The sequence below is a fragment of the Trichosurus vulpecula genome, chromosome 6 (assembly GCF_011100635.1).
Source record: "Trichosurus vulpecula isolate mTriVul1 chromosome 6, mTriVul1.pri, whole genome shotgun sequence".
NCBI classification, from domain to species: Eukaryota; Metazoa; Chordata; class Mammalia; order Diprotodontia; family Phalangeridae; genus Trichosurus; species Trichosurus vulpecula.
This window is the reverse complement of record NC_050578.1, coordinates 131,593,305-131,737,483: the sequence shown is the minus strand read 5'-3', so window position 1 is coordinate 131,737,483 and position 144,179 is coordinate 131,593,305. Positions and strand designations below refer to the sequence as shown.

The window sequence follows — 144,179 nt, the reverse complement described above, 5'->3', positions numbered from 1 at the left end:
GCAATTATGATTTCTTATCAATCAGCTGACACTTCTCTTAACAAGGAGATAGCAAGAGGAAGCATAGAAGGGAAATGGATGAGCGCTCAAAGAGAATTCAAAAGACCTGAGTTCTAGCCCTGTTTCTGACACTTAGAAGCTCTGGGATTTGACCAAATTACTTCCCCAGCTTAGGCCTTAGTTTTCTCATCTGTAAAATGGTTGGAATGTATGATCTCTAGTAAAATGGGCTAGAGAAGGAAATGGCAAACCACTCCAGTATCTTTGCCAAGAAAATGTCAAATGGGGTCACCAAGAGTCAGACACAGTAGAAGAACAACTGAACACAACAGAGATAACAACAAACTCCCTACTCCTACTAAAGTTCTGGGACTCCGTGGTCATCTTCCACATTGTTTTCCCAATAGAAAATGTCTTATTCTGTTCCTATACTTGTGATTATTTCATTGAACTTTGGCTATTAAAATAAGTACTTTGTTGTGGAGTTTTTCAGGTGTGTCCAATTCTTCATGATCCCAATGGGAGCTTTCTTGGCAAAGTTAACTGGAGTGGTTCACCATTTCCACCTCAGCTCATTTGACAGATGAGGAAACCAAGGCAAATAGGGTTCAGTGACTTACCCAGGCTCACACAGCTAGTAAGTGTGTGAGGTCAGATTTGAAATCAAGAAGTTAAGTCTTTCTGATTCCAGGCCCAGCACTTTATGCACTGCACCACCTAGCTGCCTTTAAACTCTTTGTGACCTCATTTGGGCTTTTCTTGGTAAAGATACTAGAGTGGTTTGCCATTTCCTTCTCTAGTTCATTTGACAGAGGAGGAAACCGAGGCACCCAGGGTTCAGTGACTTGTTCAGGGTCACACAGCTAGTAAGTATCTGAGGCCAGAATCGAACTCAGGTCTTCCTGACCCCAGATCCAATGCTCTATCCACTGTGCCACTTAACTGTCCAATAATGACTTAATAATCATTGTTTAAGGGAGAAACAGCATGACCTGGTAAGCCACCCCTAAGAGTCAGAAAGACTCAGATTCAAGTCTTGCCTCTGACACATACTGCTATTTGATGCTGGAAAAGTCACCTAACCTCTAGAGTGCCCCGGAAAACTCAGATATTTTAAACTAATAATCATTTACTGAAATACATTTGGAGAGGGAATTTCCTTATTGGCAATTCCCTATGCTAAAGAATCACCCATCTGGTCCTCCACACTCTTCCCCCTCCCCCCTCCCACAAAAAATTGGCAGGATAAACATCTATTTGAACTGTGCTCAAAGTACATTCATAGAAGTTGCAAGCACTTTTAACATTGTGGTGTCTTCCAAGTTTCTGCCGTCTAAGAAATCACAGGCATTGAGCATAGTAGTCAGTGTGATGCAGTGGACAGAGCACTGGATTTGGATCACAGGGCCTGGGTTTGAAATCCAGTTCTGCCACTAATGACCTACATGACTTTGGAAAAGTCTAAAAACAGGATGTGGTAAATCATGTGATTCGGAGAAGGGCCCCGATGCTGGGTGGGTCATTGATTTTTACCCTTAGGTGACCAGAGGCCACTAGGAAGCTATGTCCAGGGAGGCATAGCTTGAGTTGTTATTCTGTCCCCAGTCAATTCAAGCCCCTGTTTTGTCACCCTACAGAGATAGATAGGTAGACAGACAGACAGACAGATAGATAGATAGACAGACAGATAGTGGTAGGGAGGGGAGGGGAGGGGAAGGAAGGGGAGGGAAAAGACAGGTAGGTAGATAGATAGATAGATAGATAGAGGGAGGGATGGATGGATGGGTGTGTGGATAGAAAGAAAGAAAGAAAGAAAGAAAGAAAGAAAGAAAGAAAGAAAGAAAGAAAGAAAGATAGATAGATAGGAAGCTGAGTGGCTCAGTGGATAGAGGACTGGACCTGGAATCATAAAGACCTGAATTCGAATGCAGCCTCCTAAACTTACTAGCCATGTAATCCTGGACAAGTCACTTAGCCTCTGTCTGCCCTAATGCTCACCTCTGTAAAAGGGGATAATATTAGCACCTACCTTCTAGAGCTGTAGGATAAAATGAGATCACATTTGTAAAAGCTTTGCAAGCCTTAAAGCACTATATAAGTATTATCGTTTGTGATCTCTGTGGTCCTTAGTGTCCTCATCTGTAAGACAAAGAGGCTGTACTACATAACTTCTAAAGTCCCTTCTAGTTAGGATTCTAGAATCTATACAATCTAGAATCATAGAATCTATGATTCTATGACCCAACCAAATCTGTAGGTCTTTACGGTTCTGCTTAGCCTTCAGATCCATCATTTGTTTAAGGAAAGCACAGCTGCATTCTCTGCAAAAGCATTCTCAGGGTCAATCTGTGCCATGCTGTTGTATCCTGGATCTAATAAAACCCAACGGGAAACTGACAAGAGCCAATGAATGCCCAGCTACAATAAAAGAATAAACAGAAGCTTATAGATTTGTGAGCCCATGAACATCTGCTAGCTAAAGGAAGCCAGGCCCTCAGAGTATGCCCATGAATGTTAAAAGGGCAATGTTTACAAGGGTCTAAAATGGCTGGTCCTTTTTAGCCAATTAACAGCAAATAGCCTTTACAGAGAGATATTTGCTTTCAAGATATAGCAAGAGCAAAAATAAAATGGCTGCCATTGGTGAGTAGCTCCAAATGTTCTCTAAACCAAAAGAGAAAAAGATTCATCGAAATAATGAATTTGAAAAGTCTAAGGCATTTTAAAGCTAAAAATAGTAATAACTGGAATTAATAATAATAGTAATAACTGGAATAACTTTCTGACATTCTCAAACTGCTTTACATATGGTATCTCACAAGTGTGTGCTCCAGACTCGTGGAAGAGGAAGGAGTGATGTTCATTCTGGAAGAACATAGGGACAAGTATATTCAGTTGTCAGGTCCAATTTGGACAAGACATACACATACCCCCAGTGTGTGTAAGTTGGTCAACATGAAACAATTTAATGAGGATTGCATACTCTGTCTCCAAATATTTTCTTAGCTTTGTAAAAAAAAGTTATTATTAGAATAAAAGCTAAATATAGCCCCCAAGAATGCTATGTTGTGGATTTTTGCATTGGGTTTGTCTTTTTCCCTCAGTTTGCATACTTTATTCTTGGTAAATTTTCCAATTTCTAATTTCAGAATCAAACCCAAAATAGGATAATAAAAGCCTTGACACCAAATAGACATTAAGTGCTCCCAAGGCTGCTGCCTGGCATTTATTTAAAGGGTCAGAAGCCTCCCTAGAAGCATTCAAAATGCTTGCTTCTTTGCCTCAATTCACTGGGCCACCATTCAGAGAGTCATCCTATATGCTAAACCACTTTGTAAAATGTTCCTTTTGCAAAGAAAATGCCACTTTATCGCAAACATGCTATTCATTACTGCAACTAACAGTGGGAAATCATGTTGTTTGTGAAAGAGAAGGCCAACAAGCTAAAGGATGAAAACATTGTACCTGACCTTGGGCCTCCTGGCTCTCATTTCTTACTTCCTGGTAGACAACTCTTACACAATTACTCTGCTGTTGTGTCTTACTCAGATTCACAAAGAATTATTTCAGATCTTTAAAAAAAGTTTTTGTTTCTGTGGAGCTGTTTTTCTTGAGATCAGAACAGGCTGACTGTTTTACATTCTGGCCAACCTCTTCCTTTTCTCTGCCCTTCCTCATTTAACCAAGGGCAGCCAGCCTTCATATCTGGGGTGGGAATTTTCTTCACATTTGGTATTTGAGATACCCCCGAAATATATTAAGACACGACGTTTCAATCCTACTGCTTTCAAAAGCAATAATATGGGCTCCTCTGTTGGACCGAATAATCCTTAGAGAAGGCCTTAGTAGTTACAGGCACTTTCCCAGGCATATTCACTCACTCCACCCCCTTCAAGGGATGTACATTGGGACTTGGGTACAAAGGATCAAACAGCACATAGGAAAAGGGATCTTTTCTTCAGCCTGAGTTTGGGAAGGATCTCTGATAGGTTGGGGGAGGGGGTCCAGAAAATCTTCAATGAAGGGCCAGAGTTATGTGAATTTAGGCTCTCAAACCCAGCTCTCACAGTAGCTCAGGCAAATGTCAAATGACATTAATCATCAGAAATAAAAAAGTAGTGACTGCCATCTTGATTTTGCTTGTCTCACTCTGTTTCCAAAAGATCATAAGATTTTGACTTGGGGCATCATCTCCTTTGCCCTCTTCCTTTTTAGGAAAATGAGCCCATTAGAGGAGGAATGTAACTTCCACAAGGTCACACAGGTAGAAGATAGCAAAGCTGGGCTCTGTAACGGAAGATTCAATTATGTTCCCATTTCACCACATTGCCTACCCCAGCCACAGATAATGAAGCTGGTGGCTCTCTCTGAGGTCCACACACACCTGCCAATGGTCAACATTAAACAATACAGGGAACATAAGTAGTGAGAAAGGTTCTAGAGAAGGTTCTCTAGCAGAAATGGGGTTGTCAAAGAAGAGATCATTCCTGACACTTTTGACCCTCATACAACTATATTTCATGATGGCCACGCTCGATTACAATTTTGCCCATGATACCTGCACTGTAAGAGATCTCTTTCTCTACTGACACTTGACTTTTGTCTTGCCACTGAACTCTGATGACTCTGGAGGAGAGAGTGTGGTTGATGGCTTCACTCAGCTCTACCTCACTTAAGTCTCATTCAAGTGCAAATCAAGACATCATCCTTGGGATGTCATTGATCCTCTTTGGAAATGAAAGATGAACAACAAACAACAATCACACTTGAGACCCCCCCCCCCACTTCTATCCTAGAACCTACAATCTCTATACCTGTTACTTGCTTCCACGGCTACCACTGGCAGCACTTTTGTTGCTTCTAGCCCCTCCGCTCCCACTTCTACAACTTCTGCAACCTCTGTGCCACACCTGCTGCCCCGGCATCATATTTGCTGCCACTATTAAATTTATTTCCACCACCAATACTTTCCTCGTCACTGCATCTGGTGTCACCAAGACATCTTCTTCACCTATCGCACGTGTTGCTTCAACCACCGCATTTGCTGCCATATCTGCCCCAGTTGAATCTACTTCTGCTGCTACAAAACCTGCTGCTGCCACCACAACTGGTGCCACTAGCCCAGCTGCCTCCCCTATCACAACCTTTTAAGTAACCACCTCTACCCCTTCCATACCTACAGCCATTAATAAGTCTGTCTTCTCTACTACAGCACTTATTACCACTACATCTACCTCTCCTACAGCTGCTCCCATCCACCTCTGCTTCCTCGAACATACCAATGGCATACCCAATTTGCTACCATTAACACTGACTCTCACACAACAACCATCTGCTGCTCCCACATGTGGCCCTACCACACATGCCTTTACTACCACTTCTGTCACCTCAACCACCACAACTGTTTCCACTAACTACTCCTACTGGAGCCATCTCTGCTGGTTTAGCACTGCCACTTCTGCAACTAAGATGTCTTCTGCACCTACCATAGCTCCTTCTTCTATTACAGAACTTGGGACCATGTCTACAACTCAACCACATCTATGGCCACTACCACATCTGCTAGTGCATCTTCTGTCATTAGCACATCTGACCCTACCACACCGAGAGCCACTGATTCTCCATCCTCTCCAACAACTCCTTTTGCCCCTACATCTTCTGCTACTGTCACCCTTGATAACCCTCCTCCTGCTGAAATCTCACCCATCTCCCCTATATCTGACACTGCTATCACCCTTGTTGACACAACCACATCTGATGAAGTATCCACCGTGGATGCATTGACCACTCCTGATGAAATGTCCACTGATCTTGACACAAGCACCTGATGAAATGGCTATGTCTGAGAAAATGGTCAATCTGATGAAACCTCCATCTTTGGTGAAATAGCCACTATTAAGGAAACCATCACCATTGAGCAAATAGTCACATCAGATAAATCTACCTTCCCTGGGGACACAAGCACTGCTTAAACTGTCATCACAACCAATTTCACTACATATAATTCCAATTAAATTGAAGTTAATATATGTTGTTGAAGTTAATGCCGTGAATTGTGACTCAACCAAACCTGATACAATCAACTGCATCTTTGCCTCTATTGATAGACCTGATACTATGACATCATCCGTTACTATATCCTGAGAGGGACTTGGTTCTTTCTACCACTCCTGTGCCTGGCTCAATCACCACAATTACCATAGTCATACCTGACACAAGCTTCTTTCCACACTAGATTCAATCTGAGTTCTGGTCTCTATAGGACCAATATCTCACCCAACACTAGAATCTTCACAACTATCATTCTTTCTAAAAACATAAACTGACTTTCCCGATGACTAGAATAACTTTGATCTTGGTTAGGAGATAATCATAATAAACCCTACTGCAGTCAAAATTAATACAGAAAAATCAATGCAACTATAACTACTGACAACTATTTTAAAAATTAATGATGAATTAGCTAATAAATGTCTTTAACAATCGTTTCAGCTGTCTTACTGGTAAAGTTACATTCTTATACATTTACATAAAAATAAGAGAGAATTCTTTTTTGTTGCTGCTGGTTTTGTTGTTGAAAGAGACTCTACCTGAGGTCAGCGAGAATTTCATGTCATGAGATTAGATTGTTAAAAAAATTACTGTATCTGACATGGTAATGGTTAATCAAAGGAAGCCAACTGACATCTTCAAAGGGTTAACAATGTGAATGTTTTCTATTTAAGTACAGCATAAAATAAAAATAAAGGTAACTGCTGCAGCTTGCAGGAACCACATGGTCCTTATTAAGGCTATTTTTGTTTCTTTTAACTATCATTTGACTTTGAAATAATTAATCCTGGACTTTTAAAGCAGAGGCTAGTAAGCAACCTACTGCTAAATGCTTACATAATACTCTGAGGGATTATGTAAATTAAGTAAGCAATGCCCATTTACTGGATTTATTTCAAATGTGCAATATTGGCTTTAATTATAAATACGTTCCTTAAGTGTTACATATTAAATTGGCTTTTAAAAATAAAATCATAATTGTTATTTAATGAATCCTGTGGGAAGAACATCATTGTTTCCTATATTATCAGTTGGGTAAAGCTACCAAAACTACCAAAATGAATATACTCCAGCCACTGTTTGATAAAAATTCATATGCCACAGTAAGCTCTAAATGAATAGGTGACCTAAGGAAAAAAGGTCACATTATCATCAAAAAGAGAAATAAGGAAGAAACTACCTTTCACATATAAGGATGGAGAAGAGTTCATGACTACGCAAGAGATAGAGAAGATCATGGAAAATAAAGTGGAGAATTTTAACCCTACAAAATGTAAAATTGTAATAAAAATTAGAAAGCAAATAGATAACCAGGAAAAATCTTTGCCATAAATTTCTCTGATAAAAGTCTTATTTACAAGTTAAATAAGGAACCGGTTCAAATTTAAATAAGCCATTCCCCATTTGAAATATGGTCAAAGGCTATGAAGACATGGTACTCAAGAGAAGAAATCCAAACTATCTATATCCATATGAAAACTATTCCAAATCACTAATAAATAGACAAATAAAAACTAAGACAACTCTGAGGTTCCACCTCATCTCAGACAGAAGGGCAAAATAGAAAAAAAGAAAAGTAACAAATCATGGGAAGGCTAAGGGGAAACAGGCACATTGATGCACCACTGATAGTACTGTAAATTGGTCCAGCCATTCTGGGACAGCAATTTTGGATTATAACAAAATTTAATAAACTGTTCATGACCTATGAACCTGCAATACCATTCTTGGATATACAAAGAGAGATCAAAAAAGGAGAAAGATCTTTATGTACAAAAATATTTGTGACAGCTTTTTTTTTATATAGCAGCAAAGAAACGGGAACTAAAGGAGTGCCTGTCCATTTGGAAATGGCCAGGTTTGTATTTGAAGATAAGGGGATATTGTTGCCCAGTAAGAAATGTAGAGACAGTTTCAGGAGACCTGTGTGAACTAATAATGCAGGGTGAAGTGAACAGAAATAGGGGAAATATTTATACTGTATCATACTATAACAGCAAATTTATAAAAAGGAAAAATTCTGAAAGACTTAAGAACTCTGATCAATGCACCAATCCACTGATGGAGTCCATTACAGATCGATGTGATTTCAATTCCTCATTTCAGCAAGGCAATCTTTTTATTCAGACCTAATTGACTTTTATTCCTTTCCTTCCTTCTCTCTCCAACCTCCCACACCACCCTCTCAGCTGAGGACTTCAACTCATCCTGTACTGTGAACCTCAAGGTCATTCACTGCGAGCTCCCTCTTCTCCTCTTCTTTTCAACTCACACTCCTTTGGTAGCCTCCCCCATTGTCACATCTATACTGGGAAAATTGGAACACTAATGCACTGTTAGTGGAGCTGTGGACTGATCTAAATATTCTGGAGAGCAATTAGGAACTATACTCCAGTCTCTGAATAAAGTTACCTTTCGAAGCAGAATCCAGTGTCTCTGCTAAAGACCTTATTTTGAAAAAAAAAAATATATATATATGTACACACACACACACACACACACACACACATATATATATATATATATATATACATATATATATATGTACAATATGTAGAATTGAGTCAAATTTATAAGAATACAAGTCATTCCCCAAATGATAAATGGTCAAAAGATATGAACAGGCAGTTTTCAGATGAAATTAAAGCTATCTATAGTCATGTAAAAATGTTCCAATTTACTATTGATCAGAGAAATGCAAATTAAAACAACTCCAAGGTACCACATCACACCTGTCAGATTGGCTAACATGGCAAAACAGGAAAATGATAAATGTTAGAGAAGATGTGGGAAAACTGGAACACTAATGCACTGTTGGTGGAGCTGTGGACTGATCTAAATATTCTGGAGAGCAATTAGGAACTATGCCTAAAGGACTATAAAACTGTGCTTACCCTTTGATCCAGCAATACATCCCCCCTGCCCCAAGAGAAAAGGACCCACATATACAAAAATATTTATAGCATTTTTATTGTGGTGGCAAAGAATGTGAATTGAGAAGATGCCCAACAACTGGAAATGGCTGAACAAGTTGACGTATATGAATGTAATGGAATACTATTATTCCATAAGAAATAGTGAGCAGGAGGATTTCAGGAAAAACTGGAAAGACTTACATGAACTGATGCTAAGTGAAGTGAGCAGAACCAGGAGAACATTGTACACAGAAACAGCAATGTTGTGCAATGACCAACTTTAAGAGACTTAGCTCTTCTCAGCAATTCAATGATCTAGGACAATTCCAAAAGACGGAATGGAAAATGCTATTTACAACCAGAGAAAGAACTATGGAGTCTGAATGCAGATCAAAGCATCCTATTTTTTTCTTTTTTTCTTTCTCATGGTTTTTCTCTTTTGTTCTGATTCTTCTTTCACAATATGACTAATGTGGAAATATGTTTAATATGATTATATATGCATAACCTATATCAGATTGCATGCTGTCTTGGGGAGGGGGGAGGGAAAGGAGGGGCAAATTTAGAATTCAAAATTTTATACAAGTGAATGTTGAAAACTAAAAATAAATAAACTGGAAAAAATTTTAAAAAGAAAAAGTTACCCTTCTCTTTAAGGCTAATCCCTCATATGTACACCTGATTCATCCCTTCCCATCTTTATCTCTCCAGCAGATTGTGCCCACTATTATCCTTTCTATCTTTAGTCTTCAGTCTCTCCGTATCTGTAGATTAATTCCCTGCCACCCCATTCCCAATTTTCTCTCAATACTCGAAAAACACTCCCTTGATCCTAACATACCTATTAGCTAGTAACCCATACAACTGAGAAATTGAATCATAGTAGCAGTCAGCCTAAACACTCCATCAGTGTTCAAAATAAGCCTTTGGGGACCGTATTTTAGATAATATTCCAGTGGATCCTGAGTACCAGAGTGACTCTGAGGAGGCATTCTTGCCAAGGATTTAGGGAAGGCCTTCAGGATGGACTTCTAAAGACATGCCTATCCTGAACCAGCTTTTATACCAACATGCTATTGGTCACAAGGAGAGGTAGGAGAGAGAAAATGGGAATGGATTGGAATCAATGGGTCACTACTATTGAGAAAAGAAAGGAAGGAGAAGGGAATAAAAATTTTAAGTGCCTATTATATGCCAGATACTATACTAAGCATTTTAAAAATATTATTTCATTTGATAATAAAGTATAATAAATAAAAATAAATTTAAAAAAGAATGGGGAAAGACATTCATTAGCATCATCCAAAGCCTTCATTGAGGTACTAGAAGGCACCAGCAACTGGTAGGTGAGGATAATGACAACTGAATTCAGTGTACCAGTACCTCCAGTCCAAAAAGAATGTAAGGCCCTGAGCCCCAGATCGTCCTGCTTGTCACCATCTTTGACCCTTTCTACACCACTGAGCAGAGAGAGCAAGGCATCCATGAGGACTTGCCTCTGCCTCTGAAAGCTCAGGCAAATAGGGTTTCTGGGAGGAAGGTCAAAATGAGCTCCAACTCTATATTTGGCATAGGTTTCTCTGGCAATGACACAGAAAGTTTAGGCAAAAGAGTAGGAAAAATTTACATAAATAGTAGCTTTGTTTTTAACCTTGAAAATCAGTAGTTTTGGTTTTATTGGACCAGAATAAAGAATTAATGATAAACGCAATGGAAAAAAAATTAATTCCAAAGCACACAAAATTCCAAAACCCAAGTAATCTCTATCTAACTTTAACCTTAAAAGTTAAAGTTATAGTTCCTTTTGTGACATGTCTGTATCAACCAACTGTGAGGCAAGCTTCAATGAGAGAGACTGAAAATCCCAAATGAGCCATGTCCTTCCAGGTGCAAACTGTTTGTCTAACCTTCCTGTGATCCACAGGGTGACACATATTGAGATTTTTATGAATACTAACATTATATGTTATTAACAAAGAGGCAATTAAGGAGCAATATAGTGTTGTAGAGGCAAGAGTCCTGGCTGTGGAGTCTGGAGAACCCAAATTCAAGTCCTTCCCCTGACAATGAGTAGCTATGTGACATTCAGCAAGTCACTTAACCTCTCAGTGGCCCAGACAACTTTCTAAGACTATAGGTTGTTGATTAGGTACTTATCTGGATTAATAGAACTGGTATCTTTGCTGGAAGTTCCCAATGAAATCACAGGTCTTTTTTTTTCCCCCTCTCATCTCTTCCCTACTTTTTAAAAAAATGCACAATATGCATATATTTGAATGAGGTCAAATGCATAGTCACTTGCAGATTGTTACGTGTTGGCATACATTGGACTCTAAAAAGTAACTACTATCTCTATTATCACTACTTGTAAGTTGCTTCTATTGATGAAGTCATGATCATCGGGCACAGTGGAAAATGGGATGCAATGGAAGGAGTGCAAGGTCCAATCCTAGGTCTGCCTCTTATGACTTGGGTAACTTTGAGTAAGTCTAAAAGAGGGTCTCCGTGGTTCTCCATCTCCTTATCTATAAAATCAATCAACAAGTATTGATTAGGCAGGTACTGTGCCAGGCTCTGAGGTTACAAGTACAAGGTAGCTTTAATGAATCCTATTTATAATGAGCTTACATTCCAATGAAGGAGACAACAACTACGTCTAAAACTATATAGCATAAATCAAAAGTGAATAAATACATACAAAATAGTTTGAAAAATAAAATAAGGAGGTTGTACTATAGGATTTCTAAAGTCTCTTCTGACTTTAAGCCTATGATACTAAGACCAATGAAATCATTGGGTCTTGCTGCCTTCTCTGCTCCCACTAGAGACCCCATTTGTTTAGACAAAGCAAAGTCAGAATTTTTTGTGATCAGTCTCTGCCATGCTGTTCTGTATTGGGTCTAGCTCAACCCAATGGGGAACTGACAATAATAATAATTAATAACAATAATATTAATGACAATGGATGCCCAACTCAATCATGCAATTTGTTGTTCGGTCATTTCAGTCACGTCCTACTCTTCATGACCTCGTTAGGTGTTTTCTTGGCAAAGATACTGGAGTTGTTTGCCATTTCCTTCTCCAGTTCGTTTGACAGAAACTGAGGTAAACAGGTTTAAGTGACTTGCCCAGGGTCACACTGCCAGTAAGTATCTGAAGCCAGATTTGAACTCAGGAAGATGAATCTTCCTGACTCCAGGCCCTGCACTCTATCTCCTGTGCTACCTACCTGCCCTGGGAAACAACAGAACAAACTAAGGAAGCAACTGAAATGGTAGAGCCATGAATGCGTCTAAACAAACTTGAAAACAATTTAATTTTATGCAAGAGACCTCACTGAATTGTTCATACTTTTTGACCCAAAAAAGTATGTGATAGTTGGCATATACCCCAAGGAGATCAAAGCAAGGTACACACCAAAATATCAATAGCAACATTTTTGTGGCAAAAAGAAAATGCAAGGTTAAGTTAAACAAAGTGGGGAACAATCCATTGAGGAACGGCTGAACAAATTGCAGCCTATGGATTTAATATATATTATTATGAGGCACCAGAGAAGGATTTTATTAAGAAACATGCATGTCCTTGAACTGAGGCAAATGCAAAGAAATGTGCTTATTTTATGTGTTGGCTTACACTGAACCATAGTCAGTAAATACTTTGACAATTTCTGATAATATGCCCAAGATGTGAGAGGTCATGCAGCAAGTTAGTTGTAGAGTAAGACAAATCTCATAGTAACTCAGTCTGATTGTCTTTCCACACTTGAGAAGTATAGAAGTATAGGACATCTTTCCAATACTCAAAGATGTAGTGGAATACTATTGTGCCATTAAAAAGCGATGGTGAGGACTGCAGGGAAATATTTTAAGACTTTTGTTAGTTGATGTAGAGCGAATTAAACAGAAGCAGGAAAATATACACAATTATTACAATAATGCAAGTAAAAAGAATACTAAAATGAAGCCCAATGTTGTACAATTATAATCACCAATCTTGGACTCAGAGAAAAGATGAGGAGGTACCCCCTTCTTTTCCCTGGGGAAATAGATTACTAAGGGTGTAGAATATCGTATACAAGTTAGTCTTGATCTAGTCAGGTGGTTATGCTTAAACATTTTCCTTTGTAACAAATGAAGGCTCACCATATAGGTAAGGCTGGTATATTCCAAAACTACTGATATGATACTTTTATGAATTGTCTTTTCCCATTAGAATGTAAGCTCCATGAAGGCAATGACTGTCTTTATTTCTTCTTGTTTTTGTATTCCCAGCTGCTTGGATTTAACACAATAGTAAGAACTTAATAAATGTTTGTTTACTTGAATCAAAGTCAAGGACTTCAAATATATATATACATATATATATATATATATATACACACACATATATATACATACATATATGTGTATATATATATATGTGTATATGTATGTATATGTATATGTATATATATTTATGAAGCAATAGATTCTTGCAGATATTTTTATCCCATTAATATATACTAAGAGAAGCCAACTCAGTGAATGTCCATGAATTTTTAAAAGTCAATGTTTGAAGGAGTCAAAAATGGCAGAGAATTGGGAGGTAGCTTTAAGATTACTTCCATTGGTTAACAACCTCAAATTCCCTCCAAACCAAGAGACAAGACAATCATAGAACCATTGAACCATTGAATTTAAGAACTCTCAGGGACCTTGGAGACCACCTAGCCTAACTCACATGTTTTAAACATAAGAAAACTTAAGATGTTGGAGGTGAAGAGCTTTTTCAAGGTCATGTAAATGTAAAGTTTCAGGACTAAGATTTGAGTCTACTAACTGCCAATTCATAAGATTTGAAATAAGTAAAACACATAGCGTTATCTTCATTTTCTAAATTAGGTACCTATGTGAGAGAGACCCCATTAAGGAATGCTCATGTTCTTGAATTAAAGCAAATAGGAAGTGATTTGTTAACATTATATGCTGACATTAACTGGGCCACAGACAAGAGATAATTTTCATGTTTTATGTGCAAATTACCAAAATGTGGAAAGTAAGCTAGGTATCATTGTCACAGTGCATTGGTCTTTCCACATTTGGAAAGCATAGGGTCTCATCCCAACACTCAAAGACCTTGCTATCTAGTTAGAGAACCACAGAAAAACACACAAAGCAGCAAGGAATGTAGACCTGATATTGGTAAGAGCTAAAGTGTATGTTCCAGACCCATAGAAGAGATAGGACTTGAGCTCAGTCTAGAAGGATAAGGAAACAAAGACAGGAAGTTGTGGGGATCAAAGAGGAAAAGAGGTCCATGGACCATGTTAGTTAGTCAATATGAAATATGATTTGATGATGATTTCATATCCTATACAAGTATTTCCCTAAGTTTCTCAAAAATATTACTATTGGTATAAAGATTCAGTGCAATTCAAAAGTGGTACTACAGGTTTATTTTAGTTTTGTTTCCCCTCTGTTTGCTCATTGGGAAGATAGAATTACATGATTTCTAAAGTTCTTTCCAGATCTAATTCTGATTATCCCAAGTCCCAAAGGTTATCGTTTGAAAGCAAAGTAAGATTTATTTTAGCTAGTGCTACAAAGGATAGCAATATGAAAAAAGCATCATGATGAAACTTCAAAATGATTATATTGTTCTAGTAGAATTTTTAAAAAAAGGAGTAGGGTCAATTAGTCCTATAGAGAGAGGTGTTTTGCATATATGTCAGTGTGTAAAGATATATGCAATTGTTTATAATTTTTTAAAGACATGATAAATATGAAGTAAGATTTTCCCAATATGTAAGTGACATCCTGATACAATTTATTAATAAGACCACTGAGCTACTACAAAAATAAAGGTTATCTCAGTGATACTTAGTGATGTAGAAATCCCGAATAGTAAATACACCTACCAAAGTGCACGCTAGGGAATATATAATTGGAGATTCTTTCTCATCAAGTCAAGGTCTTCTTCAGGAAGAAATTGACATGTAAGGATCAGTGCCAACTTTAGCAAACTGCTACTACCATTCCTTTGTTTGAGGAAGAATCCAGAAGTGACAGTATCTTCCATCAAACTGTTTTCCTATTTCCAGAAGCAATCAAATAGGATATTATAAGAAGCATAACTTCTCAGGCAGGTCCTTCCCATCATTTTATGTCTTAGCTGTCACTTTCCATTCTCAGAATGTCAAGACACAGAAGCTAACTGGAATTATCCTGACCAACACTTGGCCGAGACTTGGGAAGAAGGTTCCCCTACCAGGGTAGGTACTTGGGAATTCTCATGTTAAAACGCCTAACTACTGACTTCTGCTCAGATCCTGGGGCTTCATGCTTTTGTGGACTTTTAATAGATATCTTTGTCCCAGCCTCACCTGGCTCAATGTGCTTTTTGGATAAAAAAGAGTGGAGAATGGTGGTGATTTGTAACAGAGTAAGAAATAAGGTATTCAGGGATTTTTAATGAACAAGCATTCTCTGTTCTAATGTATAACGTGGTGAGTTCTTTTCTGTGGGCATGTCTTAATGCCTTCTGAAGCTCTCTTGAGCAGAAAAGAGCATCACAGTCACCTGAAAGAATTTCTCAATTATCCTGAAGAATAGTTTTCTTTTCATTTCTGCCCATAATTCTGATTTCTGTGCACATGTTAGATATCACTGTAGAAACCCAAATGCAAACATGAAAAAGCAGCTATACTTGTCAGTCAGTCTGCAAAAACTTATTAACCACCTACTCTGTGCCAAGAAAGGTGCTAAGTGCTAAGGCTACAAAGAAAGACAAAAGATAGTCCCAGGCCTCAAGGAGCTCACATTCTAATGGGGAAGACAACATGGAAACAACTATGTTCAAACCAAATTTATGTAAATACACATATATACACATATATGTATATATACACATATATAGGCACACACAAGATAAATTGGACGTAATATCAGAGGGAAGGCACTATACTTAGGGATGACTGGGAAAGGATTCTTGTGGAAGGTGGAATTTTAGCTGGAACCTGAAGGAAGCCAAGGAAGTTAGGCAGCAAAGACAAGAAAGGAGAGAATTCCAGGCATGAGGAGAAAGCTAGTGAAAATGTATAGAGTTGGATGGTCTTGTGAAAGTGAGAGCAAGAAGGTCAGTGTCAAAGTGACTAATATGGAAATGTGTTTTACATGATGGCACATATATAACCTATATCAAATTGCTTACTGCCTTAGGGAGGAGGGAGGGGAGGGAGGTAGAAAGAAAATTCAGAACTCAAAATTTTATTTAAAAAAAATGAATGTTAAAAATTGTCTTTACATGTAAGTGGAAAAAAATACTATTTAAAATAAAAAAGGTCCGTGTTACTGGATCAATCATACAATATGTGTGGGTAATTAAGGGGCAAGAAAATTGGAGAGATAGGAGGGGGTGAATGACTTTGAACATTAAAAAAGTATTTTATATTGGATTCTAGAAGCCATCGAAGTTAACTGTATTAGGAGGCGATTTGGTAAAACCTGAATTTTAGGAAGATCAATTTGATGGCTGAGGGGAGGACTGGCTGAAACAGGAAGAGATTTGGGGCAGAAACGCTAACCAAAAGGCTATTGCAATAGTCCAGGAGTAAGGCGACAAAGGATGCAGTGTCAGAGGAGAGAAGCGGGTGTATGGAAAAGATACTGAAGAGAAAAACAACGGGACTCGGCAGCAACAGATTGCAATGAAAGATGAAGGAGAGGGAGGAGTCAAAGAGAACATCTGGGAAGATGGTAGCATCTTCAACAGTAATAAAAAAGTTAAGAACAAGGGAGGGTTTTGTGAGAGGCAAAAATATATTCACTTTTGAATATTTAATTGAAGTGTTCTATGGGACATCTGAAGATACTAGACTAGAGGTCAGAAGAGTAGTTAGGGCTAGGTAGGTAGATAGATTTGAGAATCATTTGAATAAAGATAATAATTGAATCTGGGGCAGCTAGGTGGCGCTGTGAATAAGGCCTGGAGTCAGGAAGACCTGAGTTCAAATCCAGCCTCAGACATTTACTGGTTGTGTCATCCTGAACAAGTCCCTTAGCCCTGCTTGTCTCAGTTTCCTCACCTGTGAAATGAGTTGGAGAAGGAAAAGGCAGACTGTTCTAGTATCTCTGCCAAGAAAACCCTAAATGGGGTCACAAAGACTGAAACAACTGAACAAAAGTAATTGAGTCCATGAAATCTAATGAGAAATAGCACAGATGAAGGAAAAAGGTCCAAGACTGAGCCTTGTGGGAAACCCATAGTTAGTATGACCTGGATGAAAGTCCAGCAAATACAACTGATGGGGAGGAGAACTAAGAAAGAATAATGTCATGGAAACGATTTGAGAAAAAGTACCAAGAAGACCCACAGGATTCAAGAGAAGAGACCAGTGTAGGGTTCAACTAATTCACCAAGGGGGTAAGATAAAGAAGTGAGGAAAGTGTAGCCAGTGCAGGGCTGATGGCCTGGGCCAGAACTGAAGGGTAAATAGATTGAATGTTGCAGTGAGGATGAAGAATAGAGTGTGGGGTTGAAAGGCAGAGGGAGAGGTGGAATGAGAACCAATTGAGATTAGATCAAGGGATTTCAGAGCTCATGAACATGGAAGTGGTGTATTTGTGAGTGATAAAAAGATCAAGAATCTATTTCTGTGTGTAGCTGAGGTGAGCTGGAGGAGGAGATTATAGAAAATGAGTAAATTGAGGGATTAGGAGATTAGTGTGTTTGAGGGCATATTAATATGTCTAGTAAAGTCCCCTAGTATGTGAGAAGTAGTTGGGGATGGAAGGCCCTAAATCAGGCAGTGGTAGTAGTAAAGAAAGAAGGCGAGTGTCTTTAATCTTCAGTCCAATCTCTCCCAGAAATGATCTGGTGCACAGATCCTCCTTCCAGAAGACAAAAAAAGTAGTTGGAAAAGATACCTTGAAATGAATATATCTCCTGTCAGTGACAAGGATTTTACTGCATGTGTTCCCGTATCTCCATTCTGGAAAGATGCACCCTGACTTAATGATTAATGGTTAATACTATGAATAAGGCGGTACTTCCATCATATTGGATTGTATGTTTCTGGGCCTGGGTTTTCATACATTGGAAGAACTGGTGTGAAAATCTCCTCCACTGATACATATCAGCAACTCAGGAACTTATAGACTTAAGGGGCTGTCTGGGCACTGAGAGGGCAAAAGATTTGCCCATGGCTATACAGCTAATAAGTGCCAGTGATAGGACTTGAGTACTGAGTCTGCCTGATGCTAAGGCCACCTCTTTCCCTGCTAAGCCATTATTTTCCAATTTTATTTTTGGTAAATTTTCAGAATTCTGATTTTTTTTAAATGGAACGGAAAAGGCCCTGCAACCAAATCTACATGAAGGAGTCCCAAGTGTGACATTTAATTAACATGCCTCCCTGACAGCATTCAAAGCTCTTGAATCTTCGTATCACTTTGCCATCATTCAAAGAATTATCCTTCATGACAAACACTTATGTCAATTGTTCCTTTTGCAAAGAAAATTCCACTTCATCCAAAAACATGCACTTTATTACTGGAACTAACCATAGGAAATCATGTTGCTTGTTACAGGGAAGGCCAAGAAGATAAAGGATGAAGCTGTCATACCTGACTTTGGGCCTCTTGGCTCTTGTCACTTGTTTCCCGGTAAGCCTCTTCAAACACAATTTCTCTGCTGTCATATCTTATTCAAATTCACAAAGAACAATTTGAGATCTGTTTTCAATCACTTTTAGTTTATGTAAAGTTGTCCTGCTTTAATTCAGAATGGTCTGACTGACTGCTTTATATTCTGGCTGATCTCTTCCTTTGCTCTGTTCTTCCTCACTTAATCAAGGGCAACTGGCCTTCATATTTGGGATTTGGATTTTCTTCATGTTTGATGTTTGGGGTAGTCCTAAGGGCCTTGGAATAGAGTGGAACAGGGCATTTGCATCATCAGGCTTGCAAGGATGTATATGGGTTCTTCTACAGGACTGAAGAGTCTTTAGATAAGGCTTATATAGATACGGTACACTTTCCTAGTTATATTTGCCTCATTCACCATTCAAGGGGAGTACACTGGTACTAGGTATGATGGATCACATTCAATACATATAGGGTACACTTTGAGAAAGGAATCTGCTCTTCATCTTGAGTCTCAGAGGATTCTGATAGGCTTGGTGAGTTCAGAAGATTTTCAATGAAGTACAAGAGGTGTATAAATTTAAACTCTCAATGAAGTTCTCATAGTGGCTCATGGAGACGTCACTGGACATAAATCCCCAGTAGTAAAAGAGCAATGACCTCTGCCATCTTTGTAGTTCTCACTCTATTGGCATAGAATCATAGAGCTTAGACCTTAGACATCAGTTCATCTACACTCTTCATTTTTATCCATGAAGAAACCGAGTCTGAGGTGACTTCCACAAGGACACAGATAGTAAGTAGCAGGACTAGGTTCTGCGATGACAGATTCAATTATATCTCCCATAGCCACTGGAAATGAAGAAGTTCCTGGTCCCTCTTGCATCCCAAAGTATACATACCCCGGGCAATGGGCCATCATAATACTTTAAAGGAAACATAAGGGGTGAGCTGGATTAAAGGACAAATAGGTGAACTGGGAAGAAGAACAGAAAGTCAACCAGAGACTATTGGATGAAACTATACCAAGGCAAAAGGGCAGGAAGAGCATGTTGCAGCTGTCTGTACAAAAACCTCTCTCTTGCTTTTATCTTTTTGCAAATCATTGAAACATCTTTATCAATTGGGACAAACCTGAAAGTCTTGGACATTATTTCTTTTTTTTTTTCTTTTCCTCGCATGTGGGCCTTGAAGGTAGGGTTGCAAGGCAATGATTTAGGAAAAGTTGATTGTACATTGATGTACAAGAGGCAGATATAAAATTATTCTTTCACAATAAAATAGTGAAATTGATGAGGTCAAGGTCGACTTTAGCTGACACTAGAATAAGTGAAATGCTTGATTTAAAGAAAGAGAAAGCTTCTGGGCTTACAGATGTTGCTTGACACCCAGTCCAATATTTCTGAAAATAGGCAGAAAAGTAATGAAACAAAAGGCATGAAACTATGTGGAATTAGAGGACACCTGATGTTCTCAGTCTAGAAATTTTGTTACTATGGAATTTATTAAGCAACAAAAATTTAAGTGGCAAGAATTGTTTTTAAGTAGCAATTCATGATAAAAAATATTGTTATTTTAAATTTTTTTTATTAAACATCCAAAAATTTAACTGGTCAGAATTATTTTAAAGTAGCAATTCATGATAGACACTGTTGTTACATTGGATTTTATTAAACATCTATAATTTAACTGGGGAGAATTGTTTTTAAATGGCAATTCAAGATGGAATTTGTTACATTAGTTGTTATTAAATTTCTATAATTAAACTGGGTAGAATTGTTTTTAAGGCGTAATTCATGATACAATTTGAAAAAAAACCATGGACTTGGTGCCAGGGGCATTAAATTCTAATCTGGATTCTACCACCAACTACCTCCACAACCCTGGAAAAATTCTCACCTTGAGTTTAAATTTCTTATTTGTATAAATGAGTTGGGGGAGGGGAGGAGATGAACAAGCATAAGGATTCTTGACCTCACATCCATAGTCTTGTTTTTTTAAAGGTTTGGTAAATGTGTTTCAGTACAATTGGTCTCTTTGTAAGCCTATGTATTTTTATTTCATGCATTTAAAAATAGAATTTTGAGAAGGATTCCATGAGCTTCATCATATTGCCAGAGAGTCCAAACCATAAAAAAACCACATGAAGAAACCCCAATTTCATTAGTCAATATGATATAAAAAATCTTAAACAAAATGCTAGCTAAAAAAAAAAAAAAGCTTACAGTAATATATTACAATAATAATATCTTTTCAGCTCAGTGGTGCATCTTTTTACTTATTCTTGCATAAACGTGAGCCTGAAATATATGTGTGTGTGTGTATATATATATATATATATATATATATATACATATATATATATATATATGTATGTATGGCTGAAATGATGCTTTTCTCAGATTAGTCTTATTCAAATATGTGACGGATTAAAGCAACTGCCAAGGAAGAAAACTAAGGTTTCCTTCTCATTCTCAGTTTATTTCAAATAAGCCCTTTAAATCATTTCCCTAACAGAACCCCAACCTTTTGATACAGATAAGAACTTATACTGCTAAGAATGGGATTGGGAACAGGGAAGAAGTGAGTTTGTTTGAATGTGCACTCAATGCAGCCTCTGAGGCTGAGATGTAACAGAGTATGGATTGATTCTCCACTGCTTGTGCTAATATGGGCCCGACAAATAACAGCAGAAAAACAGAAGTTCTCTATCAGCTAGCCCCACACCATCCACGCATGGAACCATCAATTAGAGCAAACAGAGAAAATTTTAATGCTATGGATAATTCACTTATCTTGGCAACATATTTTCTAAGAATGTACACATAGATGATGAGGTTGATGCACACATTGCCAGAGCTTGTTCAGTGTTTGGGAGGCTCCAAAGGAAAGTGTGGAAGAAAAGAGGTATTAGACTGCCTACTCAACTGAAGGTCTACAGAGCAACCATGATGAGCTCATCACTGTTTGCTTGTGAAACCTGGTCAGTATAACAGCACCATAGAAGGAAATCCAATTGCTTATATTTGAATTGTCTTAGGAAGATTCTGAAGATCATCTGGCAAGATAAAGCACCAGACGCTGAGGTCCTTTCTCGAGCTGAAATGCCAAGCATCCAATGGGCTGACCACATTGTTCAAATGCCAAATGTATATTTGCCTAAGAGATTACTTTATGGAGAATCTGCACGAAGCAAGTGCTCACATGGAGGTCAGAGGAAGTTATATAAGGACACTCTCAAGGTCTCACTGAAGAACTTTGGAATAGATTATGAGACATGGCAGCATGGCAGAAAGTACTGAGCTCTATGAGCAAAGCAGAATTGCTGTAGCTGAAAGGAAATGTGAGATGGACAAATTTAGACACAACTCCATTCCAAACATTCATATGGACTATTTGTGCTTGACCTGAGGTAGAGCCTTCTGAGTTTATATTGATCTTATCAGCCACAGTCAGACACACTATACATCAACCCTGACACGGTGGTGTCATTTTGGTCCTTTTTGGATACTAAAGACAAAAATCAACCAACCACCAACCATATCAAATTGCTTGCCTTCTCAAGAAGGGTGGTGAGAAGGGAGGGAGAGAATGTAGAACTTAATTTTTTTAAATGAGTGATAAAAATTCTTTTTACATGTAGTTGGAAATAAAAAATTTTCCCATGAAAAAGAAAGAAAAACTTAGCAAACATGATACATATTTTGAGAATCAACTCATCAGTGAGACATATCAGCAAACTGAAAACCAGGGGACTCCCTGACAGAAAATTAGAGAGTTATCATTATGCATATGAGCAATAATATACTTTACTTTGAAAGTCTCCAGAGGAGGCTCATTTTTCTTCCAATTCTATAGCTTTGACGCAAGTGATACAATAATAATTAAAATAACTAGCATTTGTATAGTGCTTTAAGGTTTGCAAAGCACTTTGCATGCTATCTCAACTGATCCTCACAACTTCTCTGTGAGGCAGATGTTATTATTATTATTTTCATTTTAGAGTAGAGGAAACTGAGGGAGACAGGTTAAGTGACTTGCCTGGGGTCAAGCATCTGGTGTTTGAAGCAGAATTTGAACTGAAGTCTACCACTTCATCCACTGCACTACCCAACTGCCTACAAGCATAATTTATCAAAGACAGCACAGTTCCACTGTCAAATAATAAATGTGAAGATGACTGATGTGATATAACAATCCGCAGCACAGTGACACTATGAGGTGGTTAAACTACTTGAGAAGGCTATCTACAATCAATGCCTCCCCTTCCTCTCCTCTCAATCTCTACTTAAATTTCAAGTCTGGCTTCTGATCTCATCAATCAACTGTCTCTAAAGTAATGGTCTCTTAATTGCCAAATCCAGTGAACTTTTCTCAATCCTCATTTTCCTTAATCTCTCTGCGGTCTTTGATATTGTCAATCAGCATCTTCATACTCTCTGCTCTGCAGGTTTTCATAATGCTGCTTTCCCCAGCTCTCATCCTACTTACCTGGCCACTGTTGGGCCTCCTTTGCTGCGGTCTTTATCCAGGACACACTCATGAACTGGTAGTGTCTCCCACGGAAGGCTCTAACTCTCTTCTCTTCTCCCTCTGTTCTAACTCTCTTGATAATCTCATCAGCCTGATGGATTCAAACACCATTCCTGTGGAGATAATTCTGAGATCTATTTATCCAACTCTAACCTTTCCCAGGCCTCCAGTCTTGCATCCAATTATCCGTTGGACAACTCAGACTTGATCTTCCCTTAAACATCTGAAAGATGTCCAAAATCAAATTCATTACATCCTCCAAAAAACAAACTCCTCCATCTTCTTAAATTCCTTATTGATGTCAATGGCACAGCTATCCTCCCAAGCACACAGACTCATAATCTCTGTGTAATACTTGGCTCCCTACTCTTTCACTCCCCCTTCCCTACATCTAATCTGTTGGCAAGTTCTGCTGACTCGACCCACATGACAACTCTTGTATATGCCCCCTTTTCTCCTCTGACTCCTTCCTCACTCCCTCACTTCCACCCCATATATGAAACTCTTGCTGAGTTTTGGTAATTATAATTTCATAAGACGAGCAACTAGGTGGTGAAATGGATAGAGTACTGGGACTGAAGTCAGGAAGTTCCTGAGTTCAAATCCAGCCTCAGACACTTACTAGCAGTGTGACCCTGGACAAGTCACTTAATCCTGTTTGCATCAGCTGCTCATCTGTAAAAATGAGCTAGAGAAGAAAATGGCAAACCATTGCAACATCTTTGCCCCAAATAGTCACAAAGAGTCAGATAGAACTGAAATGACTGAACAGTTTCATAACACCTCTTGCATATCCCACCTTCTCTCCTCTGAAACTGATGCCACCCTAGCACAGGCCCTCATCACTTCATGCCTGAACAATTGCAATAGCCTTTCAGTTGGCTTTCTTGTCTCAAGTCTCCACTCCTGTCTCAAGGCCATCCACCATTCAGCTGTCAAATTGATCTTCCCAAAGTACAGGTCTGAACATGCAGTTCCCCTATTCAATAGATTCCATTGACCCCCTACTGCCTCCAGGACTGAATATAAAATCTTCTGTTTGACTTTTAAAGCCCTTCATAACCTGACCCCTTCCTCATTTTCCAGTCTTCTTATATCTCACTCCATTCCCCATGACTAGACCCCTTGCTGTTCCTTGTCGAAGACACTCCATCTCACAACCTATTGTGTATTTTCCCTGACTGTCCCTCATGACCGAAATTTTCTCCCTCCTCACCTCCTCTTCCTGATTTCCCTGGCTTCCTTCATGTCTCAGCTAAAATCCCTATATCTAGGTCACGAATCCATTGTGACCTTATCTCGGTATATGGTGCAAGATACTGGTCTATGCCCAGTTTCTGCTATACTACTTTCCATTTTTCCCAACAAGTTTTACCAAGTAATGAATTATTATCCCCAAATCTTAAGCCTTTACACTTGTCAAATATAAGTTGATTTTGCTTATTTGCTGCTGTAAATTGTATGTCTACTCTTTTCCATTGATCTATTTAGCCAGTAGCAGATAGTTTTGACAATTACTGCCTTATGATATAGTTTAAGATCTGGTACTGCTAAACTTCCTTTCTTTACACTTTTTTCATTATTTCCTTTGATATTCTTTACTTTTTGTTTTTACAAATGAATTATGTTATTATTTTTTCTAATTCAGTTTAAAAAATCAGTAATTTAATTGGGATGGTATTGAATATATAGATTAGTTTGTGTAAAATTATCATTTTTATTACGTTGGCCTTGCCTACCTATGAACAATTAATATCTCTCCAATCATTTAAGTCTGATTTTATTTTTATAAAAATGTTTTATAATCTTGTTTATATAGTTCCTGGGTTTGTTTTAGCAGGTGTACACTCAGGTATTTTATATTGTCTAGAATTACTTTAAATGAGGGCTTTTTTTTACTCCTCTTCTTGAAGAGTTTTATTGGTGACATATAGGAATGCTGATGATTTATATGGATTTACTTTATATGCTGCTACTTTGCTAAAATTATTAATTGTTTCAACTAACTTTTTAGTTGAATCTTTAGGAGTTTCCATATACATACATACATATATATATACATATATATATATACATATATATACATATATATGTCATCATGTCATCTGCAAAAAGAGATAGTTTTATTACATCATTCCCTATTCTGATTCCTTCTATTTCTTTTTCTTCTCTTATTGCTATTGCTAGGATTTCCAATACAATACTGAATACTGGCGACAGTGGACATCCTTATTTCACACCTGATCGTACTGGAAATGCTTCTAATTTATCCTCATTACAAATGATGCTTGCTGAAGGCTTTAGATAAATATCTTTTGTCAATTTAAGGAAAAATCCATTTATACCAATGTTTCCAAGTGTTTTTAATAAAAATGAGTGAACTTTATCAAAAGCTTTTTCTGCATCTATTGATATAATTATAAGACTTTTTAAAACTTTTACTATTGATGTAATCAATTATGTTAATAGTTTTCCTTATGTTCAACCATCTCTACATTACTGGTGTAATCCCACTTGACCATAATGTAAAATCTTTGTAATATATTATTGTAATCTTTTAGCTAGTATTTTATTTAAGATTTTTACATCTATATTCATTAATGAAATTGGTCTATAATTTTCTTTTTCTGTTTTTACTCTTCCTGGTTTAGGTGTATCGGTATCATATTTGTTTCATAAAAGGAATTTGGTAGGATTCCTTCTTTCCTTATAATTCCATATAATTTATTTAAAATTGGAATTAGTTGATTTTTAAATGTTAATAGAATTCACTTGTCTCATACTGGTGCTTTTCTCTTAGGAAGCTTATTTATAGCCTGTTCAATTTCTTTTTCTAAAATAGGTCTATTTAGATATTCTATTTCCTCTTCTGCTAATATAGGCAATTTATATCTTTGTAAATATTCTTTCATTTCTCTTAAATTGTTAAATTTCTTAGAATATAATTAGGCAAAATAACTCCTTATAATTCCTTTAATTTCATCTTCATTAGTGATATATTCACTCTTTTTATTTTTGATGATAATGATTTGGTTTTTATCTCTCTTTTTAAAATCAAATTAACCAATTGTTTATCTATCTTATTTGCCTTTTCCATGAAATCAACTCCTAATTTTATTTATTAATTCAATGGTGTTTTTTTTAACTCTCAATTTTATTAATCTCACTTTTAATTTTTAGGATTTCTAATATAGTCTTTAACTGGGGATTTTTAATTTGTTCTTTTTCTAGCTTTTTTTAAATTGCATACCCAATTCATTAGTCTGTTCTTTCTTTATTTGATTGATGTAAGCATTTAGAGATATAAATTTTCCCCTAATCACTACTTTTGCTGTATCCCATAGGTTTTGTTTGATATGTTGTCTCATTATTGTCATTCTCTTGAATGAAATTATTGTTTCTATGATTTGTTCTTTAAACCACTTATTATTTAAGATTAGGTTGTTCAATCTCTGATTAGTTTTTAATCTATTTCCCTTGGTCTCTTATTAAATATGATTTTTGTTGCATTATGATCTGAAAAAGATACTTTCAATATTTCTGCTTTTCCACTTTAACTATAAAATTTCCATGTACTAACATATGGTCAATCTTTGTAAATGTACCATAAACCATTGAGAAAAAAAGGTGTATTCCTTCAATTATCTCCAGATATCTATCATATCTATTTTATCTAAAATTCTGTTTACTTCTTTAACTTTTTCTTATTTATTTTTTGGTTAGATTTATCTGCTTCTGAGAGGGGAAGATTAAAGTCTCATACTATTATAGGGCTACTATCTATTTCCACCTATAATTCGTTTAACATTTCTTTTAAAAACGTAAATGCTATAGCATTTGATGCATATAGGTTTGGTATTGATACTGCTTCACTGTCTATGGTACCTATTAGCAACATGTAGTTTCCTTCCTTATCTCTTTTAATTAGGTCTATTTTTGCTTTTACTTTGTGTAAGATCAGGATTGCTAACCCTGCTTTTTTTTTTTACTTTAGCCAAAGCATAACAGATTTTGCCCCAGACCCTTACCTTTACTCTTGTGTGTCTCTCTGCTACAAATATGTTTCTTGTAAGCAACATATTGTAAGATTCTGGGTTTTGATCCACTTTGCTATCTGCTTCCATTTTATGGGAGAGTTCATCCCTTTCACATTACATAGTTATGTGTATTTCCCTCCATCCTATTCTTCCTCCTGTTTGTCCTCTCTCCTTTCACCCTTTCCCACTTCACCAGTGTTTTGTTTCTGTCTACCACCTCCCCTGATCTGCCTTCCCTTCTGTCAGTCCCCATGCCATCCCCTTTACTTAATCTCTTCCCCTCCTACTTTCTTGTTGGGTAAAATAGATTTCTATATTCAACTAAGTGTATATATTATCCCCTCTTTGAGCCAATACTAATGAGAATAAGGTTCAAGCTATGCCCATAAAACACCCCCATCTTCTCCTCCAATGTAATAGGTCTTTCTTACCTCTTCATGTGAGATAATTTATTACATTCTACTTCTCCCTTCCTTCTGCTGGAGTACCCATTGTACTCCTTTTTCTCATCTCTTATTTTTTTATGTCATTCCCTCAAATTCACCTTATACCCATACTCTCTCTCTCTCTCTCTGTGTATATATATATGTATGTATGTATGTATGTATGTATACACATATATCTCCCTTCTATCTGTACTGTTAGTGATACAATTTTTAAGAGTTGCAAGTATCATCTTCCTGTGTAGGGATGTAAACAGTTTAGCCCTACTGAAATCCTTATGCTTTCCTTCCCTTTTTACCTATTTATGCTTCTCATGGATCTTGATATTGGAGGTCAAATTTTTGGTTCAATTCTGGTCTTCCCTTTATGAAGGTTTGAAATCATTCTATTTTGTTGAATGACTTTTTTCCCTTGATGTTATCATGCTTAATTTTGCCAGGGAAGTAGTAGGTTGTAGTCCTAGCTCCTTTACCCTCTGGAAAATCATGTTCCATGGCCTCCAATCCTTTATTGCTGCAGCTGTCAAGTCCTCTGTGATCCTGGACAGCATGTTTTAATAAATTATCAAGGAAAAGTGCCCTGATGTCCTGGAAGCAGGACATCAAAACAAAATGATTGTTTGATTGATTCATGATGTCTCATAGAGTCATTAGCTACCACTTGCCCAATTCTAACTTTTAAGGTGTAGTTTTCCTCAATTACCTTTTGTACTTTCTTTTCCATTTGATCAATTCTATTTTTTTAAGCAGTTTTCCAAGCTGTTGACTCTTTTTTATAATGTTCTTACATCACTCTCATTTCTTTTCCCAATTTTTCTTCACCTTCTCTTATATGATTTTTAAGCTCCTTTTTGAGTTCTTCCATGAGTTCTTTCTGGGCCTGAAACTACTTCCTGTTTTATTTTAGGGTTTTGCCCAGAGGTATTTTGATATTGTTGTCCTCTTCTGAGTTTGTGTCTTGGTCTTCCCTGTCACCATAATAACTTTCTATGGTCAGATTCTTTTTTGTTGTTGTCTTTTGCTTATCTTTGGTTGGGTCTTTTTATTTTCTTTTAAATTTGATCTCTCATCCTAGGGTTGAAGGGGTTCTGTCTCAGGCTTCTTGTGCCAGCGGCTGAAGGCCCTGGCTGTTTACCTGGCACTGCACTGATGTTGCCCTGAGGTGCAGGGGGAATCCTCATGTCTGGTACTGTGTGGAGGGGGTGAGGTGGGGCTGGTACTGCTTGAGACTGTAGGGGTCTAGCAGCTTATCTGAGGTTCTAGTGCTGGTGTCTGGTGCCAGATGGGGCTTTCTGCATTTCCCTGAGGTCACACTGAAGCATATGGATCTCTAGCCCCTGGAAGACACGTACCTGTCCAGGGCTGCGCTGAAGCACCTGGTGGTTCTCAGAGCTGGAGTCTGATGGTTCCCTTGACTATATATATATCTAAGGCACACAGGGTATCCTGGTGTTGACATTTGCCTGCTTCACCACACTGGGGCTCAGGATCTCCTGAAGGTTTGCTGAGGTGGGGCTTGCTGCTTGCTTGCTGGCTGGGATACTTCCTGTCCTGGGCTGTGCTCATCTTTTACCCAAGTGAGACAGACCTTCCTTGCAGATCCTCCAAGTCTCTGGGGCTAAAAGACCACTCTATCCCATTTTTCTGAGGGTTCTGCTGTTCCGAGATTTGTTCTGGGGCACCATTTTACAGTCATTTGGAGGTGAATATAGGAGAGCTATGGTGATTTACTGCTTACTCCATCATCTTGGTTTCCAGAAGTCAATCCCCTGGTTTAGTTATTAGGACCATACTTGTCGCATGGAAGGAATTTAGTAAAAATCCATCTTGCCATATTTTTATAATTTATATTAAATTGGAATTAATTGTTATTTGAATATTTGATAGAATTCACTTGTGAATAGATCTGGTTCTGGGATTTTTTTTTTCTTTGGGAGTGCCTTTAGGGATTGTTTTTTGTTCTGAGAATGGGTTACTTATACAGGGTATCCTAAAAGGTTTAGTGCATTTTTAAGCTTTAATAACTTCTTTTCTGTAACAAAATGTGCATACAAGAATGTATATAATGCATTTATATCCATATCCATGTATCTATAGGTGTGTTATAGATAGCTAATAGAGAGAGAGATATTGTCCTTGGACTAAATGAACATCAGTATTATTAGAGAAACTATTTATCCAAAGTATAAAAAAAGACATCAATGATTATTTAAAATGTCAATTATGAGAAAAATTACAGCCAAAATTACCTTTAACCATCACAACTGCTGATTTTTCCTCAAATCTGAAAACACATACCAATCAAATTCTCCCCTCAAGAATCCTTTCCAAGTCTGTGCCAATGTGCCAATATGCAATTCTTAAGTTCTCTTTTTCCTTTTCCCTTATCCTTTTATCAACCACTATAGTTAAAAGTGTCATGAGAATGACAGTGAAACTCTCAGTCTGTTCAAACTCCTCACAGAAAGATACTTAAACTGTCTTTGTCCAATATTTGATTCCCCTTATATCCTGCTTGATTCTGGCTCCTTTATCTGGGCCAGGCCTGTTGCATTTTCAACCTCTCAGGGTTCTCAGGTGACCTGAAGGAATTGGGGAATCTCTTATGTCTGCCATCAGCTAGAGTCTCCACCAGCTCTGCTCCCCACAGTTTAGGGGGTCCATGACCAGCAGCCCCATTCCATTTAACCACTTAACATCAGATTTGTTTTTATAAGGATATATTTATTTGAAAGACACAGCTAAAACAAAGCACAAATATTTCTCCCAACACTTCAGTGGCATAATACCTCTTAAACCACTTCTCTGGAAGTTAGGGGGAGAGGCAAAGGAAAGGAAGAAGAAATTAGGCTCAAAGCTTAGATCAATTCCTACTCTGCTGGAGTCTAACCAAATTCACATCCAAAACCAACATGGCTGTACACTTCTGCTGCACTGATTTCAATACCTAGCCTGAATTCCTAGAGTCCCAGGTCCCCATAGCTTTCTCTCTCAAGTCAGATCAAAGACTACACTCTTTGATCTTAGAACTGAAAAGAATAAATTAAAAGGCCAAACCAATTTCTTAGGACCACATAGCCTCAGTGGGGGAAGAAAGTGGCCCTTAGGCTCTATTCTTCCTCAGACATGAATCCAGCAAAAGTTGCAGCCACTGCTGTGCCACACTAACAGTTCCGACTACCCAGCCAATGGAAAAAGGCTGCTCCAAACAATTTAGTAAACCAACACAAAATGTTTATGATTTTGCCAGTCCTCCAGTCTCCTGAAATCAGTCCTCTATTGTCTTCCACAAGAGTGATGCTGTCTTAGGTGCTCTAGGTATGTGCCAAACCTCCATAAAGATACAGTAACAGTATCTACACTCTTTGTTAGAGAGACTGTTATTGTGTTGCATATTCATAAAAATAACAGTGACAATAACTAGCATTAATATCATGGTTTTTATCTTCACAACAACTCTAGGAGGTAGGTGTTATTATTAATTTCAATTTGCAGATGAGGAAACTGAGGCAAACAGGGTTAAGTAACTTTCCCAGGGTCACACAACTAGTAAGTATCTGAGTCACATTTGAACTCAGGAAGATGAGTCTTCCTGACTCCAGACCAGGAACTCTATCCACTGTGCCAGCTAGTTCCTCATCTAACTCAAAAATGTGATTTTATATATGTTTAACTCTGCGTGTTTTTTTTTTTTAATTTCTGCAGTTAAGTAGTTCACAGCAGAGACAGACTGGGTCACTTGATCAGAAAAGGACTGATCAGTCACGGCGTGTTCAAAAGCCGGGCCAAAGGCAATCACAGCAAAATTCACCACCTCAACAGAGAATAGCAGCGGCAAGGTCTTCAAGTACGAGCACTTCGAAAAGCAGACCTGCAAAGCAAAGCAAACGAGTTGCACGAAATCCTCAAACGAAAACAGATGTGAAGGAGCGATCTGCTCAACAGAGATCCCAAAGAAAAACAGCAGCACAAGGGAGAGCTCTTCAGCAAAATCAGCAGACCAAAGCGGCCCGAAGAAAGAAGGCTGTTTCTCAAAAGCCTCGACCCAAAGCAGCCCCCAGAAAGAAGCCCATTTCATCAAATCCTCGGACCACAACAGCCTCTGCGGGGAGGGCAGTTTCGAGAAACCCTCGGCGCAGAACGGTTACCAGAAAGAAGGCCGTTTCTCGAAAGCCTCAACACAAAACAGCTGCCATAAAGAAACCCGTTTCACCAAATCCTCAGACCACAACAGCCACCAAAAAGAAACCGGTTTCACGAAAGCCTCAGCGCAAAGTCATCACCAGAAAGAAGCTCGTTTCACGAAAGCCTCAGACCACAACAGCCTCCAGTAAGAAGCCCATTTCACGAAAGCCTCAGCGCAAAGTCATCACCAGAAAGAAGCTCGTTTCACGAAAGCCTCAGACCACAACAGCCTCCAGTAAGAAGCCCATTTCACGAAAGCCTCAGCGCAAAGTCATCACCAGAAAGAAGCTCGTTTCACGAAAGCCTCAGAGCCAAACAGTCACCAGAAAGAAGCCAGTTTCACCAAAGCCTCAGACCACAACAGCCTCAAGCAAAAAGCCCGTTTCACGAAAGCCTCAGCGCAAAGTCATCACCAGAAAGAAGCTCGTGTCTCGAAAGCCTCAGCCCACAACAGTCACCAGCAAGAAGCCCATTTCACGGAAGCCTGGGCGCAAAATCGTCACCAGAAGGCGGCGCGTTACACGGAAGCCTCAGCCCACAACAGCCACCAGCAAGAAGCCCATTTCACGGAAGCCTGGGCGCAAAATCGTCACCATAAGGCGGCGCGTTACACGGAAGCCTCAGCCCACAACAGCCACCAGCAAGAAGCCCATTTCACGGAAGCCTGGGCGCAAAATCGTCACCAGAAGGCGGCGCGTTACACGGAAGCCTCAGCCCACAACAGCCACCAGCAAGAAGCCCATTTCACGGAAGCCTGGGCGCAAAATCGTCACCATAAGGCGGCGCGTTACACGGAAGCCTCAGCCCACAACAGCCACCAGCAAGAAGCCCATTTCACGGAAGCCTGGGCGCAAAATCGTCACCAGAAGGCGGCGCGTTACACGGAAGCCTCAGCCCACAACAGCCACCAGCAAGAAGCCCATTTCACGGAAGCCTGGGCGCAAAATCGTCACCAGAAGGCGGCGCGTTACACGGAAGCCTCAGTCCACAACAGCCACCAGCAAGAAGCCCATTTCACGGAAGCCTGGGCGCAAAATCGTCACCAGAAGGCGGCGCGTTACACGGAAGCCTCGGCCCACTACGACCAAACCTACCACTGTCAGGAAAACTACTAGCACCAAAAAACCTATCTCCAAAACCACTATCTCTGTAAAATCTGCCACCACAACTCTAAGCTCTACTTCCACGGTGTCCACCACAACCGCCAGATCTACTGCGCCATCTACTACCACCACTCTATCTGCTACACCTACCAGAAGAGTTTCATCTGCTCCATCTGGAGGCACTACCACCTTGATTGACAATACCCCAGCACCAGTAGTTGCCACATCTACTGCCTCAACTACAAGACCTGCTCACACCACATCCATTGCCCCAACTACGGTGTCTGTTGCCATTACCAAATATACAGCCAGATCTGTTCTCACGACCGCATCTGACACCACCATTCCTGCCAACACTAACACGTCAGGTGCTTCTAATACACCTGCTGTAACTACATCTGCGGCACCCATCAAGGTTAAAAGTGCTTCTACTACCACAGCAACCACTGTTGCCACATCTACTATCTCCACCACCACATCTGTCACCTCAATCACACCTGAAGAAACAAGCATTGTTGAAATTTTTGAAACAACATTGGATGATTCTGCCGCCCCTGATGAGAGCACCGATGCAACCACTCTGACTGACACCTCGAACACCACACCTCATGTCAGCACTTCTATCCCAACTACTACAGTTACATCCGTTGAACCTACAACCTTCACATCTACTACTGCTGTCACTGCTACCTCTGGGGCCACTTCTGCTGCCACTAACCCCTCATCAGCTGCTTCTACTACTTCTGCAACATCGGTGGCCACATCTGTGGTTGCCACCACTGGTGCCTCTAGCCCATCAGCTTCCTCTACCACAGCCTCTTCAGGAACAACTTCTAGTCCTTCCACATCTACTGCCACTTCTATCATCACCACATCTACAGCCATTAACACATCTGTTTTCTCTACAACACCTGTTACCACTGTATCTTCCTCTACTACAGCTGCTCCAACCAGCATAACCTCTGCTGCCTTGAGCTCAACTGAAGGCACCACACCTCCTGCCACTACCACAACTGTGGCTACTTCCTCTTCTGCCACCTCTACCACCACAATTTCTGCTGCTGTCACATCTGCCCCTACCACACAAGCTGCCACAACCTCTTCTGCCACCTCAGCCACAACACCTGCTGCATCTACCACTGCTGCCCCCAGCACTACTGCTCCCAGCACTACCACTGCTGTCCTCAGTGCTACCACTGCTGCCCCCAGCGCTACCACTGCTGTCCCCGGCACTACCACTTCTGCCCCCGTCACTACTACTGCTACCCCCAGTGCTACCACTTCTGCCCCCGGCACTACCACTGCTGTCCTCAGCGCTACCACTGCTGCCCCCAGCGCTACCACTACTGTCCCCGGCACTACCACTTCTGCCCCTGGCACTACTACTGCTGCCCCCAGTGCTACCACTTCTGCCCCCGTCACTACTACTGCTACCCCCAGTGCTACCACTTCTGCCTCTGGCACTACCACTGCTGCCCTCAGCACTACCACTTCTGCCCCCGGCACTACCACTGCTGTCCTCAGCGCTACCACTGCTGCCCCCAGCGCTACCACTACTGTCCCCGGCCCTACCACTTCTGCCCCCGGCACTACTACTGCTGCCCCCAGTGCTACCACTTCTGCCTCTGGCACTACCACTGCTGTCCTCAGCGCTACCACTGCTGCCCCCAGCGCTACCACTGCTGTCCCCGGCACTACTGCTTCTGCCCCCAGTGCTACCACTTCTGCTCCCGGAGCTACCACTGCTATCCTCAGCGCTACCACTGCTGCCCCCAGCACTACTACTGCTGCCCCCAGTGCTACCACTGCTGTCCCCGGCACTACTGCCCCCAGCACTTCCACTGCTGCCCCCAGAGCTACTACTGCTGCCTCCTCCACCACACCTGCTAGCACAACATCTGTGGCCACGACCCTCACTTCGGTAACTACTTCCCAACCTACAGTCACATCTGTTCTCTCATCTGCTCCTTCCACCACAGTCACCACCAGCCTGACATCCATTGACACAACTGCTTCTGCTAGCAGCACACCTGAGACAATCACACCTGAAGAAACAACCATTGTGGACTTTTTTGATACAACATTGGATGATTCCACCACCCCTGATGAGAGCACTGATGCAACCACTCTGACTGACACCTCATTCCCTACTGAAAACACCACACCTCTTGCCAGTACTTCTATCCCAACTACTACAGTTACATCTGTTGAACCTACAACCTTCATATCTGCTGCTGCTACCACTTCTGCCAACTCTACCAGCACCCCTCTCTCAACCACCTCTGTCATTAGTACCACAACTATTACTTCCACCACTGTTGAAACTGAGTCCACATCTACTTCCTCTACATCTGTCCCTACCACGCAAGATTCCACTACCACATCTGCCTCTTCAACCACTGCACCTGCTTCCACTACTGTAACCACCTCTGCTGCCACAAGCACCACCAATTCTGCAACTACCATATTTCCTTCCTCTACTACAGTATCTGTAAGCACCACATCTACACCCAGTACATCTGCCCCAACCACATCTGTGACCACTAGCACATCTGTCATTAGCACAACTGCCTCTACCACATCTAGAGTCACTGATTCTCCATCCTCTCCAGCAACTTCTGCCCCTACATCTTCTGCTGCTGTCACCCTTGATACCTCTACTTCTGATGACATCTCATCCACTGACCCAACATCTGATGCTGCTATCACCCCTACTGATGTAACCACTGATGCATGGGCCACTACTGATGAAGTGACCACTGATTCTGACACCAGCACATCCAATGAAATAGCCACCACTTGAGGAAACAGACACATCTGATTAAACCACTATAGCTACTACTGGGGAAACCATCACCACTGAGGAATATGAAACTACCTTTCTGGGGAAATGAGTACTACTACACTGTCATCACAACTGATTTCACCACATCTAATGCTAATTAGTATGGGGCTTCCAGTAACCACAAAGTGGGAAGAAAGAGGGTCTTGGTGAGGAGATAAAAAATAAATCCTAATGCAACTTGAATTCAAGGAAAAAATAAATGTGACTCTAACTGATTAGAGACAGTTACTCACAATTAATGATAATTACTTTAGTAATGATACTTAAATACCTTTCATGAATCTTTCAGTCATCTTGCCAATAAAGTTACATTCTTACAAATTTATGTAAAATGAGAGATAATTCCTTGTGTCTCTATATTGAATGGAAAATTGCATGGGGGATATATCACAGCCAGAGCTGTGTACATTTTAAAAAGTTGACTATACGTGATAATTGTTCACCATGAGTTGCAGATGGATTGGTACCTTCAAAGAATCAACTATAAGAATGTTTCCCTTTAAATGCATTATGAAACAAAAGAAATAAAGTAAAATTAAAGGTAGCAGTGACACCAGGCAAGAGCACATTAAAGATATCCCTGCTTTTTCAAACTATCATAGGACTTTGAAATAACTGATCCTGGCTCTTTGAGGCACAAGATTAATAGGTGACCTTCCGTTAAAGGATCACTCTTCAAGTTTACGTGAATTATGTAACACACATTTATTGGATTTATTTAAATAAAAGGTGCCTGGCATCAAACTATAGAGAAGTTCCTGATACGTTACATGTAAATTGACTTTAAAAATCAAATCATAATTGCTATCTACATATGAATCTCATGAAGAATCATTTAGAAAAAAGAATAGTTGTCCCCTGTTTCATCAATTGGAAAACTGAATTTTCATGATTTAAGTTAGCTTAAAGTCAAAGCATTAAGCAATAAAACTATGATTAAATGTGCAAATATGAGTTTACAAGTTCTTTCCTTGGACTTGCTACACAGACCATGCACCCCACCAGAAATTCATCAGTCTACACAATTCTTTCAAAAGCCTCCTGAATGTGAACATCACCCACAAACTATAATGATGTAAATAGTATCTGCCTCCGTGGTTGAAGGTTTGAAGGCCATGACATCATTTTTTCTTTTCTCAATACTCCAAACTACTCCAGACAACCGTTTCCAATTCTCTGCAATTAATTGTATCATATACATTTTCATTGTGTGTTGCTGTGTGTCTTAATGTTGTCGTTATTAAGTCTGACTCTTTGTGACCCCAATTTGGATTTTCTTGAGAAAGATACTGGAGTGCTTTGCTATTTCCCTCTCCAGCTCATTTTACGGATGAGGAAAATGAGGCAAAATGGCTTAAGTGACTTGCCCAGGGACATACAGTTAGGAAGTATCTGAGACTAAATTTGAACTCAGGAAGATAAGTCTTCCTGACACTAGGCCCAGCACAGTCTCCACTGCAGCATCTTGCTGCACTTATGTGTATTAATATAGAGAAGCAAAACATTCAAACATTCTTTCATAGAATACAATTAAAATCATATCTACCATATGGAAATCTAAAGTCTTGTTTAAAAAAAAATCATAGAAGATTACCAATTCCTCCGCTAGCTTACAATAGCCATAATTTTTTCAAATTTTTAAATCTTCCCTAGTACCCAGTACAGTGTTTTGTATACATTAGATAATTGAGAAATGTCTGTCAAGTTTAACATGTTGGACCACAAAGCCTTGAGAACCTTATCTACTTCACCTCATCCTGATAAGTGACCCCTTAGCTCAAGAGCTAAGAGAACTTACCTTCTAAGCATTTATTACATTTTTTTTTGTTTGCAGGGGGAAGGTAGCATAATTGGGGTTAAGTGACTTGCCCAAGGTCACACAGCTAGTGTGTCAAGTGTCTGAGGCTGGATTTGAACTCAGGTCCTCCTGACTCCTGGGCCGGTGCTTTACTCACTGCGCCACCTAGCACCCCCATTTATTACATTCTTACTACGTATGGGTTACTGTGTTAAGTTTTTTACAAATATTTTCTCATTTAGTCCTCATAATAACCCAGAATTTGAAGTCAGGTCTACCTGACTCCAGGCCCATTGAGCCACCTAGCCACTTCTAGGGGAAAGAATATCCATATCCATATGGCATCTGCTGCATTTTCTTGGCTAGAGAAATGAAGTGTACCCAAGATCTACTGAAGCAAGGAAGCTCACATTGTCACTTCCAACATAAATTGAATCCATTTGAGACATCAGAGCAATTTAGAGAGTGCAGATTCAATGGTAAGGAGCACTGTTTTGTGAGCAGCCCCCAAAGAGTTGCCTTCAAACTAATTCTGTTGGACTCATTGCTGTGATCTTGGCCAGAGTTTCTTCCTCCTCCCCAAGCTCTTGTTGTTGTTGTTGCTTTGTCATTTTAGTCATGTCCAACTCTCTATGATTCCCTTTGGGGTTTTCTTGGCAAAGATCCTGGAGTGGTTTGTCATTTTCTTCTCCAGCCCATTTTGCAGATGAGGAAACTGAGGCAAATGAGGTTAAGTGACTTGCCCAGGGCCACACAGCTAGTAAATGTCTGAGGCCAGACTGGAACTCAGAGAGATGAGAATTCCACGGTAAGGAGCAGTCATGACCCTACACTGGGTACTGAAGGAGGAACTAATTCAAAAGCAGTCAGCAGCTTCATGATTCTGATGCAAGGAATGGAGCGAGGTCTCAGTTCCAATTTTCACCATAACCTGAGGCCTACAGGATAAAAGAAACAGGGCAGAAATTCCAGACTAACAAGAATCCTGCAGTTCTATCACTCAGAACCAGCAGAGCTTTCTAACTGGATTACAGTAGTTGAAGCTTTCCATTGGAATTCTAGCTGGAGCAAGACCACATGCAGTTGCTCAGACTCCAACCCAGGTCAAGAGTTTGTAAAGCATAAATCGGGAGTCAGTGACCAGACTTTGCCATAGATTAGACCATGTTAGGATCACTGAAAGCTTGTGGGTCCCTAGCCAGAGTTATCCCTGAGATCCTGCAAAAACCAAAAGTAGCAAGAAGATCAGTCCAGACATTCCCTCCAAAAGTACACAGAGCCTAACTCTAATATAAAGTCCAAAGTCAGGAAGTAGGCTAGAAGAACGAGCAAACACAGAAAGAATCCCACTGTAAAAGCTTGGTAAAAAATCATGGTAAAAGGGATGTTCAAGGCATGAACCCAGAAGAAGAAAATGAATCCAAAATATCTACAAGCCAAGTCTCAAATGAAAACAAAGGTTAGGCATAAATTCAACTAGAATTACTAGTAGAGAGATGAAGCAAGTATTTTTTAAAATATAAAAATGTTTTTATCCATGAAATGAAAGAGCTAGATAAAAAACAGAGAAAGAAATGAGGTCATCCCCTTCACATTTAAGTTATAATTACTAGATTTTACTTCCTCCTATCCTATTTTTCCTCATTGTTTTTCCTTCTCTCTCTCTCTATCCTTCCTCAGACATGTAATTTACTTTTGACCACTGCCTTCCTGATTTGTACCCCTTCCAAGAATCCCTTCTTCTTGCCCTCCTTTTCCTTAATCTCCCCTCCCTTCTAACAGTCCCTCCCTTATCCTCTCCATTTGTTGCCTTGTTTTTTAATTCTAATTTTTAAGGAATAATTTCCTTCCATAAGTTTTTTCATCTCTTTTTTCCCCAATTGGTTGACATTCTTTTCATAATTTTCTTGATTTTCTTGCATTGCTCTTATTTTTTTATCCAAATTTTCTCTCAACTTGTCTTATTTGATTTTTATAGTTCCTTTTAAAAGGCTCTTCCAAGAAGTTTTTTGGGGTTTGTGACCATTTTACATTTTTTTGAAGTAGAAGTGGCTGTTTTGTTGTCACTGTCTTCTGAATTTGAACCCAAGTTTTCTGTAGTTATCTATGTTAGGGTTCTTTCTCTTTTGCTTACTCATTTTTAGCAGCTAATTTCTTGGATGTCAACTTTATGTTAGAGTCAGGCTCTAGTCCTGAGGTGTAGGGGATAGTGTCTCAAATTTCGGGTTTATCATGTTGTTATTTTCTGAGCTTTATCTGGGAGACTGACCTCAGGTACTCCTTTCCATCCCTGAGCCACAATCAGGGCTCCCAGCAATGTTGTCACAACAAATGCTCTTACTCCCTGTGGTTCCTTCCATGACTGCAAGCTTCAGCTCACCATTCTGTCCTAGAACCAAAACCAAGGACTCTGCTTTCCTGTGAGAGCTCACAGATAGCAGGGCCCCCACTGGCCCTGGCATATACTCTCTCCTCCTCACTTATAGCCACAGCCTGGGACCCTATGTAGTCAGCTCACCTGGACCCCATGTCCAGTGCTAATCGAGGGTACTGCAATCTTCCCCTGATCAGCTGTTTGATCCCCAGACTGCCCATGGGGTTGAAGTTCATGAAGTTGAGATGGGTTCCTTACACAACTGCCCCCACAGCTTATTTGTTGATTCAATGATATCTGCCTAGAGTTACCTCACTTCAACCAGGACAAACAACAGCCTAGGAAGTCAGGACTTTCCTAATGTTCCCTCAATATTTCCTAATATTCTTAGGCTGTACAACTACTTTACAGCAACTTTTAATTATTTCTCTCACTTGAAGTTCACATTGAGGCAGTATTTTCAATTATTTGTGGGGGAATTTGGGAGAGCCTGGTAATTTCTTTTTTACTTTTTTATGAAATAACAACTATCCAATCTAAAATTTCTATTTGCAGAAATACATGCCATTAGCAACCTTGTTCTAATCAATGCCAAATACTCAGTATTGCTTTTGGATCCCTGAGGTGTATCGCAGGTCTGATAATTAGTAGCAAAATACCACTATGATAAAGATCAAAATAAAAACAAAAATACATGGAAACTGCATAATGAAACCTAGAAATACAGGTCTAGCGTATTTCATATTGTGGTTTATATACTTATTGAATGGGGCACTGTGGCCTCATGAGAGAGATGGTTCAGGAATTCATTAGACATCTTTTCCTCTAAGTAATGGAACTTCTCTCAGTTATACAGTTGCAGAAATACACAACTCCAAGAAAATAACGCTTAGTATGCTACATCAAAATGGGATCATCTAAATTCTATTATAAGAGGAAATGTGTATAGGAAGAAAAGTCTTGGAACTTCAAACAAGTTTTCATTTATTTATTTATTTATTTTTGTTTTTACATTCTCATTTTTACTGTGCAATTTTTTTCTCCTGATTTTGCTCACTTTGCTCTTAATCAGTTCTGACAAGACTTCATGGGTTTCTCTTAAATTGTTTCTTTCACTGTCTCTTTTTTAAAATTAATTTACTTATTTTTAGTTTTCAACATTCATTTTCACAAGATTATGTGTTCAAAATTTTCTCCCCGTCTCTCTCCTCTCCCCACCCCAAAATGGCATGGGTTCTGATTACTCCTTCCCTCAATCTACCCTTCTATCCCCCCCTTCCCCTTTACTATCTTGTAGGGCAAGATGTATTTCTATACTCCATTGCCTATATTTCTTATTTCCCAATTGCATGTAAAAACAATTTTTAAGATCTCTTTTTAAAACTTTGAGTTCCAGATTCTCTCCCTTCTTTGCTCCCCACCCATCCTCATTGAGAAGGCAAGCAATTCAATATATGTTATACATGTGTAGTTATGCAGAACATTTCCATAATTGTCATATTATAGAAGACTAACTATATTTCCTTCCATCCTGTCCTGCCCCCCACACTCTATTTTCTCCTTTGACCTTGTTCCTTTTCAAACATGTTTGCTTCTGACTACTCCCTCCCCAATCTGCCTTCCCTTTTATCTTCCCCCTTTTTCCTCTTCCCTCAACTTTCCTGTATTCTAATTGAGTGTGTATGTTGTTCCCTCCTTAAGCCAAATATGATGAGAGTAAGGTTCACTCATTCCATTTCACTTGCCCTCCATTGTAACAGCTTTTTCTTGCCTCTTTTATATGAGATAATTTACCCCATTCTATCTCTCCCTTTTCCTTCTCCCAATATGTTCCTCTCTCACCCCTTAATTTTATTTTTTAGATATCATCCCTTCGTATTCAACTCACCCTGTGCCCTCTGTCTATATAGACATACATACATATATACATACATATGTGTGTGTGTGTGTGTGTGTTCCCTTCAACTACCCTAATACTGAGAAAGATCTCATGAGTTGCAAACATCATTTTTCTATGTAGGAATGTAAACAGTCCAACCTTAAAAAGTCCTTTATTATTTGTCTTTCCTGCTTATATTTTCATACTTCTCTTGATTCTTGTATTTGAAAGTCAGATTTTCTGTTCAGCTCTGGTCTTTCCATCAAGAATGCTTGAAAATCCTTTATTTCATTCCATTTTCCCCCCTGAAGTATTATATTCAGTTTTGCTGGGTAAGTGATTTTTGGTTTTATCCCTAGCTCCTTCAACCTCTTGAATATCATATTCCAAGCACTTCGATCCCATAACATAGAAGCTGCTAGATCTTGTGTTATCCTGACTGTGTTTACAGAATACTTGAATTGTTTCTTTTTGGCTACTTGCAATATTTTCTCCTTGACCTGGGAGATCTAGAATTTGGCTACAATATTCCTAGGAGTTTTTCTTTTGGGATCTCTTTCAAGAAGCAGTTGGTGGATTCTTTTAATTTCTATCTTACCCTCTGGTTCTAGAATCTCAGGGCAGTATTCCTTGATAATTTCTTGAAAGATGATGTCTAGGCTCTTTTTTTGATCATGGCTTTCAGGTAGTCCAATAATTTTTAAATTATCTCTCCTGGATCTATTTTCTAGGTCAGTGGTTTTTCCAATGAGATATGTCACATGGTCTTCTTTTTTCATTCTTTTGGTTCTGTTTTATGATTTCTTGATTTCTCATAAAGATTCCTTTTGCTCCATTCTAATTTTTAAGGAATTATTTTCTTCAGTGAGCTTTTGGACCTCCTTTTCCATTTCGCCAATTTATTTTTAAAGGCATTTTTTTCTTCGTTGGCTTTTTGGACCTCTTTTGCCATTTGGGTTAGTCTGTTTTTAAGGTTTTATTTTCTTCAGTACTTTTTGGGATCTCCTTTAGCAAGCGTTGACTTGTCTTTCATGATTTTCTTGCATCACTCTCATTTCTCTTCCCAATTTCTCCTCTACTTCTCTTCCTTGATTTTCAAACTCCTTTTGGAGTTCTTCTATGGCCAATTCATATTTCTCTTGGAGGCTTTGGATGTAGGATCTTTGACTTTGTTGTCTTCCTCTAGTTGTATGTTTTGATCTTTGTCACCAAAGTAAGATTCTATAGTCTTATTTTTTATGCTGTTTGCTCATTTTCCCAGCCAATTACTTGACTTTTGAGCTCTTTATCAAGGTATGAATCAGCTTTCAGAGTGGACAGTGCACTGTGCCAAGTTTTAGGGGTTTTGTGCAGCTGTTGTCAGAGACAATTCTAGGCACCTGTAAATTTTCCATTCTTCTAAGGTGGCATTATCAAAGGAGAGATGATTACTCCTCTCCTGGACTGTGATGTGGTCTGTGAGTGACCATGAATACTCTTTTCTGCCCTGGGAACTGTGAGTAGGATTCCCTCTCCACAGCTGCTACAAGCTCTGCCACGCCATCACTCCTCCTTGCCCTAGGACTGCCACCCAGTACTGTGACTCAGATTCAAGTAGGGCAAAAGCAAGAGAATCCTGTGTCAGCACCTACAAAGAGATTCTTGCAATCCCCCTGTGATAGGGTGCTTGTACTCCCCACTGTCTGTGGGCCCAGAGTTCTGTAATCATTTGCTGCTACTGCTGTGGCTGCCGGGGTTGCCACCTATGCTGTGGCTGGATCACACTCTTTTCTCACCCAGGTCCTACAGAGTTTCCCCATTGACCTTCTACTTTGTCTTTGTAGTTTGTGGGTTCAGAAGTCTGAAAACCACCACAGCTGCCAGTGATTCAATCCCTTGAGGCCTGCTCTGGCCTGGTCTGTGCCAGCACAGCCAGTGTTGGACTGTGCTCTGCTCCTAGACCACTGTGATAAATTCTTCCTGTTGGCCTTCCAGGTTGTCTCGGGCTGGAGATTTATTTCACTCTGTCATTTTGTGGGTACTATAGCTCTAGAATTTGTTTAGAGTCATGTTTTTACCGGTATTTGGAGGAGTTTTGGGGGAGAGCTCAAGCAAATCCTTGTTTTTGCTCCGCCATCTTGGCTCTGCCCCAAGAGCCACATAATTTCCTGTCTTATTCTGCCATATTCTCAGAATCCTTAAAGGTGGATATATTTTTAAAGATTTTATTAGCATTGAAGGAAAAGAAGCCAAAAGAAAACGAACTTCCAGAGCGTAAATCTATCAAGTTACAGAATACAGAAATGTTATCAGAGAAAAAGCAAAACAAAACTAATTTAGCCTTACAGACTGGTGCAATGTCTTGCTTATATCTGCTATCATTTGTGCCCATCTTTGCCACATTGTCTGCTACACACATGCTCTCAAAGTCAAATATTACACATATTTTATCCAATTGCTATTGACCGAACTTCCATCTCCTCATGACATTTAAAGTATGGCCTTTCCTTTCAGACCCACTATATTTCTGGAGGATTGCTTCCAACTTCTATTGGTCTACTACATTGGCTAGGCTCTACCCATTCCAGTGAGGTATAACTCAAGTCCACCCCCTCCTCTTCAATGAAAAAGTAACATCCATATATAATTTCCATTGACTTGAGAAAAAGAGCATCTTAGCAAACTCAAGGACCATGTCTAAAGCAATAATGATAAAATTAAAGGAAAAAAATCAAAACAAATGTGAAAAATCTTTATCTTCCTTAAAATGTCTATTTTTATATGCTTGCAATTATGTAAAAATTTGTAATTAAAAGAAACTTGTACTAGACAGTATATAATCCTGGTTTTATGGTCCTGCAAATGGATGCTATGTATATACTTAATGGTTAAACTGTGACTTTAAACTGAAATATTTACATGTAGATTGAACTTGTTGATATAGTTATTGTAATTCCTTTTAAAATAAATATAATTTATTTGTTGACATTTATATTATTATATATTACATTCCATCTCCTTTGAGTCATTCTTTCTTTTTAAAATTAATTAATTTATTTTTATTTTTCAACATTCATTCCCATAAGATTTTGAGTTCCAAATTTTGTCCCCATCTCTCCCTTCCCTCTACCCCAAGACAGCATGTAATTTGGTATAGGTTCTACATATGCATTCATGTTAAACCTATTTTCACAGGAGTCATGTTGTAAAGAAGAATTAGAACCAATGGGAGAAACCACAAGAAAGAAGAGAAAAACAAAAAAAAAGGAAAAAAGAGAGAGCAAATAATATGCTTCAATTTGCATTCAGACATCATAGTTCTTTTTCTAGTTGTGGACAGCATTTTTCATCATGAATCCTTTGGAGTTGACTTGGATCTTTGTATTGCTAAGAAGAGATAAGTCTATCAAAGTTAGTCATCACACAATGTTGCTGTTACTGTGTACATGTTTCAACAATTGGACTAGCAGCTGTTGTGGGGGTGAAAAACCAACATGAGCCCAACAACTAGAATGCTGCAAGCCCAGATTCTTTTGATCTGTTTTACTAAGGAAAGCAACATTAAGGGGTTAACAATCATACTTTAATGGAACATACAAATGTCATTCACTCAGCTCAGGGTGAAAAGCCAGCACCCTGAGCTTCAGAGCAAATACAAACAGAGCAAATGAACACAAATCAACAGATAGATTTCTGTCTGACAAAATCACAATATACAGTTACCAGAGAAGCATCAACATCTGGGTTTTCTTCAAAGCCGGGGAGCTCATAACAACGGCTTGCCTAGAGTCATGCACCACTCCTGCTGTGGCTCAGAGCTCCAAAAGAGAAAGCCAACCTCTGGGTTCAGGGTCAAAGGTGAGTCACACATGCGACTCACCCATGTGACCTAAAATTGTCACAAAAATGTGACTTAAACCCACGTGGTCTAGAAGCCTCTGATGTCACAAACATGTCACTCAAATCCATGTAAACTACGCTTTCCCTTGAGGCAAGTAGGTCATCAAGGACTCCTAATTTAATCAAGGAAACAAAGGCCAAACTCTTCAAGGGCACTTGGTTAAATAAGTGCTAAGAACCCATCTTGCTTCCCAGTACAACACCATGTTCTCCTGGTTCTCAGGAACATCAGTTCATTCACTCAGCATCAGTTCATTCAAGTCTTTCCAGCTTTTCCTGAAGTCTTCCTGCTCATCATTTCTTATAGCACAATAATATTCCATTACATTCATATATCACAACTTGCTTAGCCATTCCCCAACTGATGGGCATCCCCTCAATTTCCAATTCTTTGCCACCACAAAAAGAGCTGCTAAAAATATTTTTGTACATATGGGTCCTTTGCCCATTTGCATGATGTCTGCACTAGATTATGCACATACTCATTTGTTGCTACATCCAAAGTTCACAGAAAGATTCAGTCAAAAGGATGCATTTGAGCATCTAGAAAGCCACATGTGACTTTGAGGCTTCAGGTTTCCCACACTTGCCCTAAACAGGCCTCCTATCCTTCCTGGTCACTAATTTGTTGATAAAATGTATTGATAAAATAAATTTAAGTAAATGCATTTAAATCTAATAATTTTTATTACTCCATGATTCATAAATTAGTATTTATGTATTTCTATTTACTGTATTAGTAACTTAATTCGTATTTACTGTATTTAGAACAGACCACTTTAAAAGAAATAGGCATTTACCTTGACAAATACATATTTTTGGCTCAGTAAGAAAAAGAAAGAAAAAATGCTAATTTAGAGGAAGACCTTGTGATTTTTCCAGCTTTATTTCAGGGATAATCAACAGCCTGAATTTGTGAAGAAATGTCAATATTTGGAGGCCTCTTTGAAAGAATGGGGATGTAGTCTCCCAGACGCATCTCTTTCTTTTAATAGTCTTCAACATCACCAGCACAGATGGCAAGCAAAGCTTTCTCATAATGTCCTGAAGCAAAATTCTGAAATGCAAAGCATAATGTTTGCAGGAGAAAAATGCAGCGATATTTCAAAAACTATTCCAATATTCCATTCCTTTATTTTTAAAAGATAATGATAGGAGAGGTTTCAGTATTCTGGAGTTCTCTGGGTAAAATATCCGCAATGGAAATTGTCATAAAGATAAAGTGAAGTCACAAATGTAATGCTTTTGTAAGAACTTGGATGAAGTGATAAATCGTGATGTAAATTACAAATTGGAGCAGAAAACCATCTTCTCTCCCTCCTCAAGCTCGCAGCTCTGTGTTACAACGATTGCAATACTTGGGCCAGAAAAGTAGTTCTGAATACAACCACAATCCCTCCATCCCCCAGTATTAGTTCATAAATACAATTATGGAAACTCTATATTAAAAAAGCCATTATAAGAATATTGTCTCTCTCGAACTATTGGTGTCACAATTGACTTTCTAGATGCATGGAATTCAGCTGTATTAACTGTATGTAGGTATTAACGTACATTAATGGGTTTCTGGATTACGGTGGTTTCAGAACTGTCTTCACACAACAAGGAAATAGGCCAGGATATTTATTTACTAACAGGAAAGTCAACATAATAATTGATATTCAGCTCAATTTAATAAGCATTTATTAAGTGCCCACCAGGCTAATTTCTGGCTTACCAAGAAAGAGCAAAACTCTACTTCAAGAAGTTTGTATTCTCATGAGGGAGGGAAGAACAACACATGTATAGAGAAGTGTGTGTGTATATGCATGTGTGTATGTGTATATATGTATGTATATATGTGTATATACATACACATGTATGCATATGTTTGTGTATATGTACACAAACATATATACATCACAAATTAATTAATTACAAGAAGTTGGAGGAGGGAATAACAATTGGGGGAATTAGTAAAGGTGATAGCATTTGACCTGAGGCTTGATTCCTAAGCTTGAGGTGAGGAGAGAGAACATTCCAGGTAAGGTGGCTACAGTGTGTACAAAGACACAGAGGTTAGAGAAAGAAGGCCCTGTATTGAGAACATTAAGTAGGCCCATGTAAAAAAAAGTGCACGTGTGGGTACATGTGATGGTTTTGTTTTTTACCAGAAGATAAGATTTTTAAGAAAATACCTAGTTTTACAACAAACCAGACAAATAGAATATTTTACTTGAAAACAAACAGATACAAACATAGAACAGTCTAATAATTCAATTCAACACATATTTATTAAATGCCCATTGTGTATAAGAGACTGTGCTAGGGTTAAATATGTGAAAACAAAACAAACAAAATTCCCTGCTCTTGGGCAGCTTACAGTTTACTATGGGGTATATACAGTATCTACAAATATAAGTAAATATAAGATTACTTTAGGATCAAGGGAGCAGCAAAAACTAAGTGTTATATCATAGATTGAGAACTAGAAGGAATTTGGACTACAGCTAATCAAATTACTTCTTTTTATAGATAAAGAAAATGAGGCCTAGGAAGATTAAGTAAGAGGTAGTTAGTGCCAATGCTGAGACTTGAACTCAGGTTCTGAGATTCAAAATCTATCAGTTTTTCCCTATACTGTGCTTCTTCCTCTTTCTTAGGAAAGACTTCAAAGAGGAGGTAGTAACTGATTTGGGAAATTTGGACAAGTTTTAGATGGTAAAGATAATGAGTTCCATCTTGGACATATTCAATTTGAGATATATTATTAAAGCCTATCAGAAATTTGACTAAACCACAAAGTCTAGTAAAAAGCCAAGAGACTCACTTTGATATCATGAAACAGAGATTTTCCATATCTTTCTTTGTATCTTCTTCGTATATTCATCAGGTCTATTTCACTTCTGGCAATTAAAATCCTGATAATGGTTCTGTTATGGAAACCAAATTCCTAAAAGAAAAGAAAGGAGACCATGAGGAAGCCTGAGGTTATTTTTTTCCCCCACCATGTATTTAGACTGAAAAAAAAAATCTCATTTTAAAATCTGAGCCTTGGAAACCTCCCCTTGGAAGGATGGATGGAAGAGATAGAGGTTTGTGTTTTTTTTTTTTTGAAAGATAAATGACGTCTGAGGAAAGAAAAGAAGCAAAAAATAAAGACACTTTGAGAAAGAAGGAGAGAAATAGAGGTAGAGTTGAAGGAAAGGTTTCCTGCCAGCCTAAATTAGCAAATCTCAGTACAAAAGGGATTAACATGTAAACTCCCAGTTGATTTTGCAAAGACCAATGAAAGAATCTGATGGGAAGGGATTTTGGTCAAGGTTAACCTTGGTGAAATTAACCTCAAATGTCCAGGATAAAAGAGATAGGGTAGTGTTGTGGATATTTCAGAGCTGGCCTTGGAACCTGGAAGATAACTCCCAGGTAGGTTCATATTCCACCTTCCAAGTGCTATGTGACACTCCTCACCCCCACCCCTCAGTGTTCTAGGTAACACTTAAAAACACTGAGTGGCAGAGAAGGTACCAACCTGAAATGACATAGGAGGCTCCTCACCAGAACCCTTCAACACCCATGAAATCCCAGCTCCAGTCCTTACCCCTCTTCTTATATGGAATAAAAAGACCAGAATAGCCCAATTTACACCAATTTCCAATTTTTAACTTAGTAGGGCAATGCTGACATCTAGTGGCTAGAGAGGCTAATCTCAGCTTGGGGTGGGATGGGTCTGAAATTCTAGCGATGTTTTTATCAATTGTGAGTGTTCTAAGAAAATGAAGGAAAGCTCATTTTCTCAAGTTTTTCCATTTAGAGTCCCACATCGTCTGTTGAAATTTACTGGCAGATTTTCTTTAATCCCATGGCAATATATATCATTTCAAAAATGTTTCTGCTTTTCAGCTTAGTGTAAGGAGCATTTATTAAGCATCTATGCCAGGCCCTGTGCTAGATGCAGGAGATACCAAGGTAAAAATGAAATAAATGAAATGACCCCTGACTTTAAAGAACTTTAATTCAGCTGAGTGTAGCTATTCAAACTAGCATTTATTCTTTCTTTTATGCCAAAATACCTTCCTCATCCTGACTTAACTGAAAATTCTCTTCTTTCCCTTTCTAGACTCTCTGAAACTCTTTTCCTCTACACTTTTTTCTTCCCTCTCTCTTTCTCTCTCCTCTCTGTTCTGTTTTTCTCTTTTACTCTCTTTTCTTTGTCCTCTGCTTTTCACTTTTTCCTCTTTTTGCCTCTCTCCTGTCTCTGTTTCTGTTGGTTTCTCACTGTCTTTCTTTTCTCTCCCTCTTTAGTACCTTGATGTCTCTTTCTGTCTCTTTTTCCTCTTTGTCTCTGTCTCTTTCTTTCTCCTTTCTCTTACTCTCACTCTGTTTCTCTAACTTTCTATTTCTCTGTCTTTCTCTGTATTCTTTGCCTCTCTCATTCTCTGTCTCTGTCTTTCTCTGTTTTTCTTTGTCTCTCTGTCTCTTCTCTCTCATTCCCTATCCCTCATTCTGTCTTTCTATGCCTCTATTTCTGTCTCTCTCTGTCTCTCTTCTCTCATTCTCTGTCCCTCACTCTGCCTGTCTCTCTTTGTGTGTCTCTATTACTCTGTCTCTCTCATCAGGTCTTGAGATTTCAATAGTGAGGACACTCCTTCTACCAGTGCAGATCAGTGTCTTGCTTGTAGATTATAGTGTGGAACTGGGGGGCTAGGTGATTAGTCCCACAGTCAGTGTAACACATAACTTGAACCTATATCTACCTGACTCCAAGGTCCTCTGTCTATATCATTCAGTCTCAGCACACATTCATCCAGATTCACAAGCACTCACATATTTAGAAGCACACACTACTTCCTAGGGTGACCCTCCCTGCAGGACTGCAGCCAATTTAACTCCCAAAACAGGCATGGCTGGGTTTGGGGAACACCAACAAATGGTGTTTTCTCCAGCTTAAGTGGCTAGTTCTGTGACAGGACCATGAGAATGGCTATATTATTCCCTACCCAATTATCATCTTCTGGATTCTAAATGCAAAGTAAACAGATTTTGCCTTGGGAAGGCACTCAGACCTTGGGTTTAAAACTTGGGGACAGAGGGAACAAACACCTAGTATTTACCAGGCACTGGGTTAAGTGCTTTACAAATATTGCCTCATTTGATCCTCACCAGAACCCTGGGAAGTAGGTGCTATTATCTTATATTATGGATGAGTAAACTGAGCCAGGCAGAAGTTAAATAACTTGCCCAGAGTCACACAGCTGGCAAGTGTCTGAGGCTGGATTTGAACTCTGATTTTCTTGTCCCCAAGACTAAAACTTTATCCACTGTCTAAAGTCCACTATAGCAAAAGGAGCACCAGATTTAGAGTGAGGAGTCTGCTTCAAATCCTGAACTTACAATTATTAGTTGTGTTACCTTGAGTAAGTTCCCTAATGGTAAACTTTCTCACATTTTAGACTTAAGGTTTGGAATACTTATATTAGCTCTGTGCCTGACAGAGCTATTGTGGGAAAAGCATATTTCACACATTCAAATCACTTTGCAAACCTTAAGGAACATCATAAATTTGAGTTATTATTATTGTTTTGACTTATTCAAGGTCACACAGATAATATCTGTCAAAGACAGAATTTGAATATATGTCTTTGAGGCCAGCTGTCTATCTATACATACCTGGATAGCTTAGTACATAAAGCAATGGACCTGGAATGAAGAGGATCTAAGTTCAAATATTGCCTCAGATACTCTGTGTGACCCTGGGCAAGTTACTTAAACTCTTTCTGCCTCAGCTTTCTTATCTGTAAAAAAGGAGATAATCATAGCACTTACTCCACTGGGTTGTTGTGAGGATAGAATGAGATAACCTTTGTAAGGTGGTTTGTAGATATTAAAAATGCTGTATAAATGCCAGCTATTATTATTTTGAAATGCTGCCTTTTACCCTCATTACTTCAATTATAGCACAAATATAAGCCTATTTCAGTTCTTTGGGTGAAGGCAAGCATCTGTTCTAGTAGGTGAATAATAATTTTGACAGCCCTTTAAGATTTGTAAAATGCTTTTCCTCTATCATCATGCTAGCATTTATATAGAACCTCAAGGTTTTCAAAGCACCTTATAAATATTTTCTCATTTTAACCTCCTATCAACCTGGGAGGGAGGTATTATCATTCTCTCAGATGAAGAAACTGAGGTAGACAGAGGTTAAGTGACTTGCCTGGGGCTATGCAGCTAGTAAGTGTCTGACACTGGATTTGACCCTAGGTCTTCCTGAATCCTCTATCCACTCAACACACCCCCTTTATCATCAGGTAGAAGTATGATTCTTCCCATTTGGTAGATGAGGAGCCTGAAGTTCAGACATGTTAAGTAATTCACTTAATGTTATAGGCAATTTGAATTCAGGACTTCTAACTCCAAATCCAGGTGCTATTGATCACACTACAATACTCAGTATGTTAGCATAAAAATGATTCTCAAGATAGATGGGCATGCTGGAAGCTTGATAATTACTTAGGAGGTGTTGATGACTTGTGAAAAATGACTTCTATTTCAATGCTAGCTTTCATCTTTTGAGAACACTAATAGATTTACTCTCCATATTTTTCTTGTTCTTGAGCCTGTGACACTGGTACAATAGAAAATAAGATGATATGCAGCATTTCCACTTGCATTTAAAAGCCTTGGTACCATTAAAAGCCTTGTTTCACTGACCAGATGCTGTTTAAGTCACGAGTAACACAACCCCATTTAAATCAACAATGTTTTTTGAGGCTTTGCTTTAGAAGATAGAAAGCTGGCTCAGCTGATAGTGTGTTAGACCTGAGGCCAGAAAGACTTTAAATCCACGCTCACTTATGTGACCCTAGAAGAGCTGCTGAAATTGTGCTTGCCTCAGTTTCCTCATCTGTAAAATGGAGGTAATAATAACACCTACTTCCTAGGTTTTTTATAAGGATAAAATGAGATAATATTTGCAAAGCACTTTGTGAACTTTAAAGTGCTATAGAAATGCTAGCTATTAATTTTATTAAGACAAGTTTAAACAAGCATGCAGTTTCATAGAAAGGAGGGGGAAACTTATTTCAGAAATTGGTTAAGCTTCACACTTACCAAGAGAATTTTCATTGTGTCCAGTATTTGGAGGATATCCAGAAGGGTATTATTGCTTTGAAATAAGTATGTTAGGGAGCACCCAAGACTGTAATGGCTGATGTCTATGCTTTCCTTATCAGTTTACAATGTGTTACATTCTTATGGGACAGCTAGGTGGTACAGTAGATAGAGGACTGGGCTGGGAATCAGGAAGATCTGAGTTCAAATTAGGCCTCAGACACTTAATAGCTATGTGATCCCGGGCAAGTAACTTAACTCCTATTTGCCTGTTCCTCATCTATAAGGTGGGGACATGCTGGAGAAAGAAATGGCAAATCACTCCTGTATCTTTGCCAAGAAAATCCCACAGACAAGTCCATAGGGTCACATAGAATTAACATTCTTTATATCATGTCTTGTGTTAGGTCAATTTATCTCCAATATGAAGGTGTGGACCACCAAAATCAAGAAGGCAACTAGAGGCCTACTAAACACTACAGCTGTAGATTAGCTTTAAACCATCTGTAGGCAATCCAATCCTCAGAAAATACCACTTCTGCAATCTGATATTGTCAACAGATGGGAAACATGAGAAAGATTTTTGCATTAAATCTGGGATTTTTTGGGGTCAAGAAGTCCTTCAGGTATAGGGTGTTATGATCTTTGAAACTGATACGATTCCATAGGTGATCTGTAACAGATAAGTATCATTTTAATTAAGGAAAATTGCTAACTAGTCCTTTGGAGATGGGGGCTTGGGTTCATGTAGAAAACTACTTAAATACATAGAGAATAGTACTTACATGGATTGCACTGTACAGCCTATAAGCAAAATAGGCAGGTTTGTCCCGGACACAGAGAACTATAGGATACAAAAGAGAAAATGCTTTGAGATTTGTGAAAGATACTTGTATCCATTTTCTTTCACATTTCTGATAAGTGGAAGATCAATATATGGATAAAGGACCAGGATAGTTGAGCCTGGTTATCATTAGAGAGTACTGATGAGTGATGTTCTTTAAAGACATATTTATATTGCAAATTTTAAGCAAGCCTAGAGAGGTGGTCAAACTAAGACCCACTGAGAACACACACAAGGGTGGGAGAGTCAGCGCCCCTTGGCAATGTCCTGATTGAGTTTCTCTTCCAAAATTGCACTCAGAGTTCCATGTATAGAATGGTTAAAGTTAGAGGGGAGCTAAGATCCCCCCCTTCTCTTCTCATCCCTAAAATAACCTTCATTTTAACTCTGAAGACTTTCGGCTCTATAAAGACAAGACTTGTGGAAATCAAAATGAAACTGAGCAAACACAAGGGGTCGCTGCTGTCACAGAAATGAACTTAGAAATACACATGGCAGTGCTCTCTGTGTGTACTGAGCCTGCTGTCTCACGTTCCAGCCAGTTCTAGGCTTGTCTCACCTCAATTATTCTCCCCTGCAAAGTGAATAGAAAGTTAGCTCTGGCATCAGGAAGACTTCATTTAAAGTCTGCTTATGACATTCACTTGTGGGTTATCCTTAACAAGTTATTTAAGCTCTTTGTGCCCCAGGCAACTCTCTAAGACTGTGAGTGGCAGAGAGTATAAATTCACATTGTTAGAGGGAATTATCTCGTCGTGGAGATCTCTAAATCAATAAAATCACAAACCTATCCCAAAACAGATTATACTTATAGTGAACATCTCACAAGTTTTGTGTAAGGCCAAAATGAGATGATATATATAAAATGCTATGAAAATGTCTGCAGTTATTATTCTCAGGATATTTTAATTTGGGGGGCTATCGGTGAACTGGCCATTCATAGAATTTCTCTAAACACATGGCCTCAACACAGTGCTAGAAGTCCCAGAACCAAAACTGTATTGAGACTTGATAGTGTGCAAGTGTAGAACACAAGTACCAGAAAATGGTTCATTGGATTTACTTTCAGAAGACCTGGGGTTGAATCCTGGTTCTGCCATGTTAATAGCCAAGTCAGTCCATCAGTTGACACACATTTCTTAAGTACTTACTCTGTGCTAGGCATGGGCTAAACACTGGGGGTACAAAGAAAGACAAAAGCAAGACTTGTCCTCAAGGTCCTTACATTATAATGAGGGGAAAGAAAGGAGAAAGGAAGAACTCATTAAACAATCAACCAGGTGTTGTATTAAGTACTTTATAAACTTGTAGGGGCAGCTAGGTGGTGTAGTGGATAGAGCCCTGGCCCTGGAGTCAGGAAGATCTGAGCTCAAATCCGGTCTCAGAAACTTGAGACTTACTAGCTGTGTGACCATGGGCAAATCATTTAATTACAATGCCTTGCCAAAAAAAAAAAAAAGAAAAAAAGAAAAAAAAAGGAAAGAAAGAAAGGGAAAAAAAAATTGAAAGGGGAAGATATTAGGAGCTGGGAGATATGAGAAAGGCTTCTGCAGAAGGTAGCATTTGAGCTGAGTCCTGAATGAATCCAGGAATTCTAAGAGGGGACAGTGAGGAGGGATAGCATTCTGCACATGGGGGACAGCCAGTGCAGAAGCAGAGATGGGAGATGGAGGGTCATGTAGGAGGAAGAGCAAGCAGACCAATGACCTTGAAACTGACCGGTTACTGAACCTCTCTTGAGACCTCTGTTTCTTCATCAATACAATGAGGGCCCTGGATTCGATTATCTCTAAATTGTCTTCAATCTCTAGAGCTCTGATTCTATGAAGAGTCACAACCCAGTTGTATAGCAGATAGTATGGCCTACACCTCAAGTTACAGGATAAACTGCTCATATAGTTAAACCTCTCAGGTTATTGAAACTACATTAAGCACAATCTGTACCACCAAAGTGCCGTGTCTTGTCACTGCTATGGAATACTTGTGTATTGGGAAAAGGAAATAAAAAAGCATTGTGTTTCCACTATTTTTCCCCATAAGGATCAAATTCAACAATGCTGTGGGACAATAAAATCTTTCCATTTCACCTTAATTACCTTTGGGATTACGATTTGGGGTTGGGGTAGAGGGTAGGGAGAAAAAAAATTAAACTGTCAGAGCAGGCTACATAAGATTAGAACAGTCTCAATACTCTTTAATTTACACAGGTTTCTGCATTGTTGCATGTGTGTGCGCGTGCGCACTTATACAAGTGTGCTGATATATCTAATAAGTTAGGCTGTGTGCCAATAATATTTCAAGTATGGTGGCATAATGAACATCTCCATTCTTTTTCTTTCTTCTTACAAGTGAAAATAACTTTAATATTTAAGATCATCTGTTCTGATTTTGTTTTTCCAACGGCTAGAGTAATAACTTGTATTTTGATAAAGCTTCTAATTCTTTCCCCTTCCTCACCCTGGAGTTGTCAGTTCATTAGAGTGACAAACTTCCAGTGTGGTAAATTCCCTCTAATGATGCCAATTGTCCTTTCACCTGTAACTAATAGTTTTAAAGATCTGACTGGGGCTCTGGGAGTGTAAGTGACTTGTCTTAGTAATACCACTTGTGTGTGTCAGAGATAAGACTTCAACCCAACCAAGTCTTTCTGAATGCAAGGCTTGCCCTCTCTTCATTTGGCCATGTTGTTTCTCATACAGAGCTTTATGTTTTACAGAGTGCTTTTCTCTGGACAATTGTTTAAGGTAGTCATTGAACTTTTACACTGAACTTTTGCATTGAACATTTACAGATGAAGAAATGAGGCTCAGAGACTTCTTTAAGGTCATGTAACTGGTAATTATTAGAGCTAAGGCTTGAACTCAGGTCTCTCTTGTCAGGAAATTTAGTGCTTGTTCTACTCCTACCATACTCAGAGGTATGTTGGTAAATATTTAACAACTGTCTCTTCAGAAAATAAAAGGACATAGGACACACTTTCAAGTTTAATTTGTATTATTAACTATTTTTTCTATCACTTTCTCAAGTCTAGACAATCATCAGAACAGTAATTCAAGCCTCAATTTATCCTATTTGTCAATTACTGAGATGTAAATACTCAAAATGAAAACTTGACAATCAGCTCTTGGGAGCCATTCCAAGCTGAGTTCAGCACACCTCCCTGTCATGTTGATTACATGATTACATGATAAACATAATTTTATCCTCCTGGGACCTTCTTCCATTCTAAAAATCTAGTTGGGCTCCTGGCATCCAAAAGTTCTTTGAAATTGAGGCTAGAAATATTTTCTTGTCTTCTAGAAAACATTGTATAGAAGAAAAAGGACTGCATTTGGAGTGAGTGGCCCTGGGTTCTTACTCCATTATTCATGCTATCTCTCCAGTTCTGTGATGCTGGGCAATAAACTAGTGGTTTTTGCTCATTTTGTAAAATGAGTGGCTTGGGCTCTTTGACCTACTGATAATCTACGACTACGCCATTCTGCTCATAGCAAGGTACATTTTATTAATTATGTATATTTAATTAATAGCTATTGCATATTTTGCATATATTATTTGCATATATTATTTGCATATATTATGCATATATATGCATATAGCATATTTTATTGATTCATTCATCAGATCAACATGTATTATGTCTTCGATATACTGACTAATTGCATTTTGAGAATCTTTCACAGTCATACTTCAAATTATATGTGTATCTTGACCTTCCCACTGTAAATATGAGGCAAGTCCCAAAATAATACAAGGATGAATTAGGCCATTTTGTATTTTTAAATGCACAGCAGCTGTGCCACTCCCATAGCTGCTTTATTTTTGTTCTATTTGAATGGGGCAGTTATGCCCACTGGGATATGGTAATGAATATTTCTCTTTCTCCAGGCAGGCTATTTGGCACATGGCTAGGGACTGTTTGATGATTTTTTTCTTTTAATTCCTGCAGAACTTCCCAGGATAAAGAGAAAGTTTTTAAGAGAGGAACTGAAAGAAAGAGGTCATATTAGAAGTATCTTTCTGTCCTTGAATTAATTAAATGAATATGAAAATAAGCTGAATAGGGTAGTGTGTATAATTACTCATGATAGATATTTCAGTGGTTAATATTCATCCTTGTAAAAGATAAACTAAGTGCATTAACTGTTTGAGGTCATGAAGCTAATTTTGTACATCCTTGTTACACAGAGCCACAAAATTTCAGAGTTGACTGTGACCTCAGTAGACATTTACACTAAACATGAAAAAGCTAGAGCTGGAAGGGACCCCTGAGGTCATCTATAACCTAACCCCTTCACTTTGCAAATGGAAGTTGTGGTCCATAGTGGTGAATAATTTGTCTAGTATCACCCAAGTAGTGCGCAGCAGAGTCAGAATTTGAACTCAGTTCCCATGACTCCAAGTTCAGCTCTCCATGTTCAGTCTTCTCGAACTTGTACGTGTACAACTATCCACTCTACAATGTCTTGTATGAATAGTCATATATCACTGCTTGAAGTCCTCTGCCAAAAGGGAACTTCTTGAAGGAGTTTACTCTAATCTGAAACAGCCCTAATTATTAGCAAATTTCTGTTTTTATGGAGTTGAAATCTGCCTCTTTGTATCTTTCTCTCAGTGTTCCAAGTTTTTCCCTCTGGGGCCAGGCAAAAAAAAAATAATAATGTTTCTTCCCCATTACAAATATGTAGGTACAAGCATGTAGGTTAAACAAAATGGACAAAAACACCTTCCACTTCTGAAAGTCTATGATAATTTTATCTCTTCAAATGGTTAATGTGTTTGTGCTACTTATAATCAAGGTTGCTTTAGAAAACCAGATATATTCCCTTTAGTAATATTCATATGCACAATTTATTTTAATCAGAAAAACTTTACATCACGGGGGTTTTGAAAGTTCCATCCTGTACCTAATGATTTTCCACTTACCTATTGCCACAAGTAACTCCCGAAAGTATCCATCATAGCATTCATTAATGGCATCTACCATGTCTTGTCCAGAAATATTTTGAAATTCCTGAAAAACTTCAAAAATTTGTACAGCTTACATGTAACTGAAAAAACTAAGCATATAAAAATTAATATTGGTGGAATGGATTTCACTGATATATATTTCCTCTAAAAGAATCTCCAAAAATTATTTAATATTTGCACTGATCCATACAATCATTATAGGTGGGTGTTTCCTTCATTGTTGTAGATACCAATCCTTTGTTCCCTGTTATGCTATATTTCTTGCCTGCATTCTCCCATAGATCCTCAGCAGTGGATTTATCTTTTTTTCTAGAGACCTTCTTCTAGATATTTTTACTTTTTGTGTGTATCATCACAGAAAGTCCTGGAGCTATCCATCATTCCTCATTCTTTCCACGTAGTTGTAATCATGCTACTATTTGTGTTCATTGTGAATCCAGCCTTATTGGAGAACACCACTGGCATTCCCTCCTAAAGCATCCATTTCCATTTTTTGGACAGCCCCAATGATAAGGAAGATGAGTCAACTACAAATCTAATTCTTTGGGGATTGTGGTATTCTAAGATTAAGAGCCATATAGCTTGGGGCAGTAGGTGGCGCAGTGAGTAGAACACTGGCCCTAGAGTCGGGAGGACCTGAGTTCAAATTCGGCCTCAGACACTTGACACACTTACTAGCTGTGTGACCTTGGGCAAATCACTTAACCCCAGTTGCCCTGCCTTCTCCCCTCAAAAAAAAAAAGAATCATACAACTTCACTGGGAGAACATTTGAGTCAATTAAAAAAAAAGATGAGTTTTTGTGTCAAAGAGTCTCTTGGAATCATTAAAAGTACACCATAATCTCAAATACAATTCTGCCAGCTATTTATTTCTGCTATTCATTTTTGGGTTCATTTCACTATTAACTTACAGTGCATTTTGATACATATACACTGATATAATAACTCAGTGTCCTGCCCATCAAAGTATATGTCATAGTCATGACAGTAGGTATTCTTCATAATTTGATTTTTTCTCTTTGCATTGTTGGACCTGCTGCTTTTAAGTGATTATCACTAAACAGGCTCTGTAGAATATTACAGATCTTGATTATTCTAGACCTTGATGCTCACAACACAATATAATCTACACAGGGGAGCATCTGTAGGAACTCACCCCTTATACAGAATTCCTTTCCTATTTTGACCTTGTTTGGACATTCTGCTCAAGAATGGAGAATGCATTTGAAGAGTATACTGTATGTCTCCTTGCTTCATGTCTCACTTGGCGATAATAACCAGAGGAGCACAAAGCAGCATCCTTTCATCAAAAAATCTTAGTTTACCTGAACATATCCATGAGATACATCTTGTTGAAAGCCTTCTAAGATTGTATTTGAATCATTTTCTTATTATTAGGAAATACCTAATGTAGCAGGATCTTGTATTCTCTAGTCTCTAGTCAATTGCATGACTATAAAAACATGATTTAGTATAGAAAATAATTTGTCCAAATGTGTGTATTTCTTATTTGCATCAAGCCTACCATTAACACATATATCGATGATTCTGATAAAGGTCTTTTTTAAATGAGAAAGTAAGCTTATAGTCGAGTACTTATTGACCTGGTTATTTTGGATAGTAATATCTTTCATGATTTTCGCTTGTTCTTTTGATATCTTGCCCTTCCTGAGATAGTCTGTAAGGTGATTCCTTGGTGTTTTCAATATTGCATCACTTTCGACACAAATTTCCTCTGTCTACATTTGGTCTGGTCCACCCAATCTTCTCAATGGCATCCTCTTAAGTACCATTTCTACTTTATCATGTATCATATGATAAGGGTAGAGTGGTTCCTATGTTATAGTCATAATGTGGTAGTTTTACCATTATGGATGATAAACTAGAAATGTGCACACATTCTATTTTCTATTATTTGGCCTAGTATTTTCATCTATGAATATTCTTAAGACTCATTTCAAGTATTCTACAAAATTTTCACTGCCCCTCTTTTTTACTGTTCTGTGAGGCAAAACTTCTAATTTGCCATCTTAATGTTGTGCAAATATTCAGATTTTAAACTGGCACTTCCTTCACCTGATATGTGTCTCTACTCAGTAAGGAGATCAAATGTTCATCATTATAATAGTTTCTGGACTCTTTTGACCTACCTATGATGGTGAATACCTTTTACTGCCTAAACTTTTGTAAAAAGTGGTGATTATCAAGGTCAATATCTTCACCTTTTCCCATTTCCCATTTTAAGGACATAGAAAGCTTGTTTGAAAATGGGATCTTAAATTTTTCCTAATTGTATGCAATATCTCCTTGCTGTTGTCCTTTCTTTTAACTCCACATTGGTTTTGGCCTTAACTAGTAAATGATCTAATTGTATTTGTATGGTTATAATTATAGCATGACAATCAGTAATCAATCATTTTCTATCTGTCAAGGTAGAATAAATTTCAATTTTGGGGATGATTTTTTATATTTAGTATATTTAGAACTTTCTAGTTCTCTTTGAGAAAATAGGAATATAGTGGTGTGGAGGTGATCCTGACTTCTCAAAAACTATTCTTGGGGGAAGGGGTGGAAAAACAAAACAAAACAAAACAAAACAAAGCAAAACAAAACTCTGGCATATCCTAACACCCTGGGAAGATATTGGGCATGGGCCAGTGATAGTCTGCATGCCTGGTCTCTGAGGACTATCCTAGCTTTGTATAAAATAAGGTTCTTCAACAGAAGGGTGACCACTAGGTCATGAAAATTTTGTGACAATAAAATTCACTAAAATCATCCACCAAGCCTTGGGAAAATTTCAGTCTGTATTGGTAAAGGGAGTACACAGATTGATCAAGTCACAAGTCTTTTAAAGTATAGGAATAGAGAACAGACCTGAGATTTTATTGGTATAGGGAACTCCCCCATGAGGAAACTCCCTCTACCAATACAAGTCAGCAACTTCTCTGCAAATAAGTCTTAGTTGCTCAAAACACTGAGAAGTTAAATGACTCACTTAGGGTCACACAGTCAGTATACATCAGCATTGAGACATGGACACAGATATCCTGCTTTTAAGGCTACCTCTCTATTCACTATTCCAAGCTGCCTTTCATTTGAAGTATATCCTGCAAGAAGAGTCTTTTATAGATTGTTTAAAAATTCCCAATAATTAAGCTTTTAAACCAAAAAAAATTAGTGCTTATATCAATCAATCAAAGCAATCTAATTAATAAATATTTATTGAGCATCTACTATGTGTCAGGAATTTGCTAGGCACTGGATGCATTTCTAGGAGTTGAATTATAGAGTTTAGCTACAGTTATCTGAAATATTCATTGACATGAAACATCTTCCCTGCTGGAGCTGGAAAAATAAGGCTTGCTACACATAAATAAATTAAATTGATTTATGCCTCAGGGTTAAGTGGTGACTATCCTTTCTCTGTTTTCAGTTCATATTGTCCTGTCTTTTTAGTTAGCTACTTGTCTTTTATTACACAGTTAGATAAGGAACAAGAAATTAAAATTATTAATAATTACCCATCCACAGTTGCTGGTAGCTCTTGTTACAGAGGATCATTTGTAGCATAGTTTTATGTTCTCCTGTCTTTTGTTGACAAGCTTCCCATAGAACCTGGAACATCATGAGACAAGGAAGAGTCATCAGAACAATCCCAAACCACAAGGAGAGATACCTCAAGGAAAAAGCTGGTTTGGAATTTTGGCTTCTCAACTGCTTGAATAGACTCACCATTGCATCCTGGGCAGCCATAGCAGGATTGGTGTAACCTTCCTCCCTGGTTCCCTGTAAAGAGAAACACAATGTTTATTTCTTTTGTTGTTGTTCTAACTACACTTACCATAATTTAAATGATTGGAGTAACTCTCATGAGTTTTTATGGGATATTTGGAATATTAGAAACATTGGCAATTCCCAAGAATACTCCACCAGGACTGTGAGAGACTAAGGTCTTTAAAGCACAGATCTGATCCTGTTACTCCCTTGTTCAAGAAGCTTCAGAGGCTCCCTACTGCCTCTATGATAAAATGCCAAGTCCTCAGTTTGGCCTTTAACGATCTTCACAAACTGAGCTCAAGCTATCCTTTTAGTCTGATTAAATATTGCTCCTCACCTGTGTTCTCTATGTTCTAGTCAAACTAGATTTGTGGAAGTTGCCCGTAGATCACAATCCATTTCCCATCTTTGCACATTCCATGCCTGGAATCCTCTTGTTCCTCATTCCCATCTCTTGGAACTTTTAGGCCCTGCTAATGCTTGGCTCAATTGCCAACTTTCCTGATTTTCCTAGTTGCTAGTGCTCTCCTTTCTACACTCTTCCAACTGTCTATTATTTATTTTGAACATATTTTACATTGATTCATCTGTATTTCTATTATTCCTTTATTTCTCCCACCCTAAGTTTTGTAAGGGCAGGTACTATTTGTTTTCATTTTTAGAACCAGAACCTAGCATAGTGTCTGACATACACTAGAGAAATGCTGCTTGCTGAATTGAATCACTTCTGGTCACGGAAGTCAAGGGAAAAGAATATGCATATCCAGTGCTTTGTGAGTGTCAAATGCTACCAAAAGGTCGAGGAGAATGAAGACTGAGAAAAAGTCATTGGATTTAGTATTAGGAGGTGGTTAGTGATCTTTGACAGAAGTTGCAATAAAAGGGTGGAATTTGAAGCTAGAATGAAATAGCTTGAGGAATTAGTGGGCTATGATGAAGGGGAGACAATGAGTTCTGGAGTTAAGAATTTAATAGTGAAGGGGCTGGGGTGAGGTAGAGGATAAAAGCTTAAGATACTAAGGGAACCAAGGGAAAGATTTTCAAAGAAAAAGGAGAGCTGAGCATATTTGTTATTGTTCATCCTTCCTTCTCAAAGTGGACCAATGATGTCACAATTTGACTTGCCCTTGAATTGGATTTAAGCGAGTCAGAGCTGCCTAAAGTCATCAGCTTTGCTCTCTCCTCCAGTGTCATCACAGTCTAGTGGCAAAACAAAAGTTAAGATGAGTGGTGATGGCCCAGCATTCAGTGGGTGACCTTGGCTTTTCTAAATTAAGGTCTTTCCCAGGCCTCAGTTCGTCTGAGGCAACACCCATTCAATGACTAAGGTCTAGGTAAGAATTGAGTTAAAAGATGGCCTAATTTACCATCACAAAAATATCAGTCGGAAAAGTTCTGGCCAGAACACAAAACAATTGTTATTTATATTCGTTAAAATTTAAACAATGAGGTACAGAGGCTTAAGTTGAGGTCTGTTACTGGCTATTCTATAAAAGCCAGAATCATTTAGGTTTAAAGGCCTAGTCAAGTAGCTCCATTCAAACACAATGTGCTTTTTAAAAGCCTGGTTTTTTTGTCCAGAGCTATATTTAAAGAAATCATACATGACAATTGTACAGGAAAAAAAAAAACAAATTGTTCTAATTTTAAAAAAATGAAATCAGCTGAATAAAAATAAATAAATATATTTTTAAAAATCTAGCCCCCAAATTTCTATGGATAGAGCACACACTTGTAAGGATATGGCACCTCAAGTGGAGAGAGGGACCACAAGTGATGAGAAAAGCAACAGCTGCAGTAGAAGCAGCAGTGGCAGCAGTGGCAGCAGCAGCAGCAGCAGCAGCAGCAGCAGAAGAAGTATTACCCAACTCTGCTTGAATTGGCAGATTGGGCTCCCAGAGGGCAGCTATTCATATTCTCAGGGTTCTAGACATAATTCTCAGAGACTCTGCTTCTTCTATAATAGGTCCTGAGTGCTCAATGCAGAAGTCCCCATTGAGAGTCATCTTTGAGATGAGATCTATGAGAGCATATTTGTATATGCTAGGAAAAGATACAGGACAGAGATATTGAGGGTAGAGAGGGGAATGATTGAAGGGAAAAACTCCTTGAAGAGATGAGTGGGGATGGGATCAAGGGCACGAGTGGAGGAATTTTTCTTAACATTCATTATGTGTGCAGAGTACTGTGCTAGCCACCAGGAGAGACATAAAACATAGGTAAGAAACACTACCTGTACTTTAAAAATTGAAAGTGTGTAAAATGCATTTACATTTTCACCTGCAGACATGAGTCAGGTTTGCTACCTAAGTGAAACAGTCATACTCACTGGGCCTCAGTTTCCTTATCTGAAAAATGAGAAAATAGATGACCTCTGAGGTCTCTTCTAGATCTACAATCCTATAAATTTAGTACTTTAGGAAGGTGAGACTCCTATAAGTTATAAGTAAGTTGCTGATCTGACTCATATAAATATATCTTAAGTTTAAGACTTACTTCTCTTCCAAAAATTAAAAAAAAAGGAAATAATAGCCACAGTATTTACCTTACAGAGGGGATATGAAGATTATGTGCATATAAGCCTTAAAGTGCTAAATAAATGCTAAATATTGTCATCCCAAAGAATGTCATCTAATTGGTCCATTGGCTATTCCTCATTATGTTGGTTTGTCAAAGCACTGTTATGTATCATATTAAGGTTTACTGGCCCTTGAACAGGGTTCCCTAAGATTCTTTGTAGGTGAAATACATTTTAAGCCAAGTACTAGTCTTTGGAGAGACATGTTGCTCTCTTTTCTTTTTCTTAAACTTATACCTATTTAACTGCCAGCAATACTATGGGCATCCAGCAGATCAATAGAATCCAGAGGCTGACTTATGAGAAAATATTACAAATGAGCTATGTGCCATTGGACTGGGTCCACAGAGGCAAAGGACAGAGTGAATGGTCAATGTGGACAGCCTAAACCAGCAGTAGGTGATGCTTTAATTAATATAAATGTCAAAACTGATGGGGTTTAGACTGTGGGAACCCCCTTGGACCCCAAAAGAATTTGGGTCCCATTTGTTTGAGTGGGGAAGCATGAGGTCACAGTCTCTGGGAACCCCCTTGAACCTGGAGTACAGTCTCTGGGAACCCCCTTGAACTCTCCTTGAATCTTCCTGCTTGATCAGGCCTTTGCCTAATATCTACCTAGCTTTGCCCTTTATTGTCCAGCTACTTCCCACCCTTGATACTATCAATATCCATGCCTTCTGCTACTTCCCACCCTTAATCCCATTCTTTTGGTTCCTGGAGTCTGACCTCATCCCAATCCCATCAAGCTCCTCCTTAGACTCCTCCTCAAGACCCTCCCTAAACTCCTCCTCTAGTCACCCCAGACCACCCCTCAATCCCTCCCACAATCTTTGTGTATAGAAATCTCATCTTGCCTCCCTGAAGGTGCTCAGTTTCAATCTAGCTCAGTAGATTGAATCTGGTCCGCTTGTGAAAACAGGCATCACAAAGTGTGGGATTTCTTAAGACAGCCCATTATGGCGAATCCCTAGTAAACTTTATCTTTTTACTTGACTGAGAAGGCTTGAGTCGAAATCTTTTGGCAGGACCCAGAGCGTCGGTATTTTTGGGTCTTGAGCACCCCTAGAAACCTACGGTTCCCTTACCATCATCATTTTTCTTTAAACTCATCAATAACAATAGTGTATAGGAAGAGAGAGGTTGGGCTAGGGGCAGGAGAAACAGTACAGGGAAACACTGAAGTCATGCCCAGGAAAGATCCAACTTCTCACTGGTGATTATTAAAGGATGATGGCGATGGTGTCCCCAGAGGCATCAGAACAAAGATTGTGAAAGTGTTTTTGCAAGGACCAGCTGATGGGGTAGGTGGTCTGTTAGATCCTTTCTGCCTTCCTTTTCGCTAATAGAATTTTCCATCTTCGATGTGATTTGCACATGTTGATTAATTAGTACCTAAATGACTAATTTTTATTAGTTGACAGACAGTTAGTTCTCCTGTAGATATTCCTTGATCGAAGAAGTAAGGGAGTATTGTAAGACTGCTTGCTGGCTGGCACTCATTTGCAAGAGATGCTAAGCTGTGCTGTTGTGTTATACCAGAAGGTTATTGCCTTGTCTCCGAACATTACCCCATGTTATATTTTGAACTGCTCTCCTAGAATGTGTGACCATCATTCCTGAATGTTTCCTTTCCATACACCCTTCAGGGCTTCAGTGGCCTCTGTGATCCATATTTGCACTGTAACCAAGGAAAGGAATATGACAGAATCAGCAGGAGATTGAAATGACAAGATCCAGAGAAGTGTCTTCTCTTTGTCCATGCAGGGAAATGATAAAAGGCAGGTGCAGAAGGAGAGGGGAAACAGCAATAGTGACGAAATTGCTCTGTGAATTGTTAGAGGTGGAAAGGACCTTAGAATAGAGTTTCCTGTAATGACAATCATCTGCGAAATGGGGATACTAATAGCACCTACCTCCTAGGGTTATTGTAAGGCTCAAATGAGATAATAACTGTAAAGTGCTTGCACAGTGCCTGGCACATAGTAAGTGCTTTATAAATGTTGACTATGATTACTATGATGACAATGATGATGATGACTATAAAGACAACCATGATGTGACTACTTTTACTACTACTGCTACTACTGCTATTACTACTACTACTACTACTATTAATATACAATGCAAGAGGTATGGAGGAGGAGGAGAGCTCTTAGAACATATGCCACAGAGCATTAGATCTGGGAGGTATCTTGGACACAGAGCTGTCAGGGAGGTGGTGGTTGTGTTTGTCCTTTGTTTTCGAAGAGAACCACGGCATCAGGGAAATGATGACATGACTTGCAGTTGACTTTGATTTGAGTGAGGGAGGGCTGTGCAAGGTCACCAGCCTCACTTTCTCCTCCACAGCCATCTGGGCCCAGTGGCCTTATATTCACCAGGATGACTGGAGATGGCCCAGGATGCACTGGGAGACCCTTGCCCTTTTAGGCTAAGGCCTTTTTATGTACTCACTTAGAGGGAGGCAACACCCATTCAGTGAAAAGGCCTCCTTGAGAAGTGAGTCAAGGGATGGCCCCTTCAATTAGAAAAAGAAAAAAAAAATCAAGCTGGGAGGGGAAGACCCTCAGGGTTGCTGTTCCAAAAACCCTTCTTAAATCAAAAGTGTGGAATGCTGCATATGATGACTGACTTGGTTAAAGTCTTTATGTTGGTTAGTTTTGCTTGGCTTTAAAAAAATTCATCACAAGAGAAGGCTTAGTAGGAGTAGGGAGAAGGAGAGAGTATATCTAGAAATGACTCATGAGAAAATAAAAGATATCTCTAACATTTTTTAAACAGGAAAGAATCCTGTTTGGGATTTCTATAAACATTTGTATGTGTAAACACTTCATCTGTACTGAGAAACTCAAGAAAACGTTGCCATATATGACATATTCATGAAAGTAAAAGCCCCATTTGGGAGATTCTTATTCACCATCCATAGTAAAGCAAAAGTAAAATTTTTGCTTGCTTGGCAATTTTCCTGAAATATTTCTGAAAGGGCCTCATTCTCTATAACAAAACATTTTTCTCCACAGCCATACAGGCCTAGGCTGTGTCCAATGACCAATCAAAAGACTAGAAAATCTTAACATAGAGGTACTCAACCAGGACTCAGAACTAGCAACCCAGAGGGAGATATAAAGGGGCAGAGGTTGATCGTTCAATTGGGTTGCCCACATCCATGGATGTTCTAGTCTTTGTTTTTAGCACGGGGCCTGACTGAGCCAGCAGATGGTACTCCTGATGACCCTAAACAAGCACACGTAAGTAGAGTCAAAACCAAAAGAGAGCCACAACTCACCCTTGGTAAGCTATAGAATGGCTCTTCTTGTGTGTATCACAGAATAAAAGTGGATTCCAGGACACCTAAGTGTCCACCATTGTGCTATTTCCAGGCTAAAATGAATGCCATATTTCCCTGAAGTATAGACTTCAGAGGTATGAAGACTTGGTTACTCTGTTCTTCTTGGAGAAGTTTGGATTAGCATTTGTCTGTCCCCTGGGTGCCATGAATTCAACCCTCAATACTCCAAAATCAGCCCCAAAGGTTCCCTCTCTATTCCTTTTGCAGATGAGAATGCTAAGACACAGAGGGGTTAAGAGTCTCAGCTAATTAGTGGCAGATTCCGTAGTTAATATTGATTTAGCTTCTTAATAACAATTTAGCTTCTATCTATACATATTGGTTTTTTCTTAAATTTTCACATGCAAAAACAAAGGATAGGCAAGCAAGAGTCAAGGCAAGGTGACTAATAGAAGAAAATCCCATACTATACAATGAGAGAGATTTGTATACCCCATTACTTTTACCAGAAATACAGTTATAAGCCTTTCTGCCACTCACCAGGGATTTCATTCTTCAATTTGAGAAATATTAATGTAGCTCTCATACATGAGACCACAGAAGGTAAACTTCAGCATGAATAAGAATAGAGAGAAGACAGGAGATTTCTTCATTCTCCCAAATCCCTCCTTATTTAAATACTGGCTATCCATTAAAAAAAAAGTCTGAATTTTAAATCCAAAAGACTCTGACTCATTTCTAACACACAGAGCATTGATAAAATTCAATAAATGGTTCATCTGACCATGAAGGAATGCGATGTGATTTGATGGTTAGAAAAAAGCTTAGTTACAAGCTGTTATAGTGGAGAAAACATTAGGAGATCTGAGCTTGTTCCAGTTCAGTACACAAACTGATTGTACATTGAGTACAGGGATCATGTTGTATTCATAGTTGTATACCCATCCCTACAGTGGCCCACAGAGTGCATTGTACAAACTAGTGGATTCAAAAATGTTTGTCAAATTAATGAATCAATAATATAATATGTAAGTTACATAATGTAATATGTAAGTTAATTCATATGTTTTCATATTTTTATATGGGAATCTTATAAAATATGATAGTGAACTAAGTAAAATGACTTTTAATTTCTTTTTAATAAAGTACTTGCTACTCTGCCTTTACATAGGGATTCTTATAATGAAGCCATAATGATAATAATTGAAAGATGACAAAAAATATTTTGCCTAGAACTAGATTGCTATGCTTCAAAGATAGTGTTCAAACTAGAGGAAAACTTAACTTAGGGAGAAACATTTTGTTCTGCAGAATTTTAGACATCAACTAATGAGGAAAAATGAGAGGTTTAAGTGGCAGAAGTGTTGACATTATTAAGGCATATGCATTAAATATTGCATATGATGTTTTGGAAAATCATTAATTGGTAAGAAAGAAGCACCACTGAATCTAGGAAAATAGCTCCTGTACTAAGGTAAAACTTGTCATTGTGAGTTATAATTTTTTAAAAATCTCTCTTCTTTCTAATTCTTTCCTTCTTTTTCTTCTACTTCTCCCTTTTTCTCCCCCTTGTCTTCCTTCCTTCCTTTCTTCCTCCTTTCCACTTTCCTTCCTTCCATCCTTCCGCCCTCCCTCCTTATGAGAAAAATACAATCCACCCAAATATACAGAGATTTTAAAAAACAATCAACTGCTGACCTTAAACTTTTAGAGGATAATCTGCTGATCCATTAGAGTTGAATTAGTTTTGCAAGGGCACTGAGGAGCCATTTCTATTTGATTTCATCCAGTTCACTAAATGACTTTCTGTTGCCTTAGGAGAATTTGATTGAATTAAACTGAAGCATAAAGACAACAAAACTAATGAAGCAGCATAACATAAAATGCAAAAAAACAAACACAAGTATGGGAACTTTGTATTGTCCTTTGGCAACAGATTAGAGGATCAGAAAGTATAGTGAATATTATAGAAAGGTAACTTTTACTGGAAACTAAATCTAGTGGACCAATAATAAGTTATTTTTAAAGAAATAATTAGAAATTCATATAGGATATATGATTATAGATTTAAGTTAGAAAGGTTCTCAGATCTCCTTGAGTCCATCTTTTTCATTTTATAGATAGTGAAACTGAAGCCAGGAGAAGTTGACTCAAAGTTATAAGTGTAACGTTTCGTCAATGGCATGATGTGAACCTGCATCTTCTGGCTTGACTGATAGTGGTTTTTCCACTCTGGCACATTTTCTCCTCAGTATGTTGTTTACCATGAAAAAAAAAGGAGATTAGCAGGTGGTCATATAGCAAAAGTGAAGGACAACCCTTAGACAGCCCAAGTACTTCACTGTAATCCATGAAATATTTGAAGAATGAGAGAAATGCCTCCAGCCTTTTGGGCAGAACCTTTTTTGAAATGCTTATGAAAACATATAGGCAAGGATCCCTCTGGATGAGGAAGCATGGATGGGCTGTGATTGGAACAAGTGGAGGTAGTACCATGTTGATAGCATCCTAGATCCATGGAGGACTGAAGCATATAAAAAGGTGAAACAAACTTTAATTTGCTTCCTTTGCCCAGGTCCGAGGAACTTTCAGAATATTTAAGTTGGGAGAGATCATATTTAAATTGTGCTGTTGTATATAGTCATTTCATAGTCTATCAATTAGTGGACATTGCGTTTAACTGGACACTGAGGAAGCAAAAGATTGTTAAACATGATGAAAATGATGACAATGACTAGCAATTATTTAACAATTAAGTTTGCAAAACACTGTAAATATGACGTCATTCAATCCCCTCAACGATCTTGGGAAGTAGGTGCAATTATTATCCCCATTTTACTGATGAAAAGTTGTGGCAAATGGAGGTTAAATGAGTTACTCTGGCTCACATAGTTAATGAGGCTGGATTTGACCTCAAGTCTTCTTGCCTCCAGGTCCAGTTCTCAATCCATTGCACCACTCAGGTGTATGGACTTGTAGAGAGGAATAGTAAATTGTACATAACAAATTTGCACTTTCATGTGCAATCATTTCTTAAAATTATACTCTCCTGGAATTGCTTATTTTATTTAATAAATTATAAATAAAATAAAATTTTTAAAAAAAAGACACATCCCTATAGGACATGGTGCTTGTAATCAAGAACATTGTCTCAGGCATTGCTGTTCCTATTATCTCAGACATTTATCATTAATTTAAAGAGTGAGTGACACATTACATATACAACTTTTTATTGGAATTATGGGATGGAAGAAAGCATGTGATTTTATGGTTGACAGAAAAGTTATGTTATCACTTAATGTTGGACTTATTCAGGAAAAAGCTACATCCAAATGCCATGATATTATGTATAATTTGATGCTTTAGAAGATTCAATGCATTCTCTGTGAAGATACTCCCATCTTTCATGTGTACCATCCTTTTTCATATTGTACCTCCTCATCTTATTCTGTTTTATGTGCCAAAAACTGGGGAATTTCATCACTGAAATTCTTCAGCCTCTTAGAGAATTGCCTGAGGATCTCAAAGGTTAAGTGCCTGGTCCATGGTCACACAGAAAGTAAGTGCCAGAGGTTGCATCTGAACCCAGGTTGTTATGACTTAGGATCCAGTGGTTAAAGTACTACACCACACTCTCTAGGTTCTTCTCCTTCTCATCCCCTATATCCTCCACCGAAATACCATCCAATATGTTAGAGGCCTTGCTTTTTTCTTTAACATCTCGTGAATACCAGATAGGACTTGTATTGCCTAAGTTTTCTTTCTAATATCAATGATGCTTGAAGCCTCCTATCAGCCCAATCACTAGGCCGTCCTTGATCTCATGAGGCATTAATAATTGGTTACCTCAGCAGTAGATTTTTAAAAGGCTGTTTATCTTTGGTTGACAATTACTCTGCCATAAAAATGAAAGAATTAAAAGTCAATATTGCTTGGCAAGTGTTAGAATAATTAGTTTGTTTTTCCTGTCTAGCAAATATGCTAATTCCCACCTTAATTATATTCTCCAGAATTCATGTCAAGTAAAGTATGAAGTTTTTAGTCACAACATTCATACATCAGAGGAACCTGCACTGAAATATGTGTGAGTGTCCAAATGGAAATCTCTGCCAAATGAGAAAAATAGAAAATGGAAGGATGATAATCTGCCTTAAATTTGTAAGAGCCTATTCCAAGAGAAATAATTTATTGTTTTTTCCCATTTCCCACTCCAAGTTGTTGCTACCAGCTAACTATTTTCTCAACACACAAACCAGCTTCAATGAAAGTATCCTGGTTAATCTTTTTCTCACCTATGCAAAAATACAATTTTTTTCACTTAATTTTTTCGAGATATAGTTTTCCATTTAAAGGAAATTTAATTAATGCAGGGACAGCAAAAATAGATTTTGAGGGAAAAAATACAAACTCCTTTTTAGTTGGCCCTAGAAATACTGCTTATAGCTAAAGGGTTTTAGTTTTCCACCTCAAAGCCAAGAGAAAACAACATCCAATTAACCCCCATTTACACAAAATGGCTGGAGAACACACCATCTCAACACTGAATATTATGCTTAATGGAGTCACCATTCCTGGATTTTCAGTTTTAAAACAATTATCATGCACAAAGCCAATTGTTTAGTGAGAAGATTGGTCATTCACAGGGTACATAGGTTTTGCTATATCTTGGTCATCAATATATTAATAATAGGATCATAGTTCTAGAGCAGTGAGGAACCTCAGAAGCTATCTATTCAAATATGTAGCTGAGAAATCGAGTACTTTAGACTTTGAATAGCTTGACTGAGATCATATATGTAGTAATTTTCAGAAGCAGAAATAAACCTAAGTTTTCAACCTTCGGGGGAAGTGCTTGTTTCACTGTACTATTACTTCATTGGGGTAGGGAGATGTCGTGCCTTTGAACCTTCCACTTCACTACTATTGTAACTCCAATATCTTTACCTTTAAATTTTCCTTCCCAAGTGTGCTCATCTGACCTTATCACCTTTTGCCTACTATTCCTACTGAACTTAACTTTTTTTTTGTTGTTGTTGTCATCACCTTTGGTCCCACAACCTTTGCATATTCCTTTAATCCATCATTCTTATTCTAGCTTCATCCGCCCTTCTCCTTAGTCCTGAACCTCTCTTCTACTCCTAACAAAATAATTTCAAGAGTACTTTGGATTCTGCCTTTCAGTCCTGTGCTTCGACTTTCCACTGTTTCTGCCCCAATCCTGTTGAGTGACTCCAACGTCTTTTTTCTCCATTTCTACTGCTAGAGAAAGTCATAAAACCTTTTTGATTGGTATCTGCTACAAATTTATTCTATTTAAACTCAATTTGGCTTCCACTGTTGTATGGTAATACACTTAATAATCTCTTAATGACACTCTATTGCCTCCTCTGAGGAAGTCGCTGCTCATTAAACCTCCTTCTCTACTCTACCTGCAATGCTACCAGTGGATGATCTCACATCCTCTTTTCCTAAGAAACTTGAAGATGCCAAAGTGCCAGGGTTCCATTTGACTCCACCTCCGTGCCTTGAAGCTTCCTATTCATTCCGTCTCTCTTCACTTTCATTGTAGGAGAAAGGGTAGATATTGCCAAAGGCAAATCCTTCCCCTAAGTCTTCTATGCTATTACTTTCTGTTTCCTCTGTGACTTTGCTTAACCAATACCACTCTCTCTTGAAGTTTTAGTCACGTCTGATTCATTGCCTCTTCTCCGTCTGATATCAAACACTTTCAAATTTCCTCTACTTGAATCTAAAGCAAAAACAAATGACAAAAACTCCAAGGACCCTTCCCTGGAATCTGATATCCCTGTCAAATTGCTGTCTCATCTCATACCTTCTTTCATCACCAAGTTATTAGGAGACTGGACAACTCTTCCTAATCATCCTTGTACTACTCTTCAATTCTTTGCAGCTTAATTTGTACCCATTGAAACTGGATTTTCAAATAGTCAGCAAATCATACAGGATTATGGTATTTAGAGTTGGACAGAGATTTAAAGCTCATCTAATTCAACTCCCTTGCCCCATTTTATAAATGAAGAAACCAAGGTCTATGGGAGTGAAGTGACTTGCCCAAGGTCACATAGTTTGTAATGTGACCATATAGCCAATATAACTATAGTTAAATATAACTAATATAGTAATTATTGTTATAGCAGTTATTATAGAAATAACTAGTTGCATATTAATTATATCACATATATTAGAATTAAATTATAGGTGATATACTAATCATATTATATTATGTAATATAATTAGTATATAACATAGAGTTATTTGAATGTAGATATATGATAAATACTTTAATATATAGTTTATAATATATAACTACATATACAGAGTCTATAATTGTATATATAATTAATATATGATACCATACACACACATATATTATTATAGCTAATAAAAGTGGCAATTTAAGCCCAGATTTACTGAAATCAAATCCAATGTCTTTTCCACTTCTCCACATTGCCTCTTCTTATTCTTGTTCTTCTTCTTCTTCTAATCTCAATTCTAATATTCCTTGTCCTCTCTGGGGCACTTGACACTGATGATTACTCTGTTCTTTGATATTCTCTCTTCTCTTAGTTTATATGATAGTACTTTTTCCCAGTTCTCCTTCTACTGCAATTACATAGCTTCTACTATGGCTTTTTTGCTGATTCTTCTTCTATCTCTGACTCTATTTGTAAAAGGGGAAAAAGGACTCTTTTTGATCTCTCTCTCCCTCTCTCTCTCCTTTCTTTTCCACTTACTTCTCTCTCCCTTAGCACTCAAGGACCTTAAAAATTATCGCTCTAATTCTGCTTTTGTAATCATGTCTAACATTACACCTTCCATGTGCTTTGGGTGCACACACAAAAGAGGACCCCTCGATATTTTCCCTGACTATGTGCCACCACTTCCTGCATCCACATATTTTTCTCATTTCTTCTATGGCTGGAATGGTTTCCTCAGACCCCCGAATGTGCAAGTGCTAGTACATACCAAGTGTTTAATAAGAGCTTGCTGAATTGATAGTACATATGTATTTAAAGTGTTTTATAGGATATAGAGGGGGAAGGAACTTTAAATATCATTTCATCTACATTTTATAGATAGAAAAATAGATTCAGACACCAGACAGAAAATAGCAAAGCTATGATGGGAACCCAGTTTTTCTGAGTCCCAATCTGCATGGATACTATTATATGTGATATATTTTATAAGTTAGAGCTATTTACTTAAAGGAACAAATACTTATCAATATGGTTGTGTGACCATTCATGAGTCATTTAACCCCAAATTATTCCAGGCAGATCTCTAAGACCACAAATTGTTGAATATGTGCAAATCTGTTTTGGTGGAGGGAGATTCCTCTTTATTCATTATACAAATTGATTCATGAGTTTAGCTAAGAAAAAAATCTGACAAATACAGCAGAACTTTGACTTAATTTATGGAATATATTTCTAGTGAAGCCTATTTCTTCTTTTGAATCCCTTCCCTATTTTAAAGCAAATATTTTTCCTAAATCACTCCTGCTGCTTCTGAATTCTGGCATCTTGGATTTTGTCTCATTTCTTTCTTTTACTTTGTAATGTGACAAAAAGATGGGTACAACAGTGTGACTTTGATGGGATTGTGCGAGCTGGACCCCTAACAAGAAAAGACCATGTCTCTAGAAACAACCAGAATTCCTGAATTTTCACATTCCAGCAGCCTGGATCACTGGCCCACCCTACTTGATCATCTAATTAGCCTACTTGGCCCACTGCACTTCTTAATCCCACCTAGATCCCCTAATTAGCCTTTCACTGCTGCACCTGGCCTGCCCCAGATTACTTGCCACTCCTTAATCCTATCCAAATTCTATCACTGTCCCTATTGTATATAAGCATTGGTCTGACCTCCATTAAGTTGCAGGTTCCTTAAGAATCTTGCCTGCTTTATTGGCATCACAATAAATCTTGTCACTGGACTGGAAGATGATTTGAGTGCCTGAATTCATTCTAGGGGACACCACCCTGAACCCTGATATTTCAGGTTTCCCAGCAATCCCAAACTGAGTCAACTTGACTATTAAAAGCCCAATTAGAAGTGGGAAACTGCCTCAATATCTGAGGCTAAAAGACAGAAAAGAGACAGACAAGAAATGAGCTTTGGATAAAGATCTTTGTACTATTTTTTGTTGACATGGTGGAAAGATGTACACTAGGTGCTAATTAAGTTAGATAGATTTAGAATTCATTGAATAACTGGACCCAATGTGTAATTAATGATTCAATGTCAGCTTCTAGGGAGGTGATGAGTTCTAAATTCAACTAGCTGAACTGTTGTTAAGCCAATGTCTTTCTACCTTGTCCATAAAAATGGCATGACACGCTTGGTCAGATACTTTGCTGAAAGCTGTCTATAGCATGCCTCTGGTAACAGTATCTATAGCATACCAGTGATCTAATAGTTTAATAACCCTGTTTAAAAAAAGGAAGGAAGGAAGGAAGGAAAAAAGAAAGAAAAGAAAGAAGTAAAGAAGAATAAAATAGAATAAGGTGCTAATTCTAGAATATCATTGGGAACTGAGGGGGAGGGATTAAAAGTGTGATGATTCTTTATATGTTGAAAGTAATGATTCTAAATGCAAAATTTTAAAAGCAACTATAATGATAATCACTAGGATTTATTTACTATTTTAATGTTTGCAAAGCATTTTACAAAAAGTGTCTCATTTAAACCACATAGTGACTCTGGGAAGTAGGTATTAGTCTTCCTTTAAATTTTTTTTTAAATGAGGAAGCTGGGGCATACAAAGATTAACAAACTTGCCGAGATTGTACAGTTAATAAGTGTCCCATCCCAGATTTAAACTCAGGTCTTCCTGATTCCACTCCTAGAACTCTATCTGTTGTACTATAGTTGTTTGTATCAATGTTTAATTTAGAATTTTAAATAAAACTATAAATTTCAAAAACTCTTCACAGTTGAAAATAAGAACTATACAGAGCATTAATTTCAAATCACTTAATCCTTTGGGGAAATTATCTTACTCTCTATACCAAACAATTCCTCTGAATGTGATTGAGTGCTGAATAGTAGGTTAGAAACCAATGTTTCCTAGTTTAATTGTGGACATAGTTTGATCTGTACTCTTGTTTCTGAACAGAGTGTTTCATGTTTGGGTTTGGGATTATAGTACCTGGAGCAGATTCATAAGTGTGTCTCTGAAGTGTCCAGAAGTCTCTGAGTAAATGTCTTGCTGAAGGTCACTATTGTATTCTGGGGAAGAAAAAGCCTGTGTTAAAAGGAATGATTTATTATAGGCCTACACATGTGATATGCTTGGAATACTCAAGTAATAATTCTCTAGAAGTAGTAAGTTCAAAGCTCAGGAAATACATCCTGGCAGTTGACATTTATGTCTTTTAACACCTTCTTCTCAGAAGTCATCATTAAGGATCATAGCAAAGAAACAACCAGTTGGCTTTTCCTGCTCATTCATAATCTGTTCACAAGCATTGATAAACACAATTGGCAGCTATCTTTGTAATGGCTTACTTAAGACTTAAAAGGAACTCAGATTTTTGAGATGTTAAGGAAACAGAGGAGCCGTTGCCTCCTAGAAGACCTCCCTGTAAATACTTGGAATGCTTTGTATTATTTAAATTTTTCCAAGTGATGGTGCCTCCTAGAAATTTCAAGGATGATAGAGCAGGTTCCATGGCATTCAAGTTTATTAGAAAGAAAAGTAGCTCACATTTTTATGTTGAAAGCTTGTAGAAAATCTGATCTTTGGGTGAATTGGGGTATCATATAGATTATTACTGTATAAATAAAGCAAAATGAGTTGAGGCAATTGTGCAGATAATTACTAAAGATATCAAAAGGAAAAGCTATTCATTGCTATGAATTATTTTATTGGTTGTCTATCACCATAGCGAATTCCACTAGGTAAATTGCTAAACTTCCCTCTATTTTGTCTATGCAGAAACCATCCCTTTTTCCTTTGGGTAGCATGTGAACACATGCCTGTAAGATCAAAGAATTATAGATTTAAAGTGAAAGAATCTTAGATGTTATCTAGTCTATCATTTCTACTCGCAAATGACTAAAATGAGACTGAAAAGGTAAAGTGAACTTGCCCATTGTCACAGGTAGTAAGTAGCCAAATCAGAATTTGACTCAGTTTAAATACTTCCAGATCACCTGTACTACTCTGCTTCACAAGGCTAAAGTGCCTCAGGATATCAGAAACTGTCCGATAAGTTTCCTGACTTGGGAAGAATTTGCTCAATAGGCACTAACTATTCCCTGAGAATTTTTTATTTAGCCTACTTCTTTATGGAACCAGGTCAGGTTCATGCCATCACCACACATTAATATTGATTGAGAGGCCACTTTCAAAGAAGTAACATGTTGCCATGGAACACTCCAAGCACTTAGCACACAGTAGGTGCTTAATAAATACTTATTGACTAGACCTAAACTGGAATTTCTACTTGCTTTATTTACAGCAAAGACTAACATGTGCATGTCATTACACACATATACATGCACATGCGTACATATACATACATATACATGCACATGCGTACATATACATACATATACATGCACATGCGTACATATACACATACATATACATGCACACATGTACATATATACATACATATACATGCACACACGTACATATATACATACATATACATGCACATATGTATGTGTATATATGTGTACATGTATATATATAATAAGCATTACGCAAATAGTATGCTTCTTTCATCTGGAAAATTTCTCCATTTGTTCTTGATGCTAATATATCGATGAGGCAATTTTCTTCGGTGCCTGCTCCCTAGAAGGGAAAACAAAACAAAACAGAGAGAGAAATACACTGTGGATTAATAGTTCCAAAGGTATTTAAATAAAGAGATATTTATATAGAATTGAATGACAAATATTTATCACTCCAACTACATTACAAGGATTCTTCTTGTCTGATGTTACAAGAAGCACGCTGATATCATAGAGCCACTAAGACAATAGGACATTTACAGTGTGGAAATAAAGGTAAATCAATACTAGTAGCTGAATAAATTTAATTTATAGGGATAGAATTCTGGGAAACAGCTCCTAGAGAGAGACTAAGTAGCTTCTGACACAGTGTCTGGTGACTTCTAAGATTATGTGTACTTCTCTGGTTTCAATTCAATTTAATCCAATTCTATAAGCATTTATTCAGTTTTGCCAGCTGCCATGTGAAAGTCACTATAATAGATGGCGAACATTCAAAGCAAAAATAAGTTAATAAATAAGATCCAATAAAACTGGAATAATCATAGCATCAAAGATCTAGAGTTGGAAGGGAGTTAGAGGTCATTAAGCCCCAACCTCTTTGTCTTGTGTGTGAGGAACTGAGTCCCAGATTGTTTCAATGACTTGGCTACTCCAGGTGACTCAGCTATTAAGTGTCTGAGGCAGATTTGAAACTCAGCTCTTTCTTATTCTGAGTTCAGCACTACACCTGTCTGTCTCAATGAGCTTACATCCTATTCTGATTTTGACAGAGGGCAGATCATTTTATCTATGATTCAATGATTAGCATGAGAAGTCAGAAAATATACCGTCTCCCCCATACATGGGCCTATCACAGTGCCTGGCCCTGATTCTTTACAAAGGGCTTATTGACTGCTGGGGGGGACAGAGACATTTGTGTTTTTCATGGGGTTGTTTTCTTTTCCCTTCTCACTTGGAGAAAGATCACCATTTTTCATGTAGCCAAGCTGAAATCGAAAAATCCACTGGGTCAAAAAACAATACAAAAACATAGAATCTTCTAGAATTGTAGAATTCAGAGTGGTAAGGGGCAGCATTAGAGATTATCTAGCCCAGTGGTGTCCAACTCAAATAGAAATGGTGTCACTCATCCATACGTAAAGATTCCTGCAGGCACATATTGATTTAGTTTGAAAATCTGATATTATCTATGTCTTATTATATTTTTATTTACTGTGTTAAGTATTTCCTAATTGTATTTTAATCTTGTTAAGGGTGCACACTAAAGTGTTGTGGACTACATGTCTGACACCTCTCATCTAGTCTAACCCCCTCCTTTTTTTAACATTTGAACAAATTGAGCACCAGAGTAAGTTTGACCTGCCTAAGATCACGTAAAAAGTAAGAAGCAGAGGGAATTCAAACCCATTCCTCTTGTTCTAAAGCAGCAACCCACAATAGAATAATGAGTAGCAGTTACTAAAACTAGGATCTGATTGTATTTTGGTTCCAGGGAGTAACTGAGCCAGGATAATTCTAGTCTAGGCCCTCAGCAGGTATGTAGATCAAAGGAGATGGAATAAATGCTCCTTGGGCCAAGTGAAGGGTTTAATCCTTTGGAGAAAATCATAAGCTTTATCTTCTTCTGTGGTCTGGTAGATCTTAAGATAAATGGCTTTCTAGTTCCCAGGTGAGTTGTTTCCTTTTCGTGTTATCACTGGGGCCTAGATAGTTTATCTTAAAATAAAATGGATTTGAACAGCAATATTTACTATAAAAAGTCTTTCTGCCTTTGCCATTGAAATTTCAGTTCATAAACTCCCCTCTTTTTTAAAAAAAATAATCAGAACTATAACTAAGGTCTCTGGGACTGGGTGATAAAATAAAAAATCAGTCCTAGCTGTACTTTGCTCCCAATTCATTATGATCAATCTGTAATACTACTACTACTAATAATAATGACAATTATACATATATATTTTGATAAATATAATTTGAAGGTTTCTACCCCATCAAATGAGTGGGCTCATTTTGTGTACTTGCTGTATATGAATGGCTCTGTATTAGTGTATCTTGTAAATGTGACTAGAGGAGGATCTGAGGTTCTATTTTTGTAGGAAATCCCTTTCTTTCATGGAGATCATTTAAAAAAAATAAGCCCCAGGGAGTCACCTGAGGCTCTCAGGACTTGACTTGCCCAGGGTTACAGTTAGTATGTGAAATAGAGATTTGAACCCAGAGCTTCTCATCTAGCAATCTAACCACTACTCATTGCCTTTCTATTTTGTTTAACTATCTAATTATTTTTGGAAAATATCTAGCAATACTTTCTGTTCATTGGAATCCATTTCTTGGAATTACGATCCATTAAATTGTGAGCTCCTTGAGGGCAGGGACTTTTTTGCCTCTTTTTTTTAATCCCTAGAGCTATGTGCCATTGCCTGGCACATGGTAGGTACTTATTAAATCTTTATTGATTGATCGATTGGAATAGTGATCAATAAAAAGCTATGATTATAAATCAATGGTAAGATTTGAATTCAGTCATTAAATTTTGATTCCAGATATGTTTTATAGGTCTTAGTCAAGTCCCTGAGGTAGATAGAATTGACATGTATTTTAATAAGACATAAAGTAGTTCCAAATGTAAGGAAGACTTTAATGATGTTTACTCTGGCCGTAAATAACAACTACCAACTGGTCTTGCCCCACATGCCGTCTGTGCACAGAATGTGATAATCTCTGCCAACTAATTTTTGAAAGATCTCAGAAGTCCTGCTTTTGTTTGACTATAGCCTTTAAAAGTAAGAAGAAATGCACAATCTCCAAGCAACGGCAACAGCAAAAAACCTTAATAGAATCTATAATCATTTCACTTTTAAGAAATGACTTTCTTGTAAGGGGAAAAAAATCACACACCTCTAGTCTTCAAAATGGAAACTCAGATACATGGAAAGCAAGTTATTTCATAAAGGAGAAACTGAAGGTCTTATTAAAATAAATAGAAAACATGGCAAAACATTTCATCTTTGATTCTATTTCTTATTTGTACTTGATATGCTAAAGTGATTACCAACTTTTTAAAGAACAGAATATTACTTCTTCCCTCCTTAATATGACAACAAATATAAATCACATTGCACAATGTATTTCTCATTTCTCACTATGGCTCACTTAGAAATGGCCTTTACAACAATTGAGGATTCTGTTAAATGTCAGAGAGCAAGAGAAATAAATGTCATTATGGGCAAGTAGTATCTGAGGGTAGTTTCCAGGGGGAGATTGGAGAAGTACCTTCATGGCATGCCAAAGCTCATGAGCATCGTAAGATGGTGGTGGATACATCAGACCAACCATAACATCCTTAAAATGCCCCGAAAGATTCTCCTTCAGGTCTGCAATCAAATCCTATGGAGGAAAACAAATCAGTAAATCCACATGCTATCTGCATCATGACATATCAACATGAGAGGCACATGGCTTGAGGGGTCCAGGAGACATAGGTTTAAGTCCTTCCTCTGACATTGTGGGACTCTAGATATTTAATTACATTTTAATCACATATAATTAATCTCTCGAGCATCAAGCAAATCCCTAAGACTGTAAATTGCAGAAAAAATACTGAGAAACATTGATAGAGAATGGGTTATAGATTCATTGGCACATAGATTTAGAGCAAGAAAGGACTTGAGATACCAATTAGTCTAACTCACTCATTTTACAGATGAGGAAACTGAGGCCAAAAGAAGTTAAAATGACTTACACGTCACCCTCTATCTCTAAATACAAAGTCTTTCCACTGTGGCATCCACTTTCTGCATTAGACCAAAAATCGGTGACCTTATCTCTACCTGTACAAATCATGGAATAGTAGAGAATGCATTTTACAGCCTGAAAGAGAGCCTCATTTCCAATCCTTCCACAAAGCAGGTATGTTCCTGCTAAAAACATGAGTGATTTGGGAACAAACTAGTTAGTGAATCAAACTTCAAGATTCGTGGCTGACTGAATTTTACCCCATTTCCCTGTGAAAAAATATCATACCATATGCAGCAACATATAGACAGGATAACATTGTACCTTCCTCTACCCAACCTTCCAAACATACACACTACCTTTGTCTCACTGGAAATATGAATAACAATCGAAAACTAAGTACACTTTACCAGGGCCAGTTTACCCAGTGTCCTTGATTGCCTGGTGGGGGCTTTAGGAAATACTATTCTTCAACAAAAATATTTTGTCTTCCAATATGGTAATAATGGCCCTTAGAAGGAAGGAGCTGATTCCTCTAGTGCCCAAAAGCTAGTGTTATCTTTTGTGACTGTTTTTAAAAAAACCCAGCAACAATCTTTTAGGCATTTCTGCAAATTGCTGCTACATTATTATTGTAATGCATAAAAGAGCACTGAGAGTGGAAACAAATAATTTTTTTTTCTACAGCCAAGCATAATGGGTTTTCTTTGTTAAAACATGAGAATTTTTTAAAAAACAATCAATTTTTGCCAAATTACAAAAGTAGGAAAATTGAGAAGAAAGGACATTTGATTCTCAATCTCTTGTTGTATTAACAACAGAAATATATGGATATGTTACATATATAATATAGAGACATAATCTTTTTACAGTATATTTAGCTTTTATTAAGACTACTAGAAAAAGTTTATAAATCACTTTCACGTGGTTCAAAGACTAGCTGAAATGTGTTGGTAATATTCCATCTTAATGTATCTGATGTATTAGTTCAAACTTGTTCTGATGGTTTATATTAAGATATCTTAGTTACACAGAAAGGCATAAAGGTTTTAAGAATGAAGAAAGAATAATTGTAAGTTGAGTTCTCAATGTTACAGATGCGCTTTTATGTTTCTTTTAAAGTAATAAGCCATTTATCTGCTAGCTGAGTACTACAGATACAAGGACCATATGACGTATTTTCCTGGACAATTTCTACTTCAATATTTTTGTCCTGTTGTTCCTACAAACCATCAAAATGTCTTAGGAATTGCACTACATCAACAACTAGAGATTGAAAGAATTACAAAAAACATCCATAACTCGTGACACTGAGAAATATAAAAGATGGAGCAATAGGGGTTGAAGAAATGCTGAAGTTACTAGTAAAAATCAAGAACCTTACCCTTTCAAATGCAATGTAAGATACTTGTTGGTAGAGGCTATGTTTCATTTTTTTCTTTGTATCTCTAATGAATAGCAGAGAACCTCGAATAATATTAAGCATAATGGTGGTTCTTAATAAGTGCTTGTTGAGTGAATGAAATAATGAGTGAAAAAAATTAAATGATGGAATGTTAAGATAAAATAATAAATGTTTAGCAGTTACTTTCAATATACTTTTACACATGATCAGATGCTAAATAAATGGTAGACAGTAGGTACAATAAAAAGTTATAATGCTGGGTAGATCGAATACGATGAATTTAAAAGAGATGACAGTTTTTCTGAAAAAAAAATATTTGGGGATTTCAGTGGGCTAGAATCTATACAAGTCAAAAGTTTGGTTGTGACAGCCAAAAAAGTGAATGCCAACTTAGCCTATATTAAGAGAGCCATTGGGTGCAGGGATAGGGAGGTGATAGCCAGCCGTACTCTGTCAGACCTCACATCTACAGCATTGTGTTCAGTTCTGGGCATCACATTTTAGAAGCCTCATTGATTCACTGGGGAATATAAAGAAAAGTCCAGACATGATCATGTAAGCCCTGTAGATCTTGCCAAATGAGGATCATTTAAAGTTATGTATGGCACGTAGAAGATGGGCATGGGGAGGTACAATAGTTATTTATACCTATCTGAAAAATTGTAGAAAAGAATTAGACTTCTGTTTTGCCCCAGGAAAAAGAACTAAGATGTATGAGGAAAGTCATAAAGAGTAAAATTTAAGTTTGAAGTAAGGGAAAGAAAACCCAACTTCCTCACAATTAATACTCCTCTAAAGAGGGAGGGTCTTCTTAGTGAACTTTAAATGATCCTCATTTGGCAAGATCTACAGGACTTATATGATCATGTTTGGACTTTTCTTTATATTCCCCAGTGAATCAATGAGGCTTCTAAAATGTGATGCCCAGAACCGAACACAATGCTGTAGATGTGAGGTCTGACAGAGTACGGCTGGCTATCACCTCCCTATCCCTGCACCCAATGGCTCTCTTAATATAGGCTAAGTTGGCATTCACTTTTTTGGCTGTCACAACCAAACTTTTGACTTGTATAGATTCTAGCCCACCTAGTTACCAACAGTCCTTTCACAGTGATAGTCATTTAATACCAATTTAGTAACTTCAATAAGGGCCAGAGCCTGAACTGATAATCAACCAGCAGAAGAGGCTGGACCTAAGCCTCTTTGTTTTGTGAGTTTACTCAGAGAGTACCTCTTCCTATGTCCACAAGGTCAGATTGGACTGACTTAAGAACATTCTCTCCTCTGGCCATTAAGGATGAGACCCTTAACCCAAGGCACTATCTTGAATAATGTGACTTTTTCTTTTATGGGCATATACTATATTATGGCATGGTAATGGTAAATTAAACACAGAAATGCTGATTTGTAGTTCCAGTTGACCCTTGCCAACTCTCTTATCTTATTGTATTTACAACCTATTCAATTTAGAAAAATCCTTTTTTTTTTATCACAGTTAAACATATATGGACATCATAAAACTGAGTAACACAGACATGCTGAGCGGTGACTTTTCTGAAAATGTATTTAAACCTTGTCATTCTTCTGTTCAGGCAGTCAGATTTCATCTGGCTCCATACATGTATGTGTCTGCTAGCTTTAAGGGAATAAACAATATGAATTTACATATCACCTTGCTGGTTTGCCTCCTTTACCCAACACTCTTGAGCCAGCCCAGACCACTTTACTGCTTTCACTATTGCATCTGGCCCACTCTAGGCTATTTACAACTCTTTAACCCCATTCTTTTTTACTGTCTTTTTTTGTATACAAGTATCAGTCTTACCCCCCTCACTCCCTACCATTAAGTTTTAGATTCATTAGGAATCTAGCCCACACTATTGGATGGCCTTACAATAAACCTTGCCGCCTGTACTGAAAGAAGGTTTGAGTATATGAATTCATTCCAGGCGGACACTGCCCTGTACCCTGACACTTCAGGGTTCCCAGCCATCCTAAACTGCATCAGAACCGGCTCCAGTATGGTCGATTGTTAAATTTTCAGTGTGAGAATTTTCACCTCAGAAATCAGTCTTACAAATTAATGCTTGATTTATGTTTTGCTTATTGTTCAAACTTAAGAAAGCATTAATAATGCAAACTAAATTTAACAGTGTATGTGCATACATTCCCTTTCCACCCCAACTTCCACCCCAGTTGACTCACCAAGCAACCCCTTGTATTGCTATATGAAGATTGCCTGAATTTAGCAAGAGGGCAGCAGAAGTCTCACACCATTAAGTCATCACCAGACTGGAAGCTGCTGTTGTTGCTGCTGCTAATAACTGACATTTAATTAGCGCTGGAAGGTTTGTAAAATGCTCCCTGGATATAAGAACAGATTTTTGAGAGTTTGTGTTCTTGTGTCAAAATCTAGATTTACTCTTAATTTTTGAGCCTTGTGAGGAGTAACCTTGAAGAGTGAAGTCTCCTCAGGGGGTTAATGATTCCCTGTGTGCACCCGGCAATTGTTGAAAAAGCACATTCTTGAAAAACAGCATCGGCAGATAGCTGGCATTGGGGGGGAAAACTGCTTTACCACACATCCTGACATCCTGATCCCCTTATCACACTCACATCCTGCTTTAGCAGAAAGATTATTAAAAGACTCCCTTGTTCCTTGTCTCTAGGTAAAGTTTTGTAATTTTCTACTGTCCTTGGTTGCTGGAGATTTCCATGAATAGACTGTGAACCCCAAACTCGAGCCAATGGAAGATGAGGGGGGTAGGGACTTCACGTCAGGGTATAAAAGGATTCTGCTTGCTGTAACCAACTTGCACTCTCTGTCAGGCACTACTCTGAGCAATGAGGGGTGTGCCCTTTCTCATGAGAAAGAAATAAAATTCCTTTCTGTTTCTCTATACTTTTGCCTCTGAATATTTTATTTTGGTAGTGGTCTCCATCGCACACAGCCTTCTCTAATAGATGGCAATTTTCATTGTTCCTTATAATGTGCCAGAGAGAGAAGTTAAACATTTGAGCAGTTAAAAAGACATTGACTATCCTGTATTCATTTCTCAGTTTTAAAATTGCTTTCGATGAATCATCACCATTGGTAGCAGCACCATCCTATCAGAAAGTTATGGCGGATATATTGCCATTTTGCACATGAAGACATTAAGGTTCAGGGAGCCTGATTTGTAGATGACAGACAGTTAACGGTGAAGACAGAAAATTCAGAAAACTTTTGAGTATGTATCTTGTGCTTTTTCCTAAACCATAATTTAGTTTATGTGAGAAATGGTGGCAGGAGTTTTGTTTTCATGGGACAGTGATAGCAGATTGTAAGTTAGGTGACTGGTTGTTATCAGAGTTATGATCTAACAGAGACCACAATTCTGATCCAGTGAAAAGTGAGGCTTGTATGCATGCTTAAGGAGCCATTCGAGAAGGGCATGACATAGGCAGTCAGTGGGTTGCATCTGGCCAATGATGGGAGTCAATAAAAGGACTGGCTAGTCTCAGTCCTTGTACTCTCCTGTACTTGGTCCAGGGGAGATACCCATTTATTCAGATTGAATAAATGTAAAATATAATTAAAATATTCCTGGCTTCCCAATGAGTATTGTTTATTCCTAGACAGTGTGAGTATATTTACAACATTTAGTTCTCAGTACTTCCTATGTATTTTGCCATTCCAGCATCTTCTTTGTGACCAAGAAAGCTCCTTCTTGTTCCATGTGGTTTATTTTAAGCTTGAAAAAGCTAGCCAGCTACATGATGCATTGAGCGGGATGCTGGATTTGGATTTAGGAAGACCTCAGTTCAAATCCTTACTCAGAAACTTCTTAGTTCTTGGAATATAGGCAAATCACTCAACCCCCCACTAACCTCTCTTTCCTTATCTGCAAAATGGGAATAGTAACAGCACATACTTCACACGATTGTTGTTTTGAGGGTTGATAATCAGTTAATATCAATTTAATAACTTCAATAAGGGCCAGAGCCCAAACTAATCAACCAGAAGAAAAGCCTGGACCTAACAGCTTCTTTGTTCTCTGAGTAAACTCAGAAAATAACTCTTCTCATGTCAACAATCCCAGATGGGGCTGACTTCAGAGCATTCTTTCCTCTGTTCATGGCCATTAAGGATGAGACCCTTAACCCAAGATACTATCTTGAATAATAGGACTTTTTCTTATCTTAACATTTTTTTTCTTTTTAAAATTTTATTATTTATTTAATATTTTAGTTTTCAACATTGATTTCTACAAGATTTTGAATTACAAATTTTCTCCCCATTTCTACCCTTCCTCCCACTCCAACATGGCATATATTCTGATTGCCCTTTTCCCTAGTCAGCCTTCCCTTCTGTCACCCAACTCCCTGCCATCATCCCCTTTCCTCTTACTATCTTTTAAGGCAGGATAGATTTCTATGGCTCATTCCCTATATATCTTATTTCTCAGTTGCATGCAAAAACAGCTTTTTCTTTTGAGTGTCTGGTTTTAAAACTTTGAGTTCCAAACTCTCTCCCCTCTTCCCTTCCCACCCACCCTCCCTAAGAAGGCAAACAATTCTACATAGGCCACATAATGTATAATTATGTAAAACACTTCCACAATACTCATGTGAAAAACTAACTATGTTTCCCTCTATCCTTTCCTATCCCCCTTTATTCAATTTTCTCCCTTGACCCTGTCCCTTTTCAAAAGTGTTTGCTTTTGATTACCTCTTCCCCCTATCTGCCCTCCTTTCTAACATCCCCCTTTTTTATCTCCTTCCTCTTTCTTTCCTGTGGGGTAAGATACCCAATTGAGTGTATGTTATTCCCTCCTCAGATCAAATCTGATGAGTGCAAGATTCACTCATTCCCCCTCACCTGCCCCTCTTCCCTTCCAATGAACTGCTTTTTCTTGGCACTTTTATGTGAGATAATTTACCCCATTCTATCTGTCCCTTTCTCCCTGTCTCAATATATTCCTCTCTCCTCCCTTAATTTGATTTTATTTTTTATATATCATCCCTTCATATTCAACTCACTCTGTGCCCTCTGTCTCTATATCTCTATATCTATATCTATATATGTGTATATGTATATTCCCTTCAGCTATCCTAATACTGAGGTCTCATGAATTACATACATTGTCTTTCCATGTAAGAATACAAACAAAACAGCTCAACTTTAGTATGTCCCATATGATTTCTCTTTCTTGTTTACCTTTTCATGCTTCTCTTGATTCTTGTGTTTGAAAGTCAAATTTTCTATTCAGCTCTGGTCTTTTCACTGAGAAAGCTTGAAAGTCCTCTATTTTATTGAAAATCCATATTTTGCCTTGGAACATGATACTCAGTTTAACTGGGTAGATGATTCTTGGTTTTAATTCTAGCTCCATTGTCCTCCGGAATATTATATTCCAAGCCCTTCAATCCCTTAATGTAGAAGCTGGTAGATCTTGTGTTATTGTGTTTCCACAGTACTCAAATTGTTTCTTTCCATCTACTTACAATATTTTCCCCTTGACCTGGGAAATCTGGAATTTGGTGACAAAATTTGTAGGAGTTTTCTCTTTGGGATCTTTTTCAGGTGGTGATCAGTGGATTCTTTCAATTTCTATTTTACTCTCTGGATCTAGAATGTCAGGGCAATTCTCCTTGATAATTTCTTGAAAGATGATGTCTAGGCACTTTTTTTGATCATGGCTTTCAGGTAGTCAAATAATTTTTAAATTATCTCTCCTGGATCTATTCTCCAGGTCAGTGGTTTTTCCAATGAGATATTTCACATTGTCTTCCATTTTTTCATTCCTTTGGTTCTGTTTTATAATATCTTGATTTCTCATAAAGTCACTAGCTTCCACTTGCTCCAATCTAATTTTTAAGGTCGTATTTTCTTTAGTGGTCTTTTGGACCTCCTTTTCCATTTGGCTAATTCTGCCTTTCAAGGCATTCTTCTCCTCATTGGCTTTTTGGAGCTCTTCTGACATTTCGGTTAGTCTATTTTTAGGAGTTATTTTCTTCAGTATTTTTGAGTCTCCTTTAGCAAGTCATTGACTTGTTTTTCATGATTTTCTTGCATCTCTCTCATTTCTCTTCCCAATTTTTCCTCTACTTCTCTTACTTGCTTTTCCAAATCCTTTTTGAGCTCTTCCATGGCCTGAGACCAATTCATATTTTTCTTGGAGTCTTTTGATGTAGGCTCTTTCACCTTGTTGACTTTTTCTGGCTGTATGTTTTGATCTTCTTTGTCACCAAAAAAAATAAAAAGATTGTAAAGTGTGAGTGTGAGTCTGAATCTATGTCCTTTTATCCTGCCTGGCCATGTTCCTAGCCAACTACTTGGTCCTTGAGCTTTTCGTTGGGGTATGACTGCTTGTAGAGTAGAGAGTGCTTTGTCCCAAGTTTTAGGGACTGTGCTGCTGTTTCCAGAGCTATTTCTACTCCACCATCACCGCAGGCTCTGTCACAGCAGCGCTCCTCCTCCTCCAAGAACCACCAACCAGGATTGTGACCCAGATCCATGCAGGGCAAAGCAAGCCTTGCACTCCTGCTTTGGTCTGCTGCTTGATTCCTCTCACCATGTGAGCCAGGGACTCCCAAAGCAGCTGACCCTGGAGCTCTGGAAGCACCTTTGCCACCCCCAGGGCTTGGGCTGTTTTTCCCACTAACCTGCTCCATGGTCTTTGGTGTTTGTGGGTTGAGAAGTCTGGTAACTGCCACGGCTCAATGATTCATTGCCCTGAGGCCTGCTCTGGGCTGACTCCCAGTCTGGTCTATCCTGGCACAGCCCATGGTGGGCTGTTCTCTGCTCCCAGTACCATGTGATAGACCTTTCCCAGCAACCATCCAGGCCATCCTGGGCTGGAGACCTGCTTCCCTTTGCTACTTCGTGGGTTCTGCAGTTCTAGAATTTGTTCTGAGCCATTTTTTACAGGTGTTTGGAGGGATTTGGGGGAGAGCTTAAGCAAGTCCCTGCTTTCCAGCCACCATCTTGGCTCTGCCCCCCTTATCTTAATATTTTATAGACATATGCTATGTTATGGCATTTTAATGGTAAAGAAAGTATAGATGTTTTGGATCATAATTTCAATTGACACTTTGTCAACTCTCTTATCTTATTGTATTTACAATCCCATCCAATTAAGAAATTCCTTTCTTATACTGTGATTAAACACACATGGAGATTACAAATTTGAGTGACACAGACATTCTGAGTTGGGACTAAAAGTGTATTTAAGCTTTCTCATTCTTTTGTTCAGATAGAACTTATGCCCTGCCTCCTTGTATATACAAGTAAGCTAGCTTTGCTAGTTTTAAGGGAATAAACGATATGAATTTATTTATCACTTAGCTTGTTTGCCTCCTTTAACCAAACCTTATGGGTCAACAGGGTCAAAAGAAATAACATATACAAAGTACTTTGCAAACCTTAAAGTACTAACATAAAGCTACCTGTTTTTTTGTACTTCTGGATACCAACAGTCCCTTAGACTAACATTTGCTCAGGGTCATATAGCCACTAAATGTCAGAGGAGGGGTTTGAACCCATGCCTTCTTGATTCCAAGACTAACTCTCTGTTCACCATGCCATAATGCCTCTCTTCCTATTAGCATAGGCAGCACTTAATTACAAATCATGTTTTATGAAGAAAGTTAAATTTTATTCACAAAATTTTTAACGTGCTTACTATGTTCTAAGTACTATTCTAAGTTCTTGAGGAAGCTTGTACAACTTGTATACAAGTAAGTAAATACATACATAAGATATGCAAGGAAAATTGAAATAATATCTGGTGTGAAACAGCACTAAAACCAGGGACATCAAGAAAAGTTTCATATAAGAGATGTTACTTAAACTATACTTGGAAAGAAGTCAGAGTTTCTATAATTTTGAAGCAAGGTAAGAAGGTTATTTCAGATGGCAATGTGAGAAATTTACCAGGGCAGACAATTGAATTAGAATTAGGTTATTGTGTTGGCAACCAAAAATGGGCTCCTTAACACTTAGTCAGCAAGTGCCCTTGACTAGTTTGGCTTTTTCCCCTGAACTGAATGCTGTTTGTATGTTGGACTGGAGTAAGCTTGTCGGCCCCTTCACTTTGCTTCCCTTGCTTAAGCTGATGGAAAGAACCTGTGCTTTCCCGGTCAACCCCTTCACCTTGCTTAAGCTGATGGAAAGAACCTGTGCTTTCCTGGTCAACCCCTTCACCTTGCTTAAGCAGATTGAAAGAACCTGTGCTTTCCCCGGCGTACCTTACACCCCCACAGAAGCTGGATGGTTAAAAGCAGCTCCCGTTGGAGCCAGAGGCTGCTATAGCTGCAGCCGCAGCCGCCAGTAGCAGAGCTGACCTACGGGAGGAAGCTGAACAAGGACTTGAAGCCAGTGGGTAATCTTTTTACCATAGAGGGGGAAGCATGATTTTGTTTTACACCATCATGCTTCTCTGTAGCCTCCTGGTTATTCTTGTAAGGTGTACTTATTGGGCCTGGAAGCTTTTGATCAATATATCAAAATGGGGATGCTGGTTCATGGGTTGGTTACTGTGGAGCCTAAATATATGTTTTGATTCTTCTGCCTTCTACTTTCAGAGTTTCTTATATCCGGTGGTTCCGAACCTTTCAGACATGTATATGATCCTCTTTGAGATTATAAACTCTGCCCTCCTAATGCAGTTATGTAACTTCTTTGAGAGGCCCAAACAATAGGCACAGGATGTCAGTGTTTGGGTTATAGAGAAGAATGTTGAACTGGGTGTAGTAGTTGTGTTGGAGAGAAGTCCCCATTTAGGGAAGAGTAAGCGAAAGGGGTAGGAAGTGACCCATTTCCCCATCCCTCCACTTACTTAAGGATTAATCATGCAATCTTTGAGGCTAAGTGCCCACTTTGGAGACCACTGCATTAGAAGACCCATATCTCTCCTATAGTCCCAACGCCTTCAGAACCTTCTCTAAGACAGGAAGTAGCTCACATCTCCTGGTCCTTATTCAGTCACATCAGGGATGCTCCCTAGCCAAGGCATAGGGCAGGCTTTTTCTCAGGACAACCATTTGAGCTGTTCTGTGGATTTGCTCACTGGTACTTGACTGAGATGCTATTTCCACTCCCTGCTTATTCTCTACTGACCAAATTTTGTCTCAAAATGCTTTCTTGCTTGTCTTGAGACTCTGGACCTAAACTCCAATTCTTGTCTATTTTCTCTAATTTGGTCTATTGATCTTGACTTCACCCTCAGCTTTGCCTTTAGGACTCATAGGAAATTTACCTCATACAAGCTAGCCTATCTCCCTAGCCATGATTTCTACCTTTTATGATGCTCTATCCATTCTCTCTGATGGCATGGTCCAGCTCTCTGTCCTGACCCCTCATAGTCCCAGAGTTAGTCCTTACCCAGGGCTGAAAGTTTAGTAGCTTACATGGTGTGCATCAGAAATAGCTCTTCAACTACAATTAGTATTTTGAGCTTGATAGTGAATTAGGGAAAGTTTCATTTCTAAGAGAGCAGCAAATGGAGATAAACTTATAAACTCAACAACAGCTCAGTTTCAATAAAAGCCTTATTCCCTGAAGGAGAAAAAAAAAATTGAAGATATCCACAGGATACTGAGTATAATTAACATGGTAGATAGAACAGCAACAGCCAAGAAGCCTTAGAAATTTTGTAAAAAAGGAATTTTATGGTCAAGAAACAATTAGTAATGTTCACTGAATGCACATTAGCTGCTTCTGACAATCACTAAATCACAAATGGAAAAGAAATTAATTCATTAAGACATTTCAGTACTGACACCATGCCAGTGGGAAAATGGATTAATAGTTGGGATGAAGACTAATTAAAACTTACCCCCCTGTGATCTGAAACAGGATTAATGGAGAGTACTGAGAAATAAGAAAGTAAATTGTCATTTTTATGTTTCTTTTTCTAATTATCTTCATGATATAATTGGAAGCAGACATTTTAGACTTCATGTATGTGTAACCAACTTAGTAGGAAATTACTTGAGTTCTTCCTTTTCCCCAAATCTTTATTTTTTTCTCCTTACTTCCATATCCAATTTGATATTCTACAAAAACCAAACTAAACATGTTTCTGAATCAAAATTTATTTTAATGTTCTTTTACATTTATACTACCACATTATACTTTGCCCAGAGCAGGACTAAAGTATTGACTAATAATAAGAATCACAAAAGATTTCACCTTATCATCTATACACATTATTCCGTTTTGGTATTTGACTAAGTTGTCAAAGGTGCTGGTCTTTTTTATCCTTAAATAAATCTGAAATGAAATACCTCTATAATTTGGGGTTATTCCTGAAACAGACAACAAATAAGCCATATTTATTATAAATTAAAAGTGGATTGATACCAGTGCATCAGGGTTGTTATAATTTGTGCTGAAATGATTTTAGGATGAGTGTGTACATGGGGAGGCTTACAGCAAGCAAGAACTATCTTTTGAAAGTCCATTGTCTCTTTCACTTGGTCCTTGTGATTTTCTTTCCACTAACATTACATCTTTTCTGATGGTGAGGATGGATTAATTTTCAAAGTCTGGACAAAAGCATGCCATATACATTCACTCTCAAGCTGTACTGATAAGCATCTTGGGACTCCATCTTGGGACTTCAGTATTGCCTATACTAAAGAAGATTTTCTTCTTTTTCTTTTTGGCATACTTATTACATTGATATCAATTAACTTGCTTCCTGGTGTTTCTAAACTGAGGTTTATTTGGTTTTTAAACCAACAAAATGGGGGACCCAATACCCTAAACAGAATCTTGATGTGCACCTACAGGGTTGACACTGATAAGGGGACTTTTGCCACATTAAGGTAGCTTGCCATCATTGTTTCACCTAAGAAGTTTGAGGTATTTGGTGAACTTATGAGGTTATTAAAGTATACTTGTTTTTTACTAGTACTATAAACCACTTATTAGCCGGGTGACCCTAGGCAAGCCACTTAACCTATGTCTGTCTCAGTTTCCTCAAGGGCAAAATGGGGATAATAATGACACCTACCTCCCAGGGTTGTGGAGTGGACCAAATGAGACAAAGTGCTTAGCATGGTACCTGGCACATAGTAGGTGCTTAGTAAATGTTTATTCTCTTTTCTCTAATTTTGGAATTTTGCTAATTGATTTTGTTTTCTTTTATTAAATAATTACTAATCCTTTCTCTCTTTTCTCTTTCTTTTGATCTTGTTGGTTAAGTAGTTAATTAAAAATCCACCCCCTTCTCCTACTCTCCAATTTATTTTGTTTCCTAGTCTTTAGAAGTCTTTTTCTGCAAACTTTCCTAAAAAGGACTTTTTTACCTTGTTATCTTCATTAATTCTCTTCCAATACTGTCTATTTTATTCTTTAATTTTTATTCTTTCATTCATTATTCCTTCTTTATCTCCATGGTAGTCTGCATAGAAAGCATATAAGCTTCCAAAATATCATGTTTGAGTACCCTTTCTTAACCAACTTCTATTGCTATTGCCTTCATAACCTACCCCCCTCATCTAAAGGTCCTTTACCTTTGGTGCATAATTCCTCTTTTTCTTTTGAGAGGTACTGGGGATTGAATAAAATGTCCAGTCTTCCTCTTGTTGGTTACATTAGCCAGAAGTAATCATTGTTTGCTATTTTTTATTTGGATGGAAACAGTAGCTTGAAGATATTATAACTCATAGTATAGAACATAACATCTGTTACCACATTGTTGTTTGGGGGAATTTTTTAGATTACAAGATCATGGAGTGGCTTATTCTGAAATTCTGAAGAGGAGCATGCCTAGTGACCAAATTAGATTTACCATTTATAATTGTCTCAGACAATATTAGAGAGGCAGCATGGAAGGAGTGACAAGAGCCTAAGGCCTTGGAGCCAGGAAGATCAGACTTTAAATCTCGCTATGGTTACTGGCCAGATGACTCTTGGCAATCAATACATTCTTAATAACCCAGGCAATTCTATAAGAATGAAGACATGGATTAATAAAACATTTATTAAGCACTTACTATATATGAAACATTGCACTGAGGGCTAAGCATTAAAATAAGGACTAAAACAAAAACACTTCCTGTCCACAAAGGGTTCACAATCTAATGAGGAAGAATGTTTACAAATTATAAAGGCAAAATCTAAGCCTGATGTCAGGGGAAAACATTCTAACAATTAGAGCTGTCTAATAGTATAATGGATAGCTTCAAGAATTCTGGGTTCCCCTGCCTTGGATATCTTCAAAAACTGGGTGGCCATTTTTTGGAGAGTATAGCATGTTTGTGGTTCTTTTTGCTACTGTTGTTCAACTATGGGTTGGACTAGATAGCCTCTTTCTATTCTAACTTAGAGATTCTGTGATCCTGAATATTTGTTCTATTAGGAGAAAGACTGTCTTGAGGAGACTGAAATTCCCAAGACAACAGAATAAAGCCCAGGAGCTATTAAAGCAATTTGCATCACTTGACTTCAGGTAATCTCTGCCAGAAGATAGTGAAATCTGGGAGTTAAATCATTTCCAAAAGGCTTCATGAGAAGATTCCTCAGTATATTTCAGTATTTACTGTGAACTTCACAAATAACCATGAATTCAAGGACAAGACCATGGAAAATGACTGTGGTTCGGATATATATATAATTGATAAAGATATATTCCACAATATATCTTTACTTCATAAAGTGACACAAACAAGGCAATTATATCATATTTTTGAATATGCACATAAAAAACTGTTCATAATAGAAATTCATAGGTTTCATATAAAATCATTTTTTATTCTTTGTACATTGAATTTTTATTGATAGTTATTCAGTTCATAATACAAAAGAACATAGGAAAATTCTTTCTTCATTTGAAACTTTGGCAATTTTTTTGAGACTGCAAAGTATTATTTTTTAAAAATCATTCTAAATATAACCATAAATGAAGGATACTGTAACACACAGAATAAAATTAAATCTTCAATAACCTTCATTAAGTATCCTAAAATGTCATTCAAATAATATTAACAAATTTATTCTATTTATTTCCATTTTCTCTTTTGAATTTTTTGTTCCTGGATAATTTTCCTTTGTTGTTAGCATTATGTTGTTTATATAGTTGTAATCTATATCTATACAGTTTTGATTATTCAACATCATTTCACATCTTCCTACATTTCTTCATGTTCTTCCTCCTTGTTGTGATGTAATATTTGCTCAAACTCCTATATTCTAATTGGTTGTAGGCATGAATGCTACTGTCAATACTTGTACATAGAAAGGTTGTCTTCCCTCTTTTAATCATATGCTGGGGCATTGTCATGGCAGTGGCTTAAAAATTATTCATAAAAATTGTAGCTGTTACTATGTACTACCATAGGATCATAGAATCAAACCTTTAGAGCTGTAAGGGACCTCAGAGGACATTGGTTCAACCCCTTCATTTTATAGATAAAGAAACTAAGGCAGAGAGAGTTTCTGTGACTTGCAATATCTGAGGTGGAATTTAAGCACAGTTCTTTCTGATTAGCACTCCATCTACACTCTATACTGCACATTGCTTTCCAAAAAGATCCCTGAAAATCATTCCTTTTCCAACAATGTAAGTATGCCTATTTCTTCAGGCCTCACCAGCAATGAATTTTTTCATTTCTGACTATTTTCAATTCAACAGGCATAAGGTAGTCTCTAACAGTTTTAATTACAATTTGTTGACCATTAGAAAACTTGGGACAATTTGTCTGTGACCTTTTCTTTGTTTTTCTTTTGAGAATTGCCTATTCATGTTCTCTAGCACTTACTGCTTGATAGTAGGTTGATATTACTCTTAAAAATTTGAGGTATTCCAAGTAGATTTTTGAATGTCAGATTTTTATCAAAGCTTTTCTCTTCAATCTATTTCTTTCCTTTCCTTTTTGGATACACTTTTTTGGGGGCAAAAGTCTTTATTTTTTTTATAAGTGAATCACTCTACTTTGTCTCCCATAATTTAATTGATTTGTCAACAAGGTATTCTTCAGTGGAATGTAAGCTCCTGGAGAGGAGGAACTGTTTGTCTTTTTGTCTTTGTATCCTCAGTACCTACCATAGAGACCAGCACATAGTAGGTGCTTAGGATATATTAACTGTATTGAATATTTTTCACAGTTGATATTGATATACTGCAGATTGCAGATATACAGAATGACTCTTTCATGGAGAGCCTGAATGCTTGAAGTTTAAATCAATATATGTATATTAATTATATATATATATATGTACATATATATATGCACATATATATATATGTACATATATATGTATATAGACTCACTTAGTTCAGGAGGAAAAGCCAACACCCTGAACTTCACAGCAAATATAAACAAATTACAAACATACATTATAAACAGACCAAATACAAGCCAACATGTGAGTTAGCAAAGCCATGGGGATAATTTGCATTTATTAGCAGTGTTATTTTAACAACAATGTGGCTAGCAGCAGCTGTTGAGGTGTTAAGATCCAACAAGACTAGCAACAAGAGCTGCCAGCACAGGTTCTTCTGCTTTTCTAAGGAAAATAACTTTAAGGGGTTAACAGTCTCACTTGAACCAAACATACATATATTATTCACTTACTTCAAGGGAAAAAGTCAGCACCCTGCACTCCAGAGGAAATAGAAATAGAAATTACAAACAGCAAATATCATCAGAGCAAATAACAATATTCAACAGACAGGCTTTGTCTAATCCAGACATCACATACATAGTTGCCAAAAAGAGAAGCACCGACAGGTTTGGGTTAGCAAAGCCAGGGGACAGTTACACTGGCTTGCCCAGAGTCTCACTGCTCCTTCCATGAGTGATCCCCAAAAGTCAAACACCAACCTAGGATCTTATATACCTTCTCTGGGCCTTGGGGCACTTGAGAAGCACTCAAACAAAGAACAGTGAAAAGTCCCATTTTGCTGGCCATTACATTTGAAAGGCTAGACTTATCAAAGGTATTTAATTACCTCAGCATTCCAAAGAAGACAACCACAAGTACTGTCCTGATTACCATTTCATTGTCTTAATGCTGAGAAACACTCCAAGAGAAAAGATCCTATTTTACCTGCCCCATTCAAACAAAGGCCAGAATCATTAAAGGCACTTAAGAGAACAACAGCAAAAAGTCCTGCCCTGATTACCACTACATAATTTTGCATAAACTTACCAGGAAGAAATATGAATTTGATTGAGCACTTAACAAAGTAGAGCTTTTGAAGAAGCAAAGGCTGCTATACAATTAGCCCTAGATTCATGGCCTATGCAAAATGAGCCAGTGGAATTACTGGTAACTGTGCAAGATAACTATGCAAATTGGAGTTTACTGCAAAAAGAACAAAGGCCAAAAATGTACCTTTAGGATTTTGGTCAAGGTAACTACTTTCATCTGGGATGCAATATACATCCCTTGAGAAGTAGTTAGCTGCATATTGGGCTTTGGTAGACACTGAACAACTGACTCTGGACCATGAAGTGATATTAAGGCCTGGAATTCCAATTATGATTTGGGTAATGAGTACCCCAGCTTCCCACAGAATTGGACATGCACAAGAGTCAAGCATAATCAAATGAAAGTGGTATATTCAGAATAGATCAAGAATAGCCAAAAGTGGAGTTTCTGCTCTACATGAATCTGTGGTGGACGTTGAAACTGAGGGGAATGAAACCCACCCTCCCCCCAAACCAAAGCAAATTCTTGATGAAATGGAATGATGGATATGATGGCCTAACTTAGGAACAGAAGAAACATGCTTGGTTTACTGATGGGACAGCAAAATATTTGGGACACAAGAGACATTGTAAAGAGGTAACCTATAACCCATGTACTAAGAGAACTTTGGAAAGTGCTGGGATAGGTGGAAGTAGTCAATATGCTGAACTGATGGCAGTACATCAAGACATCAAAACAGAGAAAGGAGGACAGTGTCACATATTTACTGATTCGTGGGTGGTAGCTAATGGGTTTGTTACATGCTTATGTAGAAAAATCAGAATTGGGAGATTCATGACAAACAAGTTTGGGATAAAGAATTATGGGAAGATATACGGGACATGTCTCTGGTTATGAATTTGTCAGTTTTTCACATTGATGCTCATGTGACCCTCACCATGCCAGAATGTGAGTACAATGCACATGTTGATCGACTAGCAAAGATTGCTACTGAATGTATTATCTCTACTCTGACCCCAACTAATGATCTAGTATTAGCAAAATGGGTCCAGCAGACAGACAGCCATTTAGGGGTCCAAGCCACACATCAGTAGGCACAGGATGGAGGTATTAGTATCTCTCATGCATTGTTAAAGCAAATAACAGAGGAGTGTTGTATATGCCAATCAGAAAAAAGACTAACTAATTGCAGAAATAGCAAGGGGAAAAGTTCCAACCCAAATTTGGCAGATAGATTATATTGGACCACTGCCCCAAGATAAAAGATGTAAATATATATGCACATGTATTGACACCTACTCAGGTATGCTAATGGCTTGTCCTTATAAAAATGCAACTCAGAAAAAAAACACATATAAAACCCTAGATATTGTAAATCTATGTTATGGAACCCTGATGTAGATTCAAAATGACAATGGATCACATTTCAAGGGTAATGAAATGAAGGGGTATTGTGTATTGAATAATATAGAGTTTGTATGTCATATTCCATATTACCCACAAGCAACTGGGTTAATTGAAAGAATGAATGAATTGTTGAAAGAAAAGTTGAGAAAGTTAAATTCTAATAATTCGTACCAACGTTTGAAGGATAATTTGTTTGTTGTCCTATGTAATTCGAATAATAGGCTCTTAGGAGGAAGTACACCTCTAGCCAGAATGATGACCCCAAATCTGCAGATTAGAAAATGGCAAACACATGAGATCCAAGATATTGAATTTTGGACTGTGAGGCAAGATGTTCAAGCAGGAACACCTGGTCTGGCAGGACATGATTTACATTGTATAGAGAACTTTAGGTTGAATAGAAAATATATGAGAATCCCTAAGAATCACTTTGGATGGATATTAGCTAAACCAGGATTAGCAGCTCAAGGAATACATGTATTGGCTGGAGTGGTAGATTCTAATTATCAAAGAAAAAGTTGTTGTGACACTCTAGAATTTGGGTGAAGAACCTGTACAGTTTTGTAGAAATGATAGAAAAGTTCAAGTGATCATTATTCCTTTTAAAAAAATACCCATTGTGAAAACTGACTCTTCTTCCAAAATAACTAGTAGAGGAATGGAAGGGTTTGGTTCTATTGATAGAATAAAATTGGGAGATAAGCTATAGGTAAAACAGAAGCCAGATGATGTTCCAAAGTCTGTAGAAATCATAGCCCATGGGAAGGACAATACTTCAACAGTTGTTTATTCAGGAGAAGATAATTACCAAATTGTCCCCTTGACTTGTGTGTGTGTTTTTTTTTCAATTTATTTTATTATTTATTTAATATTTTAGTTTTCAACATTGATTTCCACAAGACTTTGAGTTACAAATTTTCTCCCCGTTTCTACCCTCCCCCCACTCCAAGATGGCATATATTCTAATTTCCCCATTCCCCAGTCAGCTGTCCCTTCTGTCACCCCACTCTCCCACCACCCCCATCTCCTTTCCCCTTACTTTCTTGTAGAGCAGGATAGATTTCTGTGCCTCATTCCCTATATATCTTGTTTCTCATTTGCATGCAAAAGCAACTTTTTCTTTTGAGCATCTGATTTTAAAACTTTGAGTTCTGAATTCTCTCCCCCTCTTCCCTTCCCATTCACCCTCCCTAAGAAGGCAAGCAATTCAACATAGGCCACATAATGCATAATTATGTAAAATACTTCCAAAATACTCATGTTGTGAAAGACTAACTATATTTCCCTCCATCCTATCCTGTTCCCCTTTATTCAATTTTCTCCCTTGACCCTGTCCCTTTTCAAAAGTGTTTGCTTTTGATTACCTCCTTCCTCCATCTGCCTTCCCTTCTATCATCCCCCCTTTCTTATCCCCTTCCCCCTACTTTCCTGTGGGGTAAGATACTCAATTGAGCATGTATGTTATTCCCTCCTCAGGTCAAATCCGATGAGAGCAAGATTCACTCATTCCCCCTCACATATTTTACCATAATAAGGCTATGATAGTGGGCTCATGGACTCCAGAATCATGGCTATTGCCAATAAATGCCACAAGCCACTCAGAGGGAATGCGATTTTGTACCATTAACAAGTAGAAGTTTGTATCTGGGGGAAAAAGCTGTAAGGGCAATCCTGACTCTATCTAGGATGGGATACTCCTGACTTAGTTTTCCCATTGTGTTCCCTTGTACATCCAGGGAAAGGCTGTGAGGACAGTCTTAGTCTCTATCTAGGATGGGATCCTCCTGAATTAGTTTCCTCATTATGTTCCTTTTGAAAAAAAAAAACAAAAAACAAACATTTCCCACCTGAGTTTGGCTATGAGGTTGAATTGACATTGCGTAGTTGGAGTCTCAATAAAAATGGAGATAATCTTATTTGAAGGATAATAGCCCATGTTTGCCTTCTCTCATATTTGGCCTTTGTTTTGTTTAACCTTTTGCTAGTTCTGTTTCCTCGAGGATTATGTACGCTATGCCTGCTGAGGACTGATTGTTTAAGCTAGACATCACCCACTGTCCACGACTGTGCTGCAATATCCCTGGATCTGGCATCAGTCTAGTTCCAGGTGCTAGCATACTACAGAACTGACCTCTTGAATGGGACTACTGACCTCTTGGGGCAGAGACAGCTCTGTATCCAATTTTAGGGGGAAGAAACTATGGAGGACAAGACCTTCACCTCTTACCCCAAGATTCTGAGTCCCACTCAATTGGGGAAGAGAATCATGATATTGTTTTGTATACTTATTTTTGTACTATCTTTGTTGTATTGTTATACTGCTGTGGTATTTTGGCACCAGTTTCCCATTGACCTATGTAATGGATACAAAGATCTAGGGGCTGATAGTGAGCCATGTGGCCACTCTGGTGATGAGATGTTATATTAAGTGTTTTCCAAATGGAATATGTTTATTTTGAGGGGATTTTGTTGTACTTAAGAAATGTTAATGCATATTCAGACACAAGTGGCCTATGGATGTGAAAGATCTTGGGGCTGAATTGGGATAATGTGAATGAAGATCTTTCCCATCCATTCAATAGGCTTCAAGTGGTGGCAGTTAAGAGAGGCAGGCCCATAACTTTGTGATGCCAAACAGTGATTAAAGATCTTTCCCACACTCTTTTGCAGATTAGACATGAAACCCTCAGGCCCTAAAAAGAACATATACACCCAGAAGGTAGCTATTGAAAACCAAGAATTCAGATGTCAGAAGAGAGGCCAGACTTCAGAATTCAGCCTGAGGAGAAGGAGTAAGAACTCTGAGTCCACAGAGCTGCAGAAGAGAGTGCTGAGGGGAGAGTGGAAACCAGAGAGCTGCAGACCAGAGGACTGAGCGGGGAGAGGACAGAGACAAGCAAACAGGATTTGTGAGTACTTGTTTATGGGAAGGCCCTAGCAGTGGGGCAACTTGGCTCTTTGCTGTAATACTATGTTTTAATCTCCTTGTTGCTACATTGATGTGGGCTTACTGATTCTGGAACACAATTACTGCTATATCGAATTGAAATTACTGGTTCTGGGATTTGATTCTTTGGTGCCTAAATAAGTGTTATACTTCCTCTGCTTTCTACCTAGACAGTTTTTCATATTTTGTGATTCTGAACTATATGGGCATGTTTATGGTCATCCTTGAGATCATGAATCTTGCCTTACTGACACAGTGTTAAATTGAACAATTTAGAGCAAAAGATGTATTAAATTCCTCCTATTTCTGTAAGAAGACACAGTATTATCTTTAATAAATATTGAACTATTCAAAGTAGATTATCATTTACGTATAAAGTCAAGAGGCTATTATTTCTACAAATGTAGGACTTAAAATAAGGGAAGTTTGTTTTCACAATTTAATAAATTATGTACTCCATAGACATTTTATATGCAATGTGAAATTTATGTTAATATAAATGTCTTTATTTCTTTAAATATGGATTATCTGTCTTTGAAAAACAAGAGAATGAGTTGGAAAAAAGTTTGTTTTCAGAGGAAAACAACTTTCAAGGCTATTGCCCTTATTCCTGGGCATTATGCCAGTGACAGATGTCAGAATTTTAGATAACAAAATAGTTTGCTATATTGTTGAACCTTGATCTTTTCTTAGCAAAATGATACCTGATTGACAAGTGTCATGTATTAACAAACTCCAGAGGCATCTTGATGTTATGTTAATTTCACCATAAAATCAATAGTGTTGTACTTATGTTAGGTAGAAGGGCCAGAGTAATTTCATAATTATGAGATCAAAACATGTCAATCATAAGAGCTTCAAAATGCTTTGTGGTTTATTTTTCACTTCTTTTTGTTTAGGGGGGAAGGCAGGGCAATTGGGGTTAAATGACTTGCCCACGGTCACACAGCTAGTACATGTGTCAAGTGTCTGAGGCTGGATTTGAGCTCAGGTCCTCCTGACCCCAGGGCCGGTGCTCTATTCAATGCTATATTTTTTCACTTCTTTACCACTCACTCACTCCCTTCTATACCTGCAACCTCGAATAACTCCCATACTACTTGACAAGTTTACCAGTGACCTTATTCTCCCATCATCAATCTTTTTGAGTCTTCATCTTGTTTTACCTTTGTAAAACATCTGAGATGTTTCACCATCTAGTCCATCTTAACCTTGGAAAAGAGGCCAAGGATAAATAGAGAGATTTGGCAGTGATGATTGGAGCCATGGAAATGAATGTAAATTACCAAGGAGATGAGTATATAGAGAAAAGAGAAATGGGTTATGGACTTGGTTAGGAAAAGGACAAGAAATTAAAGAAAAAAGCAATTAGAAAGAGGTTAAATACCCTCATACTCTACCAGCCTTAGATGTTGGTCAATTTCTAACACAAGCAATTTAGTTACATATCTTTACATTCCCATTACAGTTAAAACAGCACAAACATCTCATACTACTCCTTGCAAATTTGGACTACATTTCAAATTGCATAGGTTCTCTTAGATTGCCTGACAAACATCACTCAGTTTTGAGAATGCTTTCCTCGCCTATAATGCACATAGACTATTTTACTACCCGTGCATTTAGACAAGGTCATTTTTTTCAGTTCTTATCCTCCCACTTTGAAATATAAACATTGTTGACCAACCCATTCCTACTCAGTTGTTGAATTAATCTTCTTAAAGAGCAGATCTGACCATACCACTCCTCTCTATTTAATAAATTCTAGTAGCTGCCTATTAACTCCAAGATCAAATAGAACATCTTCTGTTTTGTTTTTAAAGCCCTTTTTAAACTGGATCCCTCCAACCTTTCCAGATCTTACTTATCCCACTCCCCCAACATGCTCTGTACTATGGGTGTTTTCACTGACTACCCTCCTTGCCTGAAATTTCCTTTATCCTTGTTTCCATCTCTGGGCTTCCCTGGCTTTCTTCTTGGCTTCTTGTTAATGTCCTGCCTTCTATAAGAAACCTTTGCAGATCCTTTCAATTGTTGCTGCCTTACCTCTATTGATTATGCCCAATTTATCCTCTATATATCTTGTTTGTGTGTAGTCATTTTCATGACTCCCCCGCCGGACTATGGACTTTCTTTTTATCCCATCAGTTATCACAGTGGCTTGCACAGAATAGTTGTTTAATAAATTCTTGTTGACTTGACAAGAAATTGTAATGATAGTTATAATAATAATGGTAAAGATGATAATAATGCCATTTAATATAGCACTTTAAAGATTGCAAAGCACTATATTTGTTTCAAGGCTTTTTAACTTGACAAGTTTCTATTCTGAATAATTGGCTTAGATTAATTACAATATTCAATAGGCCTCAGGTGGGGCCAGTTAAGAGAGGCACATCTACACCTTTGGGATGCCAATCAATGATTAAAGATCTTTTCCACACCCTTTTGCTGATTGGGTGTGAAGCCCTCAGGCCCTAAAAAGAGTATATGCACCCAGAAGGTAGCCGTTGAGAACCGAGATTTCAGAATCCAGCCTAAGGAGACATAAGAACTTCCAGATGACAGAGCTGCAGAAAGAGTGTGGAGTGGAGAGTAGAAACTAGGGAGTTGCAGAGACCAGAGAACTGAAGGGGGAGAGAAACACAAGCAAGCAGACAATTAGGATCCATGAATGCTCACGGGTCGGCCCCAGCGTGGGGGAAGGTTACAAGATGACTTGGTTCCTTCCTATAATACTGTGTTATAATTTCCTTGTTGCTACATTGAGGTGGGCTTACTGGTTTTGGAATATAATTACTGCTATATCTAATTGGAGTTATTGGTCTTGGGGTTTGATCCTCTGGTGTCTAAATAAATGTTTTGCTTCCTCTGCCTTTTACCTAGAGAGTTTTTCATTCTCCGTGATTCTGAACCATACAGGCATGTTCATGGTCATCCTCAAGGTCATAATTCTTTCCTTACTGATACACCCCTCCACTTTGTTTTCCATAAGGTGCTATTTTATCTCTTTTGTGGGGGAAAATGTTGAGATCTTGGAATTTTCTGACCCACTCCACCATCTTCCCAGAATTCTCTGTAGTGTGAAATTTTAAAAATATACTTATAACATCATTAATTAATATAATAATTAAATAATTGATGAAACATAATTTTTAATATAATTGGACCAACTTGAAATACATAGCTTCCAAAATGAAATGAATGTAGGAGAAAGCATTCCTCATCACCTAGAACAGGTTAGTTAATACATATAGTTGCTACTTAATAAAGGCTTGTTAGATTCAATAGTATTGCTGAGATTACTTTTAGTAGCAATTGGATTTGAAGATCTTTCCCACCCATTGATATGCCATATGACCTGCTTATATCACAGGAAGCCCAAGTTACATGGTGCGAGGAACTTCCTGACAAGAAAAGGAAGTTATGTCACAGAAATGCTGAGAGAGAGAAAGATGTTATGGCTGCTAATGGCTACTAATGGCTGCCCTTGTGATGGGTAGAACTGAAGAGGCTGATTTAGCTGTACTGTGAGTTTGTTTTGGGGAAGACCCCAGCAGGGGATAGGAGGGGTTTTGGAATGGCTAGTCTCCAGGTTGCTATGTTGTGTGTGGAACGTTTTACTGCTGTGGTAGACTGGACAAATGGCTTGTGGGATATGATTCTCTGGTATCTGAATAAATGGTTTACTTCTTCTACCTTCTATGTGGAGAGTCTCATATACTTTGAGATACAGAGCTACATAGGCATATTCACGATTACCATTGATGTTGTGTTTATTGCCTTACTTTTTCACTACTGGGGAAACTTCCATGAGGGTGGAGGCACTGAAGGTGTTTCCCCACGCAATATAGCTCATGTTCCCTGCAATTAAGTAAAGGGGTTTTCACTGTGACTGATTTCAAATGGGTAGTTGCTGACTAACATTTCAGGGATCATTAGGATCCATGTGGTGGGAAAAACTCTTTTGTTATCCTCCCCATTTGTTTTCTCTAGAAATCTGGTTGGGTGAGAGAAAGAAAACCAGGATAAATTGATAAGCTTGGTAACAGGAGAACCGAAAGGACAAAGATAGAGTTTGTACCTTGCCATACATGCTTTGATATGCCTCTGCGATCATAATCCTTTGTGCATTACAGCGCTGAGTCAAAATATCAATCAAAATGTCTTTGTTGCAGTCTAAAAAAAGAAGCAAACAATATTCCAATTACCATTAATCTACATGGATATAGAACTTCGATTATACTTTGCAGAACCTAATACTTTGCAAAAACTAATCCTCACATTTCCTTTAAAGAAGAAGAAAAATGAATTAGATTCTGAATTCACAAGGAGATATTGAAGGAGTTCATTAAAATAAGATAAAACGAAAAATCCCTGCTTCTTATTTCAGTATTTTTGTTATTGCTTAAATCTTTCCCTTAGAAAGGGTGGATGAGCAATTGCTTACATGCTTAAGTGTTTCCTTGGGCCAGTTGTAAGCAAAATTGTGCAATAGATGGTATGTCTCTAGTAATCCCAAACTCTCCCTCTTTGCAGCATTTTTTCTACTTCTCTGGCTATTTTTGTATCTAGTGCCCCTCAGATTTGCCCCCACTCTATAGACACATGTTTTTAGAATGAGGCTCAGTGAAGAATTTCATATTATCTTGAAACATTCATTTGAATAACACTTCTTTTATGTTTGGAGAATAGCAAATTATTGTTTTACTTTAAAATCTTTTTGATCTGCAAGTAGATGAGGCAAGCATTTTTATGGAGCTATCGTGGAGAAATTAGTTTCTCTAGTACTAGCAGATGACTGCTCACTCTGAGTAGTAAGTGCTAACCTTTATGGCCACATAGAACAACTAGAATCCTCTTCTGGTATGAAAGGCCTTCAAATATTTGAAAAGAGGCATTTTGTCCCCAGCTAATTCCTCTCTTCTGTAGACTAACATGCCCATTTCCTTCAAATGATCTTCATATGGCTTCCATTCCTCATCAAATTCTCCCACTCTCTACTTCCACTTTCATTCCTATCATAACCTCATGTAGCCATTCCCTCCATCGTAGATTATCACAAGGTCTCAGGTACTTAGGTAGGAGTGATTATGAAGGGGTATGAGATCTAGACCCTTTCCCCCTTCGAACTTTCCCGTAGGAACCTAGTCCCTGAACCCAGATCCCTGGCATTTGCCTGAGGCATTGGGCTCATCCCAATATTATCTTTTTCAACTGTCCTTTCATTGTGGCCCCTGACCCAGCTCAACTCTTGTTGTCTGCACCTGGCTTACTGATCCTGTCCAGGCACTGGCCCTCCAGTTCCTCCTCTGGTTCCTTCCCCATTTCTGGTGCCAGCTGATCTTTCCCCTTGCCTGACAGATCTCCCAGCCTTGCAGTCAATCCAGATCAACTTGCACGACCCAGCACCTCCCTCACAAGAAGTGGAGCTTCCTGTCTTTCTTCTATCATACCTTCAGGGCTTTTTCCTCTAAGAGAATTAGCTGCCTCCCCCAGTGGGACAATTAGAGTGCATGTCCCATTCTCCATTTCAGACCTCACTCAGGTTAAAGAGAAACTGGTTCAAAACTCTGAAGATCCCACAGAGGGATTTAAGGATGTATCTCTTCAATTTGAGCTTTCTTGGAGAGACTTGCATTTCCTCTTCTCCACTTGTTGTACCATTGAGGAGAAGAGGAGAATCTGGGAACAGGCCCAGAAGTTTAGGCACGATGTGGCTAGCTCTGACACCATGGAATACCACCCCTCCCCAATGGCTTCTGTTCCCACTAGTGACCTGGGATGGGATTATCAAAAGAGTGAAGATAAGGGAAAGAGAGACCATATGATTTTTCTGTTACAGAGCCTAAGAATAGGATTTCAAAAGCAAATAAATTTTCAAAAAATTAAGGAAATTATTCAGGGAGAAAAAGAAAACCCTGCCCTTTTACAGGACTGACTGGTATAAGTTATTAAAAAAGTACACTATTTTGAATCCTGGCTCTATAGACAGGGACGAAATCCTTGGTATGTATCTCCTTAATCAGTCTGCACCAGATATTTGGAGGAAATTGCAGAAATTGGCAATGGGATCTCAAATACCTCAAGCCTAAATACTGGAGATGGCCTTTGGAGTCTTTAACAACAGAGACCTAGTTGTAGCAGAGGAGAGAGAATGCAGAGGTAGGGCTAGAGACAGAGAACAGGTTCAATTCTTGGCCACTGTTATGGCTGGGGAAAGATCTGATGGTGCTCCTGGCAACTTGGTCAGTGGGGAAACCTGCTTTCCATGCCACAAAGAGGGCTACTGGTTCAAAGAATGCCCTGCATGGCATGCCACCCCCCCTTTCCTGAGGAAGCCCCAAGAACTGATGCCTCCAGGATGGTGCCCAAGATGTGACCAGGAGGGACATTGGAGGAAGCATTGTCCCCAAGGTTGGAAAAGTGGTGAAGCTGACTCCTGGTACCCTGTCCTCCAGTCTTCTAAAGGCTTGGAATGATGGGAGAGCCTGGGGCTTGGTAGTGCTCCCAGTTTCTCTATCTCTTTCGTTGGGCCCTGGGGAAAAATTGAAGTTACCTGCTTTATCATTGATATGGAGGCTAAATTCTCACTTTAAACCAATTACTCTGGCCCTACTCATCCCTTGACCTGTTGGGTCATGGGCATTGAAGGGAAAATTAAGGGATGTCTTGAGACGCACCCTCTCCCTTGCTTATTTGAGGATCTGTTGTCTGAACACTCCCTCCTTATCCACTGCTCTTGCCCCACCTCCTTGTTGGGAAGGGACCTGATGGTGAAATTGGACCAATTTTCTCCAGTTAAGCCTCCAATCTCCTTTTTTCCTCTGTTCACCAGATCTCCCCATGTTTCCTTGGAAGTGTGGGAGACAGTTGAGCCAATTGTTTAGGATCAGGGAATTCCTGGGCAAGCCACTCATGCCACCTCAGCCATTGTTCCTTGTAATCACCAATATCCAATTAAGACTGAGGCTAGGAAGGAACTGCAACCATTGATTGAAGAATTCCTTAAGTATAAAATCCTCATCTCTTGCCAGACCCCATGTAACACCCCTATCTGAATGGTTCAAAAATCTCAGGATTGTTGATGAACTATTATTCCCATACAATCTATTGTCCCTAACCCATATACTATACTCACTCAGCTCTCTGGGTACCCAATGGTTTTCCACCTTGGATCTCAAAGATGCTTTTTTCTGTATATCTCTTCACATAGACTCACAAGTCATTTTTGCCTTTGAATGGACAACCTCTGGGAAATCAAATCCATGTCAGCTAACATGGGCAGTCTTGCCCCAAGAGTTTTGGAATAGCCCCCATTTATTTGGCCAAGTCTTGGGAAGAGATTTGAGGGACCTGGAACTGGCAGATAGTGGCTTAATTCAGTATGTGGATGATATTCTCATTTATAGCCCCACCTGGGAAGCTTCTTTGGCTGCTGCCACAGTAGTTCTTAAGTTCTTGGGCACTTGAGAATATAGGGTCTCTTTGAACACAGTCCAAATAGCATGTCGAACTATAAAGTATCTGGGCCATGAACTAACATCCATCTTTTTCTCCTTAAACTCAGAGAGGAAAAGGACAATCCTGTTTTTCCCCATTCAGCCACTAAGAAACAACTTTGCCCTTTTCTAGGCATGGCTGGGTTTTGTAGACTGGATCCTTAATTTTGTTTTTACTGCTAAGCCCTTTTATGTCTGTACTCAAGGCCCTGATTCACTCCCTCTAGAATGGGACCCCAACTAGGCTAAAGCTTTTGAGACTCTGAAAACTAAATTCACCATGACTCCAGCATCTAATCACACCCAATCTAGAAAAAGCTTTCACTCTGTATGTTGATGAAAAGAGAAGACAGGCTTTGGGAGTCCCAACCCAATCCTTAGGACCTGACCCCAGGTCAGTTGCCTATTTCTCTAAACAGTTAGACTCTTTGGCTGCCAAATGGCCTCCTTGCCTCCAGGAAGCACAACCGTTCTAATTGAGGAAAACTCTAAACTTATACTTGGCCAATTCCTGGGAGTTTTCTCCCTACCTAGTTCAGAGCATCCTGGAAACAAAGGGCCATCAGTGGCTGACTAGAAGCAGGCTCAAAAAATATCAAGCCTTGCTCTTAGATACCCCTGACCTAATGTATTGGTAATTAAGGTGAGACATTTTTTTTACTGTTTTAGAATGCTAAATTAAGTGCCTTTGATTAAGTCTTACTGGGTGCAAAGTTCCAGGCACACACCCTTTTGCTAACTAGGTGTAAAGTCCCAGGCTCACACCCTTTTGCTGATTAGGTTTGAATCCTTCCAGCCCTGAATGGAGTATAAAAACTCAGAAGTTAGCATTTTGTCTGGGGCTCACTCATGGAGGAGTGTCGCTGTGGAGACTCTGGGCAGCTGTTGTTAAGAGCCCCCCGGTTTTGAAGAAACCCAGATGTTTTGTTTGGGAGCTCTTATTCACTGGAAGAGTGGCTCGTGACTCTGGGCAAGCCATTGTAACTGCCCCCCCCCCCCCACCCTGGCTTTGCTAACCCAGATGTTGGTTTGTATTTGGTCTGTTTATAATGTATGTTTGTTACTTGTTTGTATTTGCTCTGAGGTTCAGGTTGTTGGCTTTTCCTCCTGAACTAAGTGAATGATATTTGTATGTGTGATTAAAGCGAGATTGTTAACCCCTTAAAGTTACTTTCCTTAGTAAAGCAGATCAAAGAACCTGTGCTGGCAGATTTTGTTGCTGGTCTTGTTGGGATGATATTCTCATTTATAGCCCCACCTGGAAGGCTTCTTTGGCTGCTGCCACAGGAGCTCTTAATTTCTTGGGTACTCAAGAATATAGGGTCTCTTTGAACACAGTCCAAATAGCATGTCAAACCATAAAGTATCTGGGTCATAAACCACATACAACAGCTGCTAGCCAAATTGTAGTTACAACTAATTCTTTAGGTGTGCCACATATTCAACCCAGCAACCCTCCTTTCAGACACTGCCCGCTGAGATGCCCTGGTTCATGACTGTGAGGAGACCTTGGACTGTGTTTATGCCAGGAGATCTGATCTAAAAGATTCCCCTCTCCCAAACCTTGAAGCAGCACGGTACAAAGATTGTTCAAGCTTTATTGAACAAGGGGTTAGGAAAGCTGGGTATTCAGTAGTCAGCTTCCACTACATCATAGAGGCCAACCCCCTGCCTCCTTAGGACCTCTGCCCAGAAGGCAGAATTAATAACACTCACCAGAAGCCTAGAGCTAGCAGAAAATAAAAGAGTAAATGTTTTTACTTTCTCAAAATATGCTTTCCAGGTTCTACCTGCCCATGGAGCAAGTTGGAAAAAAAACAGGCATATCTGACAGCAAAAAACTCCCCTATCAAACAAGCCCAGGAGATTTCACATCTCCTTGAAGCTGCTCAAAAGCCACCTGAGATAGCTGTTATTTTTTGCAAAAGCCACCATAAAGGGGAAATGGATCAGGCTGTGGGAAATCTCATGGCAGACACTACAGCAAAGAATGCTGTTTGCCAGTTAACTATACCAACTCCTTTACTCCCACAGCTCTCTGATCCCTTCACACATTCCTACAGCCCCCCCAAAGCAGGCCCTTGATAAGAAAGGGGATACTCTCTCTCCCCTTTTGGGTGGTCTCAGATACCCTCAGGCCAAATTCTTATCCCAGAGTAAAGCCAGTGGAAGCTTCTTTTTGGTTTACACCAGGCCACACACTTGGGGAAGAACATGCTCCATTCTCAGATAAAGCCTATTTTTACTGGCAGTAAGTTAGGAGAAACCATCCAACAAGTCTGTCGGGCTTGCCGAGGCCTGAAGTAGCAGTCAAACCTTTTTTAAACCTTTTCAGAGGAGGGGTACCTACCCAGGTGAAGACTGGCAGATAGGCTTTACACATATGCCCCCATGCAGGGGTTTCAAATTAATTTTGGTTTTTGTTGATGCCTTTACTAATTGGGTAGAAGTTTCTTCTTGAAGAACTGGAAAGGCTCAGGAGGTATCAAAGTTCCTATTAAAGGAGATTATACCTCATTTTGGCTTGGCTAGCTCCTTACAGAGCAACAATGGCTTGGCTTTTATTTCACAGATAACCCAGTCTGTGGCAAAGGCACTTAAAATCACTTACCACCTCTACTTGTCCTGGAATCCAAAGTCTTCTGGTAAGTAGAGAAAATGAATCATACCCTTAAGTGGGTACTTACTAAACTGTGCACAGAAACCTGAGAAAATTGGATTAACAATCTCCTATTTGGGCTGCTCAGAGTCCATATCACACCTCCAGAAAATATCATGCTTGCCTCTTTGAACTGCTGTATGGGAGGCCCTTCCTAACATCTGACATCCTTGTAGACCCAGACCAGCATTTGATCACCTAATTTGCAACTCAGGAGCAGTCAGGAATGCCCTAATACAATATGCCAATAAACATCTTCCAAAACCTCTTGGCAATTAAAGGAGTGTCCTGCTCCAGCACAACCTAGAGATTGGATCCATTTAAAGTCATGGAAAACCTGAAAGGCAAAACATTTAGATATCAACTCAAAGGGACCCTACTGAGTCATACTCGCCACCTCAATGGCAGTAAAACTCAAGGGCCTCCCCAGATGAACTCATAACTCTAGGATTAAACTAGTCTCACTTCTTGCCTCCTCCCCCAACCTCTCCTCTAGACTCCAGAATATATCCGTGAACTGTTGGAGAACCTCAAGCCACTGTTTAGAAAGGCCCCAATGCCCTCCAGAGGACAGGTGGATAAAAAGGTGAAATTATACTCTCCCTTTTCCTTTTACGTTTTGGCCTTGTTTTGGCCATCTTTAATTCCACCCCCCCCCCCACCCCGAGAAATTACTTTTTCTTTCCTTCTTGAAATCGTTTCCCTCTGAACTGACAATGATAATTCTAATCCTTTTTCTCCTCCTCCCTGATACTTCAAGCACAGACATCTTCAAATGGAAGGATAACTCCCTAGTTTAACCTGGGAAACTCATTAGGTGGGAGGTGGAGGCGGGGAGGTGGAGTCCAAGATTGTTGGGTATGCCACTCACACCCACAGGATAACTCTCATCTCCCATCATGTGCCATCTTTGCAAAAGTCCTCCTCCCCAACATCACTTCCTCAGAGATTTTTGCCACCCCATTTATGCTGTCTGCTCCTTTATGGGCTAGTTTCTTCCTCTTGACACCTTGCTTCTCCACAGAGAAATATTCTCTTACTTTGGAGACAAGCTCCATGACCACTGGACAAGTTAATACCCCGGTTGAGGGATGGCTTGTAAAAGTTTCTGCTAGTCTTGAGACCAATACTACGGATAAAAGTAGTGATAAGTGTCTCTGGAACTTTACATCAGCTAGCTGTACCAATTGTATTAAGGGAGCACTTCCTACTTGTATCTATGACTGCATCCTCCCCTACTGTCCTAGTAGGCACCCTCTTTTTAAGCTTTACTTCTAAGTTAAGTCACAATGCCACAGCACCTTCTAGTTACAACACTCTTATTGATCTCTTAAAGACACCCCTGTCAACTGGGAACTTAATGTACAACCATTCTGATCCTTGGGGCATCCCTACTTGGATCCTCTTACAAACTTGACCCATCTGTGCCCCTCAAAGACTATACCTTCCTTTGTGGGCTCAGTGAACAAAGTCACAAAAATTCTGGGGAGGAGGTGAAACGAAGTGCCCCACATAGCAAAACCCTAGACCTACTATCCTGGCCACCCAATGCTTAACACCTTTCAAAGACTTTGGAGTGTGCACTCTTGGAGTTTTAGCACCCCCTTTTCAATTTGCAATGCCCACAGCCCAAGGCCTCCAACTTGAAAAGGGCAATGTATAGATTCTGGGGAAATGTTCTCTGGCTCCTTAAAAAGGGAGAAGAGTATCTCATGCCCTGTTATGGTCACCTACAACATGAACTCATTCTCTCTAACCTCAGAGACTATTCACTAGTTGGCAATTGAGACAGCTTATAGTCTCTGGGAAATCCAATCATCTTTGGATTCCCTAGTAAAGGTAGTCTTAGATAACAGAATAGCTCTAGACTACCTGCTTACCTCTATCAGGGTTATATATGCTCTAGCAAACACCTCTTGTTGTATGTACAAAAGTATTTCAGAAAAGGCTAGTTGGGTACAAGAAATCCCTAATAACCTCAGTGCCCCCAAATCATCTTCTTCATGAAAATCCTGGCTGCTTTCTATATTTGCCCCCATTCTTATTCCCCTCCTGATTATATTCCTTTTGTGTCTGTCTGATCCTTGTTCACTTAACCTCCTTGCCATGTTTGTCCCCTCCAGGGTCTGGGGCCATTAACTTCCAAATGACCGCTCAGGCTATATACCAACCAAGATCTCCAGCTCATTGGACCTGTCATCAGCCAGGTTCCAAAATCTGATGTTTAGAATAGGACTCAGCGAGGCAAGGACAGTTCTATAGCCCTTGCCAGCACAAAGCAGTTTCAACAGCTGAGACCTTTGCTCCTTACCCCAAAAGATTTTGGGTCCCATTTGTTTGAGGGGGGAATGATGGAGTATAGGATCTGGACCCCCAGCTTGAACTTTCTCAAAAATTTCAGGAACACAGCCCCTGAACCCAGATTCCTGGTGTTTCCCTGAGGCATCCCAGTATAATCCTTTCAAATGTCCTTTCATTGTGGCCATCAAACCAGTCTAAGCCTCCTTTTTCTGTTAAGTCCAGACCACTCCAACCTGCTTCCCACTCCTTAATCCCATCTAGATCGCTTTCTCTGTCACCTCCAGATCACGGAAGGCTATTTGTCACTTTTTAATTCCATCCAAATCTTCCCACAGTCTTTTTCTCTATTAAAAATATTTGTCTTGTCCCTGTCAGATGCCCAGACTCACTAGGAGTCTGGCCTCTTGTACTGGTATTACAAATAAACTTGCAACTTTGACTGGAAGGCTTGAGTGGTCAAATTCTTTTGAGGCATACCCATGCCTATATGCTTGCATTTCAGGGTTCCTAGCATCCCTGGACTGCAACAGTTAGGATCATCTTTAAGTCACTGGATATTTCTAACCAATTAATGTCTTATTTCCCTTTACTCCACCCTGTCTTCCCTTTCATCAGAGTACATTTTAGTTTTATTGCTTGCTGTCCTATGAAGAATAATTGATCAAGATCGATTTTCCAATATTTTAATGAATATTTTAAATCTTGCCTCTGGACCCACAGCCTCTCTAGAGATTCCACATCTTTTCAAAATGTGGAAGCCACCAAACTCTCAGAGAAACTTTCCAGAAGACCAATATTCCCTGGAAGCTTGCACATATCAATAATATTTGCTATTCTTATGTATCTTTCATTTCTCTGTAGGATAGTGACAAATAATCATGTAATCTGTATGGGTTCAGACATATTTCAAGGGCTGTCAACTAGGAAATCTAGTGTAAAGGCTTTTATCTAATGAGAAAAGCTTAGGATTGTTGGAAATAAAATTATTATTATCTCTCTCTTGGACAACATGATCATGTACAAGTTGGCTTTAAAGGGAATAAATCTATACGAATTTTATTTCACCTAGTATGTTTGCCTCCTTTAACCAAACTTACATGTTGACAGTTATGGTGCCTTGCCCTGCAGAGGGAAATGATGGAACAGGACAAAGAACTGTAGCCCAACCTTGCCAATGCTTCAGGTGCCACAGGATTCATTTTTCCTGGAATTTTGGCCTTGACAAGGTCAGGGTAAGCTGTCTCTATTCCCAGCTTCCAAAAAGGACTCACCGGTTTGGTTGAAGTCTGAAATTGCCTTTAAGCTAGCTCTGGGGGCAGGGATCAAATCTGTGGTAAAAATGCAGATCTGCGGGATGCACATAGATCCCCTGGAAATAAGGATTGATCTAGGAAAATTAGCTATGGGTCAATCAGTACTATTGTCAGTTAACTAGAGATAGCCCCAGGTTATATTGGCCTCAATGGGGCTCTTTTGGACTGATCAAAGTTACTTTATCTTAAAACCAAATTAAGTTTAAAGGCCAACAAAGAATATAGCCAGGGATGGGAATGTTTTCCACCTTGAGTTTGCTGAGATGGCTGAGTGAGACTCTTAAGGCTCTCAAAGCTGCTTCAGCATCTCCCCCTTCTCCCTTCCCTTAAGGGCTCTGCTTTTGCCTTCTGCCCTCCTCCCTCTCTCCCTTTCCCTGCTTTCCTTAAGGGCTTTTGAGAAGGACAGCTACCCTCTGGATGTAGGATATGGAGGGTCAGAAAAATCAGGAATGCCAAGGCTTCCCCAAAGACCACAGATGTGCTAATAGCCAATTCATGAAAGCCTCTAATTCTCTCTCTGTTGTTAAATTCCGAGCTCAGTCTGTAGTTATTTTGTTAAATTGTCAATTTGTCTGTCAGTATGTGTGTGTGTGTGTGTGTGTGTGCTGTGAAATGAGTTGACCTTGTAAAATTTGAAACACAGGCAGCCAGAGATTTCTAAGACTGCAGCTAGGGAAACAAAGACTCTTTTCCTTATAATTTCTGGTCTGGTCAACCCAGAATTACAATGGAAATAGAGCTAAAACTTTTTAGCAGATTCTGGGATTAATCGCTAAAAAGTTTGGAAACTGATTAGTTGGAATTTTGGGAGAGAGAACTCCTGAGACTATGGATCACTCCAGGAACTCTCACTAGTGCTAAAACACCCCCTTTGTAATCCTGATCACTCATTCCCCACTCCCTCCCCAGAGTTAAGAGGGTGTCTCAGTTTGGGGACTTTTAAACACCCCCAAGGGTTCTTGTTAATCTCTCATCCTAGGGCTCTTGTTAATCTCTCATCCTAGGTCAGATTAAGAGAAGAGACTGCTGGAAAATTTGAATCACCCTTCCCCACCTGGCAAAAGGAGGGGAGGCTCAGAAATTCTCAGACTGATGGTGGCTTTGTGCCACTTGGGCACCTAGTAGCCCCTCCTTTTGGCGAAGCTTGAAATGTCACCCAGGTCCTATACATTTCACCCATTCTGTCCCAGCAGCTGCAGACCTCCCTAGGCTCAGTAAATTCTGCAGTTGTGGGGGAAGGGTGAGGTAGATGGATTGGGACTGTGGTTAGCATTTCCTAAACTCTGCCTCCAAAAATTGTCTTCACTGAGAAACCAGCCTTTGTTCTCTGCTCTAGGTAAACTTCACACTTCTCTGTCCCAGTTACAAAACTATCCTATTTCTGTTTGACCCATTTCCTGATTTGTAAAGGGAAAATAATAATGATGGTTGCTGTGGGATCAAAATGACGTCATGATTGTAAAATGCTTAACATAACGTCTAGTATATGTTGGACATAACATTATTATTATCTCTCTTTCTTGTTCAAGTTAATTCCATGATCATGTACCAGTTAGCTTTAAAGGGAATAAATCTATATGAATTTTATTTCACCTAATCTGTTTGCCTCCTTTAACCAAACTTACAGGTTGACAGGGTAGAATTTATATTTCCAACAGAGGCTGAGTTTATATGGCAAAGGTACGCTTATTAAATTGCCATTTTAATCTTTCTAGATCTGATTCAAACCAGATATTTTCATAAGGACTAGTTTAGGTGAATCTTTGAAAATAAATACACTTCTTAAATGTATGCAATGTTTTAAGTTCATCTCTGGCCATAATTTATTTAGTTATTTTTAATATTTGGAAGCTGATGCACGGCAGGATAGAAACAATACTTGGATATGGTCTCAAAACCAGGAGTCAGGTCCCAACTCTGTCAGCCAGTGTCAGCTTTCTTTGAGTTTGGGAGGGAAGAATTTGGGAAGAGGGTTAGCATGATAAACAAAACAAACAAACAAACAAAAAGAGAGTCTTTTAAATATTTAAAATGCATAGATGACAAATAGAATGAAAGTCAGTGGGAAACACATATATGATCCTCTTTTTCTATTCTGCTTTGTATGTATAAAAACTCATTTGGTGTTAAAGTTCAGAATGATTTTTAATAAAAATGTGGGTAACAACAATTAGTAATTGGCTTGCTTTTGTATGCTTACTTTGGCTAAATGCAAATAGCACCATTATGCCAACCCCACTCCCATCCAGGTTTGTCATTCATTTGCCCCCTCAGGCACATCTTATTGTCACTATTCAAACATAAGCAATTACCAGAAGATTAAGGACAGAAGCACTTCTGGGACCTCAGACTCTCAAAAGTTCAAGGAGAAGAAATGAATGTGGCAGTCAAAAAAATCCACATTCTGACCCCTAACCTTAAGATTAGGTAGACGGGAAACTGGTAAAGTGGGAAAAAATGGTTCAGTGAAAAGAAAATAGGGTTTTCTGATCTATAGCCTGAAGCTACTGCATTCCTGAGGGGGGAGGGGAATTAATCTATAACTTTTTGTCATTTTGTCTTTATAATTTTTGTAATAATTGATATTTTGAAAAACACAACAGCTTTGCAAATTTCTAAGATAGATTGTTTTTTAGAGGGCACAATTAAAGTCATCTTTGTTGTCACTTAATATAGAGACAGCAAAAACTGACTTCTTCCTAAGTTTTTCTTTTTCTTTAAAGAGATGGGTAAGCTTTCTTGGGAAAGTTTTTATAGGTTTTTAAACAAATGTTTCTTTTAAGGTCATTGATTGGCACAGTCTTACCAAGAGACCTCATCAAAAAATTGGATCCATTTAAAGGAGCTCATAGTGCATAAAGGATACTTTAATTAAAATTCATTTCAGTATTTAGAAGACATTTAATTTTTTAAAAATTCTTTTTGCATGGTTTCCTTTGACCATTTATTTTACAGAGACGGTATTGTGCAGTAGATAGAGAAATGGCTAGAAGATTTGTATTAAGGTCCTGACTCTGACACACACTGTGAGGTATGATTGAATTTTGTTTCCACAGATATTATATGAAAATGTGATTTGAAGTGATGCTAGGGGCTAATTACAGGAAATCAAACTGCTTTTTGAGGCAGTTGTGGAGTTTGGCTGCTTGAGCATCAGCATATCTAAAAGGGCGGACTCCTCTTGGTTCTAAGAAGGCCTGTTCAATTGAACTTCCAGTCCAGGTGTCACTCACAAAGGTTTAAGATGTAACAGTATTAGATAATGAGTCCTTTATCATTGATGTCCTGAGTTTGAATCTCCAAACATATGCTTTTGTCAATTCTCTTTAGCAATTGAAAGATATCCTTTCTCATGTTATCTAATGCAGACAAATGGAAAGGAAACTAGAAATATTTTGTGTGGATAAGAAGGCAAGGGGGGATTGAAATGTGAGGTGAAAAAGATGTAATCAAGGAGTGGGGTTTAGTGAACCCCAAAATGCTGACCAATGGGTTTGAGGCACAAAATGGTAAAGAGAGCTTTGTACCTAGCTCAGATGGGCTAGTGCCAGCTAAGAGGTCATGCCACCTCATCAAATACTATGTGAAATAATCTAAATTCACACACGGCCAGGTAAAATTCTTGCATTTTCTAACAATACTGGCTGTATGACCCTCAGCAAGTCATTTGCCCCACCCCCTCCCCGATTTCCTCCCCCGCCCCACTTAAGGGGTCCATGTTGTGATTTCAGGCCACCATGAACTTGAATAGAAAGAAAAATATATCTTTATTTTCATTAGTCTTTAACTGAAATTTAGCATTTCCGTCAATTATTTAAAAACTTTTTTTTTTTTCTGAGAAGGGTCCATAAACTTCACTAAACTTCCAAAAGGATCTAAGACATAAAAAAAGTTAAGAATCTATGCCTGCCAATATAGGGTGCTAACCTGCTCTAGTATAGTGAGTTTTCTCATCTTAGAATTCTATATACCATGAAATCACACATCCAATGCCTATCCCAATATTACCTTTTGAAACTCTGAACCAGACTAGTGTATTGGAAAGATACTGCATCTAAAATCAGATAATCTAGGCTTGAATCTTACATGGATTATTTAAGACAAACCTCTCTGGGTCTCAGTTTCTTTATCTAGAAAACATGGTCTTTAGTTGTTGTTCAGTTATATCTGACACTATTTGGGGTTTTCTTTGCAAAGATACTGCAGTGGTTTGCCTTTTATTTCTCCAGTTCATTTTACAGATGAGGAAACTGAGGCAAACAGCACAAAGTGACTTGCCCAGGGTCATACAGCTAGTAAGTATCTGAGGCCAGATTTGAACTCAGGAAGATAAGTCTTCCTGACTGCAGGCCCTGCACTTTATCCACTGTACCACTTAACTGCCAACACGATCTTTAAAAACTTTCAAAACTTGATTATCTTGTAGACTCTACATTCTTCTCTGTTGCCTACTTCCTTGCTTTTTCTCCTCACTCAACTCTCCTTCTCTTTTTGTCCTTGTTTAACTTCTTCTCTCCATATCTTTCCTGACCCTCTTGTCCTAGACTTTTTTGCAAGTATTTACACTATTTCATCTTTAAAGATACTTAAATTAAAAAGAAACAATATTGAAATAAAAAGGCAAAAGTCAATATATAATGCTTACCAAATGCTTGAAGGGCTCCTCCTATCATTTGAGCATCCATGACAGGATTGAAATTTGGAGCTGGAAAGATGGTTCCCTGTAACTGATTGGAAGAGAAACCATAGAGTTTGTCATTATTATCATCTAGGCTGTCTTCTAAATAACTTAGTGAGACAAGGTTTGAGAGGACCCAAATGAAGCATTTTCTGTGTGCACCAACAATTACAAAGTGAATACATTTCACTAGATCAGAGATTCCCAAATTTTTTGGCCTACTACCCTCTCTTAAAAAAAAATATTCAGGGCCTCCTGGAAATCTACTTTCTTTAACCCTTTAATGTTTTTTAAAATTTTTGTCATTTTAAAACATATATAAATTTTTTTAAATGACTCATCTTAAATTTAATAATTTATTGTAAATTTGTGGGGTTTTTTTCCCTGCATTGAAATGTTGATGATTCAAAATTGCATCATGTAACCATATGGTATCATATTGTAAACAAGTCATTACATGTGCATATTCCTGCTGATGGATTCTGGACTTCCCTACCAACATGCTTGACTGCCAACACTTGCTTGTTAAGACCTGCACATGGTGAAGCTCACCAGAGACAGAACACTACCAAGATCTTACCCGTCATTTTTTAAATTACATTTTAGGCTGACAATAAAATGGTGAACTATTTGAAAAAGGCATTTGGTTGACATGGTCCATTATTTCAGAAAGGTAGTGAAAAATTAAGTGTTTAGTAATTGATCAGTCAGTAAATAATCATTTGTTAAGTACCCATTCAGTTATTAGGTACTAGATATGCAAAGACAAAAATTCAATATTTCCTTCCCTCAAGAGCTGATATTCTATTAGGAGAGACAAGGCTACATTAATAAGAATGTCTACAATTTTTATAATATAAATACAAGGTTAAAAAATTGGGAAAGGTTCTAGAAGCTAGAGACATTGAAAGAGGCTTCATATGTAAAGTGGTGCTTGAGTTGAATTTTGAGGGAGACAAGGAAGTTCAAGAGAATCAGGTGAGTTAATTTTAGTTATGGAGAAGAGTCAGTGCAAAGGGGAGGAGATGGTGTGTGTGTACGTGTGTGTGTGTATGTTTGTGCATGTGTGCATGTGTGTATGTATTTGTATGTGTGTATGTATGTATGTGTATGAGTGTGTGTATATGTATATGTATGTGTATGCATTGTGTAAGTACGTGCATGCATGTAGGTGTGTGTATGTGTATGCATGCATGTGTGTATATGCGCATATGTATGCATGTGTTTATGTATGTATGTGAGTGTGTATACATATATATGCATGTATGTATATGTGTTTGTATGTATGCGAGTGTGTATGTACGTATCTGTATGTATGTTTGTGTGTGCTAGATGTGTGTGTGTGTGTGTGTGTGTGTGTGTGTGTTTAAAAACTGGCCTTGTTTGGCTGCATCGTAGCATGGGAGAAGGGGAAGAATGAATGGTAAGGTTGGAAAGGGAAGTTAGGGACAAACTTTGAAGGCCTTTACAGCCTAAACAGAGGAACTTATATTTAATCCTAGTGACAACAGGAAGCTATTGGAGTTTCCTGAGGAAGGTGGTGATATGGTTAGACTTGCACTTAAGGAAAATAGTCACTTTGATAGCTCTGTGGAGGATGGCCTAAAGTGAGGAAAGAAAGACTTGAGGTAAAGAAACCAGTCAGGAAGCTGTTACAGTAATTAGGGTGGGACTTCTTTCACTGTTTTCCCTTTTAGAATGCTAAAGTAATCAAGTGCCTTTGATTAAGTCTTACTAGGTGCAGAGCCCTAGGCCCACATCCTTTTGCTAACTAGGTGTAAAGCCCCAGGCTCACACCCTTTTGCTTATTAGTTGTCAACCCTTTGGGCCCTAAAAAGGGTATATAAACTCAGAAGTTAGCATTTTGTCTGGGGCTCACTCATGGATAGAGTGTTGAGACTCTGGGCAAGCCGCTGCAACTGCCTCCCCCTCCCCCTCCCCCCCTGCCTCGCCAACCCAGACCCATTGGTGCCTCTCTTTTTGGTAACTATGTATGTGATGTCTTGATCAGAGAAAGCCTGTTTGTTGAATATTGTTATTTGATTTGTTGTTATTTTCTGTTTGTAATTTCTATTTCTATTTCCTCAAGTTCAGGGTGCTGGCTCTTCCTCCTGAACTAAGTTCATGATAAATGTAGGTGTGATTAAAGTGAGATTGTTAACTACTTAAAGTTACTTTCCTTAGTAAAGCAGTTCAAAGAACCTGCAAGCAGCTCTTGTTGCTGGTCTTGTTGGGACTTACATCCTTACAGCAGCTGCAAGCCACATTGTTGTTACAGAAGCTATAGCAGTCATCCTAGTGAAAGATGATAAAGGCTTGAAATAGGGCGGTGGCTACATAAGTAGAGAGAAGGGATCATATATGAGAAATATTGTAGTGACAAAATATGGGAACAGGATGGATGTGTCAGGTAAAGGAGATGGAGGAGTGAAGAATGATGACAGCTAGGTTTGGAATCTGGTAGACTAGATAGATAGTGTTATCCTTGACCAAAACAGGAAGGTTTAGAAGAAAGCTGTTTTTTTAAAATTATTTTTATTTTGGTTGGGGAGATAAAATGAATTCAGCTTTGGACTGAGAGGCAATTCAGAGATTTCCTAGGTTAACCCTCTCATTTTACCAAAGAGGAAGCTGGAAGCTTGAGTGGAAAAGTGTCCAGGGTCACAAAGGTATCAAATGCAGAATAGGGATTTGAGTCTCAATCTTATGACTTTAAATTCAGTACATTTTTTCACATACCACAATGCTTTCTTTATATGTCTGCCTTTGGGAAATTTAGGCCCACGCACAAAATGTAATGTTAACATGACAAGTGTAGAAAGTCAGTAAGTTATTTAACAAGCATTTAATACGTGCTTATTATGTTCTAGGTCTGTAGTAAGCAACAGGAATACAAAGTAATACAAAAACACAGTGTCTGCTCTCAGGGAACTTATACCATTATCCTTTCCACATTGAAACTTTCTCCATTGCAATTTTGATATATCACTATTTGACATAAGAAATTAAATTGGAATTTTGGGGGGGAATTTTTCAGAAGCTGCAGATGACACATGAAGGCCAGCAGATGACTAAGAAAAAAGTTTAGAAACTCAGAAATGTATATCTATATCTATCTATCTATCTATCTACATCTATTTATTTATCTCTATTTATCTATATTATTGTATAACATCAACATATTTTATCTTGTAATATTATAAATGTGTACTATAAATGTACACAATTTCTTTTATCTGGTATGAAGGGAGGGCCAGAATATTTTACATGAATTTTCTAAATCACCAGAGGCACTGTGCCCTGTCCCCTCAGGATGTGGAATTGATAATTGCATCCTAAAAGGTGTTGCTGAATGATATCTTGGTGGATTGAGTGAGTCAATTCTGTCTTGATATCGGGGAGTGATGTCATCTATACTCCAAACATCTTTCCTGGCTTTCTTATCCTCATCCCACTTGATCTTCCCATCAGGCACTGGGAAGCTAGGTTTTAATAGGTTTTATCTGTCCTGAAACCAGGGCTCCAAGTATTTTCCTGACCATTTCCACAAAATACCACTGTACAAATATCCTGTCCATTCCCCTTTTTAGATCCCCTTTTGGTTTGTGTTCCCCTATTAGAATATAAACTCCTTGGGGTCTGTGTTTGTCTTGCTTAAATGTATTTGTATCCCTAGCAATTAATATGGGCTCTGGCATATCATAAGATTTAATAAGTTGTCATTTATTCCTAAAAGTCATTAGAACCTGTCCTGGTGGTTTAGGGTCATGATAGGGGATGTTTCATAGGATTATTCAGTTATAGATGTAGAGCTAGAAAGGACCTTAAAAGTCATTTAGTCTAACCCCCTCATTTAACAGATAAGGCAAATGGGCCACCAAGAAGCTGTCAGTTGTTCACGGTCATGCAGCAAATACTTATTACGTGAGAGTTCCTAGGCCTTCCTGACCCCAAATTCAGTGCCATATCAGCTTTGCCAAGCCACATCACATTGAGTCCATCTTGCAAACATGCCCTGGATCTGTCATTTTCAGGTTTCCAAGGATTCTTAGATCTTATCCGTGTTTGGCATTTTTGCTGATGGTCAATTTGACATGGTCAAGCGAGGTAGAAGGTAGCAGTAGTTTGGCAAATTCAGGCTACATTAGTCATCAACTTAGATAATTTTGGATTTTAAAAGTGATCTGAAAGCTTTTTTGAATTTGAGAGTGATGCTGGAGACGGGGGAGGAGAAAAAGGGAAGTGTGAGAAAAGATTTACAAAAAATGACTTGAAGTCAGAGGACCCACCATGGCAACTTTTTTTGGTAAAATGAAGGGACTGGAATAGATGATACTGAAGGGTCATTCCATTCCTAACTCCTCTGGTTTTATGAGTGAAAATTTACAAATTCCTTATTTTTTAAATGAGGAGGCAGAGACTGTAATGGGTTTATGTTTAATAGCAAAGATGGAAGGGGATTCTATGTCTTCTGACTGACAGCCTTTTCTGTTGTATAACAAGAATTTATTTCCAGACCTCTGACTAGCATGAGATGACTGGGCTTTCACCCAGGGTGCTAAAATTCAGCAAGGCATGCTTCCTTCCTGGTATGTCTCTGGTCCACAATTCCCGGTCTTTGTGATCTGCTATCCATATGCCACAGTCTTCTGTTGTTTGTCATTTCCTTAACAGTAGCTGCAAGTGGCATATACTAAAGACTATGTGTGTCAGAGGTGGAATTCAGAGATCTTCCTGCACCCTAGGTGAGCTCTTCCACTACTCTAATGTGCTCCCATCCCTTGAAACTTCCTCATCATTTAAAAAAATATTTTTCCAAGTTCTCCTTGCCCTTGTTAAAGGAAGACCCCTGGGCCTCAAAAGAGGGACCTTAAATGAAACAGAGTTCTATCACAAATTACAAAGTGTTTTTTATTGTCTAAGGGAAAAAATAAAGCTTGCAGGGGACAGAAGATCCTACAAGGGAACAGAGAGGGAGATAGAAGTCTCAGCTACTCAGAGAAGAGTCAAAAAAAAAAAGGTGAGATAACAGTTGCTAGAAGCTTTTGGGTAGGGAGCAGGGGGTTAAGGGAGAAGATATATGTAGACACAATAAACCAAGATGTTTAGAAAGTCTCAAGGATGGTCTTGAGTTTGTAGCTGCTGTTCAAGTTTACCCTTGAGCTGTTTGGTTTCTGGCAGCTGCAGGCATCTCCAGATTTGGCTGGAGTTTACTCACAAAGCAGTTCTGGACTTCAGAAGCCTTTCTGATTGGCTACTTGTGTAACTCTGACACAACTTTATAATGACTATAGAGCCTATGTTCACACCTCAGATGCCAGAATTCTAATTATGACTCTGCTTCTATTTGAAACTCCTGCCAGGACCATCATTTTGTGGTTGTTATTGGCCAGTATATGAAGTCACAACAGTATGTTCTGCATACTGTCGGATATTTAAGATGTTGGCTTTTAAACATGGTTAGCATGTTTTGTATAAGAGCTACAAACGAAATGTGGATGAATATGTCCCATGAAGTCAGACATATGACAAAAGCCATAAGAAACAAAATTTCTGCCACAGGGAGACTGGAACTTAAGATATTTCATCTTAATAAAATGAGAATGAAGTTCAGTAGAAAGGCAGTGTGGGATAGTAGAGTGAGAACAATATTCTTAAAATAAAAAGAAGTCAGTTTGAATCCCATCTCTGACACTATTTTTTTGCAATGTCCCTTAATTTCCCTGTGCCTCAGTGTCTTAATTTATTAGTAAATTAGAGAATTAGTAAATTGAGAATAATATTTTAATCTTTCCACTGCCCACTTCATAAGATGGTTAAGATACACACATATATGTGTGTATGTACATATACGTATATGAATACAATATGGAAATTGATGAATGTCTGTATTTATACATAAATAAATATATGCACGTGCATACATACACATGTACAATGAATTGGTTTCACTGCTTTCTTTTACAATGTTCTTTAATAACAATGCATTTCTTCCAATTTTCTCATTAATTACATTAATATTTTGGAAGCATTTCCATTAAAAGAACCTGAATAAGATAAAGTGAAATGTCATAAAATATTAATAATAATTGCTAATGCTTTGCATAGCACTTTACACAAGACATATGGATTTTAGCTTGTATGATTCCTGAAAAAAAATCCTTGTCAAGTAGATAGTATAGCTATCATCCCAATTTTACAAATGGGGAAGCTGAAACCCATGACCTGTCCAAAGTCACACTCATAATTAGTTCATAGTTAGAGCTATGATATAAATACAGGTTTTTTGAGTCTAAATCTGTTGCTCCTTCTATTACATGACAGCTGTCTCCTAAAAAGCAAGGGATTCACTTTCCTTCTTAAGTTAGTATCAAGTGAGTCAGTCAGGAAGATCTTCCTGAATAAGGTGGCGTTTGACCTGGGCCTTGAAAGATGGATTGAACTTAAACTAATAGAAAGGAATGAGTGGGTTTGTAGTGGTGGGGCAATAATCTGGGATTACAAGCTGTGCAACCCAAAGGTGGGGTAACAAGAGGCGTGTATGAGGGAAACAGAGAAAGGGATTGACTGACAGTTTAGTTTGGTGGGGGCACAAATTATGTATATGGTATATGCTATAAAGCCTGAAAGGAGAGGTGGTGTCAAATTGTGAGGTGTCTTGAGGGAGTCCCAAATTTGTGTATTATTTTTCTGTTGACTTCTGAATTCAGTAGATTATCAGAAAATAACCTTGGAAGTTTTTGGGTTCATTACTACTTTTTTTGTTCTGTTGTAACTCTATGAGTTTCTGATGAATCCTCAAATTCACTGTCCTGTCACATGAAATGAGGCTTCACCAGATGAAAGATTAGACTAGGCTTTTATTTAATTTATATTTCATAAATTTTAGCTATTATCCAGAGAAAACTGATGTTTACAAGTCAAATGGGTCTATTAGAAATAGATAGAAGAGCATTTTCTGCCTCAGATAATAAAAGCATGCATTTAAATGCTTTTAGATATAGAAAGCAATCTTCATTTGCTCATAATAAAAACTCTGTATTGCTATTACAGGTATTATTATTACCTATAGTCACACTAATAGTAAGTGTTCAGAGGCAAGACACATGTTTTTCCTTGCCCCAAGTTCCACAATCTTTACTTTACAACATGGCAGACTCAAGCTCTCACCCTGTCACCCTGGGCTCTGATTGGGGATCATTCACCCTATCTTGCCCACTTGCAAACCTACTTTTCCATTCCCTGGACATCTCCAGTCTGTACCATAATGCAAATATACTTTGTTCCCTGTCACCCTTCATTTCTAACTCTAGCTCTGAGAACAATAATAAAATAAACATTATCTTTTCTGAAAAGGACATATCAATCATTTCAGCCTATGTCTCCATTTACCATTCCTCTGACTTCCCAGTCCACAACTCTACTGTATGTTCTGTCTTCTATTAGAATGTAAATTACTTGAGGGCGGTGATGTGTTGGTAAGCAAAATGGGCTCTTAGCACTTAGTTCAACCAAGTGCCCTTGAAGAGTTTGGCTTTTGTTACTTCAGTGTATTTCATTGAGTCTTACTAGGTGCTAAGCCCCAGGCCCAAACCCCTATTAGGTGTAAAACCTATGTGGGTGTGGATTGGTAACTAAGGTGGGGCCCAGGGTGGGGCTAACTAAGGGAAGTTGCTAACTCCAGAGTCAATCATAGGAGCCTAAGTTCTGGTCATTCAGATGACGTTGATGAGGTCTGAAATGCTTTAAGAGAAGACAGAGCAATTTGCACAGGGCTCTTACTCTCGGTGATGCTGATGCGGAGACTCCTGGGCAGCTGTAGCTAAGAGCCCTCCAGCTTATAACCCGGATGCTGAGACTTTGTTAAACTCTGGTAACTATGAACTGGGATTTGAATCAGACAAGATCTGTTGATGTTTGTACTTTGTTTGCATTTTGCTCTGAAGTTCAGGGTGCTGGTTTTTTCCCCTGAACTAAGTGAATGATATTTGTATGCTGAACTCAAATAAGCTCATCAACCCCTTAACTTTGCTTTCCTTACTAAAGCAGATCAAAAGAACCTGTGTATTTGCAGTGTGCTGGTAGCGTTCTTGTTGTTGGGCTTGTGTGGGTCTTTCACCCCCACAACAGCTGCTAGCTGGATTGTTGAAACAAGTGACTAGCTGGCCAAATTCTATCACCAGTGTTTAGTACCATGCCTTGCATGTAGTAAGTGCTTCATAAATATGCTTTCCTTCCTTCCTTCCTTCCATTGGACAATCCCAACCATCAAATAAGCTGTAGAAAATAAAAAAAAAAAGGCTAGAAATTTTATGATTAAGGATTTTGTTCTTTTGATCATTCCTTTAAAAACCTCTTTAATGGTTTTACTGACAAAGAAAAATTAATTTTCTCTGTTGATTCCTTAGTCCTAATTTCTTGGTCTCTAAGATATCAAGAGTATGTTGCTATTCAAGACTATATTTCTTTTATTGAAGCTACACACTATCAGCTGAGCATGTTATTACTTTGTCGATGCATTGTTAATATTGTTTATTTGGAAGGTGTAATGGCAGCAACATCACTAAACATGCTGACAAGATCTTAAGTATTTCTAAAAAGACCTTGCACAAACCCTCCCTCACTCAATCAATGTCAACTAGCAAGCCATGTCATCATTTCCTTGATGTCCATGGGGTCCTCTTCAAAAATTGAAGCACAAACACAACCTGTGAATAGACGCAGTGTGCATCCCTGAATGGGAACACACGCAGATAGGTAAATCAGCTCCTTTCTCTCCTCTCTTTTTTCCTTCTCCTTCTCCTGATGGCCAGAAGCTGCCACTACACTGAGGTTTGTTGGCTAGATTCTTCTTGCTTCTTTTCCTTCCGTTCCTTTCCCTTTCTCCTTTCTTCTTTCTTCCGTCCTTCCTTCTTTCCTTCCTTTCCTTCGTCTTTCCTTCCTTCCTTCCGTCCTTCCTTCCTCCTTCCTTCCTTCCTTCCTTCCTTCTTCCTTCCTTCCTTCCTTCCTTCCTTTCTTCCTTTCTTCCTTTCTTCCTTCCTTCCTTCCTTCCTTCCTTCCTTCCTTCCTTCCTTCCTTCCTTCCTTCCTTCCTTCCTTCCTTTCTTTCTTTCTTCCTTTCTTCCTTTTTCTTCTTTCACAAAACCTTAAACTCAGTTCACTTTGAAGCTCATAGATTTGACCACAATAGGTCCCTGTCCAAGCTCCACTTAATGTCTGTATTTTGGGCCTTCCTGGCTTAGAGTGAACGTCAATGGTAATGGTTTCTCTTTGGAACTGCAACCCTGAGTGTCTTCCCCTCCCAGCTTGATTTTTTTTTCTTTTTTCTGATTAAAAGGGCCATCCCTTGACTCACTTATTAAAGAAGCCTATTCACTGAATGGGTATTACCTCACTCTAAGCAAGTCCCTGAAAAGGCCTTAGCCTAAAAGGGCCAGGATCTCCCATTACATCCTGGGTCATCTCCAGTCATCCTGATGAATATTTAGTCACTGGATCCAGATGGCTCTGGAGGATAAAGTGAGGCTGGTGACCTTGCACAGTCCTCCCTCACTCAAGTCAAAGTCAATTGCAAGTCAGGTCATCATTTCCCTGATGACATGGTCCTCTTTGAAAATGAAGGACAAACACAACAGCAACAATAGGTCTCTAATGACTACATAATGGCACTGTATAAATGGGACTATATTTGCCCTAGAAAAATTAACTTTAAGTCAATGTCTATCGCAGTAACTTTAGAAATACTTAATGATTATTTGAAATTGATATTTTATGCTATATTCAGCAGCTGCCCTTCATGGTTTATCAGATCATTACATGGATTCTATATCCTGGGCCAATAATCATGTAACAAAACCACATTATTTGTTTATTGAATTTCTAAAATCAATTCTTTAAATAGAGTTTTTGGCTTGTCATTTTTAAAAACCAAAATAATTGTCAATTCCATCAAAAAATTTGATGAAATAGGTCACAGAGTTAACCAATTGTTTGACTGAACCTATTGGCTGTTGTAGTGTCTTACTTCAAGAGAGCAATGGAACCATTATCTCACTGATGTCGAGATTATATTTGGTTGTTTTGCCCATAACCAGCCATGCCTTTTCGTCCCATGGGATACTTATCCATTTCCTGCCTTTTCATTCTAAAGAGAGGTACATTTCTTTCTAGCAATTCTCCTCAATTAACTATTTAGTGAATTTCCTTCCTATAGACCTTTTGACATGCCTAATATGTCAGGCAAGTACTTGGGTTGTTGTATGATTTTTATCCTTTAAGACTTAGCTCAGAAGTTGTGGTAGGATGGCATAGTACAAAGTATGCTAGGCTTGGGGTCAACAAACCCTGGCTTTGAATTGGAGCTCTAGCATTTGCTAGACAGGGGACCACGGGTGAGTCACAACTTTTCTGAGCCTCAGTTCCTTGTTTTGTCCAATGAGAACATGAATACTGTAATGGTAATCAGAGCAGGATTTTTTGCTGTTCTTTTAAGTGCCTTTACTGAGTCTGGCCTTTGTTTGAAAGGGGCAGGTAAAGTGGAATCTTTTGTCTTGAAATGCTTCTCAGCCCTGGGGTGGTGGAGAGTCATTGATTTGTATGTGGTGTGGTGCTTTCCCACACCCGGGTTTCCCCCACAAGAATGGTAAGTTGGCCCCAGCCCTCTGGGTCCTGAACAGTGTTGGAAGGTTAGCATTTCACTTTTGGGCGTACACTCATGGAAAGGGTGACAAGACTCTGGGTAAGCCTTTGAAATAGCACCCCTGACTTTGAAAAAACCCAGATGTTGGTGCTTCTCTGGTAATTATGTACTGAGATGTTGGGTAGAAAGCTAGAAGCTTGTCAACTGGTTTGTGTTATATTGAGGAGGGTACAGTCTCTGGGAACCCCCTTGAACCTGATGGAGTACAGTCTCTGGGAACCCCCTTGAACTCTCCTTGAATCTTCCCATTAGATCTAGCCCTTGCCTAAGGCCATAAGGCTTTCATTATCTAGGTCCAAATCTCTACCTGTCCTAGCCCTTTATTATCCAGCTGCTTCCCACCCTTGATCCTATCAAAATCCCATTCTCTCATTTCCTGGAGTCTTGACCTCTAGTCACCCCAGTCCCATCAAGATCTTCCTTAGACTCTTCCTCTAGACCCTCCCTAAATCCCCCCTCTAGTCACCCCAGACTACTTGACCACCCTTCAATCCCTCCCACAGTCTTCCTGTATATAAGCTCCATCTTCCCTCCATGAAGGTGCTCAGATTCAATCCAGCTCAGTACATTGAATCTGGCCCGCTTGTGAAAACAAGTGTCACAAAAGGTGAGCTTTCTTAAGACAACTCAATATGGCAAACCCTTAATAAACTTTGTCTCCTTCCTTAGCTGAGAAAGCTTGTGTTGAATTCATTCAGCAGGACTCGATGTGTTGGTGTTTGGGGTCTCAAGCACTACTAGAAACATATGGTTCCCTTATAATATCATTTTTCTTTAATCTTTAATCTTTAATTTTCTGTTTGTAATTTCTGTTTGTATTTGCCCTGAACTTCAGGAGGCTGATCTTTTCCCCCCTGAACTAAGTGAATGTTATATGTATGTTTAATTAAAGTGAGATTGTTAACCCCTGAAGGTTGCTTTCCTTAGAAAAGCAGATCAAAGAATCTGTGCTAGCAGCCCTCCTGTGTTCTCTTGTTGTTGGTCTTACACAGCCACAGCAGCTGCTAGCAACACTGTTGTTACAAATAGCTGTAATATTTACCTTATAGAGTTGTTTTGAGGTTCAAATGCGAATATACATCTATCTATCTATCTATCTATCTATCTATCTATATCTCTTAACTACATTCATACATGTATATACACATACACATACAAATGTATATAAAAGCATACATATAATTCTAGTATTTTACAATCTTTAAAGCACTATATAGACATCACTTATTATTTTGAGGATTATTGATATTGAGATCAAAAGAACCTTAGAAGTTATTGACTTCATTTACAAATGAAGATATTATTGTATATTCATTCTTTGTTTTCCTTGAGTGTAAAAATGTTTGTGCTTTTCATCCACACTGTTACTCATTCCTCTCTATTTATGCATATCCTACACATCTTTCAGGGTCCAGATCAAGGCCAAGTTCCTCTGTAAAGCATTTCCTAAAGATCCTAACCTACATTGATATTGTTTTCCTAAGTGTTTTTTTAAATTTTGCCCTCTCTTACCTTTCTAGCCTTTCTGTACCTTAACTTTCAATTCAGTGCATGGGACTCTTTGTTCCTCACACAAGAAATTCCATGTCTAGAATCTGAATGCTTTCATTGGCTGCTCCTAAGGCCTAGAATTCTTTCTGTCCTTCTGTCTTTCTCTTATTCCCTGATTTCTTTCAAATCCCCAATAAAATCACATCCTCAAGGAGAAACCTTTGATGATCCCTCTTAATGGTAGTTCCTCCCTTTACCAATTATCTCAAATTTATCCTTTATGTGTTTTGTTTGTACGTAACTATTTGTATGATGTTTCCCTCAATTTACTGTGAGCTCCTTGAAAATAGGTACTGTCTTTTGCCTTTCTTCTAATCCCCAGAACTTAGCATAGTGTCTAGCATTTAGAAGGCACTTATTGACTGACCATCACCATGTATTGATCATTATCTTATTCAGGTTAGTTCTCTAATGGCCTGTAGCCCAAAATGAGCACTGAAACCAGCTAATTAATCAATAAGCATTTGTTAAGTGCGTGGTGATAATTGATTAAGGATCTTTCCTGCCCATTCAATAGGCCTCAGGTGGAGCCAGCTAAGGGAAACTTGATTAGGAGAGGATTGGTTTCTAGGCAGGCTTACACCCTTTACTTACTAGATGAGAGGCTCCAGGCCCACACCCTTTTGCTATTTAGGTCATGAAAGGTGTAAAACCTCTCAGGGCCCTAAGGAGATGTCCTAAGACTAGAGCCAATTGTATGTGCACTGAGTTCTACTGAATCAGATGCTGGCTAGGACTATATATAAAGAGAGACCAGAGTGTGAGAGCAGCAGAACTGAGAGCAGCAGAATTGATAAGGAGAATTGAGAAGCAGACATCAAGAAGACATTGAGGCAGCCAGCCTCGAGACAGACTGCAGAGCCGAGAGTGCAGACGAGACAGCTGAAGAGATCGAAGAGCTGGGAATCTATAGCATGAGACACTGGAGAACTGAGAATCCAGAGAATGCAGGAGACTACAAGGACTTTGAGAACTTCAAGGGCTTTCAGAACTTCGGGAGAGGACACAGTTAGGATTCATGAGTGATTGTTTACAGGAAGGCCCTAGCAGGGAGGAAGGTTACAGGATGACTTGGTTCCTTGCTATAATACTGTGTTATAATTTCCTTGTTGCTACATTGAGGTGAGCTTACTGGTTTTGGAATAAAATTCCTACTACATCGAACTGAAGTTATTGGACTTGGGACTGGATGCTCTAGTGTCTAAATAAATGTTATACTTCCTCTGCCTTCTACTTAGACAGTTTTTTTTTTTTTCGTGATTTGCTATTCTGAACCATACAGACATATTCATGGTCATCCTCTAGGTCATGAATCTTGCCTTATTGATACAAGTGCCTACTATGTGCTAGGCACTGTACTAGGTACTGGGCATTTAAATACAGAAAATGAAACTATTCCTACTCACAAAGAGCTTTTAGTCTAATGGCAGAAGTCACTAATACATATGTAAGTATATGGAACATGAAAATGAAGGAATAAATACATAAGAGTTCAATATAAAGTAGTTTTGGAGGGATCAGGAAAAACATCACATAGAAGATAGTGCTCACACTCTGTCTTAAAAGAAGACAGAGATTTTTATGTGACAGAAATAAGGAGGGAGTACATTTCAGGTATGTGGGATAGCCAAAAGGTATAGAGATGAGAGATGGAATGTGGTTCATGAGGAACCATCAGAGAAGGTTTGACTAGATTGTGAAGGGCAGGAGATAGAATAATATCAGAAGAAATTAAAGTTATCTATAGTCATATAAAATGCTCTAAATCACTATTGATTAGAGAAATGCAAATCAAAACAGCTCAGGTACCACCTCGCACCTATCAGATTGGCTAATATGGCAAAAAAAAAAAAAGAAAATGCTAAATGTTGGAGAAGATGTGGGAAAATTGAAACACTACTGCATTGCTGGTGGAGTTGTGAACTGATACAACCATTCTGGAGAGCAATTTGAAACTATGCCCAAAGGGCTACAAAACTGTAAATGCCCTTTAACCCAGCAATATCACTACTAGGTCTGTATCTGAAAGAAATCATAAAAAAGGGAAAAGGACCCACATGTACAAAAATATTTATAGCAGCTCTTTTTGTGTTGGCCAAGAATTTGAAATTGAAGGGATGCCCATCAATTGGGGAATATCTGAACAAGTTGTGGCATATGAATGAAATGTAATACTACTGTCCTATAAGAAATGATAAGAAGGCAGACTTCAGAAGAAACTTGGAAAGACTTACATGAAGTGATGCTGAGTGAAGTGAGCAGAACCAGGAGAACTTGTAAACAGTAACAGCAACATGTTATGCTGACCAGCTTTGATAGACTTAGCTCTTCTCAGCAAAACAATGATCTAAGACAGTTCCAGAAGACTCATGGAAATGGAAAATGCTATCCACATCCAGAGAAAGAACTATGGAATCAGAATGCAAGATGAAGCATACTATTTTCTCCTTTTTTTCTTTCTCATGGCTTTTCCCTTTTGTTCTGATTCTTCTTTCACAACATGACTAATGTGGAAACATGTTTAATATGATTGTGCATGTATAGATTGTATCAGATTGCATGCTGTCTTGGGGAGGGGATAGGGAAGGGCAGGGGAAAAATTTGGAATTCAAAATCTTAGAAAAGTGAATGTTAAAAACTAAAAATAAATAAATAAAATAAAATAAAAGGAAAAAGATAAGAATATCCAACAAGGCTGGAAAGATTGGTTGGGGACAAGCTCTGAAGGGTTTTAAAAACTAAAAAGAGCTTATAATTTATCTTAGAGGAAATAGAAAACCCCTGGAGTTGGTTGATTCACATGGTCAGATTTGTGCTCAAGGAAACTTGTTTTGGTAGCAATATGTAGGATGGATACCATGGTGAGATGCTTGAGGCAGGGAAATCAGTTAGAAAGTTTGTAAGTGAAAGATGATAAGGGCATAAATTACCATGAATAGAGAGAAAGGGCAGCTTGCAAGAGATGTTGTAGAGGTAGAAATGACAAGATTTAGCAACTGATTAGGTATTTGGAATCAGAGAGAGAGGAAGGAATCTAGAATAATGCCAAAGATTGATCAACTTAAAAGACTGAAAGGATGATGGTACCTTTGACAGAAATAGAGATGTTTACAAGAGGTTTTTTGTGTTTTTTTTTTTGAGGGAGGGGAAGCATTACTTCTCACACTACTTGTATGAGGTGGGAGTCACCAACTCTCTTCATGTTGCATTTGAGATGTCTTTGGTACATCCATTTGTAAATATTCAATAGGCAACTGGTGATGTGGGTCTGAAACTCAGGGGAGAGGCTAGGACTATATAAATATATGTTTTGGATATACATACATCTCTATCGATATACAATATCTATAGATCATCTTACTATCCATCATCCATCCATCTATCTATCATACATTTACATGTAATTTGCATAAGGATGATAGTTAAATCCATGGGAGCTAATGAGATTACTGAGAGAGAGTTTAATGGAAGAAGAGGGCCTAAAACAGAATCTTTGGGAAGATCCACAGTAATGGAGTATGATGTGGATGATGAGCCAGCAAAAGAGTTGAGGAGGCATGGTCTGAGAGATTGGAAGAGAATTGAGAGAGACCAGTATCACAAAAACTCAGAAAAGATAGAATATTCAGGTAAGGAGGATGGCCAACACTGCCAAACATATCAGATAGGTAGAGATGGGTGAGGATTGATGAAATCAGTATCTACTATTTTATTTGCTGTTCCCTTCTCAGCCCTTTCCTTCCCTTTTCTGATCCCTCCTGCCCAGATCCCATCATAACCACTTGATGGCTCACACTGCTTATATGAGGTGGGAGTCACCAATTCTCTTCATTCTACTGAGTTTGAGCCCTCACCATTTGCCTTGCCTCTGCCTCCTAAGCTTCATCACATTCATTACCTGTATGTCTTCCAGAACCTCACCTATGACTGAACATGAAAGATGGATGGAATAGACAAAATGATTATCCAATCAGCTGATCATGTGCCACCTTCAATTGTTTGCACAAATGTTCTTGACTAGTATAATTTACAGTTAATGAGATAAAACACGAAGGAAAATAGGGGGACATGAACAATTATAATTCTCCTGAAATTATTCTTTCCCAACTGGGGAACTGGATATTAGGAAAGAAAAGATCATAAATAAGAATTAACTTTTATTCCTTTAAGAAATTTCTTTTTAAAATGCAGTAGTTTCTTTTTCAATTTAAATGATAGCTTCTTCCTTAAAAAAATTGTTTTTCTGAAAAATATTCTTTTGAAATAGGCTCCAAGACAGAGGTCCTCTATGGTCCACAAGATATACTATAAGATTTTAAATGCCATCTAGTGAATGAAACATCCAACAGGGGTCTGAATAATTCAGATAACAATACCTCATCTATCCAGGATGAATTATTTTGGAAAAAAAAAAAAGCACTGAAATCATTATCCAATTCTAGCAACTCTGAGACAGCAATCCTATTATACTGACTCCTGTGAATTTGTTGGAATGATTTCTTAGGGCCTGAGAGCACATCATAAATCAGTGTGAATAAGAGCCTGTAGGGTCCTCCCCCCAAATAGAAAACACGTGGTTGTAGCTGTTGTAGAGACAGATCATTTACTCTGCTGTGCTTGGTGTTTGCTCTAAAGCTCAGTGGGTGTTAGAGAATCATTTGATTGAAGATGTGGCCTAGAGTTTTACCAGTTCAATGTAGGATATGGGCTAGTTCTTATATCCCAGAATCTCAGTGGTTCCCAGAGGTCATCCAGTCCAGCTTCCATACCTCAATAGAAGTCCGTCCACTGCAGGGTCTCTTAATCTGGGGTATGTGAAGTTTTAAAAATGTTTTGACAATCATATTTTGGTATAACTGGTTTTCTTGGTAATACTATGCAGAAACTTTATTCTGAGGAGACCACAGGATTCACCAAACTGCCCATGTGGGCCAGAGCACAAAATAATATACACCACTAGCATTTACTGTGTGCCAGGCACTGATATGAAGTGCTTTACAATTATCATCTCCTTCAGTCCTCGCCATAAGTCTGGGATGTGGGTACATTATTATCTCCATTTTACAGATGAGGAAACTGAGGTTAAGTGACTTGCCCAGGGTCACATGGCTAGGCAGTACCTGAGGCCAGTTTTGAACTCAGGTCTTCCTGATTTGAGGCTGGTGTTCTATCTGCCGTACCATCTAGGCATCTCTAAAACATAAAATGTAAGACTGCATTCCTGATGAGTAGTGATCCAGCTGCTTCTTGAAGACCACCAGTGGTGGGGACATGCCACCTTGTGATATTACCCATTCTACTTTTGCGCAGCTCTAATTAATAAACCAAAATGATCCTCTCTGGAATTTATGCCCATTGCTCATATGGTAATTCTCCCACTGAAGGCCAGACCAAACAATTCTAATTCCTTTTCAATATCAGAGTCCTTCCATTTCTTTAAAAGAGCTCTCATCTCCCTTTTGGATTTTTCATCTCCAAACTAAATATCTTTCTTCAAATTTATTTATTTAATTTATTTAATATACTTAGTTTTCAGCATTGATTTTCACAAGAGTTTGAATTATGAATTTTCTCCCCATTTCTACCCTCCCACCCACTCCAAAATAGTGTATATTCTGGTTGCTCCGTTCCCCAGTCAGCCCTCCCTCCTGTCACCCCACTCCCCTCCCATCCCCTTCTTCCTTCCTTTCTTGTAGGGCAAGCTAAATTTCTACGCCCTGTTGCCTGTGTATCTTATTTCCTAGTTGCATGCAAAAACTTTTTTTTGTTGTTTTTGAACATCTGTTTTTAAAACTTTGAGTTCCAAATTCTCTCCCCTCTTCCCTTCCCACCCACCCTCCCTAAGACTTAGGCAAGCAATTCAACATAGGCCACATGCATATCATTATGTATAACCCTTCCATAATACTCATGTTGTGAAAGACTCACTATATTTTGCTCCTTCCTAACCTATCCCCCTTTATTGAATTTTCTCCCTTAACCCTGTCCCTTTTTGAAAGTGTTTCAAACTAAATATCTTCCATTTGTTCCATTTGTCTATTGTAATCTCCCGTCCCCTCATCATTAAGACGCCCTGGTTTGGACATGCTCATGGTTGTTAGTGTTCTGAAAAAACAGTGGTCCTCACACTAGGAGACAATGAGGTCTGCTTAGAGTAGAATAAAATTTGGACTTTCACATCCTTCTATCTTGATGGTATGCTGTCTCATTGAAACCCAAGTTCATTTGAGTTTTTTGACTGTTTGGTTGAAGACTCCTGTATCTCTTCTTCCCCACCAAAGAATTTTGTTATTTCCCCAGTCCTGTATATTTGTTCCCGTGTCTAAGACTTTATGTTATCTAAATGGAGTTATTATTGCTAAAACAATCATCTTAAAAGACTGTGCTCTTATTCTAATGATGTTCAAAGAAATGAGTGTAATTTTATGAACCAAATGAATGTTATCCTTAAAAGTGTTCACCTACAGAGAGTAGGCACATTCTACTAATGCTGATGCTGTCAAATTATTTTGGGGGGATTTTCTATTGCATATTTATTAAGAATATTCAAATGGGAGGCTGCCGGGTGATCTAGTGGGCAGGACAGTGGATTTGGAATCAGGAAGACTTAAACACTATTTGAGTGACCCCAGACAAATTAATTGGCTTCTGCTGCCTCAATTTCCTCATCCACAAAATGGGGAAAATAATAATAGTTACCTCTCAGGTTTGTCATGAAGACAAAATGAGATATTTGTAAAGCACTTTGGAAACCTTCAAGTGCTGTATAAATTCAAACTATTACTATTATTTTCAAATGTCATTAAGAGCAGAAATCTTTATAACTGAGAGCAACTTTTTTGTGATTTCAAATAGACAAAAATTCATTTGGCATTCTGTCTGGGGATAAGATGCATGGTCAGCTTGGAAAATATATAAAATATGAGGCTCCAGATAAAATGTGATTTTTGAGGTCTTGAGACTGGTGTTTAGCATGGTGCCTTGAACAAATTCTAGTTGACTGACTGATGGAAGCTTTTGAGAGGTTCTGAAGATTCTCAGAAATGTTTTCAGAAATACCAGAATAGGTAGAAATACATTCTTTTATTGTTAAGGTGACTATTTCTAAGGGTAAAATTCATTTGGCTCAAAAATTTTGGTTAAAATCACTACCAATCACATTTCTTTAAATGGTGAGAAAGAGAGAAAAATCATTAGCCCTTCCAGTACAAATGAATGAAACATATCTTATCAATACTGGCTATAATTTAAAAACAGTGTTTGAGTAGATGATTAAAGAAGTTGTGGGCAACTTGAGCCAAATTCCACTGGAGCACTTGCCATAAGTCAGGCCTTGAGCTAGGTGCTAGATGAGTTACAACAGACAAAACAAAAGCATCTCTACATCAAAGCACTGACATTTTATAGGGGTGAACTAACTTGGACAAAAATCAATCAAATACCAAGTATATAGAATGAAAATATAAAAGGAGAGGCAGCAGAGTGTAGTAGATAGAGAGTCAATAAGACCTGGGTTCAAGTTCAGCCTTTGAGGCATATTGCTCCATGAAAATGGGCAAGTCCGAACCCCTTAGTATCTCATGAAATTTTCTAAGTTGCAGAGCAGGTGCTGAGTGGCCTTGGTAGGGAGAATTTCCTAACCATTGAATTACCTACACTAGTGAAATCACAAATCTGGACCAAACCAAAGTGAAGCAAAACAATACCACCATACAATGACCCTAACCCCCAGAGTTCCTCAGTCCATTCATTAGGTTCATATTTAACTGCTTAAGGGACTATATACCTCTGCTTTCAATCCAGTCAAATGACACTTACCTCTGAGTCTATTAAAGTTTCTTTTTTGTGAGGTGGGGGGACTTGAAGGGGAGAAGGCAGGACAATTGGGGTTAGGTGACTTGCCCAAGGTCACACAGCTAGTAAGTGTGTCAAGTATCTGAGGCTGGATTTGAACTCAGGTCCTCCTGATTCCAGGGCCGGTGCTCTACTCACTGTGCCACCTAGCTGCCTCTATATTAAAGTTTCTAATCAGATTTTATAAGCCTGAATTCCAGAATCCCAATTTAATTTTTGAGAGATGGGGACTATTTAACTATTTGTGGGGGTTAGCAATTGGGAATAGGGGTGGGGGTAGAGAAAGAGGTCAAGAAATCCCTTGTTTGTGTCAGAACTACTTATTTCAGAATATGATTTTTACATTTAACTCAAACTGTAAAGGTGCAGTTTTCATGAAGACAATTTTTCTTAAAAAGATAATAATCTTGAAAAACTGAGCATTCTTTTTGATCTCAGAACTCAGTAAATATAAGGGAAAATTTGTAAAGGGGCTATGTTCAGTTAGACACAGTCTTTCTTGTATTGCCTGTAATTACAATAATAAAACTTGGGTCTCAGTATTTGTTGACAGGTATATAGGACTGATATCAATTAACTGCTGAGTAGAATAGATTTTTCATGCCTTGGTCTATTTCTTCCTTTCCTAGGAATATGCAAACTCCATCTAAGGGAGTCTAATAATAGCTAAAACAGTCAAAGAAAGAGAAATATGACTATAGCTGATGGAATTAAGCCTTGGATGTCATTTAACTGTTAATGAATGTTCACCATATGATGTCATACAGACTTAAAAAAAGATTACATAGTTTTGATTTGGTAGAACTAATTAAATGAATGGATGGAGGAGCTCTAATGTAGTTTCAAATTAGAATCCAGCAAATCAAGCTTATAAAATCTGACTGGAAACTTGAACAGATTCAGATGTAATGTTTGATTGGATTGAAATTTGGGCAACACAATACTCAGAACAGTTAAATAGCAACCTAATAAACAGACAGAGCTCTAGGAGATGGTGGGACTGTTTAGTGAGGGGCCCAGCAACTGGAATTAGTTCAAATTTATTTATTTTCCTCAGTAATGACCTAGAGGACATAGTGAGAACCCTGTACATTAATTAAATTGAATGTTGTATGTATCAGCGCACAGGGAGGATTAATATCAAGAAGCCTAGGGAACTTGTAAATGTGGTAGGAAAATATCAAAGTGAGAATCTACCTGGGAAAAGGCAATGTATATTTTCAGAGAATAACAGTTCTGAAAAGAAATATTTAACAGAGAGAAAACTGTTGGGAAAATGAATTACCAAAAGAGAAGTAAGCATGGAAGTAGAAAGAAATTGGGAGAGAGAGTCTCCCCAAGGGGTCAGTGTGAGTGATGAATATTAGTCTGCAGCAAAGGGAGGCTAATCCTACTTTATACAACATTAATGAGAATTCTTTTAGTCTTTAAACAAAAAAGAGGGAGAAATGTGATGCTATCTGGGGGATAGAAGCAAAATAATAGGAGAGCCTTAAAAGACTGTGATAGCTGAAATATGAAATGCTGAATATGCACACCATGGCTGAGTGATGCCAAAGGTCCAGGGGAGAGTGATATGGTGCAGCAAATATTTAAAATATAGGGCCAAGCAAAGAGCCAGACTGCCTAGGTTATAACAAGTGACAATGAGATAAAAATTAAGGTTGTGGACACTGGAGCTGCATTTGAAGACAACTATGGGACAGTTTGAATTTGTTTTTTCAATGGGGAGGAAGGAAGAAGATGGCATCTCTTCTGCTACCCCCTCCCCCACAGTGTGAAAACATTAAAGTTAAGCTAGGGCAATGGGAATGGGAGAGAGGGAAGTAGGAGAATTCACACAGTAAATGTTTTCCTTCAATATGTTTTGTGATTTTCTAAAATCCAAACAGATTGGCAATGCCCTATGCCTTTGCATAAGGTCTTCATTAATACCTTCCATGTAAAACAGTATCCTCAAATGGCTAATAATGTGAGAACTCTTTCAAGATTTA

At 38.4% G+C, this 144,179-nt stretch overlaps 1 protein-coding gene across 1 annotated transcript; it reads right to left on the bottom strand.

Annotated features, from left to right (window-relative positions):
* Positions 1 to 46,653: 46,653 nt before the first annotated feature.
* On the bottom strand, positions 46,654 to 124,376 carry ANXA10 (annexin A10). The gene is made up of 12 exons (XM_036765023.1): positions 124,324 to 124,376; positions 122,050 to 122,234; positions 107,714 to 107,808; positions 82,261 to 82,374; positions 78,955 to 79,045; positions 77,393 to 77,472; positions 62,306 to 62,359; positions 62,095 to 62,188; positions 58,525 to 58,620; positions 53,540 to 53,598; positions 48,475 to 48,597; positions 46,654 to 46,722 (listed from the first exon to the last, which is right to left on the bottom strand). Exons 1-12 carry the CDS (start codon positions 124,374 to 124,376, stop codon positions 46,654 to 46,656), a joined length of 1,113 nt encoding a protein of 370 aa, XP_036620918.1.
* Between the last annotated feature and the right edge of the window lie 19,803 nt (positions 124,377 to 144,179).

Coding starts and splice junctions, on each gene's coding strand:
- ANXA10 (XM_036765023.1), bottom strand. CDS start 124,376: ATGACTGCTATAGCTTCTGTAACAACAATGTGGCTTGCAGCTGCTGTA. Junction 79,046..82,260: donor AGCTTTGGCATGCCATGAAG/GTACTTCTCCAA, acceptor TTTCCCTTCTAG/GGAGCAGGCACCGAAGAAAA. Junction 77,473..78,954: donor GAAAGAAGCATACTATTTGC/GTAATGCTTATT, acceptor TTTCTTCCCCAG/AATACAATAGTGACCTTCAG.